Source organism: Thunnus albacares, chromosome 17, assembly GCF_914725855.1.
Source record: "Thunnus albacares chromosome 17, fThuAlb1.1, whole genome shotgun sequence".
Lineage (NCBI taxonomy): Eukaryota > Metazoa > Chordata > Actinopteri > Scombriformes > Scombridae > Thunnus > Thunnus albacares.
Window position 1 is genome coordinate 16,954,676 of NC_058122.1, and position 136,297 is coordinate 17,090,972.

General features: G+C 39.6%; 20 protein-coding genes and 2 gene segments (V, D, J or C); 13 read left to right on the forward strand and 9 right to left on the reverse strand.

The window, feature by feature from the left end:
• Nucleotides 1-516: 516 nt before the first annotated feature.
• Nucleotides 517-4,488, reverse strand: LOC122967069. The gene is made up of 3 exons (XM_044331482.1): nt 3,925-4,488; nt 3,242-3,356; nt 517-1,405 (listed from the first exon to the last, which is right to left on the reverse strand). Exons 1-3 carry the CDS (start codon nt 3,939-3,941, stop codon nt 1,181-1,183), a joined length of 357 nt encoding a protein of 118 aa, XP_044187417.1. The 5' UTR covers nt 3,942-4,488; the 3' UTR covers nt 517-1,180.
• A 131-nt stretch (nt 4,489-4,619) lies between these two features.
• Nucleotides 4,620-13,675, forward strand: hid1a (HID1 domain containing a). The gene is made up of 19 exons (XM_044331481.1): nt 4,620-5,461; nt 6,115-6,264; nt 7,344-7,514; nt 7,988-8,104; nt 8,900-9,006; nt 9,125-9,241; nt 9,332-9,539; nt 9,644-9,700; nt 9,792-9,932; nt 10,028-10,118; nt 10,220-10,371; nt 10,463-10,541; nt 10,699-10,863; nt 10,997-11,224; nt 12,053-12,204; nt 12,298-12,384; nt 12,478-12,569; nt 12,684-12,842; nt 12,934-13,675. The coding sequence occupies exons 1-19, from the start codon at nt 5,396-5,398 to the stop codon at nt 12,995-12,997; spliced, it is 2,403 nt and encodes an 800-aa protein (XP_044187416.1). The 5' UTR covers nt 4,620-5,395; the 3' UTR covers nt 12,998-13,675.
• A 649-nt stretch (nt 13,676-14,324) lies between these two features.
• LOC122967768 (proton channel OTOP2-like) lies at nt 14,325-18,104 on the reverse strand. Its single transcript, XM_044332577.1, has 8 exons — nt 17,969-18,104; nt 17,808-17,867; nt 16,176-16,576; nt 15,952-16,088; nt 15,803-15,861; nt 15,584-15,708; nt 14,666-15,471; nt 14,325-14,554 (listed from the first exon to the last, which is right to left on the reverse strand). The coding sequence occupies exons 2-8, from the start codon at nt 17,858-17,860 to the stop codon at nt 14,384-14,386; spliced, it is 1,752 nt and encodes a 583-aa protein (XP_044188512.1). The 5' UTR covers nt 17,861-17,867; nt 17,969-18,104; the 3' UTR covers nt 14,325-14,383.
• Nucleotides 18,105-18,767: 663 nt separating this feature from the next.
• Nucleotides 18,768-21,047, forward strand: amn (amnion associated transmembrane protein). The gene has a single exon (XM_044331656.1). The coding sequence runs from the start codon at nt 19,392-19,394 to the stop codon at nt 20,808-20,810; it is 1,419 nt and encodes a 472-aa protein (XP_044187591.1). The 5' UTR covers nt 18,768-19,391; the 3' UTR covers nt 20,811-21,047.
• A 99-nt stretch (nt 21,048-21,146) lies between these two features.
• LOC122967158 (E3 ubiquitin-protein ligase TRIM16-like) lies at nt 21,147-25,158 on the reverse strand. The gene is made up of 6 exons (XM_044331653.1): nt 23,315-25,158; nt 23,021-23,116; nt 22,650-22,883; nt 22,194-22,365; nt 22,026-22,094; nt 21,147-21,848 (listed from the first exon to the last, which is right to left on the reverse strand). The coding sequence occupies exons 1-6, from the start codon at nt 23,705-23,707 to the stop codon at nt 21,313-21,315; spliced, it is 1,500 nt and encodes a 499-aa protein (XP_044187588.1). The 5' UTR covers nt 23,708-25,158; the 3' UTR covers nt 21,147-21,312.
• Nucleotides 25,159-25,267: 109 nt separating this feature from the next.
• Nucleotides 25,268-32,614, reverse strand: ush1ga (Usher syndrome 1Ga (autosomal recessive)). 2 transcript variants are annotated; one of them, XM_044331654.1, is made up of 4 exons: nt 32,220-32,612; nt 28,336-28,789; nt 27,225-28,021; nt 25,268-26,151 (listed from the first exon to the last, which is right to left on the reverse strand). In XM_044331654.1, exons 1-4 carry the CDS (start codon nt 32,381-32,383, stop codon nt 26,148-26,150), a joined length of 1,419 nt encoding a protein of 472 aa, XP_044187589.1. In that variant the 5' UTR covers nt 32,384-32,612; the 3' UTR covers nt 25,268-26,147. The 2 variants fall into 2 exon arrangements, with proteins under 2 accessions (XP_044187589.1, XP_044187590.1); XM_044331655.1 differs by lacking the exon at nt 25,268-26,151 and having other exon boundaries at nt 27,221-28,021; nt 32,220-32,614.
• A 1,343-nt stretch (nt 32,615-33,957) lies between these two features.
• LOC122967157 (proton channel OTOP2-like) lies at nt 33,958-38,231 on the forward strand. 2 transcript variants are annotated; one of them, XM_044331652.1, is made up of 7 exons: nt 33,958-34,222; nt 34,718-35,088; nt 35,188-35,324; nt 35,948-36,006; nt 36,332-36,474; nt 36,795-37,639; nt 37,729-38,231. In XM_044331652.1, the coding sequence occupies exons 2-7, from the start codon at nt 34,719-34,721 to the stop codon at nt 37,897-37,899; spliced, it is 1,725 nt and encodes a 574-aa protein (XP_044187587.1). In that variant the 5' UTR covers nt 33,958-34,222; nt 34,718; the 3' UTR covers nt 37,900-38,231. The 2 variants fall into 2 exon arrangements, with proteins under 2 accessions (XP_044187587.1, XP_044187586.1); XM_044331651.1 differs by lacking the exon at nt 33,958-34,222 and having other exon boundaries at nt 34,547-35,088.
• A 587-nt stretch (nt 38,232-38,818) lies between these two features.
• On the forward strand, nt 38,819-41,442 carry zgc:112148 (uncharacterized protein LOC550424 homolog). The gene is made up of 7 exons (XM_044331658.1): nt 38,819-38,927; nt 39,162-39,235; nt 39,347-39,491; nt 39,753-39,842; nt 40,306-40,431; nt 40,524-40,652; nt 40,743-41,442. Exons 1-7 carry the CDS (start codon nt 38,916-38,918, stop codon nt 40,767-40,769), a joined length of 603 nt encoding a protein of 200 aa, XP_044187593.1. The 5' UTR covers nt 38,819-38,915; the 3' UTR covers nt 40,770-41,442.
• Nucleotides 41,443-42,780: 1,338 nt separating this feature from the next.
• Nucleotides 42,781-45,868, reverse strand: LOC122967413 (5-hydroxytryptamine receptor 3A-like). Its single transcript, XM_044332055.1, has 9 exons — nt 45,605-45,868; nt 45,354-45,499; nt 45,031-45,075; nt 44,849-44,955; nt 44,561-44,730; nt 44,063-44,178; nt 43,565-43,775; nt 43,318-43,476; nt 42,781-43,188 (listed from the first exon to the last, which is right to left on the reverse strand). The coding sequence occupies exons 1-9, from the start codon at nt 45,678-45,680 to the stop codon at nt 42,938-42,940; spliced, it is 1,281 nt and encodes a 426-aa protein (XP_044187990.1). The 5' UTR covers nt 45,681-45,868; the 3' UTR covers nt 42,781-42,937.
• A 2,409-nt stretch (nt 45,869-48,277) lies between these two features.
• LOC122967358 (inward rectifier potassium channel 16-like) lies at nt 48,278-53,225 on the forward strand. Its single transcript, XM_044331965.1, has 2 exons — nt 48,278-48,367; nt 51,972-53,225. The coding sequence occupies exon 2, from the start codon at nt 51,998-52,000 to the stop codon at nt 53,138-53,140; it is 1,143 nt and encodes a 380-aa protein (XP_044187900.1). The 5' UTR covers nt 48,278-48,367; nt 51,972-51,997; the 3' UTR covers nt 53,141-53,225.
• Nucleotides 53,226-53,798: 573 nt separating this feature from the next.
• LOC122967638 (inward rectifier potassium channel 2-like) lies at nt 53,799-59,822 on the forward strand. 2 transcript variants are annotated; one of them, XM_044332388.1, is made up of 2 exons: nt 53,799-53,865; nt 56,226-59,822. In XM_044332388.1, the coding sequence occupies exon 2, from the start codon at nt 56,465-56,467 to the stop codon at nt 57,779-57,781; it is 1,317 nt and encodes a 438-aa protein (XP_044188323.1). In that variant the 5' UTR covers nt 53,799-53,865; nt 56,226-56,464; the 3' UTR covers nt 57,782-59,822. The 2 variants fall into 2 exon arrangements, with proteins under 2 accessions (XP_044188323.1, XP_044188322.1); XM_044332387.1 differs by having other exon boundaries at nt 53,805-53,977.
• A 16,186-nt stretch (nt 59,823-76,008) lies between these two features.
• Nucleotides 76,009-88,732, reverse strand: LOC122967415 (dual specificity mitogen-activated protein kinase kinase 6-like). 2 transcript variants are annotated; one of them, XM_044332062.1, is made up of 13 exons: nt 88,392-88,732; nt 84,240-84,309; nt 83,442-83,490; nt 83,231-83,344; nt 82,864-82,983; nt 82,634-82,750; nt 81,337-81,388; nt 81,103-81,230; nt 80,606-80,683; nt 79,433-79,572; nt 78,450-78,495; nt 78,071-78,178; nt 76,009-77,947 (listed from the first exon to the last, which is right to left on the reverse strand). In XM_044332062.1, exons 1-12 carry the CDS (start codon nt 88,408-88,410, stop codon nt 78,101-78,103), a joined length of 1,011 nt encoding a protein of 336 aa, XP_044187997.1. In that variant the 5' UTR covers nt 88,411-88,732; the 3' UTR covers nt 76,009-77,947; nt 78,071-78,100. The 2 variants fall into 2 exon arrangements, with proteins under 2 accessions (XP_044187997.1, XP_044187996.1); XM_044332061.1 differs by having other exon boundaries at nt 76,009-78,178.
• Nucleotides 88,733-89,095: 363 nt separating this feature from the next.
• btbd17b (BTB (POZ) domain containing 17b) lies at nt 89,096-93,256 on the reverse strand. 2 transcript variants are annotated; one of them, XM_044330257.1, is made up of 3 exons: nt 93,028-93,256; nt 91,264-91,549; nt 89,096-90,912 (listed from the first exon to the last, which is right to left on the reverse strand). In XM_044330257.1, the coding sequence occupies exons 1-3, from the start codon at nt 93,119-93,121 to the stop codon at nt 89,838-89,840; spliced, it is 1,455 nt and encodes a 484-aa protein (XP_044186192.1). In that variant the 5' UTR covers nt 93,122-93,256; the 3' UTR covers nt 89,096-89,837. The 2 variants fall into 2 exon arrangements, with proteins under 2 accessions (XP_044186192.1, XP_044186191.1); XM_044330256.1 differs by having other exon boundaries at nt 91,264-91,582.
• Nucleotides 93,257-97,006: 3,750 nt separating this feature from the next.
• Nucleotides 97,007-102,199, forward strand: LOC122967303 (G-protein coupled receptor family C group 5 member C-like). Its single transcript, XM_044331867.1, has 4 exons — nt 97,007-97,371; nt 98,330-99,332; nt 101,021-101,109; nt 101,194-102,199. The coding sequence occupies exons 2-4, from the start codon at nt 98,348-98,350 to the stop codon at nt 101,290-101,292; spliced, it is 1,173 nt and encodes a 390-aa protein (XP_044187802.1). The 5' UTR covers nt 97,007-97,371; nt 98,330-98,347; the 3' UTR covers nt 101,293-102,199.
• Nucleotides 102,200-104,168: 1,969 nt separating this feature from the next.
• Nucleotides 104,169-109,075, reverse strand: ccdc137 (coiled-coil domain containing 137). Its single transcript, XM_044332451.1, has 6 exons — nt 108,607-109,075; nt 107,955-108,100; nt 107,642-107,867; nt 107,152-107,234; nt 105,267-105,346; nt 104,169-105,171 (listed from the first exon to the last, which is right to left on the reverse strand). The coding sequence occupies exons 1-6, from the start codon at nt 108,675-108,677 to the stop codon at nt 104,971-104,973; spliced, it is 807 nt and encodes a 268-aa protein (XP_044188386.1). The 5' UTR covers nt 108,678-109,075; the 3' UTR covers nt 104,169-104,970.
• A 2,396-nt stretch (nt 109,076-111,471) lies between these two features.
• Nucleotides 111,472-113,690, forward strand: LOC122967785 (retinal cone rhodopsin-sensitive cGMP 3',5'-cyclic phosphodiesterase subunit gamma-like). The gene is made up of 4 exons (XM_044332599.1): nt 111,472-111,875; nt 112,772-112,942; nt 113,047-113,087; nt 113,192-113,690. Exons 2-4 carry the CDS (start codon nt 112,788-112,790, stop codon nt 113,266-113,268), a joined length of 273 nt encoding a protein of 90 aa, XP_044188534.1. The 5' UTR covers nt 111,472-111,875; nt 112,772-112,787; the 3' UTR covers nt 113,269-113,690.
• A 152-nt stretch (nt 113,691-113,842) lies between these two features.
• LOC122967782 (tetraspanin-10) lies at nt 113,843-115,740 on the reverse strand. Its single transcript, XM_044332596.1, has 3 exons — nt 115,617-115,740; nt 114,931-115,526; nt 113,843-114,763 (listed from the first exon to the last, which is right to left on the reverse strand). The coding sequence occupies exons 1-3, from the start codon at nt 115,704-115,706 to the stop codon at nt 114,457-114,459; spliced, it is 993 nt and encodes a 330-aa protein (XP_044188531.1). The 5' UTR covers nt 115,707-115,740; the 3' UTR covers nt 113,843-114,456.
• Nucleotides 115,741-120,330: 4,590 nt separating this feature from the next.
• On the forward strand, nt 120,331-122,666 carry LOC122967783. 2 transcript variants are annotated; one of them, XM_044332597.1, is made up of 4 exons: nt 120,331-120,440; nt 120,770-120,872; nt 121,007-121,136; nt 121,918-122,666. In XM_044332597.1, the coding sequence occupies exons 1-4, from the start codon at nt 120,351-120,353 to the stop codon at nt 122,195-122,197; spliced, it is 603 nt and encodes a 200-aa protein (XP_044188532.1). In that variant the 5' UTR covers nt 120,331-120,350; the 3' UTR covers nt 122,198-122,666. The 2 variants fall into 2 exon arrangements, with proteins under 2 accessions (XP_044188532.1, XP_044188533.1); XM_044332598.1 differs by having other exon boundaries at nt 121,010-121,136.
• Nucleotides 122,667-124,166: 1,500 nt separating this feature from the next.
• Nucleotides 124,167-124,902, forward strand: LOC122966959. The segment is given in 2 exon segments: nt 124,167-124,278; nt 124,631-124,902. Coding segments are annotated over 2 exon segments (384 nt in total).
• A 698-nt stretch (nt 124,903-125,600) lies between these two features.
• LOC122966245 (immunoglobulin lambda-1 light chain-like) lies at nt 125,601-130,596 on the forward strand. 2 transcript variants are annotated; one of them, XM_044330301.1, is made up of 4 exons: nt 125,601-125,708; nt 125,795-126,120; nt 129,211-129,244; nt 130,082-130,596. In XM_044330301.1, exons 1-4 carry the CDS (start codon nt 125,669-125,671, stop codon nt 130,405-130,407), a joined length of 726 nt encoding a protein of 241 aa, XP_044186236.1. In that variant the 5' UTR covers nt 125,601-125,668; the 3' UTR covers nt 130,408-130,596. The 2 variants fall into 2 exon arrangements, with proteins under 2 accessions (XP_044186236.1, XP_044186237.1); XM_044330302.1 differs by lacking the exons at nt 125,601-125,708; nt 125,795-126,120 and adding exons at nt 127,788-127,895; nt 127,980-128,305.
• Nucleotides 130,597-131,306: 710 nt separating this feature from the next.
• Nucleotides 131,307-135,904, forward strand: LOC122966242 (immunoglobulin lambda-1 light chain-like). Its single transcript, XM_044330298.1, has 4 exons — nt 131,307-131,445; nt 131,538-131,863; nt 134,675-134,708; nt 135,512-135,904. The coding sequence occupies exons 1-4, from the start codon at nt 131,406-131,408 to the stop codon at nt 135,835-135,837; spliced, it is 726 nt and encodes a 241-aa protein (XP_044186233.1). The 5' UTR covers nt 131,307-131,405; the 3' UTR covers nt 135,838-135,904.
• Nucleotides 133,230-133,796, forward strand: LOC122966255. The segment is given in 2 exon segments: nt 133,230-133,357; nt 133,444-133,796. Coding segments are annotated over 2 exon segments (378 nt in total).
• Nucleotides 135,905-136,297: the final 393 nt, after the last annotated feature.

The following is a 136,297-nucleotide window of genomic DNA, read 5'->3' on the forward strand; positions in this document are numbered from 1 at the left end:
TACTGTAGCTTACTGCCACAGGTGCACCATCACTCCCTATAGGGGAATATTACAGCAATATGCATCACTTTATAATAACACGTGGTGTCATATTGTGATATCAAATATGGCAATCTATATTTGGCAATCTTACTGATTATAGACAATCACCATATCACAATGTACACGGTTATTATGTAATGAAAATAAATATAAGAATGATTTTGTTATCACAAGAAAACAAGATTTTTTTTGTCGACATCATGAAATAATTACTTCATGATCATGAGAAAATAAAACATAAAAATGTGCATACCACTGCAAAGGCTGCACAATATCTTGATAATAGAATATGTTCGGAATTATTTTGGAAATAGATCAGCATCTCACCGCACTAATGACTGAATGTGGGACATGCCAGATTTTTTCATCCAAATAAGTGCAGTAATTCATGGGAAATTAGCAAAGTGTTAAAAATCGCATATATTGCAGAGTTAAGAAATCTTTTCAAATTCAAAAGGACTTTTTTCCCATGGATTCAATTTTCCACTAATTGAAATCTGTTTACAAGATTTGGAGATATTCTACAAACTAACAAGACAGAAAACATGACACCCATGGCTTCTACAGCCTCCTGTAAAGGAGTCCCTGTCTGAATATAAAAGCAAATGAGCCATTATCCTAGACAAGTGCAAATCCTCCCTGAGACTGGTCCATGTACCTACACAGACATCAGATTCAGCATTATACAACCCAAGTAAGCTACTAGCAGTCTAAACGAGTCACACTGACTGGCCTAAAATTGTGTTTGGTGCCATTTCTGCAGCTCCAGTAGTACTGTTTTCATACAACATTTGAGACAAAACACAGGGATTCATCATCATTATCAGTCAGTCACTATAAAGGCTCTTAGAGCAGCATGTAAACCAGACTGGATAGAAAACAGGTCAATCACAAAAAATGTTTTGAGTTGATCACACAGTTATTATTGCTAAAATGATTATCACTTTTATTTATTTGAATGATGAACCCCCTCCAGATACCTGACCAGGAACTGGTCTCATCCATAGATATGTAGAGAACAGAGCTGTGAGATATCACAGTAACTGGAAATGAGTGAGGAAGAGCTGAGTGAAGTGATTCAGCATGTGATGCTCTGATGAGCTTTAGGGACTCTGGTGGCCGACAGAGGGAGATTAGGTCATCGTGTGTCTGTGAGCTGACCTCGGCTATGCAGACTCTGGAAGTGGGCCTCCTTCAGGATGCGGTTGATCTGCAGGTAGGTCACCAGGTTTGTAGGGCCGGCCAGTTCGGAGGAGTCGCCTGAGCTGAGGGGACTGCAGGGGCCCGCAGCGCACCGACTGCTACAGCTCCCAGCCGCATGTTCTGGACTGCTGATGCTGCTGCTGCTCTCACTGTTGGATGACTAAAATGAGGGTGTCAACGTTAGCGGTGTGCCAGCAAACCATGTCCATGGTTTAAGATGAGAGAGATATGGATATATCAGTATCTAAATGTTCCATGCTCATATGAACATTTCAGAGTGGCTTTCAATTTTGTTTAAGTTTAGTGAAATAAAAACCAAACAAACAAAAACCCCCTCAAAATCGACATGCTTTGGGGTAAGGCTTGACATTTTCCAAAACTGATGGTTGAGTTCATTTAGTGTAGTATGAAATATCAAACCAAGACCGCTTGAACAGGAGGGTCTTGTTTGGCTTCCAAGCAAACTCTGATTCACCTTTGGTGCAAGGCAGAAAGACCAACCACAGTATTTTCTGGTAGTAGATATTCGATTATAGTATGAATTAAAAAAACAACCAACTGCATCTCTTGATCATGGGAAGTGTTGAGTAAGTGACTGGCATAGGCGGTTTATGTAATTATGTAAGACAGTTTGGTAATTTGGGCTGAAACGTGCAATTATTTTCATCATCATTTAATCTGTCAATTATTTTCTCAATTAATCGATTAGTTGTTTGGTCGACAGAATGTCACAAAATGCTGAAAAAGCCCAAAGTGACATCCTTAAATGTCTAGTTTTGTCCTGACCGACAGTCCACAACCCAAAGATATTTAGTTTACTATCACAGAGGACTAAAGAAACCAGAAAATATTCACATTTCAGAAGCCAGAATCAGGAAATTGGGGAATTTTATTCCTAAAAAATGACTCAAAAGGATTAATTGATCATCAAAATATTTGGCAATTAATGTAATAGTTGGCAACTAATCCATTAAGGGTGCAGTGTGTAGAATTTAGTGGCATCTAGTGGAATGGACTTGGCAGAAATTGAATATAATATTCATAAGTATGTTTTATTTAGTGTATAATCACCTGAAAATAAGAATCATTGTGTTTTCATCACCTTAGAATGTGCCCTTTATATCTACATAGGGAGCGGGTCCTCTTCCACAAAGCCCGCCACGTTGCACCACTATGTTTCTACAGTAGCCCAGAGCGGACAAACCAAACACTGGCTCTAGTGAGGGCCTTTTACACTTTTCACTGGTTTCGCAGTCACCATAGATTCTCCTACATGCTTGGAAGGGGAGGTGAGGGGTACACAGTTGGCTGCAGTCACTGACTGTATATAAATATGGATGTCATGACAGCTTCCCAAAAGCGAAACCAAAATATCTCGATTTTTCCCTCTACAGTTTCACAGTCATATAGTTAAAATTTATCAAAACAGATATGGTAGTACTGGGATAGAGGGCGCCTCTTTTTCATCCTGTGTCTAATGGCTTCTCATTATTTATGACATCTGAGATCCAGTTGCAGGCTCAACTAATAATGCTCATGATGCTTACCTACCCATTTCTTCATGAGCTCCTGGTGTCTACTAGCTACTACTTGCTAGATACACACTTTAGATGCAGATAAGTATGATTTAGCATGATTTGTTGTCAGTCACCAGGATTTCATCTTTCCCTGTGGACTGATGATGCAGGATGACGGTTGCAGTCAGTCCATATGACGTCATGTGTACACCTCTTAGTCTGTTTCTGAAAACTCGTGTAAACAGGAAGCAGACTGCAACTAAAAAGGCAACGATGTATCTTTTTTTCTCTCTGGTTTGAATCGGATGAATCAAACTAGAGGCCGGTAAGCATCCCGACATATACCAAAACTGCTGCTTAAAACTCAAAACTGCTTAAAAGTTAGTGTGCAGCAAAAGTTAATGTAAGCCAACTTTTTGCCTGCTTCTGTTACCCTTACATCAGTGTACAATTTTATTTCCCTTGACTGTTATTTATACCTCAGAGTCCCACGCATCCCGTCCTGGCTCAGGAGAGAGAGGATGAGCTCTGCTCTGCCTTTTGGCTTGGGGGACCAGGTGGCCGCTCTCCTCATCACCACCACGCTGCCGCTTCCTGTTTAGGTACAAGTACATTCACAGACATTAAAACACACACACACACACACACACACACACACAATTGTACTAACACTAAGCAAAACAGGTGGTGGTTACACAATACTCCCAACAATCTGTTAAACAAATAGAAGCAGCAGTTGAAGTCAGAGTAGCTACATCTAATGAAGGTTGAGAGGTTTTTAGGCAAACACAGACTTTTATTAATTATTACTTTACGTGTGTATTTATATAAATACATAAATGTATAAAATATATACATCAATTACATATCGCTCCCATTCTTGTATCCACAACAAGCTAGCCATGTCACCAAGGGCAAAACAAAACAAACATAACAAGGAAAGCCTATTAAATAATTGTCGTATTTAACACTGCTGCTCCAGTGAGTGAACGCTGAGAATTAGCTCAGAGAGTAATAGTTTTAAATGGCTGCTGCAAGTGGACACTTAAGGCCACAATAACGTTAGAGCATTTTACAAGGATCCACTGTGTGTTTTTCACAATATAGCGTTAACGCTACATGATTAGTTAGCGTTACATAAAGCACTTTCCGCCTTACTCACCTGTTTTCAGTCAACATGTGATGACACTAAAGGCATCAATCTCGAAGAATTTCCTTTGTATTTATTCTGACCAGACTGGAGGACCCGGCTGGTTGACGTTATCGGCTTGCTAGCTTGTTTCCTGACACCCGATGGCCTATCATCTGAGTTAGCAAACTAACCTTGCCTGGCTAGCTAATTGTGCTGAATAATTATGTGATAAAGTTAGCCATGTTCAGAAAATAATCTGATATGATTAAACTAAACGAATACTTTATGTAAATGGATAGCTAACTGGCGTTAAGAAGCTAGCTAGTTACCAAGCCAGTCCCACTAAAACGTAAGTTGCAAGCTAAGGCTAACTGACAAACAGTGCTAGCTAACGATCCTGCTAGATAACGTTCTTATCTGATGCTCTCAAGTATTTGACTACAGTACATATTGCAGAAAATCTGCTTGGTTACTTTCATAAAAGGCTAGTAATCTCCATACCACAGCTCAAGTAAGATTACACTTATTTTGGTTCAACTCAAATAGCTGTAACAGCCTAAGCTATGACCACAGCAAGCCGCGACAGTTGTGTTTACATGGCATTGCGGCTGCGCAAAGACCCTGAATGGTACATTTATGTGATATCGGAAAAAGGACTAACAACGCGTTTGTTTGTACGATATGCGAGTTGGATGACCAGAATAAAGTATTCTGTGGTATCACATATTAAGTGGTATAATCGAGAAAGTAGTAATTAAAATTATTATAAATGAGATGGTACACTATATAATTATTCCGTAGATTACACATGTTATCCAGGTAGGCTAATTTCGGAATTAAATTAGGAATTTACGAGCAGAAATTGAAGGCAACAAAAATAACACTGGAGCACACAAGAAACGGCTAATTGACTTGATTCATTTAAGTCGGTTAAACAGCATGAATTTATTCATTTGTTCCTTCTATAAAATTGTAATTGGTCTAAATTTGACTTAAACTCGACAAATGTTTCCCTTCATAGAAGCTGTTGCTGGGATTATTTGATTTGACACAATATTAATATAACCAAAAGATGTCGCTGTTTATAATAGGACGCTTATTCTATACATTGTCTGAATGCAATTAGGCTATTGCCTCAAGGCAATACCTACTGCGACTTTAATGAAAAAAATATGTAGAAATTACCATCTCGCCCTAATTATGACTAGAGTATATCATACAAAATGGACACATTACCAGGCCAATGCATTGCTCAGAAATATTTTTTTGCATGAAACTGTTAAGACATTGCAGCTGGAAACAAAACAGGATCGGACTAAAGGGTTGACATCTTCTCAACCCGGAAATTACACTCTGCAAGGCAGCCTGTCCAGCCAGCCAATAGTGTAAAAAAAAGAAAGAAAGAAACGCCTCCGCCAATGACTCAAGCAAAGGACGGAGGTGAGATTAACAGGGATTCTCAGCGGCAGCGGTCCCAGTAGTATAAAGGGAAATAATCGCAATGGGCACCACCGACTCAAAACTGAACTTCAGGAAAGCAGTGATTCAGCTGACAACCAAAACACAGGTATTATGCGCTTCCATACAACTGAACACAGGGTTATATAGAGAGAAGGAGCCGATGAGCGCACCGCATCACCGAGATGAAATAACGCTTATGATGTGATGGCAGAAAAAGCAGACTGTCTGATGTTGCATACAGCCTTTTCAATTCACGTTTATTTTGTATATTTATGAAAATGATTATAAGATCGATGTAGAGACTACATGCACCAAACACAAAATATGGCGTATTTGTCATCAAATGTTGGATTAAATGATGGCAGATTCTGCGATACCACCATAAACCTTTATTCAGGCTGTGCATGTTTAGTTTTGACGGAAAGATAAACGATGGCGTAGTTAAATCAAAGCTGATGACGTTGGTCTGGAAATGACCACGTTTGCAGATGCGGCAGGTGCTTAGATCAGTGTGGCAGATAATGTGTCCTCACTGTTGATAGAATACAGGCTGTGTTTACATTGCCATTAGATAGGCCTTGGATGAGCAATATACATTGATGCAAGACTAAACATCAATGTATTATGATCAAAAGGGCAAAATGATATTTTAATACACTGCAATGCAAGATCAGTCAAGCCATTTGTATTTTAAATCTCACTGACTTAAAATGTTCCATCTGGTATATGGGAATTGAATTGTAAACATATTTTCTACAGCCAGTGGAAGCCACAGACGATGCCTTCTGGGACCAGTTCTGGGCAGACACTACCACCACAGTCCAGGATGTTTTTGCACTGGTGCCAGCTGCAGAGATAAGAGCCGTTCGAGAGGAGTCCCCCTCAAATTTAGCAACCCTCTGTTATAAGGTATGCACGGCATCAACTGGTAATGCATCTGTGTAATATTAACATATATTTGTGATGCAGCAGATGAGGCATGATTGCATTGAGGCTACATCATGGTATAATGTTTTGAAACAATGCAGGGATTTTCTGTCAGAGCCCAGTCTGGGCGTCTGTCATTAAAGCACAGCCTCGTGCTCTCAGATATGGGAATAAGTGAGTCAATTCCCCTTCCTTTCCTTTCGCTTCCCGTCTCTAGCTCCCAGCTTCCGTTTGAAGCTGCCTATCAGAAACAAAACAGACACACTGTATACTTACAGTCTGATGAAATAAAGAGGAGGAGACAAGAGCCCTTGAAGCTGGGCTGACTCAAAGGGTTGTGTTACCCATTTTAGACATTGGCTGCAGCATGTTGTTGATTGATCATAGATAATGAATCATGTTCAAACACAAATCTTTGCTAAATGGCCAAAACATAAACAAATGTCCCCATCTCACTGGCAAAATGTTTTTAGTGCCAAATGAGTAGATATCTAGTGTATTTCCCAGTGTAAATGAACAAACAGTAGCCACTTCACATAGTTTCATGTTTACTGACCTATACAAAAAAAGATATTCTATTCTATCAAGTATTCTGGATGGATGCATACATTCAGACACTGTACCTTTGTTCTCCAATAATAAAATCATTCCATTTGATGGTCTTGTAAAATAAAAATATTATAAGGTTATGCTCAGTGTAATGGCCCATGAGGCCAACTTAATCAAAACACTGGGATCTGCTGAGAATTTGATATTTAATAAAAGAGTGTTACAATAGTTTTCGATTGTACAACAACAAACTTAGCTATTTGTTATGATACTATGTATATTGACTTTGTAATGTATTATTAACCTCTTGAGAAGGAGCATAACATGAATAAAATAGGCACCAATGTAGTCACGGCAAATTGGATGAATCATCAAAAACTTAATAAGATGGCACGTTACATTGAAATACTACAGCAAGCTTTTTCTGTCTGAAGTCACATCATTAACCTGTATCTGCAATGTAATCAGTTTGTGACTGTGTGTGTGTGTACTTCCTTTACTTGACTCTTCAGGCCGTGGAGAAGCTGGTGCAGGGAGCAGAGTCTGGCTGCCCTACAGAGAGGGAGAAGCAGGTGATCCTGAACTGCACTCGCATCCTGACCCGCATCCTTCCATACATCTTTGAGGACCAGGACTGGAGAGGATTCTTTTGGTCAACAGTGCCTGGTGCTGGGCGGGCTGGGGTCAGTGGTTACAGGAAAGGAAAACCTATTTGCAAAACACAGTGTAGCTGTTTGCACAATCTTATTTTGAGCATATAATGATTGTTTCCAAAAATGTTGAGTCATACCTTCATATATCTTGACCTGGATGACTTCACAGACAAGTGATGATGTTGTTTGTGTCTCAGGTGCTTATTCACATCAGTGATTGAACATAATGAATGCCTCCTTTCATGAAGACACCACCTTGACTCAGCTAGTCAGTTAAAGCAGTTTCCTCATTCCAGCTGTAAGGAGAGTGAGAAGGAAAGTTCCTCTTTCCCTGTTGAGCAGGAAGTATACAGCAAGATCATTTCAGCTGTTACTGAGCTATTTTATTTGAGATGTGACCCTATTCCACAATTTTACCATTCACATCGTTTCTTTCAGTTGATTGGGCAGAAAAATATTCAACATTTGGATCTCGTCTCACACGTTATGTCCATCCTTTCCAGACAGATGAGCTGGATGATGATGACGGAGCTCGACCACTGGCTGAGTCACTGCTCCTGGCTATTGCTGACCTGCTCTTCTGCCCTGACTTCACCGTGCATAGCCACAAGAGAGGCCCTGTGAGTACCCAGCGTCACCATCCTGTCACTGTGCGATCCAGAGTCAGCAAGTTTGTCATCTCATGACCATTCAGAAAAAATAATAACTACAGACACATAATGGCAGTAGCTTAACATGCTCTGGTTGTTTTTTCAGCACTGTTTCCTTCTTCCTGGTTTGAAGTTGCCCAAAAAACCTGTCACCCAAGTTCCTCTTAAGAGTGAACATTGAAAGCAGATCTTGATGGATAATGCACTCAGTCTCACCAGGAAGAATTCCTAGGCCCTTATGAGCAGGCAGGAATCTTGCACGTCAGACTGCAACTTTGCAGATCACAGTTAATTCTCTTTAAGGTTTTAAACTATACTAGCTGCTCATCTTTTCACCATCATTCTTTTATTTCCTATGTAAATCACATCACAGAAAATCTCTACAAGGCTTTACAGGGAACTTCAGAGAAAGTTATACTGTCCTCAGAAAAATGTTGACATTCTAATAGCACAACCGAAAGGTGAAAAATAAGGGTTTGGAGGCTTGGGTGGTGGACAAAACATACCAAAGATGGGGATTTGCATCCTGTCTGTTCCCAACAGTCAGCATTTTTCCATTGCAGCAATATTTCTATAAACTTAGCTGGGTTGCTTAAACTATTTTACAGATGGCTGATTGGAAAATGCTCATGTATCAAAGAATGAACCAAAAACCAAGCAAGGACTTGTAAGAGAAAGTCTAGACAACATCAATCAAATATTCTGGGAAATGTTAATCCTGCACTTTGAATAAAATAATTAGATTCATTAATGTTTTTTTTCCAGGACTCGGTAGAGAACATGCAGTCTATAGACAGCTGTGAATACATCTGGGAGGCTGGGGTGGGCTTCGCGCAGTCCCCCCCTCTTAATTACATCCATGACTTGAACAGGTAAGTCCAGGTGCTGTGTGTAGCTGTGGTTGGCAACATCTGTATCATATACAGTCTTTACTCTCTTATCTTGATGTTGGACTGACCAACACTTTTTTTTGTCTCTAATGCTCACCAGGACAGAGCTGCTGAGATTGTTACTAACCTGCTTCTCCGAGGCCATGTACCTGCCTCCTTCAACAGACAACAATGTCCTCAACCCCTGGGTGACATTCTTCTGCTCCACAGAAAACAGGTAAGGAATAGAAATGCATGGAATGCCAGCTAAAGACTGACATGTTAAATTCTTAAATCACCAACGTGGTCTTTATATCTTTGTCCCTAGACATGCCTTACCCCTGTTCACCTCTCTGCTCAACGTGGTGTGTGCCTATGATCCAGTGGGCTACGGCATCCCGTACAACCATCTGCTCTTCTCTGACTACCGGGAGCAGCTGGTGGAGCAAGCCGTACAAATCCTCATTGTGACGCTGGAGCATGATGGAGGGGTTCCCCACCGGCCTCCCTCTCCATCCAGCATGGAGGAACAAGAGGTACGACACAAAAGACCACCAGAAAGAAACCAATCAGATGCTGACATGTACATTTGCCGTGTGGAGTGTATTTTTATGTCATTCAAGCTTTTATCTTTGTGCAGTCTACAGGTCCTGAAAACCTGTTTGTCAATTATTTGTCAAGGATTCACAGAGAGGAGGTATACCTATCATAATTTCTATAAAATACATGAAGATCATCTCTGCAAAGATTACTTGTCCAAACCCTTCCTTTTGTTCTCCAATTGGCAGGATTTCGACTTTGTACTGAAGGGCCTAGCTCGTCTGCTGACCAACCCTTTGACTCAGACTTACCTGCCCAACTCCACCAAGAAGATACAGTTCCACCAGGAGCTTTTGGTGCTTTTCTGGAAGCTTTGTGACTTCAATAAGGTTGGAAAGAAGTATAATGAAATGTTTCTTTGGGCATTTGTGGCATTAAAAGTCTGTCTTTATTGAGCACAATCTCTTTTGTGTTCCCATGACAGAAATTCCTGTTTTTTGTCCTGAAGAGTAGTGATGTCCTGGATATTCTGGTTCCTATACTCTACTACCTTAATGATGCCAGGGCTGACCAGTGTGAGTCTCCTCTGTTGTGTTACTAGTTACTTGCACCCAACAAAACTCTACTTTGCATTTGTATTTATTGTCCCTCTGACGTATTTTATCCTCGGCTGCAGCCCGTGTTGGACTCATGCACATTGGTGTGTTCATTTTGCTGCTGCTGAGTGGGGAGAGAAACTTTGGCGTGCGCCTGAATAAGCCCTACTCCATCCATGTGCCTATGGACATCCCGGTGTTCACAGGGACTCATGCTGATCTGCTTATAGTGGTGAGATGCCTGCTACATCCTGTTCTGATGGCTGCCTAATGAAAAAAACAGTCAGTCAGTACTCACAGCTGTCACTTTGTTTGTTTTGTAGGTCTTCCACAAGATTATTACCACTGGCCATCAACGTCTCCAGCCCCTATTTGACTGCCTCCTCACCATTGTTGTTAATGGTGAATTGTTTTGGCGCCATCTGTTGGGCAATGCACATACTTTATTTATAACATCGACTCAGTTTTATTGTCTCATAAATATATATCATCTCATAATATAGTTTTCTTCACTTATTACACACTTACCTGCTTAACATCTCTCCTGCTTCCTTTATAGTGTCTCCCTATTTGAAGAGCCTGTCCATGGTGGCAGCCAATAAACTGCTCCACCTGCTGGAGGCCTTCTCCACCAGCTGGTACCTGTTCTCTGCAGCCCAGAACCATCACCTTGTATTCTTCCTCCTCGAGGCATTTAACAATATCATCCAGTACCAGTTTGATGGTGAGAGAAAGCTGACATGTGACAGATTTCTGGAATTGAATGGAACCGCAGATCGAGGTTTTAGATGGGACTTTGTTTTACAGCTTTAACAAACACATCTTATGTAATCTGTCCGTTTCTCACTCACCTCCAGGAAACTGTAACCTGGTGTACGCAATCATCCGCAAACGTAATGTGTTCCACCAGCTGGCAAACCTGCCATCTGATTCTGCTTCCATTCAGAAGGCTTTGCAGAGAAAGAGGAAGTCTCCAGATGTCATTTCCCGCACCAGTTCCCAGGAGACTGTATCTATGGAGGGCTCTCACCCTGCAGTGCCGGCAGAGCCTGGTACACTGAAGACCAGTCTGGTCGCTATGCCAGGTGCTGACTGATGTTACTGACACACATTTTGAAGAATTGGCTCTTTGGTCAACTTACTTTTCATTTTGTAATATCTAAAATATCTCGACAGCTAACTTGTTAACCTACAGAGCATAAAGCACCGCAAGAAAACTATGGTTGTCTAACTCAGAGGACTAACTGTTTAGTCATTTAGAATGGGCATATTTGGTTTGTCAGTAATTTTGAAATGGTCAAGTGGACCATTAGGTCAGTTTCTCAAAAATGTAAAAATGAGAATTTTAATTTTAAAGGTCTGGTGATATTCTGTATTTTTGTTACTCTCAAAACATCCCATTGAAAAACCAAAGCCAATGTGCATTATTTAATCAGCCCATTGGTTCCGTACTGAAGGTGTAAGTCTTGAAAATCTGTCATGAATAATTGTTATATTTATAATCCTTTTATATTTAGGCTAAAGGCTAAATAGTTGCATAAAGTTTCTGGCAAATGTTACTAAAACAGAAGTACACATAAATGGTGCATTTGTTGGGTAGTATTATCTTTAGCCGTGGAATTGGTGTGCTACTGAGTATTTATGACAGGAGTAGGATGTATGTGGGTTTGACTAAAAATAAACTACTATGCCGATGTTAATGGTAATGAACAAAAATGTCACTCAGCGCAACAGTGTGACTAATTGATGGGTTTTTAATAGTTTTTGGACAAAATTGAGGAATGAAGACTAAATCATTGTTGGTTTTGGTCTTTTTAATGGTGTTTGTTGACAGTAAGAAAAATATATAACGTCAACAGACTTATCCTTGATAAGTTTATGTAATGATAAGTAATGGTAGGTGTTTCTTGCAGGTATTGATAAACTGACTGAGAAGTCCCAAGTATCAGAGGATGGCACCATGGTGTCAGTCCCAAAGACAGACTCCTCACACACAGCCCCCTCAGACCAAAGTGCAGTCGTCGGGACCAGTGACACCGAGTCAAACTCAGGCAGAGACAATGAAGTAAGTGTGTGTGTGTGTGTGTTTGTGTGTGCATGTACTGTACTTCTTCAAATGCGTTTGTATGTTAGTAAATCTATTTTCTTACAATATCAGGATGTTTTCTACACTGAAGCAGAAATGGAGAGAAGACGTTTGTCAAGTGCATCTTCAACATCATTTTGGGCTCCAACACCTGAATGGGTCTGTAACTTATTTTCCTATCAGCCTTCTCTTTAGTTTTTTATTGATGTTGTGTATTAGGTAGAACAAGTATTTGACTATTTTTTGTCACAGGTCCTCTCCTGGAAGTGTAAGCTTCCCCTGCAGACTATCATGCGTCTGCTACAAGTGCTAGTTCCCCAGGTGGAGAAGATCTGCATCGACAAGTACATAAATATATTTCTTCCTTCTGGGTTCTCATGTACAAATTTAAATTGGCTGAGATGCCTTTACAATGTTTCCAGGAACATTTTAATGTAACCTTACGTGTTTCCCTGCAGGGGTCTGACAGATGAATCGGAGATTCTGAAGTTTCTTCAGCATGGCACATTAGTGGGTCTGCTGCCAGTTCCTCACCCCATCCTCATCAGAAAGTATCAGGCCAACGCAGGCACTGCCATGTGGTTTCGCACCTACATGTGGGGTGTTGTCTATTTGCGGTGAGTAAGGCATAAGAGCTAAGTATTATTCAGACTGTCATCTTTGCACACTGACTAAAACTTCTATCTTTTTTTTTTTTTCCAATTCTAGCAATGTGGACCCTCCTATCTGGTATGACACTGATGTCCGCCTTTTTGAAATTCAGAGGATGTAGGCGGAGCATTTTCTGACTGAAATGGGATTGTTCAACACCAGGATTCCTCTTACCTTCAGTATCTGCTGGTTTCCCAGTAAACCTCACTGTGTTTATCTTGCCTAATAATCACCATCATAATGCTTGCCCCGTACACCACGGACTTTGGTAGGAAAGTCATTCAGACTAGTGAGGTGGAGATACCTGTCAGATTGAAAGGAGAAATTATCAATATTGTCCATAAACTACTGTGTTTGTACATTTCTTCAGACCTCAAGACCGCAGAATGTCTGTCAAAGCACTGAGATGACTGGAGCGTTTGTCGATGGCTCTTTTCTTGACAGCATAGATATGAGAGGGGAAATATTGTTTAAATTTTCAGTTAGGCTTGCTATAGACGAAGTGTGGTGCTTTCCACCAGAGGCTTGCTACACATCTTGGACGGCACAATATTGGTGTTTCACGTTATTTGTTGTACTTGCCATGCTTTAAAGTGAACTTGCACTCTTTGAGTTGTCCGTTATAATGGTTGTAATTTATGTGACAATGTAACTTTACAGGATTTTGGAGATAATACAGATTGTATGTTTTTATGTATAAGACCAGGTTTCGGTTTCCGATCTGGCTGGCTATGCTTACAATGCTTGATGTTGAAAATTGTATTTTCCATAAATTATCCTGAAAATATATATTGATATGTATATGTGAAATCTGTGTTGGTCACGTTACTCTGTGTGATCTCATGGGAAGTGTATTGTTAAACTATTTAAATTCATTTCTGATGCTACTGTATGTAGCTTGGCAACAATATGCTTTTTATGAGTACCTTTTTACCCCTTGACCACTAGATGGCACCATATTCCTCTCAGCAACTAGTCTACTTAAGGTTTGACCTTTGAACAGCATTTATAATACTGCCACAATTAAAAAGCAGCTGACACTTTTCCCTTACCAAATCCCTCTACTGTATGGTTCGAATTTGGATATCAAAAGCCCAATATTAAATATAAACCAGTATAGTTGTAATTAGCACTGCTTGTAATCAACAAGGCATCATCTTCACACCATCTGACAAGAAGTCTTCAAACTTGTGACTAACGCAGTACTGAGATGACCAAGAATTTTCATGACCAATGAAATTGAATTTTCATAACTATAGATGTAACACCTGAAACTGGCACTGCAATTGAGTGTAATGCTGCATTTGCACTCCAGAATGACCATCTTATCTAAATTAACTGCAATGGGAATTTAAATGTTCCAAGGGCACCAGACTGACAACTAATGAATGAAAACGGTGTGACAATATTTCTTTGTATTTAAAATTTATTAATATATATATATAAAAAAGTTATACATTTAATACATAAGATAATAAAAATACTACATGTTCAAAAACAAGTCCAGCTAAGAGATTAAGTACACTTCAAAGAGACTGGCGACTGAGTGCATGCGATAGAAGATTCCAAAAGGAAGACCAATATTCACAACAGCAGCCCACATTGTGAATTTATAGAATTTTATCTCGATGGAGTGATCAAACTGGGGACGAGCGCCAAATGCAGGCATGATCCACAGCTGTCAATACAAAAATAGGTGACAATGAGCAGGACACATTTCCAGAAGAAAACACTAGAAGCGACAGTTGCAGTTATGAAAATATCAGAAAAATTAATACAAATAACTTACAATTACGTTTGCTAGCAGCAGGAAGGCGCAGACTTCCTTCAGTACTTTTCTCTTCAAGCTTGGCTTATGAGGACTTGAAGTAAGGAAGTAGCTGGATTTATTGCCTTCTACAACAATGCTCATCTCTGCATGTTCTTGGAAAGCATGAGCATTTGTGTGCAGAGCATCTTCCTGCATCACATGGAAGGGCTCCCGGTGAAGGCCTTCAATGATGAAATAGTTCTGCAGTCCAACCTGGAGCACCGTCAGGATAGCCCAGGACAGGTTGAGGGCATTCAGGTAGCCTCTGGCTCCTGTCGCCACCACAGCCACAATAGTGAAATAGCTGATGATGAACTGTCCCATTGAGGCTCCCACCAGCAGCCCCACATCCAGGCTACGTGTGGGGTTTTTCTCTGATACGTGCTCCCTGTGGTCCAGCCTGTAGACGATACAGCCGACGACAGTGGAGATGCACATCAGGCTCACTATCACTATATTCATGATAAAATGAATCAGCAGTGCCTTGTTTCTCTTCTCCTCCTCCTCTTCTAGTATGTATGTCTCGTACACTATAAATGTTACAAGTCCTGCCACCACTAGGAGTATTCCTGTGACGGGGCCCAAACACACATCCTTTGGACGGAACTTGACGTTGTGGTGGCTGTGATCCTCCACAAGTCGACCGACATTTTTCCACATGACGTAGGCCATAGCGGAGGCAAAGAGGCTGTATTCTATGTTAAAGGGGTAAAGGTAGTAGAAGGCCTCCTTGAAGGTGTCACATGCCGAGTGACTGCATTTACACTTCTTGTAACCATAGCTGGCTGAAGTGGAAAGAAGAGCAGTTCTGAGTTGGTTTTTCTTAACCAGTGATCATAAATGATTATGATTCAAATAAAACAAACAAACAAACAAACAAAAAAAGACAATTGATACCTCTGTACATCTTATGTGAAACAGTGACATTCAGATCAGGAATCTCAGTTTGGTGAAGGGATTCTTCAGTAACAGCTGCCATCCATACCACCAGGTTTGTTGAAAGTGTAAGAGTAAGCCCACACCTGGAAGAGTGAAAACAGTTAGTATCCTGAAAAATTATAGAAAGACATTCTAGCGTGTGAAAATTGTCTGAAGTGAGCAAAGAAAATAATTTACCGAGTGAAATTTGTGTGAAGCTGCACACAGTCCTTTGCATGAATCCACAGGAAGTATGTCTAACAACAAATACATTGTTAAGTTTCCCCTTACTCATTTCAACCATTTTCTTGTAATGCATAACTACAATGTTCTTAAAATCCAACAACCTGGAAAAACAAAAATACAGCTTGCACGACGGGGAAAGCAACTTTAACAGCGGAGTCACAGTGAAGGTAGCCAACATAGGTGGCAATCTTGAAGATGTCCATGAGGAAACTAAGCAGGCCAAACAGCACAAGTCCAACTGCAATATAAACATTTAAGTGAGATCAGATACATCTTAAAAAACAGACTTAAAAAATATCAAAAAGGACTGTAACGCAGTTCTCACCTCGGAGCCAAACAGGCCCTGCGTGGCTATCTTTGAACAAGACTGCTTGATCTTTCCGGAAGGTGAACACTGTGTAAAACAGCATCCATAACATAGTGAGGAGGAGGAGAATGATGAGGAAGATTTGCCTGTGCACAGGAGTAATGGCCACGCTGTTGAAGGCACTGCCGCTGACCAGAGCGCAGCCCAGGATGAGGATATTGATGCAGATGATGCCGGACAGGAGCCATCCACCACCGTGATGGGCTCTCTCTATCACTGCCTCCACATGGTGAATAATGTCTCTCACAGTCTCATCACTGGGCGGACGGGAGGGACTGGGCAAGTGCTGGATGTTCTCCATCTGTGCTGCTGTTTCAATGTTGGATGGATGGGCTTCAAGAACATCATTTGGTGTTTTTCTATAAATAAGGACACACGTCATGAAGGTGTGTGTCTGTGTGTATAGCCAGCTGGGTTATGCCTATGATGTTCTGCCTTGTGTTCTTGGCGTTTTCAATTAAGAGGCAGGAGGCAACTATGGGTCTCAGAGTTGTAATTTGACAAGCTTACATTATTAATTTCTGGTTGACATTGTGGGTGTATGTGATGTGCTACTGTGTGTAACGTTAGCTTTGTATTTGTATAATGTGTCCTGTGTGTTTTTTTGCTTTGTACTGTTTGTTGTTGTGCTGTTATGTTTTTTTTTGTAAGGGAGCGCAGATGAAAATTAACTTTAAAGCTAACTCTGGTGCAGTACATCAAATGTTAACATTTATGTTTAAAACTGTACGTTGTCTGAATAAATACAATACATCTTTAGTAGCAATCTCTGGTAAAATATATACAAAGTAACAAAACATCAGCTGGTCGTATGTGTGTGTCTGCTTGGCTCCCCTGACAAAGAAGAAAATGTATACAATTAATATAGAAAGTACAACGTTGTTAAGCTAACTTGGCCACGAACTCAGCACTCTAACGGTCGCCCAATTTCTCCAAATCTACTTTAAATTAGCCTAAATGAAAAAAAAAAAAACTGATTAGCGATCTCAAATATTGGCAGGATTTACACAGAATGGAAGTGATATGACATAGAGCAAAATACAACCATTAGATCACGTTAGTATCATATCTAATGCATTTAAAAAAATAAAGTTTATCTGGGAGTTTCAGTTTACGCAGCCTACCTCTCTGAGTTTTGACGTGCGTGCGTGCACACAACTACGTAACTACGCTGAACACAAACACACACAAACCCCAAATGACACACTGTTATAAGGTGCGGACGTAACAGACCAAAAATAATAAACAGGAATGATTTGATGAAATTCATTAACTATGTTTACATTAATCCGTGCTTCTCAGAAAACAGCAGTAATAATGTTTACTGTAAAAACATACAAGCTCACACTGTAATATTACAGACCTAGATAAGGTCTTTCAAAACATGCTGTAGTGCACCAGAACCGAGAACTTGTTTTTTTGGGATTCATATCATTTAGATTTCACCATATCCTTCCTATATTAGAGGCCATGTGGGTAGCTAGAGTTATTTAGATCATAGATACTGTATGTCAGCCATCATACTAGTGGCTAGATAGTAGCTATGCATATAAAAAAAAAAAAAAATGACTCTCAAATTTTGAATTTTACCTTGTGAAGAGTTTGTTGCAGGTCCGGAACATCTGCTGAGCTACAGTTTTCATGATGTCCCTTCGACCAAATGGAGATTGTAACGTCAGCTATGTTGCACAGCGGCCACTTTAATGACACTTAGGCCTGTTTATAACATGTCAAATATAAAATAACTTTACCAAGATTAAAGGAAAACAAAGACGAAACCAGAAATAAATGAACTCCCGCCTTTTCTCTCACTGTTGGATAGATAATGCAAACAGCTCAAGCACCGGACGGAGGTGAGTTAATGAGGGAACACAGGTGCAATTAGTTTCAGCTGATTAATTATTCTCGTTTCTCGCCTCGCACCCACCCCAACGCGTTTTTAGGGGGAGTTTCGATGGCCACTTCCGTGTAAATTACCGTTTGGCCCCGAATGTCATTGTTATTCCATTTACGTATCTCCCGTGAGATCAGGTTGGGCGAGACACTGCCTCAGGCGGAATTCAGGTTCAATGAGTCTGTGTTTATTTTGTCTAAAAGCCTAATCCTGGTACCCGTCCCAAAATACAGGTTCACTGAAATATTTGGATATCTTTGCTGAGTAAAACCCTGACCTAAGGCATACAAATCCAATTAATTACAAATAAAACAATCTCGTTTACTTCCTAATTATATGGAACCGTTTCAGAGACAATAAAATCAATCAATCAATGTGTAAATACATGACGGATACGAAGTAGATCCCATTAAGAGTAGTTTTCATGCTCTGTCTTTATGCTTTTGTGGCTTATTGTGATATAGAAGTTAAATGCAATTAGTTATGACCCTGACTGACTGCTTTGGGGTCCTAATTGAAATTTGAGAGTTGTTTAGAGTAATCAGATTTCATATTAATTTTAATCAGTCAGGGGCTAAAATATTAGAGATGCTTGCTTGAAAGACCTATACACACCACTGCACTAAACATAAATGAGATTTTAAACAATCTTTTCATAGCATTCCTGGTTTATTAAAAAGGTAATTGTAAAAAAATAAATAAAAATGGAAAGAATGTGTGTTACATGAAGCAAAATTTCTATGATGACACCAAAGTATTTGAGGGGAAACATAATCTCAGAGAAACATCCAGACTTTGTCCTTTAAGAAGATTAGTCTCTGCCCATTTCTGAACTCAATGCTTGCCTAAACATTACCATGATTTATTTTATGTAAAATGCTTTCAGTATCCTGCAGTTTATACTATTTGAACTTGGTTAGTTAATCTATGGTGATGTGAATAGATAGAAGAAAATCCACATCTAGATAACCAATAAACTCTAGAAAATTAATTGAAATTTCTTATCATTGTTCAAAATTTTCTGATGGCTCTCAGGCAGACAAAGTAACAACAAAAAAACCCCCACAAAATACAAAGCACAAAAAAAAAAAAAAAAACATGTCATCTTAAAACAGATCTGTTACTGCAGAAAATGTCAATCTTTTACAGATCACCTGCTTGAACAGGTTGATGTTAGAGCTCATCTGCTGTCCTGGTAACTTGTGTGCACTCATGTGTCAGTCACAAGGTTGGAAACAAAGGTCACCTACTGCTCTCTCACTCTGTCACAAATATCCAAGATGCTGAAAACACTACACACGCTCCTTCTCCTCTGTCTTGTCGGGGCAGGGAATGCTCTGTACAAACAGTGGATTCCTGACAACAACTATGAGAATAAGACCAACTGGGACAAAGGAGCCGTTCCATGTGGCAATGACAGAGTTCAGTTTTCAGCCCAAAGAAAAGTGTCCGTGTTTGTGGAGACCACACATGCTGTGCGGGAGATGAGGATGCCAGTTGATGGAGAGTTCATCCTGAACTCAGGAGCTGGATTTTATGTTGTTGCGGGACAAGAGCCGGGCTGTGGAGCAGGTGTCACTACCAAGTTCAAAAATTCAGAGTCTCTACAGTGGTTTAACCCAGCTCTATGGCAGGCGGCTGCAACTCTGGATGACATGCAGCGGGAAAACTTTCTGTTCTCAGTCCATGAGGAGAGTGTCCCTTGCCAGTATGACGATGTGGTTTTCAAAGCCCGCTCCTCCTTCAGAGTGGACACCAGCTCCAGCCTGCCTAGCATCTCTGTCAAATCTGTGTCTGTACTGGGGAAAACGTTTGACAGCGGATCTGAGTTCACCCAGTATCTCAGCTCACGCTCAGGCCGACTGCAGTTTCACGGATCCTCTGCGGTCACTGTCGGGAACTCGGGTTGCGTGGATCCTTCTGGCTGTGACTGTGGGAATTCAGTAAACCATCAGCAGATCTGTGCCAGTGTCACATGTCCCTCTCTTAGCTGTAAGAAGCCTCTGCTCCCTGTAGGACACTGCTGTGATGTGTGCGGTGCCATTGTCACCATCCATTATGCCCCCGGTTTCAACCTGCAGAATTACAGACAACGAATCCGCCACCTTTTTCTTGTCCTGCCACAATACAAATCTATTCAGCTGGGCATGTCTAAAGTCTTCAAATCACAGCGGTTGGTGGGGATCATCCCTTTTGGCTCCTCAGCTGAGATCCAGGTAGTTATCCTGGATGAAGAGAAAGGCACACAGGCGGAGGCTCTGGCCAGGGACATAGTGAGGGATGCCAATTCTCATGGGTCTAATCTGGGAATCACTGAGGCTGAATTTCAAACCTCCACTGGGAGCAGCAGTGATCAGTCTGGAAGCAGTGCTGGAATGGTGGTTGGAGTTGTGTTTGGAGTTTTAATTATGATCACACTCATTATTGTTTTGGTTGTCCTGATTCGTAAGGGGGTTGTTCAGATGCCATCAATGCCTTCGCTGCCATCTCTGAGCAGCTTTAGGAACAATGATACTGGAGACCTTGGAGGGCCTCTTGACCATGGCTTTGATAATCCCATGTTTGACAAGCCAGTCATGCTGCCTGCTGTTCCTGGCCTATATGGAACTGAAACTAATAATTCTATCTCCCTGACTCCAACAGGTGTGCACTTTGTAAATCCAGTTTATGATGAGAATGAAACTGATTTTAATGTCTGAAATTGACTGCATTGAACTTTAGGTATGTTAATCATTTCCAAATGTACTTTTTTTATTAACTTGATGATTTTACAGTCACCACATAGATAATAAATCCTCCTATAGTTTATAATAATTCAAATATGTAAATAAACTCATACAATTGGTGCTAGACACTGAGGCAATTAATAACTGAATGAACTTGTAAGACAAATAAAGGAATTGTTGGCAGGCAGTTGTGTATCTTCTCCTCATTCATATCACATTCAAAAGCTGTAAAGCTGCAATAAATTCCTGACACACCAACTGCTGCACAATTTTTTATGTTCACGTTGCACAGTTACAACTAGATGGTGGTAAATTTAACCTTCTTTGACATGTATGTGAAAAAAAATCATTACTTTATGTACCTTGTTATCTAACCTCAATAAACATTTACAACGCACTAATTTTTCTTTTACAAGCTCACAGTGAAGGCAGCTGCTATTTTATGCAGTGTCACAAGTAAACATGGGAAAAGGTTTCATTTAGCATGAACCAGAAAAACTACATTGTCCTTCTTTGACAGCCAGGCAGTAACATACAAGGGCTCTATGAAATCACCCCTGTACTTGTGGAGCAGCCTCATGGGACCGGTTACATCATAGAAAGACACTGAGCCTCGGTGAAAGTCAACGTATAAGCCAATTCTTGTGATATCAGAGGCTTCTAAAAGTGTCTCCACACCAGCATGCCAGGCAGAGAAACCTCGGCTGCTCCTCCCCATGCACCAAGAAAAGTCATTCCCGGTGATGCAGTCTGCGCTTTGATCTCCCTTACGATTGATGCTCTTGTACGTGACCCCTACATGTGCGCCTTCCCCGCTCAGCTCAACTTCAATGTAGTGCCTCCCCACGTAAAGGCTGTCTGAAGTCATTGCCTGGCGCCAATACTCAAAGCGATCAGGGTGGTCTGGGTAGCTGTGCTGCCAGGGGCTGGTGTTGGTCAGCTTTCTGTTGTCCTCTGTTACACGTAGGAAATGATGAGTGGTGTCTGGGTTAAAGGTCAAACTCCTTGTGTCTACAGTAGAGGGGAAATACAATTCAATCAATCAGTAAAACTTTATATGTGTAGCACCTGTTGTACAGGATAGTGCGATTCAAAGTGCTTTACGGTTGACTGACAGTTGGTGTTTAAATAACCAGATATGATGAAGAAAAAATATGTTGCATGCACATTGAAAAGAAACAAATTTACATTTTAGAAAGTCCTCTAGGGTCTCAGGATCAGGCAGCGAAGAAACGTCTGGCATCTGGGATTTAGTATCTATATTATCATCAACAAGAAAACATTTGAGAGGTTTAAAAAAGTATGCAGATGAACAAAGAAAGGAGCCAAACGATCAAATGTATGATATACACCCACCACTTTTGCAAATCATGTTCAGTTTTTCTCTGTAACATGAGAGAATCAGGTCACACAGCTCCTGGGTAGCATCAGTCACTACTTGAACATAAGAGTCTAGATGGTCCATGGGGTTGATGTACACACTGGGCAAACATACAGCTGCCTCTCCTGTCTTCCACTCTGAGTACTTCTACAACAAGCAAAACAAAATTGCGTAAGGATGTGAAACGAAGCTGTTACACAATCCCTTTTCTCCGAGAATTTTTCTTCGTGAGATTACCGAAATGCTGAAATGCCTGCTCTGTGTACACTGTCAACAACACACCGGCGTCCAAAATAAAGTCTCAGGGAACATCCTGTGCTAATCCCAGATCAGGAGATATTTGACTGAAATGAGTTCACACCGTCTGGCATCCAATTGTTATTTCTCAACTTATTTATCGTCATTTTAAGTATTTCATATATATTTTGTACCTGCAGGAAGTTGACATCAGACTTGCTCCTGGACAGTTTGTTCATTTGGGCCAGAGTCTTTGTCAGCTCTGTTCTCTTCTGCTCCAGATGTGCCTGTATCCCCTCTGCCTGTCTGAGGGCTTGTCTCTGCTCACCCTCAAGCACCTCCAACGCCCCTTTCTTGGCCTCCTCCACGGTTGTCTGCAGCCTGGCGAACTGCTGTTCAACGATGACACAAACCTCCTGCACCGAAGACTGAAGGTCCAGAGAGAAAAGAGACAAATTGAAAGGTGGAAAATGAAGTCAGAATAATGTATTTAAACCAGATCATTGTGCATTCAATGAATTTAGAGAAAATGGGTTTTGGTGTGATATTTTCCCATGTAACATACCTTAATTAAGTCATTGTTGCTCTGCAGTTTTCCAATGGCTTTCTCAGCTGCTGAGGCACTCTGACTGATCTCTATCTGCTTTTCCTGCAGTTCAGTCTACAAACAATCATCACAAACACAATTGCTAGAGATGCTACATGAGGATTTCAAATAAGACCATATAGTGGCAACTAATACAAGACTATCTAACTAATAAATTCTGTTGCATTTTTAGAGCAACAGCCAAAATAGCAATTCATTTCACAATAATAAATGCTCTGTGCTGAATAAAAACTGTGTGTGTTGTGCTGAGACCTCAATCTGAGCGCATGCCTCCTCCACGGATGCAGTTGTGTGACCTTTATGCTCCTGGTTTTCGCAGTCTAGACACACACAGCAGCCGTCCATCAGACAGAAGCGTTCGAGAGGAAGATGGTGAACCTCGCAAGCCTGACAGTCGATGTCATGGACAGGGTCCACCAGCCGGTGGTTTTGAAATTTGGCGTTCTCCAGATGAGGTCTGAGATGAGCCTCGCAGTAGGAAACAAGACAAGTCAGGCAGGATTTCAGGGCCTTGCTGGGGTTATCCATGCAGGAGTCACATAACACATCTTGCGGGAGCAGTGTGTCCAAAGTCAGGCTGGTAGGATCCCTCGGCTCCTCCTTTGTGTTCAAATTCTCCTCATTGTTACTGCTTATAGCTGCCATGTTTGAGATCTCTTGTAGTTTCTGCCTAGTTAGGATGAATCTTTTCCTTAGCCGCCACTCTTCTAGTCACCTTAAACTTGAAACAGCTCAGTTCTGTGTTAGACTGTAACAAGGCCTAAACTGCTGTTTTATCCTGTCTTTTCTATGATCCTAAGACCCTCGCAACTGCATAAGGAAATAATTGAAAACCACGCCTAAGGTATTTTGTACTCAGCCAGCTGAAGCGTTGTTATTTTTCACCCCTCCCCTGTTTTACTCTTCTCCTTGCCTTGTATCCAACCTCATAAGCTCAGGACACACACCAAATCTAAAAGATGAGGGGAGGAAATGACGAGTGTATTACGGCCCACCCAAGGGGGGGATGGACATCCTCCTGTTCATTCTCTCCTAGCTAATGACCTCTGGCTTGTTTACTTGCTCAAAAGTTCATTTCAACAATGTCGGTGATAACAAAACGATTAGGTCCATCTGTGATAAGGCTAATGAATAAACACAACCAGGGTATACATATTAGTATGATTCATGGATATTGCTTAAACTCATTTAGAATAGTTTTAGAACTTTGCTGCTGCTATGAGTCAGGCAGTGTTTCCTTTTGATAACAATGTTATCGATGTAAGAGGCATGGAGCTCCCTGACAGCGGCACTTATCTACAGTATAATTTCCTGACCTCATGTCATGCAGACAACAATGACGCTTGTCGTTTGTGTGTGAGCAGCATGTTAGGATTATCACACTGACTGAAGATGCCAAAACAAGTATTTTCCACTCTCTGTCTATCTGTCTCTCTCGCACAGACACACACACACCAAACAGATAATGAATGCCACAGGATGTTCACTGACCTTTAAAAACTGTAAAATAAAATATAACTACATACAAAAAGTACATATTACAGTAGTTACACTATGCATAAGTAGGAACTCAGTTGTTAACATGTTTGGTAAACTGATGAGTGAGCATCTTTTTACTTTATACAAGGGCTGTACCCAGGGTTTTATAAAAACTGAGGTCATAAATTCAAAATTTTCAAGCAAGATCCCACCCATCAGAATTTTTTTGTCAAACCACTGACCAAACTCTATACAAACTTTCTGAGCATTTAAGAAAAATGTTGCTTTAAAGCCTCCTGTACATGACTTTATCTTTATGTAATTCTGGAAAAAAAGACCAAATCCCTCTTATTTTAAGTTTTTGCCTAAAAGGATAGGCTACTTTTTTAGATATTAAATCTAAGTAATAACTATTAAATAAAAAACATATTGATTCAGCCTTAACAAATCCAATAAACTGTAATATGTCTGTATTTGTAGCATGTAAACCCTACTTCATGTCATCAAACCCCTGAAACATACAGGAATATGATGACCTCAGTGTCCTCAATGGTAGTTATGGCTCCGCTTTAGGCACATCTTAAAATATATTCTGCATATCTTTGTAGGCCGCTCTGCTGATGAAATATAGTAAATAAAGTGCAGTAAGGAGAGCAAAGTATAAGGATACACCGGTGAAGTAGTTTATATAATTAAATTATATTAGTACTTTTATTAAAATCCACCTAAAATATTAAAAAGTTAAGACATTAAACACATGCACGTGCAGATGTACATAATGAAAATAAAAACTGTTCAATATATAAACTGTTGGAAGACTGTCATTTTGTAAAGACTGACATGAATGATATACAAAGGTTTATAAACCTCCCAGTGTATTGACTGAACATGCAAATATATGTAGCTATCACATATTATGTTGTGTTTTCTAAAATGATCAACAGATGCTGCATTTTCAGGCAGTTTACAATACTACAGTAAATAAGAAGAGAAATCTCAGTGAGTAATTGGCCTGCATTGGCAGTGAGCCACACGTGGACTGACATGGCTTGCTGTATGTAAACATGTACAGAAATAAAATATGAGACTTAAAATTATTAATGCAGAAAATGCAGAAACTTTTCCTATTGAAACCATTGATAACAGAACTGTTATGTCAAAAATATTTACGACAAAAGACATTTTTAAGCAAATGCACAGGTACAAGATATGCAGGCACATGATGTGGTTGGATTGACCCCACAGGGGCAAACATGTTCAGGGGACACAGACCCCACAATCAACTCTCTGTTGCTGTCTATGCCACATGGCATACAATGACACTGCAACTATTGTCATTCAGTTTGTTAAACAATTCAGTGCAGAGGACTCTTACAGATATTTTCAGTGAGTCTAACAAGACCCCTGTTTTGAATTTAGCTCACATCTCTTCTTGCTCGACATATTCATCTCGACAGTGTTCTTTCTGCTTTGTTACCGCTGAGTTACCAGGAGAGGTAAATCATTTAGTTCTGTCTGTCCATACGTGACATTCACTCCATAATGCTCCACTGACCTTTAAGGCGGGATGAGCTCACAGCGAGAGGATCATCTAGAACAAATTTTATTATCTGCAGAACAGAAGGAAGACAGTTTCAAGATTTCTTTTCACAAAACATTTTCTCAGTGGCTAGATTTCAACAACTAGAAGCAGTGCAGTCCATTAATATTTGGACAATTACATATTTTATGTTCGGCTCTGCTCCAGCACATGAAATGAAACAATAAATATGAATTAGCTTTAAGGGTTTTTAGATGATTTAGATGATTTACACATCCATACTGAAGGGTGGGTGGGGGGGAGGGCCTGAAGACAGAACAGTGGATTATTCTTGACTGGAAAATGTAGTCACCTGATGTCAATCCAACTGAAGACGGCTCCAGTACAAGCGTGCCAAGAACTCACTATAGCAATTGTTTGCTGATGTCTACAGGTTGCAGACTGCAGTCAGTCTATGGCTGCTAAGGATTTTCAATTAAATATTAAAGGTACCCTGTGGAGTTTTTTCTTCACTGGTAGTACTACTGAGCAATATTTTTATGCATATGTCTCTGTTTTGTTTGTTGTACACACATGAAGACGCACATGCACGCAGGTGACACAGTACACATTCCACTATTCCACTCATCTACGAGAGGTATTTGCCAAGAAACGCAGCAGTGCACCAGTAAGGGGAGGAGAGAGAAGAAATGCAAGCTAGTAAACATGGATGTTAACAATGGTTTAAATTTTTGGAAAAAACAAAAAACAAAACAGATTTGCAAATGTTTTATGAGGAAGAAAATGCACCTCGAAGTCACATAATGCATTTTGCTGAGAAACACTGGATGTAAACATAAACTTTGTTTGTTTACCAGAAAACTACAAAGAGCACCTTTAATTATGTTAATATAATTTTAAGTGTCCAACTAGTTTTATCCCTGATAATTGGGAGGTTGTATAAAAAGTCCCACACTCTCCATCTGATGTGGATGTGAACAAATTAAAGCTCAAATTAAAGCTGATAGTTTTATAGCATTTCCTCATCGTTTCATTTATAATTCATTGTGCTGTACAGAGATAACATAAACAATATACCATCGCCTAAATACTTCCTCACTATTCTGTATAACTGGAAATCTCTCTTGAAAAATCTGCACTCACAGTTCTGTGTCCTCAATGCAGTCTGGTTCCTCTATGGTCTCCAGCCGTCTCTTACAGGCATCTAAGATCTTTTTCCTCGGCCCTAAGGGGATGTGGATACTCTTAAGGTCATGGTCAGAGCACAGCAACAGAGCTTCAAGGTCGATCTTCTCCCTCTTAAAGATGGAGAAAAACTCGCTCATGCTCTGTGTGGCCAGGAAGACCTCCAGAGGGCTTGTGTCAGGCTCATCATCATCGTCCAGCCCTAACTCGACCTCTTCCCAAGGCAGCTCCTCTACATTCCTCTGCTGCAGGCTATGTGCACTGCCGATGCTGTCTTCATCTAGACTTGGGTATTGCTGCAGCCGACTGCGTAATCGCACAGTATTGCCTGACTGGTTCACACTGGCCTCTTCCCGATCACCGAGGTCAAACATCCCCCCGCTCACATAGTTCCTCCTGAAAACCATGGTGCCCAAACCAGGCCGGTTGAACAGGGAATCATGTCCTGAGTCGGTGCTGATCTCAGAATAGTCCACATCAGGCCCGTGGAGGTCTGGCTCACTCATGGCACGTGAAATGGCATCGTCATTGTCTCTGGGGAACATGTCACGAACGTTGCGGCGGCTACGGTCTTTTGGGTTTACGTAGGTCCCCTGTTTGACAAACATAACATCATTGCCTAGCTGAAGTCCAGAGAGGGAACGTACACTCTTCCTTCCATCCTCATAGATTTTAAAGGTCCCATCTCCTTGTTTTCTCCTTTCCAGCTTCTTCTGGATCTTTGTCTTCCCTCGGTTTGTGGCATGGAGAGTAGCCTAACAGAACAGCAATAATACAGTAATCAGGCATAATTAATCACTTCCTGTGAAAACATTAGATTTCAGAGGACCAAAACAAGTGTTTTTGCATATTTTAGCCAAATATTATTTCTGCCAATCAGTTGGAAAAGCTTTGACATCAATACATCTTTTGATACCTTTCACATAATGTTGTATGAAAAGTCAAAATACATGCAGTTAAGAGCAGGGATTAATTTGAAATATTTTTTTTTTCTATAGCTGGTGCTCTGATTGAAATGAAATATGCAATCATGCAAATAACATAACAGCATGAATAGACAACTCCTGACCTGAGAATATGGCACACTGACAGAGGCTGCATTTAAGTTGTGCAGCTTGTGGCTAAAAGAGCTGCTGGTGTAACTGGAAAAGCTCATGACGTCTGATGCAGAAGCCTCGGAGGCCTCCTTATGAAACTTCCTCTCCATGCGCCTGTGGTGCTTCTTCTGCATCTTCAGGCACTCTTTGATTCTCCGCTCAGCATCACGAAATGCCCGGTCCTTCAGCTTGCTGACCAGCTTGGGGTTGAGGCCTGTCTGCTTGGCAGCGATGGAATCCAGGTAGCGGACGCAATCCATGTGATTCTTTGTGGCGGCCATGTCCAACGGCGTGTGGTAGTCGTTGTCCAGGCACCATATGTTGGCACCGAAAGACACCAGGAAGAAAAGGCAGTTGAGGTGACCGTTGGCAGCTGCCAGGTGGAGCGGCGTGTTCCCCCATATGTCACACTTGTCAGGGTTCCCTCTGTAGAAGAAAATTATTAGATAAAACCGTCAAAAAATCTCTCACAAATTTAATAAACAGATCATTTCATCCGTGTTCAGACTGATTATGGATACATCCTTTATATATCTGCTGGTTAGTAGACTCATGAATAGGCTAAGCATATGATTTTTTGGGTGATGTTTTCAGCACTGACCTACCATACATGGGTTGTTAATGGGACCTTATTTAATAATTTAAAGTCTATACAACACATTGCATTTTAAGAAAATCAACCATAGATCTCAGATCTAATAGGATACTACTAGGATGTTTTGATTAAATGTATCCTGCACAGGGAATTTATCATTATTACATGGCACCATAACTAACATTTTAGCCGCATTCACCCTTAGCTGAGAGTCCACGACCTTAGGATTACCTCTTTGTGTGCTGCACTGTTGCTGTCGGTCTGTAATATGACCACAGGCTTGCCAGGATCAGCGCTACACTACCTGTATCCAGTTTCAGGGGGAGGCCGAATAGGTTGCGCCTGACTCAAAAAGCATAACTCTGCCTAGCCGGTGATGTCATGCTGAATTCCTCAAGTCAAAACATACAGTATTACAGCTGCTTAGATGATATGAAGAACAGATATGTATGATGCTTATTGTGTATTTCTTTCCTATCATAAGCCTAGTGTGCAAATCTATGAAAGCTCATTTGTATCATCATTTACATTACTCAAATTTTGTTCAAACTGATATTCCATCAAAAATCTTACTGATAATCAGTCATTTTCAAAGGAAAACAGGCTTTATTCATGATATACAACTTGTTTGTGGTCTCAGCAAGCACATATTTGTAATAACTAAATTTTTCAGCATTTGTTTTTTTCAGTTTAGACTTCGGCGGTTTCTGGCAAACCCCCTAAATATAAATGTTACTGAACTGGCTATGCATTGTCTCGTCTCCATCCTCCAATGTAGCCACATACAGACCGCTGAATATTTGATGAGAATGGACGTGAAGCTACTGTCGAAGTGCAGATATATTATTGATGCATTTCGTTGTAAGGTTTTCACAGGGAATGTGTGTCGGATCTGCCAGACCCAACCTAGGCAGCGATTAGCAAAGACCCACTCTGATTTCAACCCCTAGCTCTTTTGTCTGGACAGGATTGGGTTTGGAGAGAAAAAAAAAGCTAATTTTAGGATCAAGGGTTGCTTGAGTTCAAAGGTAAAAGAGGAGTGGGTGTCATCAGTGTACGTGATGTACTGCATGTGGCAAACAGCCAAGAAAGACACAATAAAACATTAATCAGACAAAGGAATTACACTGTCAACTCAGGAATGAAATAGCTGAAGAAGATAACATGCTATAAATTGACGTCAAAAGATATAGTAATTAGCTTTGTTCAATTTTTATTTGAAGAGAAAATATTTATGACTTTCTGAACTTAAGATTATACAATATGCTTGTCACAGATAGGGACCATCTAAAATGATAGCTTTACGTGTCATAATTCATGTCTCTGCCCAGTAAAATGCTGACCACAGCGGTAATATCTCTGCTCACTTATCCCTCCCTTGTTCTTTATCACATTATGAGCTGTTTGCATCCTCACTTCCTATGACAGTTTGATGTTACTGCAGGCCACCCGATGCAATATACTTGCTGAATATAGCAGGGTATGGCATCTTTCCCATGAAATTGTCAAGCAACATTTAACGTCTCTTCATATATCCCGGGGTTTCACGAGTTTGGTGCCTCTGTGAAAAATTACGGCAGGTATTAATGTTTAATTTTACTACCTCATGTCAATCAGAGGAATACCATCAATAGAGGAATCCCATGTCCTTGGCAGCTAAATGACTCCAAGGCCTTGTTTACACTCATTTCATGGGAAATAGTGAATTTAGTATTATAATGTAGCAATCCTATGAACCCTTCCTTGCTTTGCTGCCTGAGTGTTATAAGAAACTGGGACTATAAAAATAAATATCATAAACATTCTCTTTATTCTGATATTTTGCTTTCAAGCAAATCTTTTCTGTGCAAGGTGAGACAGCTTTTAGGAATTTCAAAACATAATGGGACACACACTGATGACTCACTTTTACAGTGAGCCTCTCAAAAGCCTCACTCAATTAAGCAGGTTCATAATGGGTCCATTTTCCTGGCTGACAGGCAAACCAGGTCAGCCAGAAAACATGAGAAATGGGATGTTGTGTGCTTCCTCGCGCCAACTGACCCTGAATACCAACTCCATTTACAGTGTGCTGAAGAACAGCAAACATTCATGCTACAATGCCGCCTTTTAAAATCACTGTTTATTTGATCAAACATTATCCTTTGCCTGTGATGATGTCATAAAATTGTTAATTAATCAATAGAGGAATCCTATGTCCTTGGCAGCTAAATGACTCCAAGGCCTTGTTTACACTTATTTCATGGGAAATAGTGAATTTAGTATTATAATGTGGTAATCCTATGAACCCTTCCTTGCTTTTATGTATGTTATTAATTGTTAATTATGTAATGCAAGGCAAATGCACCCTGAATGAGGTGTGCAATATGTCCTATAAGTCCTTTTTATGGGTCAACTTACATACATGCTCTTGTAATTATACAGTAAATGTGTCAGGGAATACAGGACAGCAATACATTTAATGGAGTAATGTCTCTATGACTCATCGGTGCTCTTAGGTGATGTGCTCCTACAGTAAATTAACAGTGTCATCATGTTAAATGTCATCATAGAAGTGTTCAATTTTACACTCAATAGTCCTGCGTCGCTTTGAAAATGGTAAACTATCTTGCTATGATGTACTGGTAATTATCAAGGTATATGACCTCCAGATGTTGACAAGCTACTATGGTGGGAAAAGAGCCAATTAAAATGTTACGAAAACATTAAATTAATGTTTGATCATCACTTCGAAAGCAAATGAACTCCTTTGCTGCTTCCATTGCAGAAACAGATTTCAATCATTTAAAAAAAAAAAAAAAAAAGTGTCCCGCCCAACATGGGGGTTTTCCAGACCTGACCAAGCAATAAACTGCACTTTTGTACAATCTACCAAACAAGTATTTCAATTATTTGCCTGAGATTGCTCTTAGCCTGTAGCAAAGCCCGAAGTTAGATGTGTTAGTGGCATGTCAGGGCCTGTTCTCTTCCCTGGGCATGCAAACTCAAACTTGGATTTTCTGATGGTTCAACTACACAAAAACTATTCGAGTACTGAAACTTTACTTTATTCTTTGACAATTTGGTGTGTAAGGTTTGTTTTACCTGCCTCCTTAACACGGAAAAAATGTAAAATTGTTTGAAATGACAGGGAAAATGGTAGTTCAAATTTGCTCTAAAAATGCATTTTATTGGATGAGGATGAACACATTTGAGTGAATTTGGTGGCAGTCCATACAGTATTACGCACACGTCCCGATGGCTACCAAGCTTTGTACCCACCCCCTCGCCACGATCAGCCGCAGAGCCTCCAGATTGCCGTGATAAGCAGCCCATAACGTCGGTGTCATGCCATCCTCATCCGGTGCGTTGAGATCCTTCCGAGTAGCCTCCTTCAGCAGGTCCAGGTAGCCGTCCCGGGCCGCCTTGTGGTATCTGTCATTCATGGTGCAGAATTAATCCACCCTGCTCGACTCCATTTCGTTTCATCAACACCAGCATTATCATTCTCATGAGGCGATGTGGTGGGAGTAGACCGGCTGAAGTGCCTATTTGTGCCCCACCGTCCCACCGGTCTCCTGATCATGTACAGAGGAGCGACAGGCAGAGCGCGTCGCCGGTATCCAGGGACGCCACGATGCGCATCGCCTGGTTAACAGTGCTCCCGGTGGCCGATGTGGTCCTAAAATGACCGGAGAACCTGTTCAGGTCTTGTCTGTGCCTGTCCTAAACTGCCAACCCAAACAAAAGCAAATATCACAAAATCTGTAGCTCAGCTTTCATTTAATGGTGTCTCTATAACATTACTATTGTGACTTATGGGGTATTTATTAGATGATCCCGGCTGTGCACAATGGGTTTGAAGCTCTCAGTAGGTTAATTACTTTAAAAAAGACATTGTCCTTTGGTATGCCGTTGTACTTAACCATGTCTGCCCTTTATGGCTGCAGGCACTGCAAGAGACAGAGAACTTTACTACTGATGTGTAGATTTGCTGCTGTGGTTAAGTCATGTGGCTGATAGATCAAGCAAGGTATTTGGGGAATTCAGTCAATGCGCATTTTAATGGCTAATAAAAATAATATTTACATGCACTGCCAGTTGATGACCTGGGCTAATATTAACAGTTTCATGTTATTAGATCTGAAAACTCTTCTGAAACGTTCCTCTATTCTTTCAAACTCATTAATCATACAATAATAAACTTAAAGACACAGACTGAAGTTGAACAAAGTTGTTTAGCAAATGATTAGAAGTATGATCAGACATTTGAGAAAGTAAAATTATGCTTTGTCATAATGTGACTAACACACAAGGAAGCATATGAGTCTCTTGTGAGAACCTGATATTTATTTCCCCCCTTTCTTTTGAATAAACCATTGTTCTAATTGTCCTTTACTGGTAAGACTGGATGTGAAATATGAGAGCAGACAAAGGATTGAGTACCATGGAGTGTTGCTATAAAAAAGTAGGCTATCTCTGCTCTCGGCCCCACCCTGAGGAATAGGGTATAAACTAGCCCAAGTTAGCACTGATGAAAAAATAAGCAAAACTGCACCAGTGGTTCAGGAACTAGAAGTTCTCATACATACCACCCTATTGAAACTTCCATAACAATAGGCAGATAGTGGCCAGGCTTGTCATGTGCTACACCTCAGGCATTTTGCAAAGACAAGAGATAGAGGCACATCTCTTAATTGAGCCATGAATAGCATTAAAGTAATGCAAGTATTCCCTTCAAGCACTGAATAAAAAAGATAGGCGAGTAGAGTAGTATGCTACGCCTATTTAGAGAATTTGGATCACAATGAGATTGTGAGGCGTAGCTGTGTGTGGTCAGCTGCAGAAAAAAAAAAGTGGATCAAGTTGAACAAGACAACTCAAGCTATAAAGCCTGTAAAGTGTCTATGAATGTAAAGAGATAGAGATATTTTCCCCCTCATCTTCAATATTTATTTTGTGTTTGCCATTAACACTTTTTTATAACAAATGACTGGTATTGTGTATGTATGTATTGTGTAATATCAAAAAAAATGCTGTTTATCCGAAAAGGAACCGGTTTCTTGTATTTTGGAATTCATGAGATTAGGTTTTTCCTGGAAACATCTTTTGAACTTTACGTGAATATTTTGTGCAAAACATGCTGTGTGTGGTAATAATATGGTATTGTTCATAACAGATTTATTGACATTTATGACTCTTTGTACGGTAAACCCATGTGTTTTTGAAGGCATATAAAAGCCATGACGGCTCAGACTGCTTCTCAGGATCACACTATACATCAGGTAAGCTTACAGGTATCCTGAAAGCTTCTCTTGATTTTTAGCAGGTCGCTGTTTTGGTGAAATGACACAATCTTGGTTTTGGTATTCAATTTCAATTTCACTTGCCCTGATGTTATTCTTGATTTTATCAGAGATGGAAAGGAAGAGTGTGGGTGACTTTGTGGATTATCATTCAATACAGCTCTGTCAGAACCAGAACCAAAAGAGGGGGAAACTAAATCCTATTTGTTGATTTGAATGAGCTGTTTTGTGTAGCACTGAAAGGGTGACAATTATGCTGATTTTGTATTCACGGAAATGTTTCACTTGGGCGGGAACTGCCTTTAAAGGAAACCGGTGAATGGGTGTAGCTGTTAAACCTGTGATGTCTCACAGCAGAACCAGATGCAGCTAACAATTCATTTGTGAACAGATCCTACAGAGAGGAATCATGTGTTTGAACACTGGCTATCCGTGCAAATGTTTGACCGATGGCAATCCGTGTGAACCATGTAGGATGACGGCCAAAGACAGGGAAACAGAGGAGGCCCACCTGTCCAACAACATCAATGCAGTGGGCCAAGTGGGGAACGCATGTGAGCCTGAGCTGAACATCTCTTCCAGTGGAGTTGCGAGGGAACGGGTCAGAAACTGGGGATGGGGGCTGTCTGCGATCATCTGTGTAAACATCTTGATCCTGGGCTGCGCCTTGGTCAGCGGCAGTGCGTATAACTACGTCAACATCGGCAGTTCTGACCTGCAGGTTTTCCTCATCATCCTCCTCCTCCTCACCTCCATCTGGATGATTTATTATGCCATCTACACAGCTAGGAAAGAAGATGCTGTTACGTACAAGGATGGCCATGCTGGACCCCTGTGGCTCCGGGGTAAGTAAATGTTGTTCTTGATTGATTTTTCATTTACAGAGCAATTTTTGAACACTTATACAATTTTTACCCCTGTTCTACATGTTCTCACTCCTTCAGGAGGACTTGTGGTATTTGGACTCCTCGGTATTCTCATGGACATTTTCAAGATAGCCAGCTATGCTGGCTACCTCCACTGTGATTCTGCTGTTAAGGTTGCTTTCCCTGTGGTGCAAGTTGTTTTTATACTTGTGCAGGTAAATATAACTAAAAATGCCAGCATGCTTTAACCCTCATCCTACCAACATGTTTAACATACAAGGACTACCGACTGGGGTCCCTGAACACCTCAAGAATAAACGACAGTAAGAAACAACCATCATAGCAAAAATGTTAACTCATTTCTTCTCAAAACATTATAAGTTATGTAATTAATATAATCTGGAAAAAAATCAGATCATTATTATTATTATTTTAGGAAAGTTACAGTTAATTTACATATTGTGTAAAATGAAAATATATACTTTTCTTTAATAGTAATTGCAGCTTTTATCCAGAGTACAGTCTCTCTACAAAGCCTTCAAAATGACTGACAGAGTGCCCTTACTCCCCCCCCCCCCCCCCCCCCCCCCACAGTGATATGAAGTCATTGGGAACAAATTGATTGACAAAGTCGTGAAAAATTGGAATGATAGAATAAAGCGCCTGTGAGATATGACAGAAAGTATACCTCTGTGGTCTGCGGGTACCCCAGTCGGTAGGATTAAGATTAATGAAATGACACATTGTGGGAAAAAAATGAGTTAAATTAAGTCTTTAATGGTTGCAAAATATTATTATTATATTATATAATATTAATAATTGTAAAATCAATTTGCAGACATACTTCATGTGTATCCATTCCAAGGACTGTGTGCAGCTACAAAAGAACATCACACGGTATGTGATTAATTTTCCTTTTCCTTGTTTTTCATCGTTCACTGTCTTTGTAAAGCATGAGAGTAACAGTAGCTTTATACTGATACCGTTGTCGCCACATTCAGAAAATCAGGCCGTTCTCTTTATTTGCAGACCTTGAAAAATGCTCTATTATTATTTATTTTCTTTACTGTAATTAATACACCAAATTTGATTTGAAAAATAAATACATAAATAAATGAAAAGCAAGACTTTCATTACTTGGTAGATACTGATTTTAAACTTTTAAACATTAAATTTTAAAACATTAAAATCTGATGTTTTTTCTTCTTGTCCTCTTATTTAGCTGTGGGCTGATGCTCACCCTCTCCACAAATCTAGTTTTGTGGATGACTGCAGTCACCGAGGAGTCCCTTCACCAAACAACTGTTCCTGACTATTCGAGCAACGTCACTAAACTCTCTGGACGAAGCCTGTTCATCCATAAAGGTAATCAAAGTAGATACATAGATATAGTCTTTATTGTCCCACAGGAAATGTGTTTTCACAGCCTGTACATGTTCCACATAGAAACATACAAATAGCCACACTACAAACATACTGATATACATAAACACATAACTTTCCTTCCCCTGACTGTATCCCAACACATATACATGTATCTGCACACACATACACTGTGTCAGCGAGGCGTTGATGGCTCTGTCGTTCATGTTTGGGAGATAAAGCAATCAAAGCAGATGGAACAAGACAGGAACTACCACAACATAACACATGTCTCTCTCTCTGTATCCTGTCATGTCTTACAGCAAGTTACGGCAGCGATAAGTGCAAGTGTAGCCACACTTCATGCAGCATCTTCAAGGAGGCCTACTACTACCTGTACCCCTTCAATATCGAGTACAGTCTCTTTGCCTCTGCCATGGCCTATGTCATGTGGAGAAATGTTGGTCGAGTGTCAGAAGAACACGGCCACCACGACATAAAATTCCGTCTCAGGGATGTACTTCTCGGTCCTGTGGCGGGTTTTCTCTTGGTGATTGCAGGTCTGGCAACCTTCATTGTGTACGAGATGGAAATGAAGAAGGACAACAGCAATGGCAAGAAAGATACATTTCTGATGATGCACTTTGTCATGAATATAGTGATAGTAACCCTGATGTCCGTGTCCACTGTGATCGGCTATGCCGTCTACAAGGTGGACCACAGAGAGCACATGACAGAGAAAAACCCCACTCGCAGCCTGGATGTGGGGCTGCTGGTGGGTGCCTCGTTGGGACAAATCATCATCAGCTATTTCACTATTGTAGCTATGGTGGCAACTGAAGCCAAAGGCTACTTGGACAGGCTCAACCTGGCCTGGGGTATCCTGATGGTGATGCAGATCGGCCTGCAGAACCTTTTCATAGTCGAAGGGCTTCACCGAGAGCCCTTCCACGAGGTGCACCCGGTCACTGTGGTTGCAAATCCATACGTGCTGCAGCCAGGCAAAGAGCTGGGCAGCCTTGAAGGAAAAGACATGGACACCAAGGCGAGCCCAGTACTCACAGAGCGAAGCCTGCACAGCCACACGACTGAACACAGACCCAAACTGTCATGGAAGAGACGGGTGTTGAAGGAGGTCTGTGCGTTTCTTCTGCTGGCCAATGTCATAGTGAGTACCAGTCTCCCTCGCTCGCTCAAATTCACTGCTTTTAAATTCACCAAATACTAAAGCTGTTCTCTTGTTTATTTCTATAACAGCTGTGGATCATGCCAGCATTCGGTGCTCGTCCCCAGTTTGACCACTCCACCGAAGCTAAATTCTACAAGTTCAACATGTGGGCCGCTGTCGTGAATGTCGGACTTCCTTTTGGCATTTTTTACCGCATGCATTCAGTTGCCAGTCTGTTTGAAGTGTTCCTCACCTCATAACACTGAAGGGGGGACAAAATGTGTACAGCCAAACTGTTATGACATTATAAAACCGTTTTGTATAAATTGTAGTTTGTTTGGATGATGCTTTTGTGACGTAGGTACTGACTGACAACATTACTTTGATGTTTCTCAGTATGTTATAGTCTGTATATTTGACCATGTAAATGTATTCAAAATGTTATTTTCAGAGGTAAAAAAAAAAAAAAACAGTAGTTGTGAAGTTTATCTTGTACCACTGTTTCATGTCTCATACTCTGTATGTACAAAATAAAGATGAGCAATAAAATGCATGAGTGAATAGTTGTGTGTTATTGTTATTGGTATTAATATTATTACTACTACTACTTCTGCTGATTGTGGTAGAATTAGTTTAAGTATTTGACCTAATGAAAAAACTATTATAGTGATAATCTGAGAGACTAGTTTTTATGCACCTACATCTACTTTGAAAACTTGAAACAATTAGTTGATTGATTGACTAGTCATTAGACAGAAAGTTAATCAACAACAATGTTGATAAATGATCGTTTAAGTCAACTTTCACCCAAAAATATCAAATATTTTCTAATTATTTTTCTAATTCCACGCCACTGAAGTTTTGCTTGTCTTATTATAGCAAACTAGCCTAAATACCTATATTTTAGTTTTGGACTGTTGAGCAAAAACAAGCAACTTAAAGACCATGGTCTTTAGGAAATTGTAATGGGCATTGTTTTCACTATTTTCTTTTATTTTACAGACCAACTGAAGTTAATAGAGAAACACATAATAAAAGTTGGTAAAGAAATTCTTCACCAAAGCATCTGGGAAAACTTACAAGTCCGGAAAAACATGTGAAAATCATAGGCGAATGAAAATGCTCATAAATGATTTGCGAAGGTTAATAGAGCTTGACTTACCTTTGAGTCAGGCAAATTTAAAGCCACGCTTCCGTGGGGTCCTTAGCACACGGCTTTGTTTACAACCACGTCACCAGATAATACATCCTGAAGTGTCAAAATCCTACGGTCAAAATGCGGATACAGGTAATCCACCTCAGTCTGATTTTGTGACTATTTAGAAACGTTTTTTTTTTTGTCTTTTTCGTCCTGAGTATGTTGAAACACGTCTTAATTGATATTTTAGACATTAATATGTATGACTTTTCATGTTGAATGCACAAACTAAGCCGAAAAAACATACAGCAGCCTATTTGGCCCAGTCTCTGCATGCAGCATTAGCGTTAAGCTGCTAATATATATACATATTTATGTCAACAGGACTGTCACGACACAGACGCTCCTCTCTTCGGTGAAGATGACGATAACAACAGGTTAAGAAGGTCCAAAATCAGGTGAGATGTCCTACTTTCGTGGCTATAAAGTGGTCTAGCTGTTTGTAATTTGTAAACTGGATTGGATTGCATTTAAATATAATGACATGTAGACGATCATCTGTGTTGCAGGCATCCACTGGCTTCATTCTTCCATCTTTTCTTCCGAGCAAGTGCCATCGTGGTCTACTTACTCTGTGATATCTTCAGCAGTCGCTTCATTGTCTGTATGGTCACCATCATCCTCCTGCTGTCATGTGACTTCTGGACTGTCAAGGTGAGCCTAATAAGAGTATGGGTCTGGTCGGGTTATGTTTTACCTCAGGACCACCAAGTTATACTGCATTGACTTTTGATGTTTGCCATGCTTTAGTTTTATTTGTAACATTTTGTTTGTGTTATGTGTTCTGTTTTGTTTTATTTTTTTCCTTGTTTTGTAGAAATTTGGACATGAGTGTTATGTGTGTGTTGTTTATGACAGAATCAAATCGAATTATCAGGCTTTTATTTACTAATTCATTCTTTTTTATTTCCCCAGAATGTATCTGGCAGATTGTTGGTGGGCCTTCGATGGTGGAATCAAGTGGATGAAGATGGAAAGAGCCACTGGGTGTTTGAGTCAAGGAAGGTAAGCAGGAGTTCATTGGGCTCATCTCAAATGTTCAGCAGGTATTTGCACAGCTTAAGCTGTAATAAACAAAGGCTCAAAACAATGTGTTTTTTGGGTTTTTTATACTGCAGTCTTCTTAACAAAGAAGGTTTCTCACATGGAAAACAAAAATGGAACAAAACATCCTTTGCAAACTAAACAGCCTCATCATGTTTTGTGAAAAAAATGTCTGTACTTTGTGGAAAATATGGTCCAGCTACAATTTCACTAACTGGATTCACTTTGCAGCATTTTTTGAAGTGCCTCTGTAATATCTGCCAAGCACTTTCCTGGGTCAACGTATCTTCCTTATTGGACCAACGTAGATAATGTAACATATCACAGCTGCTTTGTTATCTCTTCAAAATGTCACACATCACAATGGGGCTTTATTGAATGAATGAATAGAATGAAAGGAAATCTTTTTCCTTTTTCTTAACAGACAGACAATCTGAACCTGACATCCAGTGCCGAGTCACGGATCTTCTGGCTTGGCCTCATCGTGTGTCCCATCTTCTGGATCATTTTTGTGTTCAGCACCATCTTTTCTTTCAAGATTAAATGGCTGGTCGGTTCAGTGCATCTTAATATGAATGTCAATTTAAATAGCTGCTTATTGGTTCATGTCTCACTCCTGTTTGTGATGTTTCCCCCCCCCAGGCTGTAGTAATAATGGGCTTGGTTTTACAATGGGCCAACCTGTATTGCTATGTCAGATGCAAGTTGGGTGGAAAGTCCAACCTAAGAAGCATAGCAAAGAACTACCTTGGTGTCCAGATTTTTAAAGAGGTATGTGAAAATAATCCTGATCCCCTCTTTACTCTTTTGTTGTAGTGACATGTTGCATTAATGCCTCCATTTTTTTTTTTCATAAAAAAGGCAATGAAGAAAACACAGGACCTTTAGGTTAAAGAGGATGAGTGACGACTTTCTGCAGTGTGATGGATTACAATGCTGGATGGACACACTAAATTCACTTGAAAACATGTCTTTTTTTTAGGGTATATGGGCTTTTGTACTTTCACTAGAGTTTTTGGTAAAGGTTTTTGGATTTTGTTTGTGTTGTTTCCTTTGAATACATTGACTAATGAAATCAAGAATAATTGCCAAAGATCTCTAAAAATGTAATTAAAATACCATTTAGTTTTTGATTTATTTAAAAATTTCATACAGTTGTATTGGTACTGCAGGTGATGGCACCAATGCATAGCACAGGGAAAGGTGTATTTTCATTGATTTGAGGCAATTGTTGCATAATTTTGTACAGTATCAAACCTTACTTGTAAGATCAATCACAAGACTGTCACAATAGGCTTTAATGGTAATGTTGAAATGTCTGGATGAATGGATTTGGATCAGAATGGTGATCAAACAATGCACTTTTTTCTCAAATGTAAAGCATGAAATATGTTTCACATGTAAGAGAAATATTGCTGTGCCTTGAGGTTGAGTCAGTTTTGTGAATTTTGACGGCTCAGCTGAATATTATGTATTTTTTCTAAGGGCATTTGGGAAAAATGGTTTAATTATTTTGGATATATATATATGTATGTATAAATAATAAAGTTGTTAACTTTTACATGTCTACTCGTTGCTCCTTAAAAAAGCCTGTTCATTATAGATTTTGTTAACATTATTGTGCCTGCAGATTAAACCTCGGTAATGAAAGTCACCCTATACTACAGTTAAATTTAATCAAACTATTTTGTAACATTGACATTTTAAGATATGGTAGCGAGAAGTTTTTAAAGTTAAAAATATCTTTTTTTAAATTGTTACTTGGGTGTGATTTATACGAAAAACATTTACTCAGGATTTCCCTGGGAAATTGTTGTGCTTTAAAAATAGGATAATTAACATCTAATGATTATTTCTGACTGAAATTGTCAATCTTTCTGGCTCATCGCAAATGCTTTAATAGAGCAACTACACTAATTCTGTGATAATGTTTTCTATGCAGATATTTAAAAGTAAGTCTAAATTTTAACAGCTTGCCAATGTGTTCAAAAGGTTTCACAGAAGATTAAAAGTGTCGTAATCCTACCATGGAGTCCCTGCTGAATACCTCGTACACACTTACTCAATAGGAATATTAGTTGCTGGTGTATTCACCTCTCTTTAGTCTCCCTTCAGCAGCTTTATGGTGGACATAAACAGACTTGTGAAATATTCAGCATAGGTTCTAGTCTCGCTGGTTAAAATGTCATGAAGTCAGACACAGAGTAGTTGTGTGGGAAATAATCAAGTGAAGGTCACGGAGTGCAGTAGGTCACCAGTCTCTGCAGGGAATGATTCAACCACAAGGTGGCAACAAAGGAACATTTGTGTATTGGGAATTCATTGCAGTGAACTTTTGATGATGTCATTCACAACAATGTAGTGACACCTGTGAGTCTCTGCCATCATGCAACGGCTTAAGAAGCCAAGTGAAGCTGCTTGAACATTTTAAGAGAACCCTACACACACACACACACACACACACAGTCAGTACTTTGTAACTCCAACATTAAGTGGTGTTTTCATCAGTAACTGGTCATAAAGGTGCCTCTTGAGTCAAACAATTGGATTGGAACATCAAGGTTTTGGTGAGATCAAAAAACACAATAGAACAGAAGAAGAATACTGTGCATATTTTTGTTTTCAGTGGTGAACTTAAACAGTGAGCAAGGGAAAGTTGAATCATTTTGTACACCTTTATGTTTTTTTTTATTGGATCTAATATATATAATATATAATATTTGTGTAGATGTGACATTTTGTCATGTGCGCAAATGCCCAGGTGAAATTTATTATATCATTTGTTTATGTGACTCAATTGGAATAAATAAGTTCAGGAGTGAAAAATGAAATTTCTTTATTTGATTTTCAGAAATATACTAACACATTCTTTAACAAACATCCAAATAAGGGCTATGCAGGCACAAATCATAATGGAGGAATGATGCAATGATTTTTGACATATTATAGTGAATGTGAGGATAAATAAATGTAACAGCAAACCATGAGAGCAGCTTAGTCCAAGTAATATATTGTGAGTAATGACATGCAGTATCCGGAGAGTAAGTCAATTATTTTTAGTACCAGAAATCAAAATGGTCAACTTCACATCTATAACTTACCATCAAACAAATCATGACACTAAAGTATATAACGCAAAAAATGAAATAGAACCAGAAAAAGATCTTGTCCAGTGTGTTGGCAAGCTTCTGACGTTTCTCCTGATCCAGTTCCTTGGTTTCAAGATTTTCCAGGAAGTTGATCACCTTTCTGAGCATTTGACTGTCTGAGGCACTGAGCTGAGCGACACTAACATCATCTTTGGCTTCTGTAAGGATAGAAGTGACAATAAGGAGAGGTGGAATGTGTTTTGTTTCTCAAAAATCAACACTCAAGACACTCTATGCAGCTCTTTATCAGAAGTATAGCAGTTGTTTAACAATCATGTCTTCCTCACCCTCATCCTCTTTTTCTTCCTTGTCTCCTGTGTTTCCAAGGACTGACCCTTTGGACCAGCAGCAGAAAATGAGGCTTCCATCTTTGGCTACCCGTGTAAGCACCAGGGACACCAACATGCTCAACACCAAGAAGATCAGACAAATACAGAAGTGGTGTCCTGCAGCGAAGACAGATGGTTAGTGATTCATATTCAGTTCAGAGTCAAACTTTGAGTGTGTTTGTGACATGCATGCGAGATGACTGACGGATGATGGGGCTGCAGTAGCTGTCTCCGGGGAGCTGATTGTTGAGGATGATGAGGAACATGGTGAAGCTGAGCACCAGAGTGACCTTGAAAGAGTTACGCTCACCGCCTCCCAGTGGCAGGGCGAAGCTGACCACATCGGCCAAAATGATCAAGATACTGGGCAGCATTAAAGTTATGAAGGGGTTCACATATTTGATGCTCAATCCCACCTGAGGAGAATGGCAGACAGTTTCATGGCTATAGTAGGTTTTTAAAAAACTCTTTTTTTTTTCATTGTTTTTAAAATTTCTAACTGTAGCTGTGCTAGAAATATCTTCAGTTGAAGTTGTGCTGTTTATTTGGCAAGATTTCAGTTAGAAGAACACATCATCAAACAAATGAAAAGTGCAAGATCAGGCCAACGGCTGGTTTTTAAGTAGTTAAAAAACTTGAGATTAATAACATCATAGCAGGAAACATTAATTACAGATGAGAATCCTTAACTTTATGAACTTACCATGATGTAATTGCGGTCATTTCTTTTTTTCTGAAGGGACACAAAGTCAGTTTTCCAGTCTCCATGGGTGCTGTCCACCATCCTCACATCACCCAATACCAGCTCTGTACCACATCCTGACATAAAATGAAGGACCTTTACATTTTGTTTGCTCTGAATTCACATCAGAAGGACAGAATGGTTTTAAATGGTTGTCGGCAGAAAATAATTAGATTAAATTTAGTGCAAAAAGGGTAAAACTGCACAGAATGATGTGCATTTATTCTCTTTTGACACCGAATGATTGATTGTTATGACAATGCTAAAATAGTTGGAATATCATCCAAAAGATAATGCAGATTTTTAAAAGCATAACTGTAAAGAGTAAGAAGAGCAGAAGAGTCTTCACAATGAACAGAGACGTGTAAAATGATTAAAATATGCAAAATCAGAAAATTGTCACCCACTTTGCTCCAAAGCTTTGAAAGAATATTACATGTAGTGAATTTCTGAGCTCACCGTCAGTGGACCAGGCCTGGATGGCGACGGGGCATTCATCAGCAGCAAATGGGTAGTTGAATAGGTTGACTTCGCAGTTCACCTCTGCATTGATGATCACTGTGTGCTTCACGGTGCCGTTACTGTACGCCAGCAGATCATGGGAACTGTGCTTCATAGTTGTTACTATTCTTTACTCACACATGAAAGAAACCAGATGTTACAGATAAACATAAAGAAGTCCAAGAAATGATTTAGGGATAACTCATAATGATAGTTTGAGTCTCTTATGTGATGTGATGGACTTACCCATTTGTCACATGGAGCTCTGGGGTCCAGACTTTATCTACTGGCAGGACCACCTGATCATATCGGTAAACTGATGTGTCCCATTTCAGCGCAGGATCTCTCCATACCTGTGGTTATAATCAACATTAATGTGATTGACTGTTTTTCACTTTTTGTTAATTTGAAAGTATCTTGAGACTTACAATTCTGGCTAGGAGACGAGTAATTAAGCGGAGATGTTTTGTGTCCTGTTAAAGAAAAAATAATAAATACAAATAAGATAAGATAAGCAATAATAAGATAAGCATTTCACCTGATGGAAAGTCATTCTCAACAAATGATCAGCAAGTTTCCATGAGCATATTTTCTGCCAAGAAACTCAAACATAAATAAACATATGAAACGCTGAAAGAAACCCACTAAAAAAGTGGTACAATTAAAATTCTCAATTTCTTCTGTACTTATAACAAGATCTACAAGAAGAAAAACTTCAGCTCCACTATAAAATATATAAGACCTTACTTACAACAGACAGAGTTTGATACTCAATAAACGGCACATGTATTATTTGGGTGCAGTTTTCATACTGTGGCTGAGATGGATAGTTTCTATTGATCAGCATTTCAGCCAGACATCGCCGTGTCGTGCAGTTGGACTTGGCATATCCACATCCTAAAATGAGAAATAAATGTGAACCAGAGTTTCAAAGCTTTTTAGAAACTACTCTTCCAGCCTACTACGTCTTTAACAAATAATTTTGTGAGAATTTACACTTACCTACTGCAAGTAAAGTCAGTAAAAAGACATCCTTCCACAAACTCTGATTAAGAAATCTCAACATATCTGAAAGCATCTCTGCAGGAATCAGATTATTAAACTCGATAAATGACTAATAACTGCAGATTGACTGACAGCTCTCCTCTCTTAGCTTCCTTTTGCCTGACATGACACTTAAATAGGCTTGTGTGTGACGTGAAACCACATATTTACAACATCCATCACCCCATGCAGGCACGCTACAAGACAACATGACTCTCCCATAATAGTGTGTAAGAATACCGCTGTGTGATAGTGATCCTGTGTAAACAGTCAGAACACAAGTGCAATTAGTCCCACTGTCTGTTTACCTGCCAGCAGATACAAGTAGCTCCAGCTGCTGTTTGTCATTACACCTGCCTACGCTGCTCTGCATTACAAAAGGATTGTAGCTGTCATAGAAAACAGTGAGCAGACTGAAGCAGCCAATAATGGAGACATGAGTTTACCTGATGGAGCCAGGACTCCCAGTCATAGAGGAATGACAAAGACTTGAGACCGCTGTGGTTTCGCTGTGGTCCGGCAAAGCCGTGTCTTCTCACAGAACAACCATTAAACACGCTTCTTTGTGGTGACAGCTGGATGATTGTTGTCTTTCCCTTTGGAAAATTTGGCACACATGCTTATTAAGTTATATAATGCTAATTGGCAAACCCTTCTATAAGTCAGATTGCACAGCCAAAATAATGATGTCAAATATAAAAAAATGTATTATGTATGGTGGACTGGTCAAAAATGATCAATAGATGTTGAAAATTGGGAAAAAATATAGATAGAATTGGACAGATACTTCAATCAGATTGCTCTGTATTTGGACTTGTTCATATGTCTCCAAATAAAGTCAAGTGCATCACAAAAAAAGGGACAATTTTGAAATTATTTTCAAACTCTGGAGCATTAGAGCACTGAGAAACAGGTGCTTTAACTTGAACATTTCACACATTTCATGCCTGATTGACCAGATCGTCATCACAGCTAAACTTATCACTTTCTGGTCTCCAATATGTCAGATAAAGGACTGTTTCATCTATTTCAGAGGATTTCCACACTGATCAGGCCATATTCACAGGGGTTAAAGTTCTCAGGCACCAGGCCTGATTTCAGGCATAGAGCAGCTTTAAATTCATATAATACTTATACATATAATATTCAATACATTATACACATTTCGTCCTGGACAACTTTTCAGGCTCACAAATCTTTTCTTGCTTTAATCCCTGTATTCAAGGCCTTCATCCTGTTTGCTGCTGTGTTCTCAACCTCATCCTCAGTACCATCAACATGGATCTTTTCCTATCTATTTCAGGTTTCCTGAAGACAATACTACACTATTGCCTCTCTTCTTTGTCTGACACCCAGATTCAAAACACATCTCTGCATACTTGGCTGACAATTTCAAATGTATGTCCTCCCACCACATAAAGTTCATTATGAGCACTTTCCGAGCAGTGCTTAATCCTGGGAAATCCTGTCCCCATAATGATGATTATGATAAATGTTGCCATATGTTACTGTTGCACATATTTCTCCATTCAAGATTTTCTGCTAAATACTTAAAAAAAAAAAAAAAACTCATGAACTTTATATGACTCATGACTCATGTGTCATTATATATTGGCCTATTTGGCTATTTGGCTAGCATCAGCGAAGACAGAGCATCATTCAAATTTAACATATCTCTTATGTAAATTGGATAGCTTGAAATATTGCCTTGTGAAATTTTGGATCCGTACATCATGATTTGTTTGTAACCATGTCGGATGTCTGACATCTTGTAAGCATCATGTGGTGCAGGACACTTTAAATCAAGCAATCAATCAATCTACTGTTCTGCACTTTCATGGTTTATGGGTATGTACTGCAGTAAAGTAAGTAATGTTATTGTGGTTTTGCTCGTGTTTTCAGTTTGTCATTATAAAGTTACTGCCTGGAAATGACAGACTGATGAACTGTTCTTTCCAGGTTATCTCTCAGAGGAATGTGTCTTTGCACATCATCTTAAAAAAATCAATACACATTGAATCAGGTAGGTTTGAGAAGGAAGTGGGGGTTATGTTCTATTTTTAACCATACAAATAAGGTTGTTTTGGTGTTGTTGACCTCTTTATAACAGCTCTGAATGCTATTATGACTGCAATAAATGTGGTTTTAAAAGTCAGTTTGTCCCAGCGGTTCACTTGTGATCTCTCTTGTCTTATCAGAACCCAATTGAGGACAACTGAGACAAAGAAAATCCTTGTACCAATGACAGCACTCCACCTGATGGATCAAAGGTTAACTTTCTGTCTAATGAATCATGGAAATCCAAAGAGAAATGACTGAAATATACATAGCTGCAAAATAACCTGTTTAAAAACCTACAAATAGAATCCCTGCCTTTATTATTGTGTGAAAGACTTTTAAAAGGATGCAATTATGTGTCATCATCCTGAAGCAAACAGGTCAAGGACATTTGATGTTTTTCTCCTGAGGAACCTTTAAAATATTCCATAGGTCATAAATTCTTCCTGATTGTCCAATAAGGTGTCAGAGGGAAGTGATTGCTTTGATATCGGAACAAAATGGGACTTTGTTTCAGGACCAGGACGTCCCCTAACACTGTCACACTCTGCAAGCAGCTGAACTCAGAGGTTACTTTGGCTGTGGCAACACATCGCCTAATGCTTGGCAGAACTGATGGGCTTATCTGACACCTGACCTGAAACTCTAATTTCTTCTCTGCAAGTAAGTTTGATGTTTACATACTCTGTGCTTTGTATCAGTTCCAAAAAGATCCCAATTTCTAAGCTGAAGAGAAAAAGTATGTATCTTTATTTTACTATGAAGAATAGCAGAGTGTTAAAATTTTGAACTAGTACAAGCTAATACATGGTAAGAATAGTGAGTCAAAAATTATACCAGACTGCTTTTAAATAATTGCAAATTAAATACAACTGCAGGTGAATAATAACAAATAATACATAGTAATAGCTTCAATATCTTACTAGTGTTAAACTAGCCAGAAAAAGTGCCATCAAATTAAAAAAATTACAATATTATTTTCAAATCTTAAATAAACTCCTTATTGACAAACACGTGACAGCAATTTTTAAGTAATGCAATGAACTGATTATATATGTTATAGAATTGTATGGATATTATGCATGGGATCAAATGTTTTACTATTTGCAGCAAAATTCATGATAAAAATGGGGAAAACACCACATTTCAGTACAACTGTACTAAGTGAAATGAGAAATGGAAATAAATAGAACTTTAAGGACATATAGAAGAGTATAAGATCCCCAGTGTATACAAAACAATCCCTGGAGCTGGAAACAATACGGGTGAAATATGAGGAAAAAAACTGAGAAAAAGAAGCAAATTCTATAAGAATGATGACATTTAATTTAAAATTCACACTCAAGATTATTGCTCCAGTGTGCAGTGTGCATGTACTCACATTAAGTGCCTTACAGAAAGATTCAAAAAAGGGGAAAAAAAGGGTGAATATATATAAAATATAAATTTAGTGAGGTATAGTAAACATACATACAATGGCTATATAACCTCGGTAAAGTTGTCACAGAATAAGATTATAAATAACATACCTCAACAATGTTTCCTGCTCGTTTTGCAACTCTGAATCATTTAAGTGCTGGAGGGCAGGTGGGCGGGTGGGTGGGCCCCAGTGGCCTTTTCCACAGACCTGAGTGTCCTGTAACCTGTTCTTGTCCTTGTCCATGGCCTCAATGATTGCTGTGTAGAAATCAGGCTGCAACTGACTGAAACCTATGGCACTGCAGCATATGAGTCATTTAATTGTTTATAGGTATTTTATTTGACACGTTGTTGTAGTAACTTGTTTTTTCTATGCATTTTCCTCTTTTTCCTCTTTTATACAGTATTTATCAAATGCTGTTACAACCTGGCGTGAAATTACTGCTGCATCATAGTCAATGCAAAAGAAATGTTATAATTATAGTAAGTAGTTGTACAATACTAGAGATAATTCATTAAAATCTGTTTAAAATTTAAAATTTTGTTTTATGAATCTTTTGAGCATTTAATACAATGCAGTTGAAAACTTGTATAACTAGAAGTTTTTGCAGCAGTTTGGCTCCTTGGTAGCTCATGCATGAGGGTGCATATTTCCATAATCTTTGACTTTTTCACTTTGTGAGTGTTGAGTGTTTTTGTTTACTTATGTGTTCAGTTACTGTTCACCCACCAACAGGAGCCCATTAAAACTACATTCAAAGCTCATTTGGATTGACATTCATCTTACTAACAGGAAACACTGTGTTTTTAAAAACTGCACATTGCAATACTGCACAAACACCACAGCTGAGACGTGCAATAGTTTGGCTACACAATTACAACAGTGTAGGTGTAAACTTAGGACTTTCGGGAAGTCATTCATCATAAACTGAGATAACCATCAGCTGCATGTTCGCAGGTGATTCAATTAAGCAATAAAAACTTGAGATAAAAGTCTGACAGATTCTGGTAAGGAGGGATATGGCTTGAAAAATGTATTGATCAGTGAGAGAAGTTACTCAGCATTCTGCACTTAAACATAAACTTGATAGCGTGTCTTTCATCTGTGACAGCTCAAGCAGCCGCCAGATTACTGTGTTTAGTTAAGAACAGTGTATAAAAATGATAAAAACATACTGACTTGAGTTTATTTTACACTGTATCTCAATGACAAATAGGTTGTGTGGTTAAAGTTTGACATCTGCAGTAACATTTGGAGGTGAGAGCTGTTAAAGGCGGCTGGAGGATAATAATTTACCCTCATGGGGAGAACAATAGATTAATAACTGCAGCACACTGAGGTCAGGGTTGCGCTTAATTAAGCAGGACAGGCTTTCTTCAGACTCAAGGAGTAAAGACATAGATGATACAAACACATTCATGACAAGTATGCTTGTTTAATTTATTTTATTTATCAAATAAAAACTTCAATGTATGACTGTTGTTAAAGGGTTGCTGACTGTTCCCTGTTTGCTTTTGTTCTGCATCACATCTGGGAAGTCAACAGACTTTGCCAAAACTTAAAACTAAAGAGATAAGCCAAACTGATTAAAAAGAGGTTCTCCCTCTGTGAAAATAGATTTCCCTGTCCCTGATATGGGGAAAGCATACCCAGATGTTGCCCTACAAAACATTGTTTTTAGATATGTCAAAGGCTACAAATACTTAACTGCACTAAATACTTATGACCTGGGGTTAATGACACCAAATACTAAACAGCACCAAAAACCCTTTTTATGGGGCCAGTGAATGAAATGAGTATAAAAATGTTTGTTTTAACATATGAAATGTATTACATTTGATAAAATTACTCTGTATTCAGCGACATAATAAAGCTATCAGCTTGTTAGCTTGTTGAAACCTGTGGAAAAATGGGTGAAAATCCCAATAAAGTTCAGTGCAGCACCTGTGACATGCACACAAACTGAAAATCAAGCTTCAGCAGCCACATGAACAAGAAGGGGAACAAGGTTTAGATGGCTGTACAGGCAAAACTTTTAAAACCAGGATGACCCTAAAAGTACATGGTTTAGATAAAAGATAAAACAGCAGGTAGTGCTGGGAGAAAGTTAAATAAATCAATAAAAATTGCTAGAAGTCCAGCTATTATTAATTTGACCTCAACAGGTCACATATAGTTGTGGCATATCAATAAATGTATGTTTGTAAATAAGGATTAACTTTAAATATGTCACAAACTGAAGCACAACTGTTGCACATTATTTCACATTCTGGTCTACCACATCACTTGAAATGAAATAAATTATATCAAATTCACTTGAATTAGTCTTTATAATGACAGCTGTTATATATGTAATACTTCCACACTGAATGTCAAACTGTTTAATAGCTCTCATTTGATGTTGGAGATTTTTTAATGTTACAAGCAGAATGGGGAAAAAATTCTCTGCACAATTACATTTGATTATATGCAGATATTTAAGTTTTGTAGACATCTTCTCGCACAAACCGATTTGGACGTCATCCAGACTATAATGGAACTTCTGGTAAATAATCAACCAAAGAGAAACTTGTGCTCTTGGTGTACATTTTTTTCACACCCAGAGCTCGGCATAACTCAAGTCATTTGCTGCTGATAGCCGGAGGCACAGAGTGACCTAGGCTGCCTGCTCAAACATGAAGAATTCAGCTTAACAAACAGTCCGAGAGCCTTTTACATTTTACTCACTTGTAATGAGTAAAATGTTATCCCTCCTGCCCATGAGTACATCTTTCCATGTGAGTCAACTTTTAGTGATGTGCCTTTGAAAGTACAATCCTAATCTGCATTTTCTCTGTCTTTCTACAGGAGAGCGAAAGGTAGTGCTGGTCAAAATGAGCACACGGAGGAGTGATCAGGTCATCATTGAAACTCACACTACAATCCACACACTTGGCAGCCAAAATGAGGGCAAGCGGCTGCGCTACATGCAGAAAGATGGCAGGTTCCCTGTGCTGTTTCAGAAGGCCCCAGGAGACTGGAGCCCATACCTGATGGATATCTTCACCACTCTTGTGGAGATCCGCTGGAGGGTGATGTTCCTCATCTTTTCCCTGTCTTACATTCTCTCTTGGCTCTTTTTTGGTCTCTGTTATTGGCTTATTGCATATGTACATGGAGACACTGAAGATATGGATGAACCCTGTGTGTCCAATGTGCATGACTTCACTGGAGCCTTTATGTTCTCAATGGAGACCCAGGCAACTATTGGCTATGGCTTCAGGGGGATGACTGAGAACTGTATTGCGGCTATTATTGCACTGACAGTTCAAAGTGTATTCAGCTGCCTCCTTGACACCATTATCATTGGTATTATTGTGGCTAAAATGGCATCTGCTCGTAAGAGAGCTCAGACAGTGGGCTTTAGCAACTGTGCAGTGGTCAACCTGCGAGATGGGGTTTTGAGTTTGTCATGGCGCCTTGGGGACTTCAGAGGTAATCACATCCTGGAGGGTGTAGCCAGGGCCCAGTTAGTCCGCTTTGTGAGGGCGCCTCTGGGCACTGTTGTGATATCATCCCAGGACCTGGACATCCAGAACCGGGATATTGTCCTCGCCACACCAGCAACAATTATTCACAAGCTGGAACCTAGCAGCCCCCTCTACAGCCTGGGCCTGGACGATCTGCTGGTGGACGACTTTGAACTGGTGGTGTCTTTCACCTACACTGGTGACTCAACTGGTATGCTCCACCAGACACGTACCTCCTACACATCGGCAGACATCCGCTGGGGGCAACGTTTCCAGGACATGCTGAAACTGGGCAAGAAGCATTTCATGGTGGACTACGCTCTGTTCAATGAGACCACATGGGTGCCGGTGCCCCTGATGAGTGCAGAGCAGTATGACAGGGGGAGACATCCAGAAGGCAGGAGTCAGTCCCACCGTGCACACTCACCATCAGTCAAGAGAAACGGAGGCAACTGTGCAGTGACACCTGACATTACTGGAGAGGTGATGCACCAAACCTCTTTGTAGGTTAAACAACCAGAGAAACCAGTGTAGCCAATACATTACAATGCATGGACTGTTCATGTAAGGATGTTTTTTTTGTTATTATGTTTTTATGCTTTATATGAATAAATGTAAGTCAAATAAAACTGAAATGTCCTTGTAAAACTGTCCTTTAGTTACTTTCTAATATATTTTTTTACATGAATTATAGTAATAATACCAATTATTGTACATGATGCCAGTGCTTGTGAGTTTAGTCCTTCTAGTAGCTCTACACCACCACCTTGTGTTCACCGAGTACACTCAATATTACTCCAGCAATGGTGATTATCGTGGAAAGTCACAGATTTCACAATCAAACATACTACTTATTATTCCACAGAAAGGGGAAAAACATGAAGTTTCCTAACATTAAACCCCAATTATAGTTCATTAATTTCAATGTCACATCCCATGAAATTTTGTTGCAACCCTGTCATGTTTTCACGCTCGAGTCACGCTTCTTTTTCCACTTTGAACTTCAAGTCTGCAACGTACATTTTTTTCACCCCCCTTGTCTTCCACTTAAAAAAAAATCTTGTGGGCTCAGAGCCTCAAACAGGCGCTGCAGCTTTCTATTGGCCGTCAACGCGATGGGGGCGGGGACAGGCACACGTGTTTTTAAAGTCCGTCTTTGCGACGACAAACATCTTCTTCAGTACTGTTGGAGAGGGTTATGGCAGAATTTACAGCGCCGGACGGGAAACTAGGTGAGCACAATAAAAGAGCAGTGAGAATAAAAGGGATGCAGTCTGCGTATGTGGCGCATATGGGACTTATTACAACAAGAAAACGGCAGATTTGCAGTGCATGGACCAACAGGTAGGTGTAATAAGCGGAAAAACATTTGTCTCTATCTGTGGGAGTGATGTAGCGTGGGAAATACAGCTAACTTTCGGTTTACAATAATTGAGGTGCAATCTTGCACAGACTGATGCCTGCAGTATGAAAATGAGTCAGTCCTGAGAAATCCATGTTTCATAAAAATGCTTTTAAAATTAATAGTATTATTTAGTATTAATCTTATTATTATAATTACTGGACGCCGCTGTTTTTAATAAGTCTACCATTAGAGATTGCAGGATGTAGACTGGATGATCTCCTGCATTGCCCCTGTCCTCGATGTAACTCATGATGTCTATGCAGGAGCTGAATTTTGTTATACTTTGCTGAAGCCTTTAGTGTAAAAAATAATAACAATAATAATAAACAAAATCAATACAAATGTGTGAAACTGCTGCAAAACTTAGAAATTGTTTTTTATTCTAACATAATATATGTTGGCAGAGCTTATAACAAAAGAGAGCATCTGCTGAATGATTGGCTATAGTTATTGATTTGTGTAATAAAAAAAATAGAGCAGCTTTATGTAACCAGTTTCCATCTGCCTCAGCTGTTGGCTCTAATTGAGAACACATGTAAAACAAACAGTCACAGGTTGTGCAGCCTCTGGAAGCCTTGGTCTGTCACCATGTACCGACCTGCAGCAATAAGTGATGTGATATAGTGAAAGGTATAAACAGTGACAGTTGTAATGACAGACAGAGAGAGACTTTTTAGTGCTCTCTTTCTCTGTCAAAGTTAGGGGGTTTGACTCCCATAGGGGGTCACCCATGTTAAAAATGTATGCTCTGTTGACTGTCCACTGACTCAGACTACAGTATCCTAGAAATGCCCTCTCAACTGTCTTTCTGTCAGACTCTCTCCAATCATGTCTGAAGACTTTTAGCAGGCTGGTGTTTATGTTATTTGGGCACCAAACTAACATAGAATACTTGGTAAAACCAAAAGATGACTTCCTTTGAAATGTCATGGAGAAGTTTGACGTAGTCTGGGATCTGTTGAAATGTATTATTTTAAATTCTATGGGATGTTTTAAGCCCCTTATTCCCAACAGTGTGCGTGACAGGTTGCTATTTTGAGTCAACCCAGCAGTGACATCATTAGTTGAAAAAAACAAAGATGATGCAGGGGGATTTAGGGCCAGGTCTTGCATATTTTATCCCAGCTGACATTTGATCACTTTCAGAAAAGTTAAATAGTTACAAAATTAGATAGTGGAATAAAACTGACCTATGCTGACAAAAAGTTTCACTTTTTAACTAAATCAACAAAACATGAACAATTACATGTTTTCAACATATTCACTTAAAATGCCACCAGGCTTTATTTCATACTTCCAACATGTTCTTTATGGACTTTCTCACTCTGACACAATAGTGACATACACAGACAAGATAGTTTAAAAAGTGGAGGTTGGGAGTGATTTTGGCACTAGCAGAGCATGTCTGGCCAACTGTGGCCTTTTGTAGCCTGTGGTGTTGCATTTTAATGGACCTTTCAGGCCACACAAACACCAAGTCAATAGCTTTTCTAATTTAGCTGTCCTTGTTGCTCTATTACATATGATGCAAGGTTACTGTTGCTTTCAGAGAAAGTGACCCATCCTCTCTGAATAGCTGCGTGGTTCATTAAATCTTGTTACATCATTTAGTGGTGAGAATGTAGTTGTGAATTAGTTATGGAAATTCTTGTGCACATTTGTTATTGTAACTGAGCACTCTTCAATAACTGAGATGAAGTAGCAAGAAATGTAATAGTGAACATGCTGTAAATTGATTTTTCAATGCATGTCATATAATTTTCTTTCTCATTTATGTCAATATGTCTGCAAAGAGCTGCTACATGTATAGTATCTTTGTTCCAGCCGCTCGCTGGATTAACAAGAACTTGATCTGTAATTTGACTCCGCTCCCCATGGATTGACCTGCCTAATTAATACTTACATTAAGCAGGGTAAACATCCTTTCCCTCTTTGTCAGCTATCTGAGTGCTTGGATAATATTTTTAATCTACTACTGATAATGCATGCACAATGCATTCCTTGTGCTTTCTGACTGCAGTACATACAATGCTTTATACTGTCTATGTATGCAAGAATAGTGCCGCTAACTTGGAGTGTACACTGCATTATTTAAACAGCAGGTAACCACACACCCACATGCACTGATCTTTGCTCTGGTTCCTGCCAATTACTTTAAAACTGTTTTTCTCTCTGCAATTTCCACAGCCCACTTCACTGATGAGGTCCAAAACAGCCATCAGAGAGGAGTGACCTGCCCTCACCAAAGGTGCACACGCCTGCAGAAGCGCAGTCTCCCCTGTTCCCCTCAGGATCTACTCCTGTTGTCCATTATTTCTGCTTGACTTTGTCCCCGGGATCATTCAAAACTGTTTCTCCAACGCTTCTACCAAAAACTTAGACTGTTTTCCAAAGCAGAATCGGCCCAGCCCTCCCAGGCGGAAGTGATGGGGAGTGTGCGAAGTCACCGTTACAGCATTGTGTCCTCTGAGGAAGATGGCATGAAGCTGGCCACTATTGCCGTCCCGAATGGCTACGGAAACGGCAATGTTAATAAGGTGCACACAGAGCACCAACATCAGAGCCGCTTTGTCAGGAAGGATGGTCACTGCAATGTGCAGTTTATCAATATGAGTGAGAAAGGCCAGCGGTACCTGGCAGATATCTTCACCACCTGTGTGGACATTCGCTGGCGTTGGATGCTGCTCATCTTCTGCCTTTCCTTCCTGCTGTCATGGTTGTTTTTTGGCCTCGTCTTCTGGCTAGTGGCCCTCTCTTATGGGGACTTGGAGAATGAGACTCAAATGTGTGTTTCCAATGTGGACAGCTTTACTGCTGCCTTCTTGTTCTCGGTGGAGACCCAAACCACTATTGGCTATGGGTATCGCTATGTGACAGAGGAGTGCCCCGTTGCTGTCTTTATGGTCGTCTTCCAAAGCATTGTGGGATGCATCATTGATGCTTTCATCATCGGTGCTGTCATGGCCAAGATGGCCAAGCCCAAAAAGAGGAATGAGACCCTTGTGTTCAGCCACTTTGCTACAGTGGCCATGAGGGACGGCAAACTGTGCCTGATGTGGCGCGTGGGAAACCTGAGGAAGAGTCACCTGGTGGAGGCCCATGTTAGGGCCCAGCTCCTCAAGTCTCGCACCACTGCAGAGGGAGAGTTCATCCCTCTAGATCAGGTAGACATCGACGTAGGCTTCGATAGCGGCATTGACAGAATCTTCCTGGTGTCTCCGATCACCATTGTGCATGAGATTGATGAGGACAGCCCATTCTTTGAGATGAGCAAACAGGAGTTGGAGTCGTCAGAATTTGAGATTGTAGTGATTCTTGAGGGCATGGTCGAGGCCACAGCCATGACTACTCAATGTCGGAGCTCCTATGTGGCCAGCGAGATCCTCTGGGGCCACCGCTTTGAGCCGGTGCTCTTCGAAGAAAAGAACTACTACAAAGTGGACTACTCTCGCTTTGACAACACCTACGAGGTGCCCAGCACACCCCACTGTAGCGCCAGGGAACTAGCAGAGAAGAAGTCCAACGCCTCCAGCTCGAGGAACTCCTTTTGTTATGAGAACGAAGTGGCTCTTGAAAAAGTAGAGATGGAGGAGGAGTTCGAGGAGGATGAAAACAGGGAGATGAGGAGTGTGGAGGTTGGTGCACTTGAAGACACAAACACAGATGTAGTTTCAGACTCTGAACACAATCTGGACTCTTTGCCTTTAGAATCAAGGCCTTTGACAGCAGAATCAGAAATATGACTACAGGGGATGTTGAAGGGTTAAATACTACCACAGGGTATGTTAAAATTTGCTTGAACTTTGTTCCTGATTGCTTTTGATGATATTGCATGACGGTTTGTAAAAGACTGTGAGTTGAGTATGAAATTCTCTATGCAGAAGCTCACGCACAAGACACCATGGAAATCCAAACATGTTAATGTTGTTTATGGTGACGGTGGTGATAAATTAACTGGTTGCAACAGGGCTAGAGGGATAAAATGGGTTAGATGCCTTCACTTGCACTCAGTGTGCAGTCTGTTTCTGAGTATACTGCACTTCTGAAGTCAAAATATGTTAGTAGAAAAGCCATTTGGATAAAAAAAAAAATTCAATGTTTGCTTAAGAAAATCTAATTTCTAACTTATTCTAGTGCAACAGTGCAATACCCAGTTGGAGCATTTTGCATAGATAATTATTTTTGATGAAAAGAGTGTTGAGTGTGTAATTTCATTTCAACCACTTGTGGCCAAAATGTCACATGAAGTTGTGACTGGCAAAAATAATTTAATATATTTAATTTCAATTAAAACATTTTTAATTGAACTTTAAGTTCTGAGATTTTTTAAATAATTTAAAGCTCAACAATCTTGTTTTAAAGGCTACTAATCACATTTTTAACCCATTAAACCACCTGCGCCAGAAAGGCTACTGTTTGTTAATGAGCTGGTCTCATAGCAAAGTATATTTATAATCTTCTTCAGTGTGGCGGTTTAGGTGTTGCTCTCATGGCGTGAGGCAGGAAAGAGATGTCTTGCACAGGTTACGAGCACGAGTACATTATGCTCTTATCATCTTGTCTCACCCAGTAGCATCTTTTGCAACGTGTGCCTTAGCAAAAGTCTCAGTCCCGGCGGAGGCACTCAGGAGGTTTGGCTTCGACTGAGCACACACTGCATTAGATGTCACAGGAAGAAGCAATTGGAGGTGATTTGCTGTGCCGAACACTGCCACTTCTCACAAGTCTTCATGTTCTAATGTGCAATACGGTTCAATTCAGTGGTAGACTGTGACAGGAAACTCGACCCTGAGCCGAGGTTATGAATGTTGATGATAAGTGCTGCTAAGTTACATATTGTATGTTTAGAGAGAAATCTAGGAGCCAAAATGTATTATTTGTCTTTTAAAGTATCCATTTGGAGATTTGCTAATGCAGCCTATAATGTTATTTCTAGATGTAGACAAGCATGAGTCTGTCAGTGTGTTTTCCGAAGCTTTAGTGCACTTTCTTCCTCACCAGAGACCCCCTCCCCCCCCCCTCCATGCCCCTCATAACAGCTTTATTACCCAAAGCCAAATGTGTACATATATATACAGTAAGAGGCAACTGTAACTCTCATCTGTTAATTGATGTTGATTTGAAACCTGAACTTTTCCTCATCTAACAGTGGTTGGCTGTTGACACACTGAAGTATGGTACGTTATTTGAGTTGCTTTTGACGTAGTCTACTTTATATTAAGATCAGTGTTCTTGGCATGGCAGTCGTGCAAAATTTGGACACATCCTAGTTAACCCTGTCGCTTCACCACTGCGGGTCATGTGAAGTTATTTGTCATTTCTGAATGGGCCCTTGCTTTGTCTTATTAAAACTAGATTCAGGTCTGCTAGTTAATACTTCAGTTCTAAACACAAATCCTGAACAGCACTTGACTTCAGTCTTACACAAGATGGAGCTTTATTGATTTTCTTTTTTTTTCTTTTTAAATAATCACTTGGGGTGTTATTGTGTATTGTTTGTATTGACACATTCATGCTTGGATAAGGTCAGTGGAAGCCAGAACACTGTGCTGCTTCTCTGGTAGGGAAATCTATACGTAACATTTTATCTGTTCTCACTTTGACACTTCTCCTGTTTTAGGTCTTTATTTTTCTACCAGGGTCTTCCCAATTTCCTGCACAAACCAGAGACTGTACAGGTTTTTTTTAAAAATCTTTTGTAAATTATAATGCAAATACTGAATATTGATATTGCAGTTGTTGAAAACTGTTTATGTCCTTTTTTCAATAAAAGTGTAAAAATCATTATGAAGTTGATGCATTGTTTGTAAACAACACATTTCAACTAGATATTCTGGGCGTTTATGACCTTTGTAAATAGTTCCAATCTTTTATATGTACAAGAGCTGAGAGGTGCACCTGCATTTTACTGTTCCAAGGATTTGCATTTTGACCCAAAATGTGTGACATCTGGAGGCCTGCTTGACAGTTTTAGCTGTGGACACACATGCTGCTCCTCTAATTTGGAGCTGTGACCCAAATTCCAGGCTGCTAGCTGTCAGAGCTCACACCATCATTTACTATAATTCACCGAACTGACTCACTCCAGTTCCGTGCAAACCTACAGAGACCTCATGCTATATCAGTCTACTCCACTGGAAGTCATTTTCAGTGACAGCGATGGAAAAAACCACTCATCCTGCTCAATCACCTTCAGTTAACTGTATAAAAGAGGGTACTTCTGCACCACAGGTCATCTTTAGGAATGGTGTTAATGTGTAAAATTAGCAGGGGTATAGACTAACCCTAACCCTAACCCTAAGCCAAAAAGTTTGAATGAAGATTACCCCTAATTCTTTCCTGATCTACTGTTTTTTTTTTTTTTATCCAGATTTGCTCACATGTTTCAGAGATTTTCAATAAAAATGACATATTATTTGATGGTGATCTGTTTACAAGACCATGTGGACTCACTTGTTATTACATAACAAACCAATACTCCAGAGGGGAAGTGCAGCCAGCATTGTGACCATCCGCCAACTCCTCTAATCTAACATAAACATGCATAAAATGTTATTCAGCATATGATGTGATCGATATGGTTGTATCATAGATGAACCTGCGCAGCATGACACATTTGTCAGCAAATTTAGTTAATTTCCATCCCCAGCATGAGACGTAGTCGGGGGATCTATTGATCCGACACGTCCAGAGGGAGGCAGTGAGCCGGTTTGATTTGGTTCTACATAGGAAGTTGGTGCTGCCTCGGGGCTTTTTCCACATTAGCCAATGAAACTGCCACAAAGATCAGCTTGGAATGAAAATGGGGACTGTCCCTATTCCATTTAGAAAAGACATTTTAATTAATTCTCACCAAGTCAGTCTCACATTGACTTAACTGTATAAGATGATCAAGTTTTTCTGATTCAAGATGACTCTCTTGCAGCGAGGTTTGTTACATGGAACATTTCGATGATTTATTTCCAGCCTCCTTTTGAAAGAATCCTCTTGACTTCAGCAATGTCACAGCTAAACCTGTGAAAGCTCTGTGATGACTGATTTAACCGAACGGATGGTGGCTGTTCAGTCCGTGCAGGATGTACTGTTTGAAAAAAATTGACAGCCAGCGTTGGCCAGAGTGGCCCTGTCGATGCTGCTGGTGACGTCTCTCTGGCGAATTCCCCTGAACCGGCTTATCAACATCAGCTTGACCTTCAGATTAGATGGGTGAACATAAACATAAACAATTAATCAGCAGAGTAAGGCAGTCATGACTTATAGTGTGTGACTTATCTGTTTAATGCTAAATAAGCTAACGGTTTCAGATAAGGCAGGAAAGAATCTGTGATAGTGCAGCACTCTCTACAAATGAAGTTGTCCCTTAAGGATGATGCTTTTCCACACTAAGTATCTCTGTGTAAAAGTAGAAGAGGGAGAGGAATCAAGTTCACACCCATCATCATTTTTTCATGTTTTTTGCTCCATTTTGTCCACAAAAAGGCCACTAGACATACTCCATGCTCCCAGACCTCAGTATGAACCAATAAAACAGAAAGGTATGACCAGTGGAAGTGTTACATTTGTCCTCCTGTTACCCCTTGTGAAAGCTTAGAAACACCCCTGGTTAATCTCAGCAACTGTCACTTAGAGAAAGTTTATACACATTATTTTAGCAAGTGTTAAAATCACAGGCATATTTATCACTTAGGAGGAAGTGTAGTGCAGTCTGGACAAAGTCTTTCCAGAACATTATTTAGAAAAGGCTTTATATCAGGAAAATTCTCTGTTCCTGATCTTATGTGGGCCATGTTCACACTTACTTTATAAATAAACTGTGTGTATTTGGCCTAAATTCATGTCTCGTGCGTGTTGCTCAGGTCAGCAGGCGTCATCCATATTAACAGGATTCTGTAAATCAGAATAATTTATGTAATGATGATTCTTCTCTTAATTATGAAGAATTATGCGTCTACTTATGTGAGACAGATTTGAGAATGTCAAGTAGAAGTAAGTATCTGCAGTGCCAAATGTTTAAAAATGATCAAAATGCAGTGCAGCAATACAGTTTATTGCTGAAATGAACAAAACACAGGTTTAGTCCATCATCACAGTCTTGGTTTACAGCCATCTGACGTGACGTCTGTGTTACACTCAGCTACTCCATATTTTGTAACTTCCGAGAATGTGGTGTGATAATCTTGGCAGTAAAGTAAAACTGAAGTAGCCGTGACGTTCACAAATTGTAACCATTCAGTCAAAATGACTTATTGCCTCAACAAGTCTGGAAGTGGGACAGAAACTGCAGATGGCAAACTTTTCACTGTGGATGAAAGCCAATCCAAGTCCGAGCGATGTGCTTGATGGGAGCTTTGACTTTGGTTTTGACAAGCACATAACTCATGCAATGTGTGTCTCTTCATGGCGAGGCTGTAATTAACAGCCTGGTGAAGCCTGTGATCTGATACAGTCAGGTCACTTTGGCAGGGAATGCCACTGTATTTTAGGAATTAGAAGTTACTTCTAATTCCAATTTTCAGAATTGTCATCTGCTGCATGATTTTAAGTTTTGCACTTCAGCTGGCATGAAAAGAAAAACAATATATCTTCCTCAAGTGCAATGAGATTAAATTAAGTAATTACATAATGCTGATGACATGGCAATTGCATAAGACCTCCAGTGTGTATGCTGTCTGCTGCAGCCAGTAAGTCAGTCAGTCAGTCTGGGGGCAAAATGCTGATACTCACCTGTCGTCTTTAAACTTGCAACTTTGAGGGTGATCATGTTGCCATCCTTCCTTCCTGATGCTACTGCTGCAGAGATGCTTACCCACTTAGCAAAGAAATGCGACCCCAATGCAGTTGCCAACATGCTTCAAGGAGTGGTAGTGGCAATGAACGAAAGCATACACTGGTGAAGTATAGAGTACTGCAGTTAAGATGATCGGGGAGATTCGTATATGCATTTTTGATGAGTTTTTGCAAACAAAAACTTTTTTTTTTATTGCATGTCAAAGCCATTTAAAGGAAACTGGAAAATATTCTTCTTGTTTTTTGTTGTAAACCTGATGAAGCCTAATTTGCATGTCTGAGATTTCAGAATACACTCAGACATTTTGGTCACACCCGTAAAGGTTTACAGTTCACTTAAAACAGAGCTGGAGTGTCAGATCACAGACAAATGTGTTTCTCCTATCAGTCAACAGCTGATACACTTGCCAGAACCTTCTGTTGATGTGCGTGTCTGTGTGGGTGTGTGCGTGTGTGTGTGTTTGTGTGTGTAGGGGATTCCTGGCTAGTGTCAGTGAAACCCCTGCTGTGATCTGTCACCTCTCGTCATACTGGGGTATTCCAATTCTTTTTACTGTCAAATGAGGTGTACTTGTTTTAATTTTGTAGTTTTTATTCATTTTATCTGCCACTTTAGTTGTTTTAACATGGACATAGAAAAATCCGAACTAATTTGATGTTGAGGAATATGTCTCGCTCTTATAGTCATATAATTTGCTAGTATTTCATTCCAGATTTCACAGAACTCTGGATAAACTGATTGCAATTTTACCCTCTTTATAAACACTCTATTGTCGCTTTCTTGGTCTGTTTTGCTTGCTTGTTTTTCTCTGCATCCTTCTAATTATAGTTTCAGATTTTTGAACTATGATAAACTTACACATGTGCACACACAAACACACACAAACACACACACACACACACACACCTGCTGACACTCATTTTGGCTCTATCTTTGACAGCTGAGTGTCTCATGACACTCAGGGGAGGAATAGGAGAATCCAGCAGGTACAATATGTTGGACAGGATTCAGGCTTTTTCCATTCTCCAAAGCCTGCTGAAAGACAATATGTATATTTATTCAGCGTGGGTGTGTCCACTGACACAGGCAGCAACAAAGAGACATTCAGCACATGGCAGCTTTTGTTCATTGCATGACTTTATTCATGTTTTGCCATCTTCATGCAAACATATCTAAGATTATGTCATTGTCTGATCTTATCTGGCCATTGTCATTGGAGTAGAAAACATTTACAGTTTTGAAATCTCTGTCAGTAACTACTTGTCTATTCATGCTGCTGACCTTTATCCACTGGCTCTGGCTGCCCTGACCTTGACACTGACATCCAGAGCCAGGAAACAAAGCGATACCTACTTTATGTTCATTGTTGGCTCTTGACCAGAAGCACCTTGTACTGAGAGGATTTGGCACTCAGTGGTGTCGCACTTTTGTTGCCTATAATGGAGGTGCATCAGCAAGTGAACCACAACACAGAACACAAAGCCTCCCTGAACTCCATTTATGATGCCTGCTTCCATCATGACAAGCCCTGCTGGCAATGTGGATCCACCTGCAGATAAGAGTTGAAACAAATTACTCCCTCTGAGCTGAGATTGAAATATAACACAGTGCAACTATGGAGGACTATAAAAAAATCAAACCAAATCAAATATGAATATAAAGACAGCCTTTCATAAACATGGGTTTATTTCATGGATGGATAATTTAAAGGACAGGGGATACTTGAGAAGGGCTTGTTTATGAGGACAGCTGAGGAGAGACAGATACATCTGAACTGTGTCCAGCCATTCAGTGATAAAGGTTACCACCAAACTGGTCTCTACAGCCAGCATGTTCATACACTTAGGACCACCAACTGCCCCTTAAGTCCCAGTTAGTACAATGCTTATTTATATCTGTTGATGTCAGCCACGTAGCCAAACTATGCTGGATGTAACATAATCAAAGTATATTTTCTTATGTTCCCCAAAGATTAAATCTTTAAATTACTATAAATTACACACAGTTACACACACACACACACACCAGGGAGTTTGGACACTGCTGTGACAACTGTCAGGCAAGGGGATAGTAATCCATTCACTTTTCCTACCCACATATTTCCAGCCTTCCTTTGGGATTCATTTTGACCACCTGCCCGTTTCTGTAACCTGCACTGCTGCTGGCTCCATGTTCAAAGCTGCTCACTCCATGTTGTAAACCTGTTTTTGTGAATGGAGCTGACATCTCTCTGCTGAATGTGTGGCACATCAGCCCCTCAGGACGAAGCAGCATCTGCACCTAAAAGAGCCAATAAAGGCCTACAGCCAGGGGTTACTATGACAATATCTGGGCAACCAGCAACGTCAGTTCCAGATCCCTCTGGAGGTTTGATGGAGGCCAGAGTGACATAGAGAGAGAACCGTGGAATCAAACTATTGCTGTTTGTTAAGTCTCCAAAGATAGCATTATTGGTCATGTTTGCGTATGGATGATGGTAGTGTCAAATGTTTGATTATTTTTAGCACACATTTTGGCAAGCAAATAGGAAATTCACATCCTTCCTGCCTAATTTGTTCCTCAATATATCTCTGACAGCTGCAACTGTGACTGCTTTAATTTCATTTTTCTGTAATACATTATTTGTATGTTGTCATGTATCATATCTTGTATCAGAGTTAGCTGAAAGCAGCGTGTTAGCATGCTAACATATGCTAAGTAGCCCTAAACACAAAGTACAGCTGAACCTAATGGCAAAAATATTGGACACATCTGATGATGGTGTTAGATGGGTGCTAGATGAAATGTCAAGGGATCAAAGTTTTTAAAAAACTCATCATCATCATCTGGGGACTGTGGATGTCAGAACAATTCATCCAATAGTTGTGGAGATACATCAATGAAAAACTAAAATTAAAATGTCATGGTACTGCTACAAGAAAAGTTAGGGGATCACTACAGTCATTAAAATGCATTGTCTGTCTGTCTATGCATATCTGTACAAAATTAGCTGCCAATCCATTAAGTAGATGTTGGGATATTTTCATGAAAGAGTGAAAACTTTGACCTGCTGGTGGCACTACAGGAAAAGTCAGGGGGTCACCAATATTGTTAGGATTTATTCTCAAGGGAACTTGAATATATGTAGCAACCACGACCTAATGGTGTCGGAAGCTCACTAAAATCAGTGGGATTCAGCGTCTGGAGACCATGAATGTGTGTAAAAACTTTAATGGCAACCCATCCAGTAGTTGTTGAGATGTTGACAGACAATTTTTCATTATCAAAACCCTCATTACTTATTTATCACAAAGTCTCCCCATGGGATTTAATGTATATTGTTATCACGAGAAATACATCTTTGAGCACTTGGATTGGATCTTTGATGCAGTTTTGAAGCTGCATTTGCCATTTGCCATCACACTGAATGGCTGTTAACAGATAGACATTTCAAGTAGAAATGGTATCAAAGATACAAATCACTGTCCAGAGCCAGGGTAGTTCTCATACTGTACCTGTTAATCATGAGAGACAGGAAGCAGGAATAACAGTAATACACACACACACACACACACACACACACACACACACACACACACACACACTCACACTCACACAAACAAAATCAGGGCAGAAGGCATCCTCCTCCCCACTTTAGATTTAATTCACACAGAACAAGATTAGAGGATCCAATCAGTGGTGACATTGAGCCTGGCACCCAGTGCAATGGAACACCAGGGAGACCTAATCATCCCCACTGCTCCACTCTGCTGCGGCAAGCCAATCAAATCCCCTCCAGATGAAGCAGATGGTCGATATCATCTTCTCCCTTTTCTAGGTGAGATTATCTCCTAGGCGTCAGACCTCATGGGTGGATGTATACTGCGACAGTGGCCTTTCTGCCATCCGGCTGCAGGATGCTGATGCTGAGTTTCCCATGGTGCAAACTACCTGAGACCCAGAATGAACAGGCAGAGATGGGGTCGAGGATGTCCCACTGCGAAATTACATCATGAGTTGTATATATCACTTTCAAAACCTCAAAAAGAGAATCCAAGAAGGAGGGTGATAGAGGATGATTCAAAATGAATGACTTTGACAACTAGCCTTGAGTAAATAATTTCATTTACAGTGTAACTTTGACTGGGTTTTTCTAATTAAATATCGTTTTAACCGTTAATAAACAAACAGCTACTCTGTTCTAAAAATAACAAGTGATTTCTTCATTCTGCCCAGAGTCCAATTTCTCCCAACAAGAAGATTATTCCTTACGTCACAACACAATTTTCTCTCCTGTCCCGCCTGAGATTACAGAGGTGGCTTATGCCCGGTTTAAGTAGGTCCGCCATAAGGAAAACAATAAAGCAGAAGCTCTCCAGGAGATGACATGTGACTTCTGATTAGAAACTCCTTGAGGGGATGGGGAGAGAGAGAGAGAGAGAAAGAGAGAGAGAGAGAGAGAAACAACAGGTCAAGGTTGACATGATGGGCAATTTTCTTCCAAGGGTAATGATCAAAAAAACACAGCATTATTATTATCAGCCTTATCAGCTTAAAGTCAATCTGATGCTCCGCAATATTAAGTCAATGCCTTAAAATAGCAGCTACTGTAATATACAAGAGTGACATGTTTGTACACCTCTGGAATAGTAAACACATACAGTATCTCTCCTGGCATGGTGCCAAAGGAAAAGACTGATTCTCCAATATGGTCTAATTAAAGCAATGTACTAGAACCACAAGTGTAATGGAAGCCATCTCTACTCTAGTAGAGCACTGAAAACAAGGGAAGTTTTCCATGTCCAATGAGAGGAACAGGTAACAGGAGAGGAGCGTCACGCCACTTAAGGACGTCGTCGCACCAAAGAGAGGGCTCAGTGTTACACCTGTGGGCTCAAGTAATCAATGTTGCATTTTGATCTCTTGACTTTCCTCGTCGTGTACAACACTCGGCAAGCAGCTTGAGGACCTGGCATTTAAGAGTCAAGTTGCTGATATCAAGACAGTAAGTATTACACAGGTGACAGTGAAATAAAGATAGTGACAGACCAGAATTATAGCTAAAATCATGGTCTTGCCAATGCTGCGGCTGTGTGCACATGCACATAATCCAGTGGCTGTGCATTGTTTTGAAAGAATGCTGAAAAGGAAACAGAGCACATACAAGATCATCCCTTTACCAGAAACAAGGATTATTTGTGTCATTTAAATATTGGCAGACTTGGAAATAAGCTGGGCAAAAGTCAAATACTTTTTTGCCAATACTATTTCAGGAACAATACATCATTCCATTCATGAGAGACGATTACTTTCCATCGCTTAAAAAAAAAAAAAAAAAAAAAAGAGGTGAATGATGGGGCATGTTAGGGTACATGGACACTAATCACTCCCCAATGAATCTTGTAAGGCCTCGGGAGGAGGACTGGCTGGCTGGCTCTATTCCTGCAAGTGAATCATATGATTGGAAAGAAAGACCCTCTTCGCTTTTCCAGTGTGTAACTTAATCCTCAACATACTGTACACCAGCCAACGTCATGGTGACACTCTATCATCTGCCTTACACACTTACACATCCTATTTATTTTCTTCTCTTTAGTGCTGATGTCTGTATCTTACACAATCAATCTGAAAGGATCCCAAAGCTGTAAAATCTTCCATCATTGCATCATGTCGTTGAATACAAAGTGGCTGACCATCTGACCTGGCTGCACTTTTTCAGCATCTGTTGCTACAGCATGATGCAAAGGTATGGAAAGAGAGACGGTATAAAAAGACATAATCCTCAGTGGAAAAGAGCGGTAGCTTCATGATCAGATTGGGCTTCACTACATTCAGAACACTGGAAGAGAGGTATATATAAAATGAAGTCTCAGTGGTCTGGTTCTTTTTTAGTGCTGGTTGTTTTGCCTTAACAGGCACAGACTTGCAGCGAGGCAGCCTTGATGAGAAGTATCTCTCTACACTCTCTCTCACTGGGGACAAGCATGTTTCCATTAGACCAGCTGGGTTCTAAACGCATCGGCTCTCCTTCAGGAAAACAGACAGGGCTAGAGGGGGAACTGCTCTTTGATTCTCCTGGATTCTGCTGCCCAGCTCCTCTTCCCACCATGTGCAACCAGGAGCCATGTGATGACAACAAAGAAAACTCTCAATGCAGTGTCAACAGTAACAGGTGTGCAGATGCTGGAGAAATACTGTTTTGACTTAATATAATCTGTCCTGGAGAAGGATCCTTTCATTTGAGTATGAGGTTGGCCAACTGTAGGCAATGAAAGCAAACCCATTAAGGAATAGTCTGTGGCTGAATCCCATTTCCAGAAATCTGAGCACCTGAGGTGTGTGCTTTGGGCAGGGAGTATTTTGATCCCTATATTAGCCTGGTTGGTTTGAGGTTTGAAGTTTCACAGTTGATTATTATTCGTAAGGCAAGTTTATTTGTGTACCTTTCAACAACAAGATGATTCAAAGGGTTTGACATTAGACATAAACATGCATTAAGGCAAGAAGTAAAAGAAACACAAGCAATGATAAAATGAAACAGATTAAAAAGGTAAATAAAAAGTACAGTACAGCTACAGCTACAGTGCTGTGAGAGATATGAATAAATAGTGCCAAATTTAATTTAATAAAAGTTAATGGCAAACAGAAAAATCTTAAGCCTTGATATAAAAGAGTTGAAGTTGACCTCAAATGTTCTAGGAGTTTGTTTCACATACATGGTGCAGATAAGTTTAGTTTTAATCTTGGGGGAAAGGAGTCAGACCTACCCTGGACAGTCTGAGAGGTCTGGACATGGACACGTGTCAAGTATTTCTGAGACATTATTCCTCTAACTCTTGATATATTCTTAAGGAGATAGAGATCTTAAGGAGATTGTAATTGTTGTAATTGTTTCAACGTGAATGTTAAAGAGGCCATAACGACACCAAGATCCATGGCTTGTTTTGTAGTCTTTAATATTGCAGATGGAAGTTGATCCCTGACTTTGAATCCTTCTTCGGCTCCAAAAACAATTATTTCTGTTTGATCTTTGCTTAACTGGAGGAAATGTTTGTATGGGAACGTATGGGTGTATAGTCATATTGTCATAATTATGATATTTTCTCATTTCCTATAACGTGAGCTAGTAGGAACATGTAGATGCTGAAAAGTTGAGGCCCAAGAATGGACCCTTGGGGAACGCCACATGATACATACATGTACATACAGTATATGGAGCAGAAACACTGAACAGGTCAACTGAAGTATCTACTACTGGAATGCTAATAGGCAAAGACTTAGTGTACATACACCTTGTTAAAAGGGATGCCTTATATCAAATGACAGAGCTGATCAAAACAAAGTATTGATGAACGTACAATGACATCTTGTGAGATAAATAAAATAACAGCTTGGACAATACACATGGTAACAGCCACAATACAGTCATTATCATGTATCATGTTTTCAAAGTATCATGTTTACATATCTACATCCATGTGATGTAGACTGTGTGACTCTGTGCGAGTGTGTGTGTTTACTTGTGTGCATTTGTGTGTGTAGGCTATGACACAGTACTGCCTCAGGCACCCAAAACTCTTGTGCATTCATTCATGTTGTCCGAGAATGTTCTAGTAGTTTGAGTAGTAGTCTGATTGGTGTGAGAGTTCTATCTGCTCATTTGCCTAGCTGCCTGCCACAACAAAACTGGTAGATCAATAGATGCTTGTCAGTATTGCTGGAGGTCATCAATGGAAACACGGAAACACATTTATGTAATCAGGCGAATGGGAGATGCGAGGTAAAAAAAAAAAAAAAAGAAAGAAAGAAAGAAAAAAAACCTTTAGGTCTGGTTAAAAACTAAAACCCAGGGGCATAAAATGGGTGTGATTCCAATTCAACTGTGTCAGAAACAAACTAATTGAGTAAATATTCATCGATGAGGACGTTTAACCAGATTTGGATATCGAGGGCTGGTATGACAGGAGAGGGTGCCTTGCCTCGCTGCAGCTGTTCCACTTGCTGACGTTGCCCCACAGCACTTCCTCTCCAGCAGTGAATGTGGAGATATTACATTTCACCTTCTTTGGCTGTCCCAGGTTTTAAAATAGTCCAAATGTTCCGAATCATGCTGTAAACAACACATGCCCCCCCCTCCAAGAAATCTGCAGGCTGATGCAGTGTCTTGTGTTGAAACTGTAATCCTACTGGCTATTACTGATATATAATTATAGTCTCTATTACGGTTCCTTACTGCATATGGCGCCTCAAGTCTCTTTATTTCCCATGAGGAGTCATCATTTGATCACTTAATTAAACATAACTAAAGTCAGGAGGCAATTTCAAATGCTAACTCAACTGTTTTAGATCATGGCAGTGGGTTTATCTTGCTAAAACAAAATAGAGCTGACAAATGATTGCAGAAACCCTGTCCATTCAACCGTGCTGCATCTGTGCCAGGAAAGAGTACACAGAGCATCTTTCACCTTCACCAGTTTGATTACATATGCCGTCATCTGCTTTTTATGTAGGGCGCTGATCACAAATATTTGCTTTAATATTGTGACGCCTGCTAGTTCACACATACTCAGTCTGCACACATCATTCTGCATGTATGAAACAGCACAGACTGGCAGACAGATCTCCTCTCAGGCTTTGCTGCGTGTGTTGTGATTTGTGGTGGATGCTTGCCACCGGTGCCTCAGGGTTTAATTACGACATGCTTTAATCCAGGCTCAACTATCAAATCACTAATCTGTCCAGGTATCGCTTTCAGCACTCACAAGAAGAGGTGTAATGTCCACAGACGGATTGCTTCAACACAGACAAGAAAAGCTAAGCTGGTGTATTGGATTGTAAAGGTGTAATACTAGAATGTTGTGTTTCCAATTATTTATTTAACTTTAAACTCTGTTTACAAAGAGCAGTAAGAGTCTGGGGATATCAGCTAGAAGCACACAGTCCTCTAAAGCTACCAAGGTTAAAAAAATCTTCTCATTATCCATGATGGTGCTACTCATGATCCAAGATGCCCTTTATTGTTTCTTTTCAATGCTTAATCCAGCTTTACCCATTTGATACGCAATGCCGTGACCTTGTATCTGATGCCATGTGAGAGCTGCATCATATCTGTAATCCCAATTGCCAACTGGGTTAAGAAGTCTGAGAAGCTTTAAAATACAACAGTAGACATTCCCAAGCCATTAGGCCTTTTTATTCCCAAAGATCGCACCGAAATGTAATTATGTAATTGCCTCATCCCATACGAGTCCCTCTGAGACATTTTCTTTTCTGCAGGAGATTTATTCATGGAATTGCGTCTGCTTTGTCACCCAATCCTTTGAATCCAGAGAGCACAGCACTCCCCTCAAGGCTTTTGACAGAAAGGGGGAAGTTTACATCTAACATTGCAGAAGTACAGTTCAGGTTACACAAATGATCAAATTCATGACATTTTATATATTAAAAAGTGCTGGTATTCAATCGTGCTCTCTATGTTAACAAGAACATATATCTTCTGTATTTGTTGTGCTAAAATATACATTTCTTTCATTTATCTCTTATCTTGGACTTTCACTATTTTGTAAAAGTGTTTATATTCTGTTTCTTTTTTCGTTTTTTCAGACTTTACTTTTCTTTGTTCTTCATCTTCTGCTTTAGCCAATTTTTCCAAATCTTGTGTGCTACTGCAACAATCAAAATTCATTACAGGCAAGATGCAAATTCAGCCAATTGCACACAGTCATGTAAATATCTGCCCTGCTGAATTTTACTATATTTGAAAACATTTGAAATGCTCATTCAAATGACAAAAATATCGGTAACATTTTTGGTATTTATTGTTTAACCACTCAAGGCAATTGTTGGGTGTTGCTAATGGGTGGGTATTTATTTCTATCTTTTGGCAAATGCATAAATTATTTCACTTCTTTTTCCATTTGTAGAAATAAGAGGATGGCTGAAGACAACAGAGTAGGGTTCTGACATAATTTCTCTTGTGTAGGTGATACAATACGCATGTTTGCGTCTTATTACCCCTCCCTCCACCTCTCTCAGATCTCGACTCACGGTGCAATAGGACCCCATCTACAGTCCAGCATGTTGCATAAGCTTTTACAGTGTCAACCCAGGGCCTAGGAAGATCTAGTTCCATAAAAACTCTTTTACCCTCCTCAGAGAAGGGACACCATTCTAAATTCCCACCGCAGGGCACCCTGTGTCATGCCTGTAGAGGATACGCTATTATACAAAGGTCATATGCTGCTTGCAGGTCTGCCATCTAAGGCACGGTGGTGGCCATGTTTTCCTTGGCAACAGACAGAGGCAGAGAGGCCGGGGATACTGATTCAGAGGGAGGTTTGAGGGATGATGTCCCATTTTGTCCATTTAAATAGCACAATGCATAATTATTATAAGTGGCATATCACAGTCATCAACATGATTGTATGGAACATTGTGTGTTTGTGGCATGGTAATGACTCGTTGGGTGGTGGTGTGCAAAACACTGTCACTGGATTTCCAACTCTGCGACATAGGCAGGTCAGGAGATCGTGAGATCTGGCGTAAGATTAAGGAAACAATTCCAAAACGGAGCGCACATACTTACAATGTCTTCTCTGGTACACATCTGTCTATCTGTAGGTCTCTTGGGGCAAACAGAGTTCCCAAACTTCACCAGGCAAAAATAGGCATGAATTTAATCAGTAGTATTAGTTTGTTAGATAAGGCCTGCCTGAGGAAAAAAAAAAAGAATCAGTAATAGCTGACAGGAAGAATCGTACAGAGAAGAAATGCACAGAGCCAGAAATCTGCTTGACTGGCTACTTTGTAATTAGTAAATCATGGGAGCTGCTAAGAAAGTAAGAAGTGTGTGATGACTAGCCACAGTATCATCTCTCTGTTTCTTATGCACCTGTTTTAAAAAACAGCTGCTATAAATTTCTCTTTCCTGGCGGGGGGTGAGAAGAGGGTGGGGAGCGATGGGAGAAAAGTAGGACTAGACAGTGCTTGTATCCGGATGTTTCTGTTCCATGTAAATGCTTATGTAAATGTATACATTTACTAACAGTCATACATGTATATATCATCAATATCATATATCAGGAATGTCTGCATCAAACTGCATCTAAAAGATGCAGACAATTCACTCTGAACCACAAATGTCAGCATTATGGTGGTGCTAGAGGGAATATCAGATCACCAAAATCAGTTGGCTTCATCTTCTGGGGAACATGAATGTCTGTATCAAAATTTGCGCCAATCCATTTCATAAATATTGAGATATATTCCTGGATACCTGAAAATTTGACCTACTGGTTGTGCTAGATGAAACATGAACTGATCACTAGTCATAAAGATTCATCCTCTGGGCACCATGAATGTCTGTACACAATTTCATGGTAATCCATTTAACAGATATTTTGTTCAGGACCAAAGTGGTGGACTGACTGACATCATCATTCCTAGAACCATGTCTAACTAAAAAGAAAAATAGGGTGTACTGTTAGCCAAGGCTACACACTTTTTGAATTTTTCCTGTAGCTTTTGTTTATCATAGACAGAGGAAAGATATGAAGACAGATAATATGGTTATCATGCCCTGAATACTGCATTCTTATGTGCTGTCTAGCATTCATAATATTAATTATGTAAATAAGCCATGATTGCCTGACCATTCACTTGTACTGCCACCCTGCTGAGTTCCTAAAATGCCCATTTACAGTTGAGCGTGATTGTGATTCACTTCTGCATCACAGTCCACATTGAATTGAGCTGGGACAGTAATTCAAATGGATGTTGGTTCTTTTCCTCACGACGATCTTTTGAGCGGCATTATGTAAGTTAGGTCTCTTCAAAGGCCTTCTTTCCTAAAAAGAGTGTCTTTGGTCTGGCTGCACAACACTGGACCACTGCCTGCAGTCTACTGCCATTGAGTTTCCTCATCCTGGCATGAAGTTATCGGTCTTTGACAGACACACGCAAGAGTGGAGTAGTCTGCTCAAAGTGAGCTTTTGTTAACCTCTGTTGTTAATATTCACAGCAAAAAAGCACTCAGAAAGAGCCATCAAAATGAATTCTTCTCTCTATTCATAACATATCCTGGAGAATCACGACTTGCTGAGAAGTGTGCGTTCACTTCTGTGCACTTACATAAGGATGTTTACACAAATAGAAACTGAATTATTACCAGCAACAGGCACACCGTGATATAAAAAGCACATTGGATTTGAAAACTGCATTCATTGCAAACTGTTAAAAACCTTAACCCTCAATCAAAATTCATAGCAAATAGTCACGAAACAGAACTGGAGGTGAGGGGATTACTCGAGTTTCATCCTGCAAGTGCAAGTTATACGACACTGAGTCTATGTGCTACGGCCTGGTGTACCATTTCCGCCTCTGGCTTCAATCACGCTTTCATTACATTATACCTTCTTTACAGTATCACATGCAGGAGGATGGAAAACATGGCCTTGCTTACATGTCTTAGGAGAAAAATGAGAGTTACATACTGCTGCAAGTTGAAACCCAAAGACTTGGCTTCCTTTATCAGCTGATCAGTCAGCTCCAGTATCTCTCATCGCGATTAGAGCATGTGGTTTCAAGAATAAGAGTCCTAAGTGGGACTTTTAGAGACATAGGAGCAGGAATTAATTTGGTTGAGGAGTGGCCTGAAATGCAGTTGACCACATACAAAAATTTGTTAGTCCGTGTCTTAATACTGTCTGATTTCCTCACTCTGTCTGTGGCACTGACTGTAGGCTCAAGCCTGTTCTCGCTAACTTGTGAATCATAATTTTTTTTTTTTTTTTTTTTAAGACTAAATCATTTCCTGAAACAGCTGGACACTGTAATTTAAGCAAATGTTACTTAAACATGACTAATAGTGCATTTGTCAGGGACTATTTTCAGCTGTGGATAAATACCCTTTTGTTATGCTAGTGAGTGTTCACAGGAGCATGTGGCATTGACTAAAAATAAACAATGTCTATGCTCACATCATATTGAAGGAACATGTCACCCAGTGCAACAGTGAGGCTCATTGATGGTTTTTAATAGCTTTTGGTTAACAATGGAGGTCTGTGGCACAGTGGAATAAGCTAGATCAGACTTAAGCCACACAGGCAATATTTGTTATGAGGGTCAATTATTGGTTTTGGTCTTTTAAGGAGTGCACTATTGCTCAACCTGCAGCAATCTTGAAATGAAAGCTAAAAACGGTCATACTGAACAATAAAGCCTTTATTTTTTTGTCTTTCCATAGTTCAAGTTTGTCAGTCCCACCCAATGAAAAGGTGGCAAATAGAGTGAAGGAGTAAGAGGTAGAGCAAGTGTTCCATTCTCATTGTGATCAGCGTAAAAACTCACTTTTACACACCAAGGGAATGGCCATTCAAAGAAGGCCGACTAAGAAGAAGAAGAAAAAAAAAAAAAAAGAAACAAACAAACAAAAAAAAAAACAGCAGCTTCTTTGTGGTGTTGCTAGCTTTCCCTTATTATTCACAATCATAAATACTCCTAACTCGCAGACTTTTGATAAAGGTCGCACTACAGTGTAAACCAGAGAGGCGACGATGAGTGCTAGCCATGAACACAGGCATTCATCATCACTATCGACACCATCGCCATCACAACCACCACTTTCATCATCATTATCACAGTCTCTGAACACTTGGAGTGGGGAAACTGCCACATGGCAAGGGCCTCTTGCTGTGTTGTCCAAGGCGAAGGGGCTCTGCATAGTATGGTCAGACAGAAGAGATAATGGCTGCCCACCAAGGACTGAATAGAGGCTCTAAGTCTGGCACTCAAGGAAAGTACGACCTCGAGAAAAAAAAAAGGGGGGGTGTGGGGTGGGGTGGGGTGGGGGGGCTGTCTCCACATGAAGGAGAGCACAGAAACCTGAGCGGTGGAGCTTGACAGCACATCAATCCAAAATAGGTGTACGATAGTCAGCTGGCCCTGTGAGAAGTGTGTGTGTTTGTGTGTGTGTGTGTGTTTGTGTCACACTGCATTAAAACTAATACCAACCACTCTACCACTCATCTACACTGCCAGGTTATGACAGTGCCATGTTACATTAAAAAAAGGAGATAGTATTTACATCTTCAACACATAAATTATTTCCCCTAAACATACTATCTGTGTAAGGCATAATAAGGTCTCTGGAAAAAGAAAAAAAAAAAAAATAAGTGCCTCATATGAAAAGACTATGCTGACTCCAAAATTGAGAAAGGTAAGCAAAGGGAAGTTTAAATGCTGAAATAAAATAAAAATGCAGGCCAGGACAAGTCCAAAAACAAGAAAAACACAATTAATGCAGTAATTCATGAGAACGATTTGCAAAATGGCACACAGAAAGATAAGCTGTGAGCTTGATTAGGTCACCCCTGAACATTTCCAGGTAGTATCATTGGCGGCACTGAAGAGGACTCTTCATACCCGAGAGAAAAGAAGAGTACGGTGGGGTCACGGCATGAAGAGCTACAACTCGGATCACTACAGGTTCAGATGATATGGGACGCCTCACATTCCTCCCTCACACCGCCGAGAGCTCTAGGAATGATTTGCAACTCCTCCCGTCCAGAATGTGACCTTAGGGTCACAAGTTTTGTCTCAGTCCTGGAGCCTCCGCAGCCCACCCTGTGACAACTGCGGCCCCCTGCACTGACCAATCGCCTCAGGGCAGAGCCAGGTCAAACTGTTGACCCGATGCGATCTGACAAATAAGGCTCTAGTCCTGTAAAATTCAACCTTGTTGACGATATACAGTATCAAAACTCTGTATAATGAGAAAACATACAAACGCATATGCAAATATAGCTTTTCAATTAACAACAACAACAAACATACACATTAAAGGTTGGTTTTGCAGATGAAATTCAAAAGTATTCATACAATATGTGTCACAAAGAAATAATGGCTGGCTCTGTCCGTTCTGAAGAGAGAAATAAGAGGGGAGGTGGGGGCAAAACAAAAGTATGAACAAGAAAGAAAAAAAACAACAAATCAAGTTCAGTTCATATTTGTCATGTGGGATAACTGCACACACAGGAAGCTTGGAGGAGTGAATTAAACCTCTCCAGTTGGTTTTATGAGTTCATATTACCGCCACTCTCCCACTCCAGTGCTGCTGGGCTGCTGTCAGTCTTTGGGTCACCCCCTGTTGTGTGCATGGATGCATGAGAGTCTGTCATTCCAGTGAGTTTAAAAAAAAAAAAAAAAAAGAAACAAAAAAAAAAAAAAAAAAGGTAGGCCATTGGTTCGTTTGAGAGGTCCCGCCTACCCTGACGGGGTGGAGCCCGGAGAGAGCCCATCAGTCATCCAGGATGACCTTGACAAAACTGGCCACGTCTGTCTCTTTGGAGTCGTGCAAGGTGAAAAACGGATGTTGCTGCATCAGAAGGAGAAAATGCATAATTAGAAATATGCTTTTTTTTAAAAATTTAAATAATGCCCTTTGTTGTTATTTACTTGTGACACATACAAAGTCATAGTCTTGGTGAGTTAATTGGGTAAGCCTGGCCTCTTGTGGACAAAAGCAAGAATCAGAGTGCATTGAACATTACAGCACAGATGTTGATGCTGTGACAAAGCTACAACAAAATAGCCTAAAACATGTGTTAATGCATTAGAGGAGGAGAGAAAATGTAAAAACTACTAACCATTAATTCTGTATAAGCTGGTCTCTCATTTGGCTTCTTTCTTAAACTGTAAAGACAAAGAAGAGATGAACGCAAAAGATTAATCTCCAAAAATCACAATTTATATGTATTATATTATAAAAACATATAAAACCACATCTAAAATAATCAAATGACATATCCTGTGGGTAGACCAGGTCATCCATTAAGTGCAGGGTTTGCCCCGGCTCCTGATGTCCCAATGTGCCCTCAGGCAAGACAATGAAACCCGACTCCATTAAGTTGAGCGTGTATGTGAATAGGTGAATGAGAGCAAAACAACAAACCACTTTGGATATATATACACACACAAAAAGGGTGACAAATTAAAGGAAAAACCAACATAAAGTGTCTCAATAAGGTGTTGGGCCACCACTTGCCACCAGAACAGCTTCAACGCGCCTTGGCATTGATTCTACAAGTCTCTACTGGAAGGATGAACACTGTTCTTCCAAAAAAATATTCCCTCGTTTGGTGTTTTGATGATGGTGGTGGTGGAGAGCGCTGTCTGAAACTACAGTCCAAAATCTCCCATAGATCTTCAATGGGGTTGAGATCTGGTGACTGTGAAGGCCATGGCATATGATTCACATCATTGTCATACTCGTCAAACCATTCAGCGCCCACTCGTGCCTTATGGGTGGGGGCATTGTCATCCTGGAAGAGACCACTCCCATCGGGATGGAAATGTTTCATCATAGGATAGAGGTGATCACTCAGAACAACTTTGTATTGATTTGCAGTGACCCTTCCTTCTAAGGAGACAAAAAGGCCCTTACGGCATAACAGAACCATCCATTTACATAATCTGACATCATGCTGGAGCTCTGTACTGTACTTACGCCACCTCGTTCAGTAAATGGAGAGCAAACACTGACCCCTGCTGTGCTTTGTGCCATTTATTTATTTATTTTTTTTAAAGAAGGATAACAGTCTGTACATTCATCAGTGAGTATGAGGCTTACCACTGGGAGATGAAGTCTACAAACTCTGGGGAAAACCGGTCGGCGGGCAGCTGTGGAGACGGCTCATCCACCACCTGTTTGAGCTGCTGGAACGGGGTGCCCCAGGAGTCGTAGGGGAATTTCAAAATGGCCAGCTCAATCTAGGAGACAGAGAAAGGCTGATTTAACAAGGATCATACAAGTTACAGCTAAATTTCATAACTGCATGTTATGATTTTGGTCACGTTTCAGTGCAATAATTGAAAGTGCAAAGTGAGTGATATTGACTTTCAACTGCAACTCAACTATTTTGATAATTCAGTGAATTATTTTTCTTCCGTAAAAACTTCCTTATGTTTTAATTTTGCTGCATTGGTGATTTTCTGAGTTTTGTATGTTTGTGTGTAATGAAATAAACTCCTGTTGGTTTTCTATCTCTCTGGTCTAAGCGTTTGGTGTGAACATCTTTAATAAAGCGTGATTTGAAACCCATATATAATTTTGTGTAGTCAAAGTAAAACTCAATGAATAAAAATTCTATCAATCTGTAAGCCATGCTGTACATTAATTGAGGACGACATAAACTACTTAAATCTGCCACCAACATGGCATAGGTATCAAAATTGTCAACGGTCACAATGACTCAGCATAAGTGCTGGACTGTGTTTGGAAAGATATCTGTAATTGCTGTACTAAAGCAGCCAGAGCTGTCCTGGACAGAGTGGAAGAAGAAATACTTTTTATTCCTTATAATATACTTTGTAACCTTCTCATGAAAGTTGCTATGTGAATAAAAATGTATCATTTTACTATTATGAGATAATAACTGTTGTGACGTAAAGGAGTATGGAAGAAAAAAAAAGTGATTACATAAGACTAAGCTAACATTTGCATTTTGGGGTTTGCCATCAGTGTTAGCAATATCTGAAATGAGCAACACAGTGAACACATGAAAGCATTTATTATCTGGCAGACAAAACATAATCTCTGTGTTTGAGTTCTTTTAGTAACATATTGCATAATATGAATTTCTTTTACTACCAACTGTGCATAGTGCCAGTCAGCAATAGCACAGATTTGTGCAGTGATTTATTCATTTTCTTAAAATTACAAATATCAAAAAGGGCATGGACCGTGTTTGCTCCAACTGTGAGTATCACAAAGGGACTAATTTTGATATCCGACCGTACTCACCATCGTGATACCAAGACTCCATATGTCTGACTTCACACTGTAGCCCTTCTGGTTGAGGTCAGGGTTGATCCGCTCAGGCTGAAAAAGAAATTAGCAAATGATAAGTACTACCACTATCTGAAAATAATTTAAACAATTATAAACAATAATTATTCTGAACTTTTTAGGACTGTTGAGATTTGCTTTACAAACTGATAAAAGCAATTTAAATAAAAAGCAGTGAATTATACTCACTCATGAATGAAAAAGACAAATCTCAGCAGTCAAAATGGTTTTTCAGAGGATTGAAATAATATACTGGTTTTGTGAGACTACATCCCAAGCAAGTTTGTTTGAAAGCTTAGGTGTTATGGTTGGTTAAAGAGCTCAGACATTGATATGGGCCAGACCTCACTGAACATTACAATCCATCAGTACATTTCTAGAGAATCCTTTCCTAAACCTCAACCAGCCTTTACCAGGAATATCTCCCCTGATCCTTCACAGTCCCCACTTACCGCCATGTAGGGCTTGCAGCCTGCATCCATTGTTTTGGCTACAGAGTCCACCAAGTGGCCACTGATGCCAAAGTCGCACATTTTCACTTGGCCCTGAGTGTTGATCAGAACATTGGAGGGCTTCACATCTGCAGAGGGGCGTTGTTGGGAGAGTGATGAGAAAGTAAATAGCAAACCAACAATGATAAACATTAAAACTGAGAACTGTGTGTGCTGGTGTGCTCTTCTGATTACCTCTGTGTATAACTGACAGGTTACTGTGCAGATGCTCTAATGCCTTGACGATCTGTAAAGTAAATAGAGAGAAAACAATGGAAAATATTAAATACTGCATCAGGAAAAACTCTTAAGAGCTATATCTCAGTGGTTACAATGAGAGTTTTACATGCACAGTAATAAAACAATATTTAGACAATACCAACAACTTTATTTTTTTTTATAATTTGCTTACTGTTGGGTTTGGTGGTATTGTTACCTGTAGTCACACTCATCTCCAAAAAATATTAAACATGCAAACTCAGCCGCAAAGTGCAGAAAATTTGACTATTTTCGAGTGGAAGTTTACTAATCAACATGGTTTTAGGAGGAGTTGTGTGATGTGACAAAAAATAGTATCCATCTACCCAGCACTTCCATCTAGAGCATCTCCAGCTTAAGTGCTGGTTGCCTGGCAACCTCACAGACATGGCAAGACTCCAGAAAGTCACTGCATCTGGCTCTTTGCACACAACTCCCCCTAAAACTGTTGTTCTTCTCATCTCACTCTTGGATAGAAAACGACTACGCATATTTTACTAAAATGTTGAATTATTCCTTTAATACAGAGCTGCAGCAATAAGTTGAACTGATTAGTTGATCAACAGAACATTAATTGGCAAAGAACTGTTTTAGTCATTGTTTAAAGAACTAGAATTACCGCCTTGCGGTTGTATGCCTCCACCAACCAGTCAAGTTCCAGTTTACATCCCTGTCTGTCCAGACTCATATTATTTGTAGTGAAGACTTTGAAGGGATTTAATAAAAAAGGTAATTTTCCTTGTACGTGTTCACATGCTCAGCCATTGAGCTGATTCTGATAGAACATAAAGTTGTAGCCAGTGGACAGTAGACGGTGCTTCAGATATGGATGTTGCTTCAAAGAAGCTACAAATTCTAAAACGTGGGTGCTTCACACACATCTTCAACCCGACAGCACAGAAGATCTATACAATCACCACAGTTTCAAGGTGGGTGCCCGAGATTAGTGTCAGCAATTCATATCCGACCAAATGTGAAATATGGTCACAATCTGCCCTTCTGTTTGTGAGTTATGGCGTTGAATAATGGCCAGAAAACTGTTCACCTTGGGCTCTGGACTATTTTCTGACATTTTAAAGACAAAACGATTTATTGATGAATCAAGGAAATATTTGTCTGATTAATAGATAATGAAAATAATGGTTAGTTGCAGCTCTACTTTAATATACATGTAAATGCACTTGATATCTTAGCAACACTAATTTTACAGTGTAAGATATGGGACAGGACGTACTGCTACTGTGATCTTGCCCAAGATGTCCTCTGGGATGGTCTTGCCTTTCTCAATAACCTTCTTATAGAACTTATCCAGAGAGGTGTCCATCAGCTCCATACAGATCCAAACATCCCCCTAAAATTAAGATGTCGCCCACAAATAAGAAACAAGATGATCAGACACTCCATAGAACACAGGAAGAAGGTCATACCAGTCATAAATGAGTGAGATTCAGACACTGGCTTCACCTCTCTGAAGAGGGCGCCATAGAAGGTCACAGTAAAGAAGCAGTCCACTGTCCTCATAGAAATATCCAAGTCCATCAGAAGCCTCTTCTGCTCCAGACTGTTGACTGTGGCACGAATCCTCTGCAGACACAAACATCACAGATTGGGTTGCCAGTTGCATCAGAAGTCACCTTAAATCATCTGGTGTCCAGTGTCCTTTCATCCCCCCCAGTGTAACATCGATCCAGTAAATCTGATCCAAATGTTTGCAAGCTGAACTCACATGTTGACTACATCTACTGTATGACTCACAGTATTATTTTAAAAGCAATGGTGCATTCACAGAGATGCCAAATCATGTAACCTGAGTGGTGGTTTCCCAGCCTACCTTGACAGCCATGATAACACCACTGGGCACATGTTTCATCTTGTCCACCACACCGTACGCTCCCCTCCCCAACTCTGCAATCTGCTCCAAGTCATCTGCCTTCACCACAAAGTTCTGGACAGCGGGGGGACAGACGTTACATTAATTTATGCATTCAGATCAGCAAAAATATAGAACAGCATGTCTCGGAGGAATACAGAGCCAAATTTACCTGATCTCCGATTGTGACGCAAGCTTTAGAGTCAAGATCACGAGGGGGCCTGCAGGGTAGAAACACATTTAAATTGAGCCAAAATAACAGTGTGCAGTCAGTTTGAATGCCGCAAAATGGGCTTTTTCATATTATAATGCAAATTGTGCTTTTATTTGAAGCAAATCTTCATTTATATATTTATAGTTATGCAAGAACTCACTCTCTTTGCACCCGTATAACTCTAGTGCTTGTAATTAACAACAGCACCAGGCAGGCAAAGTGCAAAGACTCCATTCCCACAAAAATGTACAGTACCAGTCAAAAGTTTGGACACACTTTCTCATTCAAGTAAATGGCAAAGTGTGTTCAAACTTTAATAACTATAACTTCTATAAATTTTGCTTACTTGAAAACACAGTTCTTATCTAAATGTCAATTGGTGTGACTTCAAATCTTTGGTCATCTCCATTAAGAAAATTCTGAGTATAGCCTGACTGACACTGGAATTTTAAGGCCAATACATAGATATTTGAGAGTTAATCTGTATTATTTTTGTAACATAAACTCATAAAATTAACATTTATTTTTTAAAAAGGATCCCTTTACATTTGTCTTAACTGAACTGTGAGCAATGTGTGGTAAGCAGGACAGTTGAAAAACAGACTTGTCACTGCTCTCTGGTGGACAAACTATGTAATGGCAACATTGTTTCTACTACTTCAAACACATCTTTCACATCTGTGCCCTGCAATGTCTTGTTATTTACTGGCTTATTGAGACCTATTGTTGATTTAAAAAAAAAAAAAAGAGCCTTACGCTGCTGCTGCTGGTGCGGGCTGTGCAAACACTTCTTTGGCCAGCTTCAGCCCTGGGTTCCTCTTCTTCCCTGAAAGACAAGAAATTAGAAAGCCATTATCATTTCAGCTCCATTATATATCTACACTGATCAATACAGCTGTGTTTAGCAGCAACCACAAGCTAGTGTGATTAGCAGTGTGTTGTAGAAGCCTACAGACAAATGGACTTATGACTCAGGTGCAAGTGCAGAATCTATAGACGCCATTTGCCACATTACTTTGAGTTTAAAAGCAGATGTTTGCCAAGTTGTAATTCAGATCACTTAGTGCCAACTAAATGGACTTTGCTTGTTTTCATATGTCCACACGGGCATATTAATAGGTGGTTTAATTCTATTCTGGTTGTGAGGAGTGTTTTCAAGGTTACAATCAATATGCAGTTGCCTCTGACACAAAATGATCTGTTATCTAACTGGAGATTAGGTGTACTCAAACTTGAGGCCCTGCCATAGAGAGAAGGTAGACTAAATGACTAATCGACATTGGTATGATGACTCAAATGGAGAGGGGGGGGGGGATGCAAGGGAATCAAGCCTTTCTTCCTGTCATGATTTTTTTTTTCTCTGGTATGATAACTTCTAACAAATCAAATATCCGTTTTTTATTTTATTATTGTGACATTTTACTTGTTGTTTGTTTTTTTTTTTCAAATATGTGAAAGAGCACGGTGCTGTAAACTGCAGCTCTGGGACCTTTCTGTGTTAAATCAGTGACAGCAGTCCATTCATAAACACGGTTTACCAGCAGCCTCTGGGATTTCCCACAAGGGGCTGCGAGTCCCTGCCAAAATGACACAGCTACCGGGCCTACGAGCAACACAGGGAAAAAAAAAAAAAACATCTCAACTTTTCTCGACATGGACACTCGTGTTCAGCATGTTTGCTCTTGTTGCAAGGTCGACAGGAAAAACAGAACACTTTTCTTGACCTTTATCCGTGTGTGTGTGTGTGTGCTAGCATTTGGCCAGATTTTCACCCACTGGGAAATGATGAGAAACAGTTTAGACCTGGCTGGTTATTTCCTGTTCTTGCTGCATACAGGCTCAGGCCAGGCTGTGTAATTATTCTACCCCAGTTCAGAGAAACTGGTTTAATGCGACTGGCAAGCAAGTTGCTTTCACTTCAGAACAAAATGAAATGGCTCTTTATAAAACTAGCAAAAGTTAGTAATGGACTAGTTTAATGCTACAATTAAACTGTCATTGTTACTGTGGGGTTGTATTTGCCATTCAGTGAGTCACACCGCTCCAGTCTGGAGGAAGTACGATTGGGTAAACCCCTCCTTGCTAGATCAAGCTGGAAGGGAAGTTAAGTTTTACTCTAGATTTTAGATTCCATGGCCAACCACTGAAACATCAGACAGGTCCATTTTGTGCAGCAGCCCTAAAATAGGCCTACAGTGTCTGGACAGACTACACTAGTCTCATGTGGTAGGGAGAGATTGACGTGTGATTTACTCACACATGCTCAGTCAAAAATAGATTTTGCATTTCCTCTGTGTGGGATAACGAGCACTCAAAGCCTTCCAATGACCTGACAAATAAGTCAGCCTTTTGTTCGTGCAACAAAACTAGGGTAGCGCGGTACAAAAACATCTGACATGCCAAGGATGTTTTTAAGCTGTCAGAGATACTCAACAATGCTTTGCTGCTGCAGGAAAACTACCACAATTATAATATGCACATGAAGTTTTAAATACAGTGCATTATATTTAAGTCTGAGTTAACACTCAAGACATGTTTACTGTGAAGTATTAATGGACTTGAAACACTAGCCCCTCTCAGGTAGCAGGCTGAGCCGGGGAGCCAGTGTGTGTGGCGTGTGCAGTGACCCTGTGGCCGGAGCTGTGGGGTGGGATATGACTCACAGCCAGTCAGACTGGACACATCCGCTCAAAACACAACAACTGTCAGGACTCTTTGGGAAATATGATGTCACTTCACTGCTCACTGTCCCCATTCGGGGGAACTGAGGCCGGCTTCACTGCCGCAAGACCTGCCTGAATTGAGCCTGATAGGACACAACAGTACCATGACATCAGCCACAGCTGCAGTCAAAGTATACCGAGGCTGCACAGAAAAAACACATGTACACAGTTACCGTTTTCTCAGAAGGGATCTGAGAAGAGCTGCAACGATTAGTAGATTACTGATTAGTTGATTGACGGAAAATTAATCGGCAACAAATTTGATTTCAATCAATTTATCATTCTGATTCTTTTCTCTAGTTCCTGCTTCTTAAATGTGGATATTTTTTCTTCAATCTTCTGCGATAGTAAACTAATTATCTTTGGGTTGTAGACTGTTGGTCGAGACAAGACATTTTAGGTTGCATCTTCGGCTTTGTGAAACTGTGATTGACAATTTTTCACCATTTTTGTTAGTTGCAGCCCTAGATCTGAGTACCAAGTATTTCATATTATATGTGAGTGATATATCATGATATGAAACAATCAATGTGTGCACTGAAATCTTGTTCTGTATTCAATTATAGTTGCATTCTGTATTTTTCCTCAGAAGTGAATATGTTTATTACCCTAAAAAGCTTTTCATTTGAAGTATCATAGTTCTTAAAACAGATCAATGATGCTGCCAAAGACTTATTGAGGTCAGTATCAGCTACTAAAGATAGCAGTGGAGAGTCGGTGCACTTTTACAGGAAATTCAGCAATTCTTAGAAAACCAATGATGTTCAGTGGAAAATATCAGTGCAGTAAGACATACGTAATGTGAACAAGAATTTCTGGGTTGTGCATGGGATTAAAGTGTCAATAGCTGTGTGGCGAGTCACCATCAGGAAGCTCCAGCCTCAGAGTGGGTCCATATACAGACAGACAATGATGACTCATGCACAGATAATCTTCCACACCACCCTATCAGTGCTGTTAGGGAGAACCCAATCTCCAAACATGTCTCAGCAATACTATGAACAGCACTGCATGCACTTAAAGCTTCACTCACTTCACTATTGACCACTGAACGAGCAATTCCTTGTAGTGGCTGGGAAGAAATTACACTTTCACAAAAGACAACTCGGATCTGCTTTGGTGCACACAATAATAACAACGCAGAACCTGTGTAGCAGCTATGGAGTATCTGTTTGCAGCCAGTGAACTGTCAACAAAGAGCTGCGGCTCTAGCTATTGGTGCTGCAAGTCAAAACATGCCATGGTAGGCCAAAGGCTGTGATTGCCTGAGCAGCACCCAGCCAATCTACACAGCCCTCTCAAAACAGTGTGTACTCCCGACCATGGTAACGCTAGTATGATTGTGTAACAGCACAAGCGGTGAACTTGAAATGTAAATTGACATCATCATCATGCTCTGTGTGTGTGACGCAAAGGAAGGACCTTGATTTTTCCAAGGTGTGTGTTTTATTCAGCAGTGTACAGTAATTACACAACACAAGAGTCACAGACTGACTGACGGGCGGAAGCCAAGTGTGTGATAGATAGCGCAGTGACTCCTTGGCATCGCCGCCTGTTTTAAAAATAAAGGAATTTCCACCACAGGAGGCGGGGGGTGGCGGGGGTGGAGGGGGGGGGGATGCATTTCCATGGAAGCGGCGCTAAAATGTTTTTGCGCTAACACACTGTACACCCAACACAATCGATGAGTCAGGAGGCCGAGACATACAAACACCTGTGGTCCCGCTGTGCTTTACTTCACCGAAAGTGATAAACTAGTCCCAGCGCGGTGATTTCCAGCTGAAGGGCAAGTTAGTTGTTAATTACAGCTTGGCTAAAGTCCTTAATTGTCGTGAAAATGCAGTTAAGCTAGCTAACAGCAACACGGCAACTTAAATGAAGCGATACGAGTATGCAAATTAGCTGAAATATTATCATTGAATATTATTTAGCCCGCTAATGGTAGGTTTGTGATGAATACCTTCAGACATCGGGATGTCTAGAGACTTCGCATGATAGAAAGCAGGAAAGACATGCTGGCTAGCTTCTTTTTTTCCTCCTCTCATACATGCAGCTTTCCACCTGGCAAGGTTACATTTCTCAAACATAGCTAGCTAAACTTCTTCCGCGCAAACTGCACCTCGTTATTTAAAATATATGCACGGTTGTTTAAAGAAAGCGGCTGAGTTGGAGAAAACACACTTACCTCCTTTAGACAGAGACATTTCCCCTTTGCTTTGATGAGGGGGAAGGGAAGCACAAAGACTTTTGCCTTTTTTTACTCCCTCCCTCCCTGCATCTACCCTTACACCCGCTCAGGATCGCTGGCTTGTCGTGCAAAAACTAGCAGCGACTAAAACAAGATGGTTCGTCTTCGTGCAATCTAAGTGCTTTAATCACCGGCTCACTAGTTCAAAGATCGATTAACAGACGAATGCACAACTTTAAATAAAGTCGGCGCGGGTGGTACAGTTCGAGTTAGTTTGCTAACAAAACCTGCACTTTTTAGGGTGGCCAAAGTCTGACAGCTGAAGGTTCCAACGACGTAATGACGTATTTCCTGTCTCATACTATGCATCACGGGATGCGTAGTTTCTTTGACGTGAACACTTATTCTGTAACCTAACACCCCCAAGCCAGGATATTTTCATACATTACTGTGACTAATCAAAAATACCCAACTACAGAAATTATTCACACATTTAATTTTGCCATATATGAGTTGCTTATTGTTAATTATTTATTTCTTTTTTTTTATATTATCAAGGACTACTTAATTGTGTGTATATTTTTGACTGTTATGCACCACATCAACACCCAGGCAAATGATATCTGTGCAAACCTACTTGACAATAAACCTGATTCTGATTCTGATCATTTTTGCCAATGCATAACATGCCACCACAGACAGATTGTATTATCTTTTATTATATATTTATTTGTTTGTTTCAGGATGAAAACTACATACTGGTGTCATTTCTTTAAAAGCTAGATAAATTGTAGGCTACATGTAACATTAAGTAAAAGTAAACAAAAAACCAAAGTGCTGCAATTACAGTCTCCAGTGTTTTGCATGTCAACTATGGAATACAAAGGAACACTGATAATGGGATTGCACTTCATTTTACACAATTTGGTATGTAAACAGCAAACAACAAATATAACTATATGTCACAGAATATTAGTGCCATAAACTAAAAATCTATAATTGACTGCTTAATGGTGAAATGCATAAAATTAATAACAATGACATTTTATTTTAAAGTAAAACTACTATAGCACCTATGCAAACAACTTTAACCATTTAATAAATTCAAGGAACAAACTGCCAGACCATACAATACCTGACCAAAATACAGTACAGTGAAGTGTTTTTTTTTTTCTTAGACATGAAATATTGTAAACCCACCATCATATATGTGATAATTACTGCTAATCCATTAAACTGTGAATACTGTGAGTAGTGAATCAGACACCTCCATGCTAAATAGTTGGAAGACAACAAAATGCACAAACTAATCAACAATGGAGATGTCCCATACCTGACGAACAAACATATGCTGTGATATGAGTGTACTTTGGAATATATGCATTGTGATTGTGTGGGTGGAAGGTGGATAACTGATGGTGAGGCCACACCAAATTGCTGCCTTTACTTCCTGGCGACAAGGAGGGTATGGTAGAGAGGTTTTATTACAATGTGCAGATAGAGGGAGCTGTCGATTAGGTACTCAGATGCACGGCGCTGCAGGTCAGCATCCACCAGGAAATCCCCAGCCTCCTCAGTGCTTTGGTGGAAGTTGTAGACATGGCGAACCACTATTTTTCCTTGCTGTCTTGCCATCACGATTACCGTCTTCTGGAAGCTCACACCGGCAAAATCTGGACTAGAAGTGGCTGGTGTAACAATGATGCGAGGTCGACCTCCATCTGTGCGGGTAGGCTGCATGGCACCCAGCTCAGTATAGGTTGACCTGGCGTTGAGTGGGAGCCAGCGAGGGGAGAAAAGGGCATTCCATGTCACCCTTTTACTGGAGTCATGGCTGCTGGGCCCGAGCTGGGTCTGGAAGCTGAAACTACGGTCATCGCGGGTGGGGTTATTGATGATCCAAGGGGAACCCCAGGAGGAGGACAGGTAGTTACGGGGAGTGAAAATGCTGCAGTTGACATCAAAGTACTTGGCCAATTGGATAGGTGAGGCAGAGTGGAATTGGAAAGCTAGATAGAGGAGATCACGGATAGACTCATAATACTTCAGCATGAGGGGGGATTGCTTTTGAAGACGGAAGAGATACTGAGGGGGGATCATGCCATATCGAACAGCCCTTAGGGCACTCTCCACTGTCATACTGACAGGTTGGTTCAGGCTAATCCAGGCCTCCAGGGCCTCATAGAGCTCCAGCTCACTCTGCAAAATGAGGTCAGATCGCTGGAGCAAGGAGAGGAGCAGGTCTTCACTGATGGAACCCCATTCTTCGCTCTGCAGCACAGAAGACAAGTTCCAGGACAGGTACTGCAGGCAGCTGTCCCGCAGGGCCATGTCCCCAATTTGTAGTGCATAGTTGTACCAACCAACCACATGGCCTGCGGGGGAATCACTAGACAGATGTTGGGTCATATACTGGGTCAGACCCTGCTGCAAGCTCCACACATGGTACTTGCTGGCCAGCTTATGTAGAGGAATGGCCTGACCTAACCGCACAGAGATGTCGCCACAGTAAAGATACCTGAAAAAGAAAAAGCTGGAATAATCATCTAAAGTAATTGACAAAATGGTTTTTAAAGCTGTAAAGCATACTATATTTTGAAACTTGTTTTTTCTCCGCACATCTGAGTCACCAAAAAACCCACACTGATTTTAGACTACAAGCCTCAAACAGCAGGAGTAATTTTAAAATATTTCACAAAATGGAGCATCTCACTTCTCTAAATAGAAAGGAGAGAGGCAAAGTGGTGAGTGAAGACCTATAACCTTATACTTTCGGCATCTACAAGCAGCTCCACAAACTCAAACAAAAAAAGGTCTAATTTAACCCGATGTACTCTAAACAAATGATTACAACCCGAGTCATCCTCACCTGATAAACTTGTCAAAGACAGCTGCACAGTCAGATGTCTCCCTCAAAACCACAGCACTGTTGTTGCGGGTGAGCAGCAGTTCCTCAAACACATCACTCTGCAGAGTGAGAACCAGGCTGTGGGCCTGGATCACCTTCACCTCGTCCGTGTTGATGGTCTCCAGACGGAGAATGATATCACTACCATTCCCCATGGCCAGTAGGGTCTCCATGCGCTGCACCAAACTCATGGAGTGATTCAGCACCGTTGCACCATTGTCCAATGCTACCTCCTGCTTCAGGGCAGCTGTGGAAAAAAAAGATGGTGGTCGAGCAACACCTGACAGAAACATAATCGTCACTTTTTATATTCATTCATTCTTTTACATACAAGATTTTTTTAGAGAAATTATGAGATTGTTTTTGTTTGAATTTTGATAGTGCATTAAGTTTTAGTGTATTTTCTATTTTCATCACCATAATTTGCATCAACTTGACTCTGCTTTCTGGAATTTCATCCACAGCAAGATTCATGTGCATTTGTTCTACAACTTAAATCAGACTTGGCACCACAAGATTTGGAAAATGCACTCTGTAACCCATCTACTAAACCACAACTGATGATATGTCAGAGAAAAGCAGACTGGCAGATCCCTCTATTCTTCTCAATTAACAGAAAAAGAGAGCAACAAGCCAGGTGGCTGACTCAGAAAACCTCTGATACGTTCAGAAAAGAACCCTGAGTTTGCGGCGCCATTGCAGATGGCTGCTTCTATGGGCCCTCTTGAGCATAAGCGCAAGTGGCACATATTGGAGAATCACACATGAAAGACACAGCATGACAAGCTGCTGTTTCCATTCTGTTCTGCCACAGCCATCAGCAGCCTCATTGGCCTGTTACTGGGGGTTTAATGAGACACAGGGGGAGCACACTTGGCTCCCTCGATGCCTCACAGTCTTCATTTCTCTACCACAATCAAGTGCCCCCACTTCAAAGTAACCTTTTTCCAATTAGCCAGCCAGAACCCTGAGCCAGCTGAGCATGGTGGAGTGGGACTGTGTATTGACAAATTATTCTGGCACAGAGTAACCAACTGAAAAAATTACCACATTCATTGCAACTGGGGAAGCCAGTATACACTATCTGTTACATAATTTACCTTTTTACATATTCTGTAAAAAAAAACAAAAAAACAAAAAAAAACTTCTGAGAGATTCGAGTCCAAGTAGACAAAAAAAAGTTATGAATAAAGAATGATGCAGTGTCTCTTCCACTCCAGCTGAGAAGAACAGAAAACACTGAATAAAACAGTCCCCAAGTATTTCAGATAACATGAGTCTGTGCTCATGAGGAATTTCAAATGAAATTTAATCTCAAAGCAGAGGAATGTGGCCTTCAATATCGGTCAAAATCAGTCAGAGTAAGATCTTCTTTAAGGAGTAAGAAAACCTTTCCCTAGGCGCTTGTACTGGACTGTATTATTGAGCCGGCACAAAGCCAGGCAGCAAATGGACTTGCCTTTCTTTCCTTGCACCCAGCAGACAGATAGATGAGGACAGGATGAGTAGAACAGATAAATACCCATCCCCTGCCCTGAGGCTGGGCACGAGACACATTCATGCTGTGCCCTACTACCCACTGACAGTATGGGGGAAGCTGGACTGAAATAGAACAATACAGCTTCCCTTACAATGTGTTTCTATAAAAAAAAAAAAAAAAAAAAAAAAAGGGATGCAAAAGTGAGATGACTTTGTAGCAAACAATTTAAACTACTGATGTCTTACCTCCGCTAACTGTGATAGAGTTGAAGTGGATTAAGAGGAGCAGAGTGCCCACATAGACCCAGGCAGGGATGCCTTGTTCACATGAGCGCACCATATCTTCTCAGTTATTCCCTGCCTCTCTTCCTTTGTCCTTTCCCTCTCTCTCTTTCTTTCTCAGCACCACTCTTCTCCTGACCCTTCTTCTTGCTGCCGTGCCTCTGTCGTGTGCGTGCAGAAAGGTGTGTTGCCCCTTGTGTGCCGCCTGGCTCCCTGTCCCGCACTCTTTATATAGGACGCTGGCCTTTCCCTGGCGCATCTCGCAACCCCACAGACTCCATTGATTGGTGGAATCTGGCAGGGGCGTTGCTATAGCGACAGCTTTGATTTTGAATTTCTCCCTTTTGGATGTTACATGGCATTGATCAGCGGCACTGGGCCAGCCAAGGACTCAGCTCAATGTTTGTTTTTTTTTTAGTTTAAAAGTCAAGGGGGTTAGGCACTATTAACAATCAATATTAACACAGTTTCATGTTTTAATGGCACTCAGAATGCAGCAGATCTCTGGACTTTAACATTTTGTTTATGATATCAAAGTTAAGTACAAAGGGTGCCATATAATTAGTCAATTAATTACAGCAGGTTGCCACTGAGACTATCTGCCAAATGTAATTAAGGTTCTAATATGTGTGACCAACTGCAGTCAATCAAATTTCATAATCCATTTATAGGACAGTTTTTCAGCTGAGAGCAATTACTTTTCTGATGGCATGTTAATCTAACTAATGGGAGGATAATTTCATTGGTGCTGGGTCCGCTCATGAATTTACTGGAAGCTCTGTTTATCAAATCCAAGTGCCAATCACGATTTTATGGAGTCACATAGTTGGTTCATTAACATTGAAAGGCAGTTATTTTTAGCTATCTGTGTAGAATAAGACTTTGTAAATTTCACAGTGCATCATTAAGTACATGTAAAACTATTTTCAGGTGTCATGCAACAGCAGTTGTTGCATTACAAGCCCTACAGGGTGCAGATGGCTAAATGAATGTATGTGATAGACTAATTCCAGCTGGATATGGAGTTAATGGTCTGCAGCTTTGCAGGGAACACACTAACCTCGAACTATAATAATCAATACAAAATGCTTAAACTACTCAAAGGGAGCTCAAGAGCCACATGACATGAAAGACTCACACATCCTAGAATAACATGCAGTAACTGGGATACAACAGACGGAGATGAAGCCTCTGGTCATGACCTCAGGGTTCAGAGAAAGATGTTTACAGTGTCAGTTAAATGAGCCTTTATTTACCACTCAGCTAGCATTGATCTGTCCTCAGAGATGGGTCAGTCAATACTGAGATCCCTGTTAAAATCTTCTCAAACAGATAAGTTCGGTATGGATGTGATATTCTTAAAAAAATCTGTGCATCTGACTAGACCATTAGTCCAATCGAAATATTTATGCTAACATGCTGCGATGGGATTAATGTGTTTAAAATAGCTACTGTGCCCGCTATGAGACAAACAGGGAGAGACATCATTTCAGAGGGAATTAGGTTGTAGTGAAGCCGTGAGGGCTGTTGGGCTGCAGTAAAAATGCAGGAGAAGAGACATCCTGCAAGACCCCAACCTGAGCCACTGCTATGAATAACCTGACAGGTTCTCAGAGGACAGCGGTGCTTCTGAGGTGCCCTAATGAAGCCTGCTACACAAGGAGGATCATGTATGGTAGCGTCTTATATCTGCTTTTATTTTGGGAGGTAGATTTATATGAATGTAATGAATTTATATGAAAGCAAATAATGAGATTTGTGTTAACATACTGGTCTATCTGGTATAGTAACACTGTGGTGAGATTGGTTTTTCCAGCTACTAAAACACATTTCTGCAACTGCTGTGTAGCTGGAAACAGAGTGTACATTTGTAAAGGGCATGTCCTTCATTAAGGTCACATTGCTTTCTCCTTTGAGATCAGCTCCTATTAAGAATGTGCTAACAGCACCACAATGCAAAGGGGTGGGGGGGGGGGGTGGATTGACAAACTGCTGGATTTGTAGAGCACCCCTCGGGATGAGATCCATTGAGGGATCGATGCACCACAGGGGGCTCCATCACACAGTTTAAACAGTACGTTTAGTACAGGCTGAACGCCAAAGTTGGCTTCAGCAAGGTGTCCTGGATGACCTTACTCTTGTGCTGAACCCAGAGAGGATGCACCATCTAACCAGGATTCTAAAATATTACACAAATGGCTTTTTATATACTGTAAACACACATCTTACATGTTGAATGCATCAAGTGTCAAATAAAATAAAATATAAATTACAAAAAAAATATAAAATACATGGAATATATGGTGCATTCTGCTATTGTGTCTCACACTGACTTATTTCTATTATTTCTATAAGCATCTCTGTGTGTCACTGTATGTCAGTGCTGCACTAGTTGCATTAGGAGGCCTACCGACTCTCTTGTCTTTTTTTCTAGTTGAAACTGCAAGTATTATAATTAAATGAGTAAGATTGATAATCAGGAAATCAGAGTAAATACTGTATATCTCAAAAATACTCCTAGCCCTACAACATGTTAAAAGTGCAAAGTGCAAAATACAAAATATTAAATTAAATATATGTCAAAGTTATTTATAAAACTAAAATGTATTTGTACCCCAGTATCTTAGCAAATTTCAGGTGTTCACATTTTTTCCAAAAAGAGCCTTGTTCTAAATATATCTTTACTTTTTGAATAGGGACAATGTAAAAGCTTAAAATCAATGGCATCAGTCAATGTTCTTATTTATCCAATGGTTGTTAAATGGCATGGCCCACAACAGATCAATAACAAGATCTATTTTATTGTGTAATCTGATTTGATTGTGTTTGACTGAAAAACACAGGAGTACATCTCTCCTATGACAATATTTTTCCACCAGGTGGCTCTGCAAACTGGATGTACAGTCTTCTTTCTGATGCTGACAAATGAAGTGCTGAAGTACTATCCTTTAACCTTAATTCTACTGATTGGGGTACTCGCAGACCCCAGAGGTATAGCTTTTGTCATATCTCACAGATGCTTTATTCTATCATTCCGATTTTTCATGGCTCTGTCAATCAATTTATTCCTAATGACTTTATATCATTGTTTTCTGTTTCTGTTTTAATTAGTGTTTTTTAAAAACAAAACAAAACAAAAAAAACAACAAAAAACAATGTACTGGGATTCTGGGAGAACCCAGTCAAAAGAACCCAATTCCTCTTATGCAGTTTTAATAGATGGAACTATTTACTTAGTTCATGTTTGCCATGGGTCCTAATTGAAAGTTGTTGTTTTTGTTTTTGTTTGACACAATATGCAAATTAACTGTAACTTTCCTAAATTTAATAGCCAATCATCTGTTTTCTTCCAGATGACATTAATCATATTAACTAATAATGTTTTGAGAAGAAGTGAGTTAATATTTTGCTATGATGGTTGATTGTTACAGTAGTTTATTCTTGGGGACCCCAGTTGGTAGTCCTTGTTGAGTGTGTTAAATATTAAATACAAATATATATTGTTGGTAGAATGACGGTTAAGTGAGAAAATACCAGATTATGATTAGATTTCACCTATGCCTGTTATGCACACTAAACGGCACACATTTGAGTTATTCTTAAATTGAACAAATTAACATGGGCCTTTTGCTTTTACTTAATGCTGACAAACAGGCCTATAAACTGTTGTATGTGCAACAGCTGATAATGTCATAAGAAAGGACCTTTAAAGACCAATCACAATACTGATCTAATCACTAAACTTATTAAAGCCATTCATCATCATCAGTCTCTTTATGACAAACTGGTCGCAGGCTCTGGCCATGTTGAATAGCCTGTATACAAGTGGAAATGTCTCACTTGGGAGGTGAGTGGCCCCTTTGTTTGGATGTAAGCTGCCTGAAATAAATACCAGCTTTTAATCTCATAGAATATGCAAAGCTGGGAACACCAGAAAGGTCGGATATAGAGACAGAGAGGTCTGAGCTTGAGTCGTTACAGAAGGTGTTTTCACAGAATAGTAACTGTACAGGACAATTACTTTGATGTGACTGCCGGTGAGTGGATTGTACAGTACTACATGGCTCAACAACAGCAGGGAAGGAGTGGGCGGATGGATGACTGATTCCGCCCGGAACATCCCGAGGGTTCATTAGGGGACATTTAAACGCGTGGATATTGGTCGAATAATCTGTCTGGAGCCTGATAATACTCGCGAAAAACAAATATTTCGGCAAAGGCAACCTTTTTTTTTCTGAGGTGGGTTATTCTCACCGGAGTAAATTCACCTGAGTCACCTGTTGGAGCGGCGACCAGCCATCAGTCCAGGTGAGACTACCTGACGGAAAGTCACCCTTGAATCAATTACTTTCATCGTGTTTGCCTTATACACTTATAATAATAGTTGAGTAAGGGACTTTTTAATGTGCCATTCTAAAATCAGCATAAGATTAATATTCACTGTCCTGTGAAAACCACGTAACTTCAAAATGTCAACTTTTCATGGTCTTAGAAAAAAAAAATCCACAGAAATGGGTTTTAAATGGTTTATTTAGCTAATAAGTGACAATAAGAATTTTCTAAACTCATATTGGAACACTTAATATTTCAGTTTATATCAAAAATTCTAAATGACCAAATTTGGAGATACATGATTTTCACTGGAAAGCAACAATTCTATTTGACGTCTATAAGTATTTAGGTCATACTGTAGATTAGGATATACTGTAGATTTTTGTATCTTACAGAAGAAATATTATTAAATTGACAGTGAAAAACTATTGGAAAGTTAAATACAAAACAATCCTTCTTGACCACTTAATGACATCAGTGGGCTATATCTGCTGGAGCAGGGATGCTGAATAGGGAACATTCTGTCTCATGGTAAAAATGCTAAAATGATGCCTCCGCAAATGAAATCATGTAGTAAGTCTAGACTGTGTCTGAGATAAGAATCCATTGCACAATCATCCCATGTTGTTATTAAATGCAGGGGTTCCACACAACTGAGATAAATTGTGTAATATATTGTGGATCATAGAGCTAACTTTATTTACTCTTCTGTGAGACAGTGTTTATGGGATATTGTGGGAATATTCTGTTTGCAGTTGAATGCAAAGTATCTAGTTTCTTTGCATGTCTGTTTTAATAATCTGTGATGCAAAGAATAATAAAGTTTGTATTTGCATGTAGAATTACACCGACTTCTGCAACCATGACCTACTTGACTGAGAATCTTTGCAGTTATACATCGATAAATAATCTGTCATTCAATTTTTTTTTGCAGCATCTTTAAAAAATCTGCATGGAAGCCATGGTCCCGACAAGTGCCCCGAAAGGATGTGGTTCCAGCATCAGCTCCATATATTACAACTTGTGTGACCTGACTGTAGTGTGGGGGGTCGTGGTGGAGGCTGTTGCTGCTGCTGGTGTGGTGACTTCCTTTGTTCTGTTTGTCATCCTCATGGCCTGTCTACCATTTGTGACAGACAAGAAGAGGAAAGGTATGGTGGCCCTGCAGGCCAGCATTCTAGTTTTCACTCTGGGACTTTTTGGCCTAACTTTTGCCTTCATTGTGGGTCGGTATTCCACCAGCTGTGCTGCACGGAGGTTTCTCTTCGGGGTACTATTCTCAGGCTGTCTAGCCTGCCTGGTGATGCATGGTTTGTGGCTCGCTCTGCTGGAGCGGCGAGGCCGGGGGCCCAGGAGCTGGATGTTATGCCTGGGAGCACTGGGTCTCTGGCTCGTCGAAGTAATCATCAACACTGAGTGGCTTATCATCACTGTGGCCAGGAGCCCACCCAGAAGTATCAACATCCCTGACCTGTCCTGCGGCATTGCTAACCAGGACTTTGTGATGGCACTGATCTATGTGATGGTTCTGCTGCTTGCTGTGGTGCTGATGGCTCTGCCCTCACTGACACATAAGAACAAGAAGTGGCGCCGAGATGGAGCTTTTATCCTGTTCACAGGGCTCCTAACCATGGCTATCTGGGTAGCTTGGATTGTCATGTACATCCATGGGAACCAAGTGGTTGGAAACCCCAGTTGGGACGATCCTACTCTGGCCGTAGCTGTGGTGTCAAATGCCTGGGTGTTCCTCTTCCTCTACACCATCCCAGAAATCTGCTTACTGACCCAGGAGGACCCAGACCAGGAAGAGCCCCATGATGGAGATGTCTATCCTGCCAGGAGCCTGGTTTACGACAACATCCTTAAAGAGCCGGAGCCACCCCACCAGAATGTGTACATGGAGAATAAAGCCTTCTCTATGGATGAATCTCCAACAGGTACAGCATAACACATTATGGTCTGCCTTAATCTTACAATAATAATTAATCAACACCTTTTGTATAGATGGAATCCCCAGAGCTAAACATCAAGATTGAGCAGGAAAGCACTCCAATTAAGTGATTTATTTAAGCACGGATGTTTTGGGCAGACACCCTTCTTTTGTGTAAAAATTGGCAATAGTGTTTCAACCAAACACAGACCTATATGACATAATGAAGTGCAACAATGTAGCTGTTGTGAGGTACCATTAATCTGACAATACTTGCAGAAAGCAATATATCTGCTGTTGCCTCTTGCATCAAAGGAAAATACTGTAAAATTGTCATTTTACTATTTCTATTTTTGACAAAACAGCAAAAAAGTAGCAGAATAGTTGCCATTTGTCAATCTGAACCCAGCACTTGTTAGCAAGTATAACCATGAAATACATGGAAGTAACAACTTGCATGCAGGCCAAAAGTCCACTGTAATTAATTGTCAGCATAATCATTATTGTTAAAATCCCCTCTCAAACTGCTGACAGGCTGATGGCAGTAAAACATTACTATTGCAGGCTCTCTTTCCTCACAGTTGCTAATTATTTTGAATTCTTCCTTAAAGTCTTTGTCCCCTTCTGTTAGCTTTAATCCTGATTAGCACAGGTGAGCTGACAAACAGTCACAATGAAGTCTATTATATATTTAATGTTTGGCCAAAATCTTTCACAACAAATAAGAGTATGTCAGCCATAGGACACTGATCAACAGAAGAAAAAAAAATACCAACACATCTATACAAAATGATTCTAAAACACAACATTTCACTTGCAAAACTGTTCAGGTAGTCAAGAATTTGAATGGAAATAAATTTGAACAGTATCCACTGCTATACAACTGTTCTAAGAGGGGGAGGGGATTCTGTGTGAATACTTTTTATAGCCACTGTATACCACTGTAGCCTTTCCTGCTGAATACTGTGTGGCGCCTGTTATGCAAAATTTGTCTGTGGAATGACCATAGCCTAAGGCCCTACAAAAGGCTTTATTTTAACACATTCATTGTCACTGTCATACATTGTGAGGCCTACAGATAGTGAATTGGGTTTTTTTGTCCATGTTTTAGTGTCTGGCAGTGCCCACGACAGTCTACTTATAAAACTAAATATGTGCCATTCATACATCATGCCCCTTTTTAGGAAAAAGGTCTGATCTACTTACTGAAGGTTGTGTCCTTGGCCAATATTATACAGCACTTACATCACTCAGTCACTTGGAAACGAATATCCCCACATTACAGTTACAAGGTCTTATAATAATCTTATTTATTTGCTTGTAAACAGACAATTCATCTCTTTATATTCAATCAGCACTGTCAACTACTGAACAATGCTGAGACAGGTATATTTACCATGCTGTGTTTACAATGTATTACTCTTATGATAAACAGAAATTTATAAGAGGGAAACAATAACTGCAAAATGTTTGAATGTGAGGACACTGTCACATATTTAAAACAGGTAGGATACTGCAGCGTTTCAAAATATCCAACTTGTACATGGTGTCTGATTTTTCCTGACAGACGCAGCAAATATGGACTCACGTAGCTGGTCAATTTGAGTAAATGTCATCAGTTGTTCCTATAGCTAATTTTCCTAGCTGTTTTGACCTAAATTGGTCTGCAATGACAATCATCACATACTCTTCCAGTGTCTCCATATGGTGCTTATAACGGTCAGCTACGAAGTTGTGTATACCAGCCAACTGAAATCGCCCTGATTGCCAAGGGTCTGACTAAGGTGAGTGTCCTCAATATTTTACACCACGAACCATCTCCTCTTCTGTCACATCTAAAATAATCACTTGTCCGTGTGTTTTCACAGATGGACCAAGACACAAAGATTCCTCGAGCCACACCCCCATCTTTGAACCCAGGAGGCCGCAGCTCCCTGCCCCACTCAGCCGAGTCTTTGCCACCTTAAGGACACACAGGCAGCATAAGTCGAGAGGACATTGCACTGTCAACCAGACACTGGGTTGTTACAGCTCCAGTATGAAATTAATCCCCAATTGGGTTTTTTGTAGCCTCTGAGTTCCTAGTATCAAATGTAATGTACATCCCCATACCTCTTCCTTAGGAAGACAATTTACATAATAACACACTGCGGTGAATCTTTAACAATATGCAGTAATATGATCTAGCTCCTCTCACACAGACTTCCTCATTTTGCCTTATTCTTTATTTCCGCTGATGTTCATGCACGGCATGTCTCCTCTTTTTCAAATAGTGCCTAAAGTGGAAAAATATATATCATTTTTAGGTGACAGCTGCTCCACTGTACTGCACTGACTATTGTAGACTGATGTTGGAGAAATGGTAGACAAGGAGGTATAATTATATAATTGAATTATTACATGTTAGTTTTCATTCACAAACATTGAAAGTTGTAATTGCTTTATCACAGACATTTTTTTTGTTCATAAATCTGCTTCTGCTGACTGCAATTTGTTAATCTGTGGGCTGTTGCATAATATGTCAACTTGTGAAATGTTGTGATTCAGACTTCCTCTGAAAGCCATGTGATATCGTAGTGCCTTGGATTCATAAAATATGTAATTTTATGTAAACGGTGTAAATTCTAACTTATTAAACCTATGAAAGGTTACTTAAATCATGTATGGCTGTTGGATGTTTGGATTTAAACAGGTCATGAAGAAGCAAATATTGCATTCTGCAAGAGGAAGTGTCACAAGGATTACCATATACACTGCCCTGGGCAGTTATTTACATATGTTGGCTTGATAAGCTTTAACAGCTTTACCTGGGGCCTCGTCGGGGAAAGGCTCTCTCACTGTGGAGTGCTGCTGAACGAGGCAGAAAACTATCGTAGGAGGCACTGAGAGTGATATTGTGGGAGTGTTACTAAACCCAAACAATAAATCCAAGTAATGCGCTTTTCCAGTATGAATTTAGGGCTGTGATAGTTTTAGTGGCACCGAGGGGACGCACTTATATTTTGTATTGGGGACGAAAGAATAAGATTTAATACAAACTGCATTGTCTGACAATAACAGCAACACAATACTGGCCAGGGGCCTTCACCGCATGCATATCTGTTACATAAGAAGCTGAGTGGGATGCAAATAATCACACTCTCTCTATCTCTCTCTCTGTCACACACACACACACACACACACACACACACACACAGACACACACAGGCTCAATGTGATTTAATTTTTGAAACCGTTTTAAAATGCTACAGAGATTATATGGTTTTTAAATAAACCTATAATAAAAAGTCAAGTGCTTTGACTTATGAGTTCTTCCTTTTCTCTACAGCAAGAGATACAATAATTCTCATACACACACACACACACACACACACACACACACACACACACACTTTTACAAGCCTCAGAGTGAGCTGTGGCTGCCTAGCAGCAGGCTGAGTAGGCTCACTCCCAATTACTCCCACCATCCTGTACTGTCAGCAGCCATGAGTACTCACTCACTGGCACAAACTATTTTGTAAGGCTTTGCTTTATACCCTTTTAACCCCAGTGCATAGATAGAGAAACTGATGCAAAGAGCTGCAAAATAGATGCAGATGGGCACCGCAGCTTTGTCAAATGACTCCCAAGGGTGACCATGCGCAGGAAAAATGTATCCAAATTTAAACAAAACAGAGCATTCAGGCAGTAGTTGCCTAATGTAACTGACTTGGTTAGCTCTAGATTAATGGACAACAATGTAAGCTGGTGAGGTGTCACTCTGCAGAAATACATTTAAAGTATTTACAGTATATAGTAAGTGTATTAGACATTTATTGCTGGTCAGTGACTTCAGCTGAAATCAAAATCACCACCTTCCTCTGACAGGCAGCAACTGTAAATCACTTGATAATACGAATAGCTGTCTTGTGCACATGGACATTTGTGGTTACGTGACCAGTGGTGGCTGTGCTCAGCTCAAGGGAGCCACCACAACCAATCACAAGCAGCTGTCCTCACTTAATGCATTTCCTTGTCACTGTGACAACCCCGAGTGGACAAACACAGAGAAAGAAAAAACAAAACAAAACAAAAAAAAAAAGGACGGAGGGTTTTACTGGTCAAGCTGATCAAACAGAAATGACTGAGAACCCACAGTCCAGACAACAGGTATTCAATATTAATACCATCTGGTTATATTGCAAAAAATATTATCAGCGTAATGTTTGCTTTTAGGTCAAAGATGCTTTGAAAGATCAAGCTGTCAGACAAAACATCTCTGAATTTGAATTTGTACAATTTGTCCCAGAGGTCGATGTTCAAACAAAGGCCTTGTTCATAGCTGGAATGAACAGAGGGTAACCTTTAAAGGATTACAAATGTAAATAGCTGTGCCAGGCTCTAATAAGTGTTCGGCATTTAAAAAGGCTGATTTATTTACCCCAGGCTTCAGGGTTCTCAGAGAGGTACACATGAACACAAAGTATGAACAGTTTTTGCATTTCGTATCAAAACAGTTTTTTTTTTGTTTTTTTTAATAAATGTATTCTTATTGTTGAGGTTTCCAAAGTGAATTCTTGATCTTGGGAACAGCAGCTGAGAAAACAAACCACATGATGTTCAAAGATGATCATGTCATGTGACTAAAAGCTCCAGAGCAGCTACTAAATGGACGTGGTGGTGGTGAGATTGTTTGCTCAGTAGCTGTTTCCATGGTCAAGAGTGATGTCTTATCTTAGTGTTCAGGCGAAATGGAAATTTAAGCATCTGCAATTTCTATGACAACTGGGCAAACTCCCTCTGTTGATGAAGACCATGTAGTATGACCGAAGGCTCCAGAAAAGATACTAAACAGACCCGGTGGTGAGATTGTTATTCTTTATACACATTTTATATATAAATTGCTCATTTTCACTTACCAAATACAGATCTAAATATGGTACAATACTGCAGTCATTTGCTCACATATATAAAATGGCAAAATGTGCCACCAAAAATGAATGTTTAATTTTTTAAAAGTCAAAAGACAAGTTCAGTCAGCATGTTCTGTCAGCTCTCCAAACAGTGTGAGAGCAGCTTTCTACAGGAGGACTGCCATCTAGTGGGACCTAAGCACACAGTCAAGAGGTTTATCTTTGACTTGATATAACCTTTGTGATTTTATTGTGATTTTATTGCCCACAGCATCCCAAATGATGTCATTGTGGTAGCCTAAAAACGCAATGAGAAGAGTGAATATACAAATGAATGCTTGCCAGTAAACATCCGACAACGTCACAAAGAAAAGAAACCAACACATTTCTGAAAAGGATTTCATTTTGGAGTAATCAGTTTGTCTTCTTCAAAAGATATAAAACCATTCATCATTTGAATGTCCTGCTCTCTTCTGACCTCAATATGTGATAATGACTGTGGTAGGTGAATGTAGTTAATGACTCACCTGAAACTGCACCATATGGATGCAAATGTGTGCTGCTTTTCCCAACAGGAAGCAACATTGTGGTAAGCTCCCCCACTAGCATTTCAGTTCCAGAGCTACACAACACATATACAGTCTGCTGACAAATACAATCTATGTCAGTTTCTGAACACTGCTGCCTACAGTCACTGACACTTGAGTGTAATTGAGGAAAATATAATTCCTTAAGGTGACATGACATCAGACATCACTGAAGGTTCTTGAGTTTTTCCAGACCAGCGATCCTAGCGTTGTGCTGCTGCTGTTTCTGTTTCTTGAGGTGACGGTAGGCCTCCACTGCTCGCTCCCGCTCCTCCTCCATGATTCTCTGTCTGGCCATGGAGGGTTTGATTGTGGAGGTCATTGTGTGGCCTAGGAGAGCGTTGAGAAGCAGCTCCTTTGATGCCTTCTGGTGGTTGGAGAAGAAGATAGAAACGACAGTTAACCACTTACTCAAGCTTTAAGAACACTGACATAACATGTTATCACACCATAGCAGGTTACCTGAGATTTGATCTGAGCTTTCTTGGGTTTGGCGCTCAGAGAAGGTGGTTCCATTGTAACTTCACCAAAAGGGACATTATCTAGGGACATTAGATCAGTATAAACAAGCTTTTTCAAGTGATTAAATTATGTGATTAAAGCAGCATTTATGGCATTTTTGGAGGCATCAGAACATGCTGTAAACACAACACTGACATGTTATTACCTTATAAAGTTGTTGAAATGTTTCTTTCTTCAGCTAACAAATGTTAGTACAATGTTCACTTTCCTTTTAGCTCTATTTTGGTCTCCATCAACTAAGAAAAATATCTTGTTATTTAGCTGCTTAACACTCCAATATGTTCACCAGCTAGTCACTAACTTTGTCTGTCTGTTGTCTGGTGCAGGGCAGGTAATGTACAGTAAAGCTGCTGTTAGGTATGGTTCTAAAGAAATGCTCCCTAATATACCAGACAAAACAGTTTGAGCTGACATACAACACACTGTGAAAGAGAAGGGCTACTGACGAAAAACTCCACTTGCATTCAAACAATAACCCAGATGGTTCAGGATTTCTACCATGATGCTGAACAAATGATGACTGACAAACAGGACACGATAACACAGAAGAAAATAAAGCATCAGAGAATGATTCTGACTGACACAATATTCAACCTCCACAGGAAGTTCATTCAAAGGAAACCAACTGTAAAACTCAAGTTATTCATCCTTCTGTGCTTTACATCTATTCTATGCAACACCAAAACCATCTGACCAAAAGACATGCCAGTGGCAATACCATGAAAATGTTAATTATTTGTTGTACCAAATTGTTAGCTAAATAAATCTGTTAAGCAAGGAAGTATTCACTTGAGTGGCGACAATGTCGGAATTGTTTGTTAATTGTTTGTAATTTGGCCACTGTCACCACGGTCAGATGGAATTTTCTTTGTTTTAAATGATTATGCTTACAATCTGTTCCTCCAATACAGTTGATTTATTAAATTAACTGTGTTTTTAAAATTAAAAATGTGTTTTTTGATGTCTAAAATGGTTATTTTATATATTTAGTGCTGATGATAAAAGTTGCGTAATGTAAGTTTTTAAAGGAGTAAACGTGAAAGTATAAAAAAATGAACAGAAGTTAGTATTCAACATTTAACAGTGCATATGTGTACCTATGGTGCAGAGACAATGATTTAAAAGCTCTAAATCTATATTAGACTAAATAAATAGGAACAATTTACTTTGTATTGTGTCTAACGGTGTTGACAAAAACTAAGTAATGACAGGAAAAACACATAAAATAGGGTCCAAAAGTCTCACACTTTTGGACACTACTGTATTTTATGACAAAAATACAAAATCAGGAGGTTGCACTGAAATAGTGCTGGATTGCTGAGACCTTGTTCTATAAGCATATAAGTTTAGATTTCTTAACATTTCATTTTTTTCTGTTCAAAATTTAAATAATTAAAGATACTTCTCACTTTGATTTCAGGGCTCTAAAAACTAAAGTCAGGCAACATCAGCTACATTAAAGAAATAACTGAACCTGCATTTGGTCACCCGAAACAAGATTTCATGTCCAAACAAGGTTTTTAGGAAATCATCTCTTCTCTCTCGTCTGACATCAACCTCAAAACACCATCAAACTACTGCAGAACATTAAGAAATGCTGCTGACAGAACTTCAGGAGAACTGAACACGTCATTCATATTTTTTTTAAATCTTAACACAGACACTGCATGTAGGTACTATGTAACCTTCCTCCTGCCCTGATAATCTTAAATGCACCTAATTTTAGCTAGTCAATATGCATGCTTGTACTGAATTAGAGAGGTAAGAACTGCTACCTCTCATCATTTGTAGTGGTAACACTTGCAGAGATACAAGCATACATTACCTACGAACATCTCTTTTTCCATCCGAGCCTCTTGTTTGTGCAACTTTTTCTGCTGTTGCTTCTGTATTCTTGCTTTATCGTACCTGTGACAAGACAGCAAAGATCAAGTGAATTAGACATATTATATATATCATCCAAGAATAATAATTACTTTTACATTTCTGTGTTATAGTCTATTTTCTATTGTTCTTGTTGTAGTCATTGTCATTTAACTGCATGTTGGGTTTTACCATTTTTGTGTGTAATGTGTCCATTAAAAAGGTTTAGTATTGTTGTTTTTAATTCACTGTATGTTCCCAAGACAAATCATGTGACTTCTTGATGTATTTAGACTGAAGCTACAACCAAAGATGACAACAATTTATAAAACCAGAACAGAAAACTGGCTCAGTTGGCCACACCCTGAAATCCCATATCAGCACAATCACATATCACCAGTTCAGAAAAAAAACACACAACTTTTTTCTTTTATAAGTCAAAGTGTACTCACTCCTTCTTCTTCTCTGACTTGCCCTTGTCTGCAGGCCTTTCTTGTTTGTCTGCATCCAGCTCAGGTTTTCTCTCTACTTGGTTCTTGGTAAGGAAGAGGACATGTTTGGTCTCATTATCCATGCGCCGCCTGTAAGCTCCCTCACTTTCCTCTTTTCTCCTCCTGAAATGTGGCACAGGTATGTCTCCATCCTGGGAATCATCTGCCTTGCTTTTAGAGAGGATGGCTGAGGAGACAGAAATATAGTTATAGCAGACGTGTAGGTACTAAATACATTAAAAAAAAAAGTATAAGGATGATTTTTCTTACTCACAATCTTTTAGCTTTTTTGCCTTCAAGGATCCTGCTTTCATTCTGTCCTTGCTCTTCATAATCTCTCGGAGCCTGAAGGGGATGTGTTTGAGGTGGTCTTCTTCTTTGGCTTTCTTGGGTTTACCATCTCGTTTATGCTTCTTATCACTGAGATTTTGACACATAGTCCAGTTAGCATGCAAGAAAAAAAAGGAAATGTTAGCTTTGAGTTGAACCTTATTTAGATACAAATACACCTGTTAGATCTCTTTTGTACATTTACTAAGGTACTGATACGATTTATAAAATATTATCATTTTTACAGATTAAATTACCCAACAGTGTAGTTAAAATCAGCTCCCTTTTTAATAGTTATACAACATCAAAAAGCTTCTTACACGTTCATGCAAGAGTAATAATAACATTAGAGCAACCATTCAACTGTATTTCAGAGTATTTTTACTTTTCATACTTTGATTTTGCTGATAATACTTAAGTACCTGAGTAAGATTTTGAATGCGGGATTTTTACATGTACTGGAGTGTTTTTACATTGTTGTATCGCTACTTCTACTTGTGAAAAAGATCTGAATATTTCCTCCTCCACTGCAGGCAACTAACTTAGCGAGCTAATAACAGCTAGCTAGCCTTTACACATTAGCTTCTTTAGGTTACCTTGGTTGTTGCCCGGCCTTGACAGCTTGTTTCCCCGACTCGTTCATTTTGTTCTTCTTATTCTTCCCCATATTACTGCTGCTTATTTCGCTGCATTACACGTTATATGAACAAAACAATAACACATGTGGAGCAGCGTGTATAGCCTTTGACCTATGAACCTCAAACTCGGAGTGGGTAAAAGGCGGAAAAGACGACGTCTCACTCTGCCACTTTTTTCTGGGTACCATAAATACCTTCACTCTTGTTGGGGACATCGAGCTCACAGAGAGAGGTGTGGACAAAATCTGCCACAATGGACAAAATATCCAGAGAGGTAGCACACCTGGGGTGCATCCCAAGTCTCTTAAATTGCATCCACGTTTACCTCACTTGCGTCTTAGTTTCTCCCACTGTGGATGCAAGGAGAGACGCAAGGAAATCAGGCGAGGAGAGAGGAAACGAGGAAATTTGTTTTAAGAGACATGAGACGTGCTCTCCTCTGAAGCGTCATGTGAAGCGACGTCCATTTCTGATGACGGCGACAGCTGATCACAGCTGGATCAGCTGTCAGTCGGCTTTAACAGCTGTAGAAACCTCTGATGGAGTTTGTGTCTGCACACATGTTCACTGTGCTAATACTAATAAAGGTTCACAGTTGTCACCGCTAGAGTAGCGAGGAGACAGAAATTAAGAGACTTGAGATGTACTCCTGGTATGTCCCAGATAATTAATTAATGCTGATCACCTGGTCTCATGATCTAATTCCCTTTCCAGGTAATAATGGTGCCAGTAAGCCTATATGTTGCCTAATCGATTTTGCTGAATAGATAAAATAAAATTAAATAATCTCATCATACATCATAACAAAGTCGATGGCTGCTGCACCTAAAATATTTTGTTTTGTTTGTTTTTTAAACATATGATTAAGAAGAAAGGACAACTAATCCAAATGGTGGACTTGTTTTTATCTCAAAGTGATACATTAATAGAATAGACGATCTTTTCTAGAAACGTCATCCTGATTGGCTAAAGTAACTGCAGTCACTTCTATCTGCCACCAGATGGCGTCAACACTTCAGTTTGTTTGAACAATGCTCCAATTGTCCAGAACTTTGAATTTCAATGATCATATTAAATTGAAAGTGCAGATGCATCTCAGTTCAATCAACCATTTACACTCTGTGTTATGCTTATATTAAATTGGACTGTCTTAAGCAGATCTAAATTTACAGATCTATACTATCAGGGAGATAATTTAGAGCACAATCAATTAATCCTCGGGCCCCTGTCAGTAAATCATAGGCTAAGTCAATAAAGCCAGTATCTGACAAGTAGCTACCAGAATGTTTGCATTTATCTACTCTCCTATTCAGAAAGTTGGTCCACCGATGCATTTACAAGACATGAGGACTATTTAGTTTTGTCTTGCAGGGGCTTAGGACATGAATGGACACACTGTGGTCTACGCACCTGCTCCTCTTTGTCGCTGGAACTATCCTGAAGCAGCCTCAATCCAAAATATGTCAAAGCTGGTTTTAGTTGATTCCAGATAATAATAATAAAAATAAAGGACGTGATCATATTTGGAATATTAGAAAATGCACAATTTATTTATTTTAAAAAATCGTATTCAACAGAAGTAGTATGGTGAAAAGTTTACTATTTAATACTAAACTAAGACTAAGTCAACTTAACTCAAGCAAACACTGTAGCAACCAACATTAAATGATAGTCTACTAGAGCTGAAACAAAAGTTGATTGATGGACAGAATAAAAGTAAACATAGTGATGCTCAGTGCATAAAGTAAAAAACGTTCTGCATTCAGAACTTTACTTAAGCAGAAGTACCCATTATGCATCACAGAAGAAGTACTCATTGTTTTACTTAAGTAGAAGTAATAGTTCCCTCTGTTATTGGTACTGATGCATTAACATATAAGCAGCATTTTAATTATGTAGCTGATTGGGCTAGTGCTAACTACTGTTTGGTCATATCATCTTTAGCAATGTATCCTATAAATTGAAGGTATACTTTATATGCAAACATAACTTAATAACTATAGCTGATCGATAAATGCAGTGGATTAAAACAAAATATTTCAATTTGAAAGGTAGTGGAGTGGAAATATACAGTAAAGTACTGATACTCAAGTAAAGTGTAACTGCTACGAAATTGTATAAAAGTGCAGTTCTTGACTAAATGTACTTACTTTGCACCACTGTGAAACTAAACATTTGCATAAATGTATAAGTGAGACTAAATGATTAAATTGATGAATCAAAAGAATCTACATATTAATCAATAGTGACCATTAGTTGGAGCTCTGCAAGCACAGTGGGCACCATATTAATCTATATCTCATTCAGCATTTTGTCACTGAGCATCAGACATGTGGCACTCAGCGTGTCATTGATATTTCCAGTAGCCTAAGCACTCCTGAGCCTGCATGCTTTTCAATGTGTGTGGGGGATTACTCAGAGAAAGTGATCTCATCAAAAACTCACCATTATAGATCATAAAAAAGTAGAAATACTGGTATCAAATGCATCCTCTGATCCTAATGCTGTTTTTTTGATTGTGCACAGATTGTTGGCTGAATCTGTGAGACAGACAGTGAGAGCAAATAAATCAGGTAGGAGTGTATCCTTCCATCTCTCGTGCACATGCATGTGTATGAGTAGTATAGATTATCGAGACCATCTGATGAATGGACCAGGTGTGTGTTTATTTGTAGGGGTGGGTGGAGTTGGGGGGATTACCAGTGAGACATAATGCAACTCAATCTGAGAGACTGCTGATGAAAGGAGAATGCTGCTGCTGTTCATGCTAGCATGTTCTCGGCTGACGTACGTTGCATAATATTGCAGGTGGTGAGGAGTTACTGATGAGAAAATCCCACAGCCCTGTCCCTTCACTGCACATTTCTGGAAGGTTGTAGAAATATGCAAATGGCCACCCCAACACACATCCTTATTGTTATTCTAAAACATCTGCATTTGTCTCCTCTGCCATGTGTCTGTTCAGGTAAGTCTCAGCAACAGCGAACTGATATCCCCTCAACTGCCTGTCAGCCAATCCCTAATGAACATACTGTTCCATATACAATATGAACGTGCGTACATACGTGTGTGCGAGTCATGAGGGGCCTGGATAGTTCATTAGCTGATAACGTCATAATCTTCTCAGAACCTGAGGTGTATAAGAGGGCTCCACTGAACACAGCTCATCATATACCAGCAACCTAGACCTCCAACATCACCAGCTGATACATACAGCAACACAGGTGGTGAGTATTAGCAACAACTGAATTGAATGCAAATATACTTTTTGGACACATGTCAATTTATCCTATGTAACAGTAATATTGCTATATTGCATATAACAATTTGTTTAACAGTATTTTGCCTCTTTTTTTGGCACCTTCAACTTCAGATGTGACTTTTTTTGATTAATATGTGGCAAGGACTTTTGATCCACATAACTTTTTTTTTTTTTTTTTTAAATTCAGGATTTTTTGTATGTATTTCATATCTAAATTAGATTACAAAAAGCAGATGCACTGTAAAATTTTACTGGAAATTGGAAAATGTGTATGTGTACAAGAAAAATAACTGTGTTTTTTTTTAAAAGCAATATTTAGATTTTTTTTACAACAGAATTTATATATTATATGTAGTCAGATTATGTAACCAAACAAATTTACACAGTTTGATATGCTTTTTAAAATGTTATTTAATTACTGGTTCTTAAATGACTATATACCAGACATGGCTACACATTTTCGTCATTAAAGAGTTACAGTTCTGAAAATTTCCTGTTTAGTTTCTTACCAAATCTACTTTCCATGGTACATAATTTGATTGAGTATTTTGTGAGCTGCTGTCAGATCAGGACGACAAGCAAATTCAGCATGTCCAATCACTAATCTGATTATCAAGATGCTGTGAAGCTTAAAGGCATTGTAGAGGGTCAATTAATGTGAGCATAGGATTACAGGAGCCTTCATTGTCTGTACACATATCTATGTTTCTTCAGGTATTAAGTTATTGGCAGAAACTGCAAAATTCAGATCAGTAGAAATTCATATTGATTATTGTTCTTGTAAATTTGGCTTTGATACCCAACATTTCTTATTTTTTTCATTCAGTTTTTATGACCCATTACTATTCTGTCCCATTACAGCTCAAACAACAGAAGTATGAATTTGGAAGTGGCCAAACCTGAGGCGAAGACTGGCAACAAAGTTCCCCCCAGAACCACGGCCCCTGGATCCCCACGCAAGGGCCCACCCAAGTTCAAACAGAGGAACACCCGCCAGTTCAAGAGCAAGCCTCCCAAGAGAGGTGTCATTGGGTAGGCCTTTTTAGAGTTAATGCTCTTGAGTAAAATCCAGAAAGTTTGTCTTTAAAAACAGCAAATTTCCCACGATAAAGCTTGTGATTTTCTTTCTCCCTCAGCTTTGGAGAGGACATCCCTGGAATGGAAGGGCTTGGCATTGGTAAGCAGAGTTGGCACAGTTACGCGACCGCACCACTAAACATTACACACAAACCAAACATAATTAACAGACTAATTAATCACTATTCTTTCTTTTTTCAACAGACATCACTGTAATCTGCCCTTGGGAAGCATACAGCCATCTAGAGCTGCATGAACTGGCTCAGTATGGTATCATCTGAGGCTCTGCATTATGAAATGATTTTTGTTTGTACCAAAGGGAACTGATGTGGCAAGTTCAGCAACTTGAATTTCAACATTCAACTCTAGCAATCTCAATTTATAAATAACTGTTTGTTTGAATTGTGAACCACAAAGTAAAGAACTAGCATATCAAGTATACATCTGCATATTGTGGATGCTGCTGAAGCTCTTTTATACAATATATCTATTTTCATAAGACTCTCAAGCTGCCATTTTAATGTCCATCACCCACTGATGCTGAATGTGTCATTGTGTTATTGCCTGAGTTTGGAGAGGAGAGCTGTAACTGAAAGCTCAGGTTACTGGCTTAATTTAGGGAGTGTCTGCACAATGATTGTCAGCATCATGTTTATTATGTTTAATCAAACTCGGAATAAAGCTTGGAATTTTTTTTTAAAAACAATTTCAAACAACTTTGTCTTCATTTTTGTTCCTCTGTGCCAATTTGATATCTCATAAACCAAAACACTGTGCTATCAAACAATGCTAGGCTACTGTGTTTTAAACATTAGAATTCCAATAATAATTCTTCTTTATTTGTCCCTTTTCAGAAAAAAAAGTCTGAGAGTAGAACATGTCAGCTGCAAAATAATCAGAAAAGTGCATAAATTACACATGAATGTAAAAATAAGGGTCAATTAAATTCTGTCTATTCCCATGTAATGTGTGTGCTTCTGAGCATTTCACCAAAACTGATCATTTTTGTTTTTGTTAACAGCCCATGAGAATAATTAGGGCTTAAAATAAGAATTCTAGGGTAACTGTCACATTATTTCTAAGTCACACTTCTTTTTGGAAATGGACACTTATAATATTGTAAGTATCCCCAGTAGATGGCCTGTTTGCCTGGGTGAAAGGGTACAACATGCTGTCATCAAGCATACACATATTATGCTTGTTTTTACAGCAAAATTGTGGTGTAAGGCACATACTGTGGATTTAGATTTAGCTAAGCCATCAGGGGCCATGTAACTAAATGTTAAATGTTCAAAACCAGAATCAAAAGCTGAATTTTGCCAGCAAATCATGCATTTTGGTCTGTCGCCTTGATGTATTATGTTCCTCAAAATTAGTACTTAAAGGATAGGTAAGACAAACAGGGCAGAGATCCAAAAGCAGTCAGCACTCATTAAATATCAGCATACAAATCTATTCATCATTCCACATTATATATACACTTTATGCCACTGGATGCTTTCTAGCAGCCTTGTAGTGATAAACAGAGTCAGAATCTGGACCCCCAGTACGACAATGGTAACTGTCCCTATCAGGCCTTCGTGCTGCTCAATCCAGCGAGAGATCCCACCCAGACAACCACCTAGGAAGATCACACTCTGAGCAGTAAACTCATCCAGCAGCTGGGCTCCTACACCACACTGAGAGTTCCACACAGTGCCGTTCTCCAAAGGGTCAATGCAGCATGTAGCAGGAACCCCGCATGACAGCACGCCCGGAGCTGAGCAGTTGTAATATCTGAGGAAAGGAAAGGAAAACTTAAAAAAGTACAGTATGTTCAGTTTTTCTGTCCAACAACACACTGAGAAGCATTTTTTGCTTTTCAAGGCATTCCTACATCATGAGGAATAAGTTATGATGTACTTTTTATTTATAAATACCCGAGTTAGTCACACTCTACTCACATGTTGATCTCCCAGTCACGGTAGTTATCTGCTCCACAGCACTGCAGATTAAACTGAATCTCGTCTGTGATAAACCTCAGATCCAGATCATCCTGGTAGCGCGCCATGGCAGCTAACATCCCTGACCGCAGGACTCCTCTAACCTGATCTTGTAGACTGTAGGCCATAATGGCAGTTAGCACCTGTGCTGTGATGAGCACCAGCACAACTGCGGAGAACAGCTTCAGTAAGCAGCAGTTCTCTCTTAAGGCGCCAACGCAGCCTGACAGGCAAAGCATAGTTAGCACCATACCCATAGTCACAAGTATCAGCATCGGGTCGGTGCCTATACTGCCAATCTTCTCCTTGGCAAATGACTCTTTGCTGATGAGGCCCCACATCCCTAAACCAAGGACCACCAGGCCTAGAACTGTGAACACCAGATTGCATAGGAACAGGAAGTATTTTAGAAAATAGTCCATCAAAGAATAACTGTAGTAGGGTTGGATCCTTGAGAATACAAGGCTATCGTCCTCCTCTCCATTGTTTGTCCCTCCTTGGTGAAACTCAGTGGTCACATGGGCAACCTCCTCAGCATCTTCCTTTGCAGAGCCCGCCTTCAGACACAGAGAAAAGCATCTAAATACCATACCTATAAGAGTGAAGTGCATAAAGAACCAGACAGAAGTTTAAACATGGCCCCTTACCTTTGGTATAAGCGGACTAGACTCATTCTGTGTGGTGTCCCTCCGCAACCAGGGCAAAGGGATACTTCTTATCAGCATATATCTCCTCATGTTGTCAACCACTGGGAGATGATCCTCCCTGTGCTTTTAGCTGGTCAGAATGACACAAACTGAAGTGGAGCATAGGGGAGCATTTGCTACAGTAAGAACAGAGGAGCATGTGAGCTGAGGTGCAGTAACTATGCTGTGTTTAGCTCCTGGCTGTGAAGCGTGGGATTTCTTCATCATGTGAGAGTCACAGTTAGGGGATTAGACGGTTATCGGAGTGTGTGTGTGTGTGTGTGAGAGAGAGAGAGAGAGAGAGAGAGAGAGAGAGAGAGAGAGAGAGACTCACACAAGAGGCTTTTGATGTGAGGTTTACTCACATAAACCACAAAGATGTCAAAGTTTTAAACCATTATTGTTATGTAATGATTTGATTCTACTTGGAAAAGACAAAGTGGGTGGTCAAAGAAAGAATGCATGTCCATTTAAAAAAAAAAAAAAAAGTTAAACCTTGAAATAGTGAAACTGAATTTTATGACAAAAACTCAACAGACTTTAGACTCAGTGTGTCACTTTGCACCTGTAGCCAATTTGAATACTCCATACTAAGACATCATGACTAAGTACCTGTGTAGCTATATAATTAGCTGTAGCTGTATTAATATACGGTTAAGTTACAACAAATACACATTTTAACCAACTTTGCAATCACCAACACCACTTTTTTAAAACTCCTGGTAGATTAGTAATATTTCTGGCCCTAACTATTCACACATCTGACTATTCATTTATTTCATCCTACTCCATTGACAGCCTCTGGCACTGAAAATGATGATTATTACCGTATTAACAGATACTGCCTTTATCTGCTTAAAAGGTCAAATGTCATCAATGCAGATCAGATCTAACATCCGAGAAATATACTTGTTATCATGTGAGGCTGTTTGTTGTCAGTTTTTCTCAGTTTCATTGCTGGAGCAGTTATGGCTGATTGTCAGCTGGCCTTGTATAATGGACTTATCTTGTCAGTTGGAATATAGCAACATAATTCAAAATCTATAATCTCCCACAACCTCTTATGGTATACAGCACCTGTCTTTTGTTGTAGTGAGAAAAAGTGATCCAGGCTTGTTATCAGTTGCATATTACTGGCTCCTGCAAGGCTATTCACTCTGTTTTAGCAGAAAAAAATACTCACAGACATACACACACATTAAATATGAATTTTTCTATATTGTTCCTTTTCTGTGTTTTAGCCACATCAACACTGAGCATAATTATTCTGTGATCATTTCTGTTAATTTCTTATGCCTGTTTGTTTAGTAACTTTATTGCAAAACTATTCACCATAGATGTTATGATGTTTCCCATGATGCAGTATGAAAATCTCTGATGGTGTAGACAGGACTACATGCCAGAAAACTATAAATACACATAATTATAACCAATACTTTATTGCAGTTGTTGTTTGTAATAATCACACTAATAGTTGATGAGTTGTACATATTGTTATTAACAATTTATGCTGATATTAACACTGTGTTAGCCACAATTTTAATGTAGTGATGCAGTTCCTCACTGTGACCACTGGAGGGCAGTGAACCCTTGAGATTCTAAACACACTCAGGTCAACCATCTTTGCACCAAGCAGGCACTTTTCCAATTTAAGTCAAAGGTCACACACTGGCAAACCTTTGAAAAACCACACCTTCAACCTTCAACAGATCAGGTATTGTCTTGTTTATGTGGTGCCTCTTATTCAAGAACCACCTTTTGTTCAGAGTAATTCACTATGAAGACAGCATTTCTGCAATTCTGCATGCAGTCACCATGCTCAGCCCAAATGAGCATGTTAATCTCAATGAATGATGCATGCATCTGTTGGTCCAGTCAGTCACAAGATGCATCATCTCAGCAACTGTCATCAAAAGCAGATCAGCATTGTAGGGACTACAACTTGATGCAAAATGATTCCTTCCCTCCTGTAAGGCTCATCAGGCTATGTGTCTTCGTGGTCATCTGTCTCCTTCTGCGTTGGAAACATGGGAATCCTCAGGGTGCACCTTCTGTTTGGCAACAGAGTTGATATATTTCAGTTTAACATGTCTCTGATAAAGTCATTATAGAGTAATGCGCTGCTGTGAGTCAATAAAAAGTATCATGTGAGAGAGCACATGTGACGGTGAGTTAAGAAACAGAGAGAGAGAGAGAAGCCAGTTTATCTCACTCTCTGGCTGCAGGTCCACTGCTGTCATTCTTTCCTCTGCCTGTGCTGGACTGGGCTGCAGGGAGCTGGAAGGCAGTCAGTCTACTGCTGCAGACAGAGCCTGAGATTGACTGGTGGTGGGCTCCAGGAGGTGTGGCATTAGTCCCGCCACAAATCTGTTTCCACAGTAATGGGTATTAACAGAAAAACAAATTGTGATTTGTTATACTCATTCCTGAACTGCCAGATTACTTTCTGTGGATAGTTCATAATAGTTTCACACTAGCATGGTTTTGCCTGCCTGACAGTGCAAATACAACTTTGTCTCTATGAAAATATATTTATATACACAGTATTACTAGTTTGCACCAGCAAATACCAGATAAACATGTGTGGAGTGCCTGCATTCAATGCTTTAAAATAACACATTAAGTGATGGGCAGCAACTAAGTAAATTTACTCTGTACTTGACTAAACTACTTCCATTTTATGCTACTTCATATTTCATACTACTCCGCTTCATTTCACAGGTACTATTTATTTGGCAGCTGTAGTTACTGTTTACTTTGAAGATCAAGTCTTACATACAAGATCAGCTCAATTTGATACATTGCTATATATTAAACTACCCAACCACATATAAAAGACACAAAAAAGTAAAAAAAAAAAAAAAAAATAGAGCTTCATTGCGACCAGCTACACATAAGATGCTGTAAAATTAGAAGCAATAATGATCCAGTTAAAAAATATAATATTGACGGGAATCATATCTTTACTTTTGATATTTTAAGTTCATTTTCCTGCTGATACTTTTGCACTTTTGATGCATGGCTTTTACTTGCAGTGGAGTGATTTTACCTTGAGTTATTGCTAATTTGCTTGATTCTCCACTGAACATATAATAATGCAAGACACACACTTTCACAGTCAATGAACATTCTGATAGATTCAAAAGACATCCCCACACAAAAAGGCATTTATAAAACTCAACAAAAAATATTCCTTCAAACTGAACAAAAAAAAAAAAACAAAAAAAAAAAAACAGGGAAGCATGATTACATGATTATTAGAAGTTGGATGTCAAGTGTTTTTTTTTTTTTTTTACATTCTTTTACAAATCTCACTGTTTCCTTGTTTATAAATCTTTTGACGGGATAGGATAAATAGAACATTTAGTTCCAACTCTTTGAAAGGAATCCAACTCCCTGTGTTGTGTTGTCAGCACTGAGGATGTATGGTATTGATGGAATAATGTTCATCCTACTTACAACATACAGTACAGTATAGTCTCTGTGAGCTTAAAGTTGGTGCAGATGGCAGGGAGTGTTGCCCAGTCGGATTCCTTTTCAGCAGCGCACTAGTGTTGTGTAATATATCAATACAACAGCCTGCAGACATCAGCAGGATGGAGCAGCATTCACAGTCTTTCCATTTTAAAAGGTGCTCCAAATAGAATAAGGAGCTGTAATCTGGAATAGATCAGATCTGGAATTTCTTGTGACAAAAGAAGATGAGAAAAGGTAGAAGTGAAAAGGAAAACCATTGCTTGTGCCCAGTATTTAAAAATGAAGGAAAATGTGCTTTACTGATCTATATTTTTTTTGGAGGGGGTCCAGCTGCACTTGCCTGTCCGAAACTGTCCAGATTATAGATATATTGAAAGAATCTGAAACAAAACTAAAGACTTGTTGTTTCTCCCTCCATCAACAGTATGATTATTTCTATGTACATATCTGGTTTCATCAAAGCTTTATGTCAAAGATTTATGTCAAACCTAATGGATTAAATCAGGCAACTTCTTATTTGAGTTATGGCCGTGGGCGGTTTTCGGTTGAAGGGATCTCTTGGGACCTGTATATAATACGTAACGGCTGTTTCAAAATTGGCTAGACACTCATCAACAAAGCAGACATACGCAGGATCTGCTGCTGCATGAAGAATAAAATGGTATTTTATTAAAAATTTTGACAACAAAGAACATATACTTTCATTCTCTTATTTTCAGCTTCATCAAATACATGTGGCTCTTCAGGTTTCGACAGTTAAAGGGACCATTGCTGGCTTCGTCTGTCGTAGCCCAGATGTTGAGCAGATTGTATTACAGTAGGCAGTAAGAATGCTTGGCTCGATCAATACTGCTACATCAAACACCTCCTCTGGATCGGTGCCTACAGGGAGTACAGTTGCCCACACTGCTCACACCAGCAAAAAGATATGTGGAGGACAGATGGAGCACATACAGGGGATTATCATGACCTCCCATTCAGGCTCTGTGAGTTATTTATCATTGTAGCAGATGCATAGGCTGCAAGACACACAGGGTCAAGCATGAAGATTTGCCTTTAGTGCCATGTTATGTCTGTACATGTGCATGTAGCAGTGTGCATGCATGTGGAAGGAGCAGAGTGTGTCACCGCCCTGCATCTCTGAAGTGGGTGGGAGCAGGTGGGGGGAAAGGCTCCGGGAGTTTGGGGAGGCAGTTATAAGAGAGTGCTGCCCAGGTCATGTTTTCTCAGTTGTCACTGTGGAAGGATCGTACCACAGTGATTTGCTGCTGTGACCTGGAGAGACCCCTGGCACTACTTCACGGAAAGGTATAGTAAAACCCACTGCCAATATGACTAAACTTGAAATTCCTTTCACTCTGTTTCACCTACAGGGCAGTAAATCTAGGTCAAGATAGATTAGAGAAGAATAAATTTCCTCAAATATAGGCATGTGTCAGTCTTACTTCGGAAAATCATAAAATTCCATAATGTGGATGAAAAAAACCTTCTTAAATTTAGAAAAACAAAGTTCTTTGAGTTATTAGCAGAAGCTGCTAAATATATTAATACATTTACAGTGGAATTTTAACTTTGTCAGCAGGTATAAGAGGTTTTTTTTTTGTTTCTCAGCATGTCTGTATTTCTGCTTATGCCAGGTGATGAACATTAGGATGAAGGGGGTTCTGGTCCTTTTCTGCATGATCTCGACATGCAGAGCTCAGAAATGGAAACAGGAAACCTCACCTTGGGACCCTAAAGGTCAGGGACGATGTGCCGTCATGCTTGGTTTTCCACAATCTGTAAATGATTATCATAAATGTTACATTTCGAAAGCAATTGAATCCAGGATCCTTCACCTTTCAGGTCATGACTAAATAAATTTCCGTGTCTAGTAGAACCCACCGATGCCAAGACGTGCTCAAACCTTACACAGGTACTGGACAACTGGAAATTTGCCATTCTAACCCAAGTGAAAGACCTGCTGATCAATGACCACTCCTCTGTCCTTCCTGAGTACAGCAGGTGAGTCACACTGGCTTCTGATCTGACTGTAACTGTGCTGTAGTGATGATAGTACAGACAAACACACTAAAACAAGAAGAAAAAAACAAATGTTGAGTAAGAGAGAGGTTTAATGTGCAAGAATAACAGAATAACAGTGACGTCAATGAACAATTTATTATTCCTCACAGTCATGTGAACTTAGTAGCTAACTCTTTGCTCTTTGCATAACCACAGACCTATCACAGCCAGTATAACGATCCACATTTGCTCTGGTCAACACAAAGCCAACTCTGCTTTGTAATGACCTCACTTTGGAGACAGTGCCAACAGAAAACGGGAAATGTTGCAGCCTTGTGTTCTGGTGTTTCTGGCAGACATTGCTTCAAGTTGCTGATCCTTGATTAGGCCCATGATACCAACAACAGATAACATGTGTAGAAGTGTGTTTAATATGGACACTCTCCAGTAATAGAGTGAATAGCATCCTCAGTTCTTGCTTAAATTTGGGCCAAAAAACAACTATTTTTATACTTCTTTTTGGGGACTTCCATTCTTTATGCCTGTTATCCTGATGTTTCCTGCAGATGATGGGACTGTTTCTGCTTAACTGCATGTCATGACTTTGTTCATGTTGCCAATTGACTTGATTCTTCTCTTGGTAATTGTTTGCCCATAAACAATGCTGCTATTTCATGTGGGCTTGTGGAACATTGCAGTGCCAAAGTTATGTGACAAGCCATTCGAATGTTGAAACCATTTATTCATTTGTACTTTCCCAAATATCTCTGCGTTTATCCAGGATCCAGCCTCTGTCAGATGCTCTGGGAGACCTCTACAAGCAATTTAACACACTCAAAGATGAGCTCGGGGCGCTCACCGCAAAGCTTGACAGAGTGGAGGCTTTTGTGGATGACCTCAAGGATGGTAGATCCAGGCTGCCTCAGCGACCCATACAAAGGATTCACCCCAATGTTGGTCTGAGGTCTCCAATGCGAGCACAGATGAGGGTTCCTGACAGGAGGATTATTACAAAGCCAACACCAATCAGAGTGAGAAGGAGAGGACAACAGAGACCTTAGACCTGTTGCCTTTATGGCTTTTGTCTAGTATCAGTGCTGATGTATTGCTGTGAACAAGAGTTGATATGTTTATATATTTTCAGAAGAAGATGAGTGAGAAGATGAGAAGAGTTTTATTATTTTATTGATGAGTGTGATGTGAGAAACGGTCACATAAATAAGGCTGCATGGCGTAGACACGATGATAGACCTCTATATTATTACAAGTAAATCTCCCTTTCTGTACAAAGTCACTTTGAACCACAAGGTGGCAGCATTTATCAATTTATCAACTGTCATCCTGCCGCTCTATACATTATAATAGCAATAGCTGGACTTAATGTTACATAATGGCTGAAAATGTTGTCTAATGCAGTACATAGATACTTTTTTCACATTGATTAACATTGTATGGCATTTGTTTGTATTGCTTGATATATTTGGACTATGTTACCTAATTCATTATTAAAAACAGACTCATATTAATCAACTGGTACTTTGTAAATGGACTGCACTAATACAACACTTTTCAACCTCAGAAGTACAAAATGCTTTACAATGTTCCCCTCATTCACACACTCACACACTAGTGGTGGTGCTAGACAACACATCAGGAGCAATTTGGTAAGTTTAGTGTCTCGCTCAAAGACACTTTAACATGTAGACAGAAGGAGCCAGAGATTGAACCTCCAACGCTGTGCCACATCTGCCACCAGTACCGATGGAATACAACAGCATGGATGACATACAAAAGTTTTCAAACAGACTTTTTAATTTATTTTATATTCTTTTCAAATTGGTTTACAAAAGTATATTAAGCAAAAATATTTGCTTAATCATTTTTCCTGTCTGTCAGCACAAGCACGATTGAAGCAAATCCTGTTTCTGACATCTTGATGGGTTTTGGAGAGCATAAACAGTGTGAATCTTGTCCTTGTTCCAACATAAAGAAATAAATAAGCAGTTTTTGATGTACAGTAACAACACTGTATAAAGTTTATTTGATTCCGGACAGCTGCAAAATTCACTCAGTATAATGAACATGAAAAGCTAATGAGAGCTAACTAACCATCATGATGGTTTGATAAAATGAAAGATGTTTTACCCTGGAGATTAAAAATAAAGTAACAAAGTAACAAATGCTTGACAATAAAACTGCAGCTTGTCTTATGCAGATCATGATATTCTTACATTGAACCATGAAACTTTTTGCCTACTCTGACAATAATGGAGCAAAACTGAATTACCTAATTAATATTTTTTTATCTGGTATACACATAAAATGAGTAACAACTGAAACTGAGTTTTCATCCTTGATCAGTGAAGCATCACCTCTCTCCTCCTCCCTCTCTTTCTTCCCAGGATGCACCTACAGGTCTCCTCTCCTTATTTATAGCTCCATGTAAATGAAGAGGTCAAGTGTCAGCTCTCTGAATTAAAATCATTCAGACACTTTACCTTTTAGTCTGTCAATTATGTGCATGTGTGCTGAACCAGAGCTTGCATCCTGCAATAAATGTCTCCTGTTGACTTATTAGAAACTTGTAAGTTACAAGATGGTGATTTTTTGTAAAACTCTAATTACAATAAGCAAAATGTTTCAAAGTTCTAAATCTTTCATGCATGATGATCCATTACTATTTGCAGGGTTTTTCTCACATCATGACATTATTGTATTTTATAAATAAAAGTTTACCTGAGAAGTTTACTTGACTACATTGACAATAGTGAATAATGACATTTCCCTCCACAGATGAAAAGAGACAAACAAATATCAAAAATCGTGCAGATTGAACCAAACCTCCTCCTCCTGTCAGTTACTCTCAGTTTCAGTGTTGTATTAAACTGCTTCTCCAGCACCCCCTCTCCTCCATCTTCCAGACCCTCTAATCTGTCAGCAGTAAGCTCACTTTCAACATGCTGGGGACCCTCTGCACTCTCATCACTGCTCTAACATGTAAGGAAACTGACTTACTGCAGCTTTGACCTCATGTTGGATTCATCAGTCTGTGTGTTTCTCTTGACTCCATGTGGTGTGACGGTGGTGACACAGAAGCCTCCTGTTGTGACGCTGAGGAAAGGAGAGACAGTCACCATGGACTGTAACCTGGGAACTGTTACTGATGAATCAGCTCGCTGGTATAAACAGATACCAGGAGGAGTTCCTCAGTATGTGCTGAAGTTCCATCATGGCTCTGGTTTCTCTTCTCCCAAATTCACATCTAATCATCAGTCAATGACAGATTATCGACTGATCATCAACGATGTTGAAGGGGGAGACTCAGCAGTCTATTACTGTGAAACATGGGACAACTCTGCTGAGGAAAAAGTATCACAGTGATTTACACTGTGACAAAAACCTCCTAACTAAATACTGCTTTTTGAGTCTCTTACAGATGTTATCTGATAGTAAAGACATAAAATACTATGTATAACAACGGAAAGAAGAGATAGTCTCCATGGACTGTAATCTGGGAACTGTTACTAACAGTGGTGTTCACTGGTATAAACAGATTCCAGGAGGAGTTCCTCAGTTTGTATTGTATTTTATTCACACTGCAAGCTCTCCAACATATGGCTCTGGTTTCTCTTCTCCCAAATTCACATCTAATCACCAGTCAACATCAGATTATCGACTGATCATCAACAATGTGGAGGAGGGAGACTCAGCAGTCTATTACTGTGAAACATGGGACGAATCTGTGAATGAGAAGGCATCACAATGATTTACACCATGACAGAAACCTCTTCACTAAACACTTCTGCTTTTTGAGTCTCTGGCACATAACAACTGCAATTCACAATATTTTTTTTCAAACATGTTCTTGTTCAATTCTCTTTGTCGATTCTAACTATGATCTTTCCGACATTATATTCACTTGTGCTTTTCATTATGCTTAAATAATAAAAAAGCCAAGCACCAGTGAGTGCACCCCACCTTCATCCACTATATCCGACATTTTGATATAAATCAGGCTTAAATGCTACTGTATCTTCCCACTAAACATGTTTAAGTAATTGGAAGTTTACTGTTCTCAACCCCAAAACATGACAAAAACTTTCCTGAGACAAATCCTCTAATACAGAGGTAGTGATAATTGTTACAGTCCTAGGTGCAGTAAAAATGACAGTAATCTAATTGTGAAGCTAAAACAAAACAAAATCAAAAAGTGACTTACAACAGATCATCTAGAAACAGAGATTCCTGTTTAAGAATTTAGACGTGTGAAGATACTGACATGAGAAATACAATATGCTCATAAAAAACAAAAGGGAAGCAATTTATTGTGTAACTGAATAATTTGAGAATAAACCACATATCTGATGTAGTACATTGATGAATGAAAACTGCGTTGAATGTTGAAACTCCTCCTCCTCCACTTCTCCTCTCCTCAGTGTCTTTATAAGCTTCAGTCTCTCTTCTCCTCACACTCCAACCCTGCTCACCTCTCAGCTGGACAGTAAGGAACGTTTACACCACACACTGACAACATGCTGGGGACCCTCTGCACTCTCATCACTGCTCTAACTTGTAAGATATTCTTTTGATTCATTTTATATTTCATATTTTCAGGCTGAAACCTTTTAACTCATGTGTTTTTATGTGTTTGTTGACAGATGTTGATGCAGCGATAGTTGTGACCCAGACGCCCGCTGTCCACACAGTTTCTACAGGACAAGAAGTTGTTCTCAACTGCAACATTCAGAGAGATGATGGAAAATATGTCAGCTGGTATAAACAGGTTCCTGGTAAAGTTCCTCAGTATGTTTTAAAATTTTACCATTCTGACAGTTCACCCAAGTTTGGAACAGGATTCTCCTCAGACCGATTCAACTCTAGATCCTCATCAAACATAGATTATCAGTTCATCATTAAGCGGGCAGAGGCAGGAGACTCTGCAGTCTATTACTGTAATACATGGGACAGCTCTGCTACGGAGGACGTATCACAGTGATTTACTCTGTGACAAAAACCTCTTCACAAAGTACTTCTGCTTTCTGAGTCTCTCACACATCAACTAATGTTCTCTGTAGCTACATGAGACTTTAAAAAATTACTACAAACCAGTTTCATCAATCTATTCTTAAAAAACACTCATTTCATATAAAGGTTTAACTGAAGATTTCTTGAAGAGATAATTAAATTCAATGTTGTTGTTATGCAGATGATACCCAATTATATTTATCAATGAAGCCTGATGAAACCAATCAATTAAACAAACAAACAAGCATGCCTTAACGACATAAAGACCTGGATTACCTGCAATTTTCTACTACTAAACTCAGATAAAACTGAAGTTATTGTGCTTGGCCCTAAACACTTTAGAAACACATTATCTAAAGATACAGCTACTCTGGATGGCATTACCCTGGCCTCCAGCACCACCGTAAGGAATCTGGGAGTTATCTTTGATCAGGATATGTCCTTTAACTCCCACATGAATCAAATTTCAAAGACTGCCTTTTTTCACTTATGTAATATCGCAAAAATCAGGCACATCCTGTCCCAAAAAGATGCAGAAAAACTAGTCCATGCATTTGTTACTTCTAGGCTGGATTATTGCAATTCCTTATTATCAGGCTGCCCTAACAAGTCTCTAAAGACTCTCCAGCTGGTCCAGAATGCAGCTGCACATGTACTGACTAAAACTAGAAAAAGAGATCACATTTCTCCCATTTTAGCTTCGCTACATTGGCTTCCTGTAAAATCTAGAATAGAATTTAAAATCCCTCTCCTAACTTACAAAGCCCTTAATGGACAGGCACCATCATATCTTGAAGAGCTCATAGTACCATATTATCCCACTTGAGCACTGCGCTCCCAGAATGCAGGCTTACTGGTGGTTCCTACAGTCTTTAAAAGTAGAATGGGAGGCAGAGCCTTCAGCTATCAGGCACCTCTTTTGTGGAACCATCTTCCAGAGTTGGTCCGGGATGCAGACACCCTCTCTATGTTTAAGAGTAGGCTTAAAACTTTCCTTTTTGATAAAGCTTATAGTTAGGGCCGACCAGGCTTACCTTGGATCAGCCCTTAGTTATGCTGCTATAGGCCTAGACTGCTGGGGGACTTCCCATGATGCACTGAGCTCCTCTCTCCTCCTCGTCCTCCTCTCCATCTGTATGCATGCATGTAATATCAATGCATGTCACTAACTTTGCTTCTTCCCCGGAGTTTTTTGTGCTTTCTCATCTCGCAGGAACCACTTTTTTATCTGCAACACTTTCTGTGACTTACCAATGATGAGTGACTGCGTCAATTCAAATATTTCTGTTTTGTCTAACATGTGAGATGTTTTATAGCAGTGGTTGATGATAGAGTGATCATTTCGTCTGCTTCTCTTGATGACAAATGACCATGTTGGCTTTTATTGTTATGAATAAGTGATGTGAGTATGGAGACACATGTCATCAAAACACCTTTATAATGAAAAATAGATATATGATCAACAACAACAGCAGTAACGCTTTTTGCCATGAAATAATTTGTCAATGTGATATGAAACCACATATGTGATGTAGGAGATTCATAAATGAAAACAGTGTTGAGTGTTGAAACTCCTCCTCCACTTCTCCTCTCCTCAGTGTCTTTATAAGCTTCAGTCTCTCTTCTCCTCACACTCCAACCCTGCTCACCTCTCAGCTGGACAGTAAGGGACGTTTACACCACACACTGACAACATGCTGGGGACCCTCTGCACTCTCATCACTGCTCTAACTTGTAAGATATTCTTCTGATTCTTTTTATATTTCATATTTTCAGGCTGAAACCTTTTAACTCGTGTTTTTCTGTGTTTGTTGACAGATGTTGATGCAGCGAAAGTTGTGACCCAGACGCCCGCTGTCCACGCAGTTTCTACAGGACAAGAAGTTGTTCTCAACTGCAACATTCAGAGAGATGATGGAAGATATGTCAGCTGGCATAAACATGTTCCTGGTCAAGCTCCTCAGTATGTTCTGAAATTTTACCATTCTCACAGTTCTCCCAGCTTTGGATCAGGATTCTCCTCAGACCGATTCAACTCTAGATCTTCATCAAAAATAGATTATCAGTTCATCATTAAGCGGGCAGAGGCAGGAGACACTGCAGTCTATCACTGTTACACATGGGACACCTCTGCTAATGAGGGAGTATCACAGTGATTTACTCTGTGACAAAAACCTCTTCACAAAGTACTTCTGCTTTTTGAGTCTCTCACACATCAACTAATGTTCTCTGTAGCTACATGAGACTTTAAAGATCAATACAAACCAGTTTCATCAATCTGTTCTTAAAAAAACACTCATTTCATGTAAAAGTTTATTGGCTGATCTCATGAAGAGATAATTAAACTCAGTGTTTGTTGTTTTTTCCTTTTCATTTGCACTGGACAATGCAATGCAAAGAAATTGATCAGTGATGAACAAATATAAGCATAGAGATTTATTCTTGACTTCGGGGACACATGTATGTGAGAAATATCTTAAACAGTCGGGGAACAGCTCAGTAAGTGGACCCTGCTTTTAGATCATTTAACAGAAGAAACAATGATTTCTCTAAAAACACTTCATTTAACACAGGACATAATAAACAGCCTGATGAGTCCTCTGTTGCACGAGCAATTTTCTGTGTAATTACTTCTTTTTGATTATTTTGATTGCTTTGAATAAAATTTGATGTTTGAAGATGACTTTTGGAGGAAGCAAGTTAAACATACAATGAATTTTATATCACCCTGCACTCAATAATACCCATGTAAACTTTGCTGCCTTGTGTGAGTGATGCATTTATGAAGGAAAACATTTCCACCATCATCCCTCTTCATTCAATGATGATATTTAGACGTTTAACATCAACATGAAAACAAAATGATGCAACAGAAGATTCAGAATCAATCCTCAAGTCCAGCAGTGTTTTGGAATATAAACAGAATGATGAAGAGAATGAGATGTTGACAGTGAAAGTTGGTCTCAACAGGATGTTTCAGTTTCACTCCCCTCATTAGTGAGAGTCAGGAGGTTTTTGTACAGCCATGTGTACAAAGTGAATCACTGTGGTATTCGGACAAGGCACCAAGCTGATCGTGACAAGTAAGTACTTTTAAACTGATCATAAAACAAGATAGATTTATTGTTTCTGGTGTATATAAGAGAAAATAATCAATGTATGTGTTCTTGACGATAATGTTTAATATGTTTTTCACTGAATTGTAGGTTCATTTTGTACTTCAGCTTTGTTAAACTATGTCTTTGAATGCAAAGACACAGTGTTTACACAATATTTAAAATGTTTTCTACAGATACTCTGAAGTTGTGTGTATTTATGTTTAAGAGATGTGCAAGATTTTGTTTATTATTTACATTTAGTGAGAAGTTCTAACATTTTCTAACATTGACAAACACTGAATAATCTGCTAGAGGAATGTTATATTATCTGTCAAAAGTATTTTACATTATGATATCAATACTAAATTACTGTGCTTGTGTTGTTTAATTACTAATCTTCTAAAGTTTAAGGATGATTTTGAATTTATCTGGATTATGAGATTATTTAAATTCTTTTTTTTCTTAATGGTTATTTAAACACCATTAAAGCAAAGTGATATACTTTCATTCCCCACAGTGACTGAAGTGATTTCATTAAAAGTCAAATACCATCAATTTTTTCAACTGATCATTGTAATTTCACTTCATAATTGATCAAATTTGTTAAAAAAATTAACACTGCTCATATTTTAGGTGATGATTTGTACATGTTACCATTTGAAATGCTTTTCACTTCTTCTGTTTGATTGTTATATTGTCGCAACATCTACTGAATGAATCTGGTAGTGTCATACTTCTTATAAATGATTTAATTTCTATTTTTTCAGTTTTTTTCATGACTTTAATGGCAGTTTTGTATAACTGTCCTTCATGTATTTTCAGGCTCCAGCCTCTCTCCTCCTGTCCTGACAGTCTTCCCTCCGTCCAGTGCTGAGCTCCAGTCCAACAAAGCCACTCTGGTCTGTCTGTCCAGTCAGTCTGTGCCTTTTGCAGATGTGACCTGGTTGTCTGCTGGGAGTCCAGTGAGCAGTGGGATCTCTAGCAGCACCGCTGTTCAGCAACCAGACCAGACTTTCCAAATCAGCAGCTATCTGTCCATCCAGACTTCAGACTGGAACATGGACAAGGTTTACACATGTAAAGTGTCTTTGGGCTCCCAGACTTCAGAGAAGAACATCAACAAGTCGAAGTGTCCCGCTGAAGAATAGTAGAGGACCAGAATGAGCATTTAAAATCTGTTTCTTTACTGTTTGTGCTGTTTGCTCATAACAAGGTTTAGATGTTAGTAAAGATGTGTCTGCATGCTTGTAATAAATGTTGTGACAGTTAGGTGGAGGTGTTGTATCGGCTTTGCATTTGATACATTTTCCAAGACTTGTTTAATTAAATAAAAGCATTGTGATATAAAAAATGGTTTGTATTTATTTGTTCTCATGAAAAATTTAAAAACAATTTTAACTGAACTGCAATAAGTGTAACCTTCACTAGATTTTATTTTTCTTCTGATGTTCATCTCACTGATATTTACAGTTAATCCAGAACACACAGATGACATTTAAGAATTTTATATTGTTATCGGGTTTAAGTGTGCGATAAATGCATAAGAAGGAACAAACTTGATTAATAATTCTTTATTTTGTTTTAGTAATTTGCAACAGTTGAGATGTTAGAAAAATCTGATAAACTATGTAGAAACTGAAACTGAGTTTTCATCCTTCGTCAGTGAAGCGTCACTTCTCTCCTCCTTCTCTTCTTAACCAGGATGCACCTGCAGGCCTCCTCTACTTATTTCAGAGGGAACTGTCTCTGACTGAAAACACACTTATGTTTTATTTATTGTCATTCAGTCAATAAAAGACAGTCAACCTCTAATCTGTTAATATACGCATGTGTGCAGTTTCAGAGCTTATATCCTCCAACAAATGTCTCTTTTTTACTTCTGAAAAACTTGTAAATTAGAGGATGATTTTTCATAAAAGTCTAACTAGAAAAATGTTTAAAAAATTTCCAAAACTTTTATGTGTGAATCTCATCATTTATGTAAAGATCAAACCAAAGCTCCTCCTCCTGTCAGTCACTCTCAGTTTCAGTGTTGTATTAAATTGCTCCTCCAGCACCTCCTCTCCTCATCCTCCAAACCCTCTCATCTGTCAGCAGTAAGCTCACTTTCCAAGTTACAAGGCCATTCTCAGCACACACTGACAACATGCTGGGGACCCTCTGCACTCTCATCACTGCTCTAACATGTAAGGAGGCTGACTTACTGCAGCTTTGACCTCATGTTGGATTCATCAGTCTGTGTGTTTCTCTTGACTCCGTGTCATCTTGTTGTTTCCAGGTGTGAGTGGTGTGACGGTGGTGACACAGAAGCCTCCTGTTGTGACGCTGAGGAAAGGAGAGACAGTCACCATGGACTGTAACCTGGGAACTGTTACTGATAAACGAGCTTGGTGGTATAAACAGATTCCAGGAGGAGTTCCTCAGTTTGTGCTGAGTTTTTATCACAGCTTGAGCTCTCCAAGCTATGGCCCTGGTTTCTCCTCTCCTAAATTCACATCTAACCATCAGTCAACATCAGATTATAGACTGATCATCAACAATGTGGAGGAAGGAGACTCAGCAGTCTATTACTGTAAAACATGGGACAGCTCTGTGAATCAGTTCGTATCACAGTGATTTACACCGTGACAAAAACCTCCTCACTAAACACTTCTGCTTTTTGATTCTCTAAGATAAGAACTGAAGCAATTATCTGTATAACACAATGCAGGTGTGAGTGGTGTGACGGTGGTGACACAGAAGCCTCCTGTTGTGACAGTGAGGAAAGGAGAGACAGTCACCATGGACTGTAACCTGGGAACTGTTACTGGCAGTAGTGGTCGCTGGTATAAACAGATTCCAGGAGGAGTTCCTCAGTTTGTGCTGAGTTTTTATCACAGCTGGAGCTCTCCAGGCTATGGTTCTGGTTTCTCTTCTCCCAAATTCACATCTACTCATCAATCAAAATCAGATTAACGTTTCATCATCAACAATGTGGAAGAGGGAGATTCTGTAGTCTTCTATTGTAGCACATGGGATGGCTCTGTTAACGAGGAGGCATCACAGTAATTTACACCGTGACAAAAACCTCCTCACTAAACACTCCTGCTTTTTGACTTGCCTACACATGACTGAGAGTGAAGCCATTAGCTAATGCTCTCACCTTCCCAACATAATGAAACATATGTTTTCAGAACAGTTTTTATTGGATTCTCACATTCTGCTTTCTGAGTCACTGACACATCCACACTGAGTGTGAAGCAATGAACCAAAACTCTCTGTAACTTCCTATATACACAATATATTTTTTTTACAAACTCCCAAATCTTCTTCATGCATTCTCACGATTTCTTACAATAAGGTAACAGTAATCTAACTACATGCATCCTGCATTCATGGGACAGACCCTTACTGACACACAGCTGTTGCAGAAACAAACAGTTCATTCAAATGCAGCTAAAACATGAGCAGATCATTGCTATATTAATGTAACAACAGATACTCTAAAGTAGATACAGAGATTCTTGATTTGATTTATGATCATTTTGGATTATTAGCAAACATGTTTGCTTGGTGAGAGAAATATTTAGAAGAATAAAAATACTGAGATGAGAGTTTACTCAATATCCTGCTTATTATAGAACAGTGTTTGCTGCATATAAAATACAACTTTGAGAGAACATGAAAAAATAAATTGATGAAAACAAAACAATTATGATATATTTATCATGTGGTCAATGTAATCTAATGAATCCAAAAATATCTAATGATTAACACAGGAAGATAAATAGAATTAATCTGATATCACCATTAGAGTAGATAATACTCACACAACAACAGGTTTTCATGAACAACAGTAGTTATACAATATTGTTTGATGAGAAATTATTTAATGTGACACTGCAAACATGATGTAGGTGATTTTTCAACGAGAACCGTGTTGAGTGTTGAAACTCCTCCTCCTCCACTTCTCCTCTCCTCAGTGTCTTTATAAGCTTCAGTCTCTCTTCTCCTCACACTCCAACCCTGCTCACCTCTCAGCTGGACAGTAAGGGACGTTTACACCACACACTGACAACATGCTGGGGACCCTCTGCACTCTCATCACTGCTCTAACATGTAAGATATTCTTCTGATTCCTCTTATATTTGATATTTTCAGCCATAAACCTTTTAACTCATGTGTTTTTCTGTGTTTGTTGACAGATGTTGATGCAGCAATAGTTGTGACCCAGACGCCCGCTGTCCACACAGTTTCTACAGGACAAGAAGTTGTTCTCAACTGCAACATTCAGAGATATGATGGATATTATGTCAACTGGTATAAACAGGTTCCTGGTAAAGCTCCTCAGTTTGTTCTGGGTTTTTACCATGAGGACAGTTCACTCATCTTTGGAACAGGATTCTCCTCAGACAGATTCAACTCTAGATCTTCATCAAACATAGATTATCAGTTCATCATTAAGCGGGCAGAGGCAGGAGACTCTGCAGTCTATTACTGTCACACATGGGACAACTCTGCTGATGAGTACGTATCACAGTGATTTACTCTGTGACAAAAACCTCTTCACAAAGTACTTCTGCTTTTTGAGTGTCTCACACATCAACTAATGTTCTCTGTAGCTACATGAGACTTTAAAGATCAATACAAACCAGTTTCATCAATCTGTTCTTAAAAAAACACTCATTTCATGTAAAAGTTTAGTGGCTGATCTCATGAAGAGATAATTAAACTCAGTGTTTGTTGTTTTTTCCTTTTCATTTGCACTGGACAATGCAATGCAAACACATTGATTAATGATGAACAAATATAAGCATAGAGATTTATTCTTGACTTTGGGGACACATGTATGTGAGAAATATCTTAAACAGTCGGGGAACAGCTCAGTAAGTGGACCCTGCTTTTAGATCATTTAACAGAAGAAACAATGATTTCTCTAAAAACACTTCATTTAACACAGGACATAATAAACAGCCTGATGAGTCCTCTGTTGCACGAGCAATTTTCTGTGTAATTACTTCTTTTTGATTATTTTAATTGCTTTGAATAAAATTTGATGTTTGAAGATGACTTTTGGAGGAAGCAAGTTAAACATACAATGATTTTTATATCACCCTGCACTCAATAATACCCACATCAACTTTGCTGCCTTGTGTGAGTGATGCATTTATGAAGGAAAACATTTCCACCATCATCTCTCTTCATTCAATGATGATATTTGGACTTTTAACATCAACATGAAAACAAAATGATGCAACAGAAGATTTAGAATCAATCCTCAAGTCCAGCAGTGTTTTGGAATATAAACAGAGTGATGAAGAGAATGAGATGTTGACAGTGAAAGTTGGTCTCAACAGGATGTTTCAGTTTCACTCCCCTCATTAGTGAGAGTCAGGAGGTTTTTGTACAGCCATGTGTACAAACTGAATCACTGTGGCATTCGGACAAGGCACCAAGCTGATCGTGACAAGTAAGTACTTTTAAAATGATCATAAAACCAGATAGATTTATTGTTTCTGTTACATATTAAGAGAAAATAATCAATTTATGTGTGACTTGTTGTTGTACTTCATTCAGTGAATAATAGATTCATCTTGTACTTTAGTTATTTAGATACTAAACTATGTGTTTGAAGGCAAATGAAATATCTGTAAACAATCACAATTTTTTAAATCCACAAATATTTTTATGTTATTTTATGTTTGAGGCATTTTAAAGAGTTTTTTCTTTTTTTTTTTAATTTAAATATTCTGACGAGATTTAACCTTGTAAAGGCATTCTAGCTACAGGTTTGTAAGGTTATCTGTCAAAATGATTTTACATCATGATACTGATAGTAAATGACTGTGCTTGTGTTATTTAATTACTTATCTTCTAAAGTTTGATGGTGATTTTAAATTTATCTGAACTTTATATTGGCTGTTTAAAAATAAATATGTATTTTTCTTTGATGCTCAGACACCACTAAAGCAAAGTGACTACTGATATATTAGAATTTAATTTTTTGACTGAAATTTTTTCAGTAGAATTCAAATACCATTTTGTGCTTGTGGATTTGTTTCCAATATGAAAAATTATACAGAGATAATGATTGAATTTCTGAGTTTGTGATTGATAAATGTTTTTGCCATTTAAAATGTTTAGTTTTTTTACTTCAACAGCATGATTGTTATATATTGTCAAAACAATGAATGAATTAATATGTTACAGTACTGTTACTGTCATTATTTGTGTTATTGATTTGATGTATAATTGTCCTTCATGTATTTTCAGGCTCCAGCCTCTCTCCTCCTGTCCTGACAGTCTTCCCTCCGTCCAGTGCTGAGCTCCAGTCCAACAAAGCCACTCTGGTCTGTCTGTCCAGTCAGTCTGTGCCTTTTGCAGATGTGACCTGGTTGTCTGCTGGGAGTCCAGTGAGCAGTGGGATCTCTAGCAGCACCGCTGTTCAGCAACCAGACCAGACTTTCCAAATCAGCAGCTATCTGTCCATCCAGACTTCAGACTGGAACATGGACAAGGTTTACACATGTAAAGTGTCTTTGGGCTCCCAGACTTCAGAGAAGAACATCAACAAGTCAAAGTGTCCCGCTGAAGAATAGTAGAGGACCAGAATGAGCATTTAAAATCTGTTTCTTTACTGTTTGTGCTGTTTGCTCATAACAAGGTTTAGATGTTAGAAAAGATGTGTCTGCATGCTTGTAATAAATGTTGTGACAGTTAGGTGGAGGTGTTGTATCGGCTTTGCAATTGGTACATTTTCCAAGACTTGTTTAATTAAATAAAAGCATTGTGATATAAAAAATGGTTTGTACTTATTTGTTCTCATGAAAAATTTAAAAACACTTTCAATTGAACTTCAATAACTGTAACCTTCACTAGATTTTATTTTTCTTCTGATGTTCATCTCACTGATATTTACAGTTAATCCAGAACACACAGATGACATTTAAGAATTTTATATTGATATCGGGTTTAAATGTGCAATAAATGCATAAGAAGGAACAAACTTGATTAATATTTCTTTATTTTGTTTTAGTAATTTGCAACAGTTGAGATGTT

Excerpts from the sequence above, each read along its gene's own strand:
- LOC122967069 (XM_044331482.1), bottom strand. Across the intron at positions 1,406-3,241 it reads GGGATGCGTGGGACTCTGAG|TCATCCAACAGTGAGAGCAG; the intron begins GTATAAATAACA and ends CCCTCATTTTAG.
- hid1a (XM_044331481.1), top strand. The coding sequence starts at position 5,396 with ATGGGCACCACCGACTCAAAACTGAACTTCAGGAAAGCAGTGATTCAG. Across the intron at positions 7,515-7,987 it reads CTGGTGCTGGGCGGGCTGGG|ACAGATGAGCTGGATGATGA; the intron begins GTCAGTGGTTAC and ends CATCCTTTCCAG. Across the intron at positions 10,542-10,698 it reads CCTCACCATTGTTGTTAATG|TGTCTCCCTATTTGAAGAGC; the intron begins GTGAATTGTTTT and ends CTTCCTTTATAG.
- LOC122967768 (XM_044332577.1), bottom strand. The coding sequence starts at position 17,860 with ATGAAAACTGTAGCTCAGCAGATGTTCCGGACCTGCAACAAACTCTTC. Across the intron at positions 16,089-16,175 it reads AGGGCCTGTTTGGCTCCGAG|TTGGACTTGTGCTGTTTGGC; the intron begins GTGAGAACTGCG and ends TTTATATTGCAG. Across the intron at positions 15,472-15,583 it reads TTCACATAAGATGTACAGAG|CCAGCTATGGTTACAAGAAG; the intron begins GTATCAATTGTC and ends TTTCCACTTCAG.
- amn (XM_044331656.1), top strand. The coding sequence starts at position 19,392 with ATGCTGAAAACACTACACACGCTCCTTCTCCTCTGTCTTGTCGGGGCA.
- LOC122967158 (XM_044331653.1), bottom strand. The coding sequence starts at position 23,707 with ATGGCAGCTATAAGCAGTAACAATGAGGAGAATTTGAACACAAAGGAG. Across the intron at positions 23,117-23,314 it reads AGGCATGCGCTCAGATTGAG|ACTGAACTGCAGGAAAAGCA; the intron begins GTCTCAGCACAA and ends GATTGTTTGTAG. Across the intron at positions 22,884-23,020 it reads GCAACAATGACTTAATTAAG|TCTTCGGTGCAGGAGGTTTG; the intron begins GTATGTTACATG and ends CTGGACCTTCAG.
- ush1ga (XM_044331654.1), bottom strand. The coding sequence starts at position 32,383 with ATGAATGACAGATACCACAAGGCGGCCCGGGACGGCTACCTGGACCTG. Across the intron at positions 28,790-32,219 it reads CGGCTGATCGTGGCGAGGGG|AGGGAACCCTGACAAGTGTG; the intron begins GTGGGTACAAAG and ends TTTCTTCTACAG. Across the intron at positions 28,022-28,335 it reads TCAGTGTGCCATATTCTCAG|GCTACTCTCCATGCCACAAA; the intron begins GTCAGGAGTTGT and ends CTGTTCTGTTAG.
- LOC122967157 (XM_044331651.1), top strand. The coding sequence starts at position 34,653 with ATGTGTTTGAACACTGGCTATCCGTGCAAATGTTTGACCGATGGCAAT. Across the intron at positions 36,475-36,794 it reads AAGCCTGTTCATCCATAAAG|CAAGTTACGGCAGCGATAAG; the intron begins GTAATCAAAGTA and ends CATGTCTTACAG. Across the intron at positions 37,640-37,728 it reads TTCTGCTGGCCAATGTCATA|CTGTGGATCATGCCAGCATT; the intron begins GTGAGTACCAGT and ends TTTCTATAACAG.
- zgc:112148 (XM_044331658.1), top strand. Across the intron at positions 39,236-39,346 it reads TTAAGAAGGTCCAAAATCAG|GCATCCACTGGCTTCATTCT; the intron begins GTGAGATGTCCT and ends TCTGTGTTGCAG. Across the intron at positions 40,432-40,523 it reads CTTTCAAGATTAAATGGCTG|GCTGTAGTAATAATGGGCTT; the intron begins GTCGGTTCAGTG and ends TCCCCCCCCCAG.
- LOC122967413 (XM_044332055.1), bottom strand. The coding sequence starts at position 45,680 with ATGCTTTCAGATATGTTGAGATTTCTTAATCAGAGTTTGTGGAAGGAT. Across the intron at positions 44,956-45,030 it reads CTCGTCTCCTAGCCAGAATT|GTATGGAGAGATCCTGCGCT; the intron begins GTAAGTCTCAAG and ends TTATAACCACAG. Across the intron at positions 44,179-44,560 it reads CCAGGCCTGGTCCACTGACG|GATGTGGTACAGAGCTGGTA; the intron begins GTGAGCTCAGAA and ends ATTTTATGTCAG.
- LOC122967358 (XM_044331965.1), top strand. The coding sequence starts at position 51,998 with ATGAGCACACGGAGGAGTGATCAGGTCATCATTGAAACTCACACTACA.
- LOC122967638 (XM_044332388.1), top strand. The coding sequence starts at position 56,465 with ATGGGGAGTGTGCGAAGTCACCGTTACAGCATTGTGTCCTCTGAGGAA.
- LOC122967415 (XM_044332062.1), bottom strand. Across the intron at positions 81,231-81,336 it reads CCTGTCAGTTATACACAGAG|ATGTGAAGCCCTCCAATGTT; the intron begins GTAATCAGAAGA and ends GCCCCTCTGCAG. Across the intron at positions 78,179-78,449 it reads CAGCTTATACAGAATTAATG|CAACATCCGTTTTTCACCTT; the intron begins GTTAGTAGTTTT and ends CTTCTGATGCAG.
- btbd17b (XM_044330256.1), bottom strand. The coding sequence starts at position 93,121 with ATGGTGCGCTCATGTGAACAAGGCATCCCTGCCTGGGTCTATGTGGGC. Across the intron at positions 91,583-93,027 it reads CTCTATCACAGTTAGCGGAG|GTGTTGCTCGACCACCATCT; the intron begins GTAAGACATCAG and ends TGTTTCTGTCAG. Across the intron at positions 90,913-91,263 it reads GTCTTTGACAAGTTTATCAG|GTATCTTTACTGTGGCGACA; the intron begins GTGAGGATGACT and ends TTTCTTTTTCAG.
- LOC122967303 (XM_044331867.1), top strand. The coding sequence starts at position 98,348 with ATGGAAGCCATGGTCCCGACAAGTGCCCCGAAAGGATGTGGTTCCAGC. Across the intron at positions 99,333-101,020 it reads TATGGATGAATCTCCAACAG|TGTCTCCATATGGTGCTTAT; the intron begins GTACAGCATAAC and ends ATACTCTTCCAG. Across the intron at positions 101,110-101,193 it reads TTGCCAAGGGTCTGACTAAG|ATGGACCAAGACACAAAGAT; the intron begins GTGAGTGTCCTC and ends GTGTTTTCACAG.
- ccdc137 (XM_044332451.1), bottom strand. The coding sequence starts at position 108,677 with ATGGGGAAGAATAAGAAGAACAAAATGAACGAGTCGGGGAAACAAGCT. Across the intron at positions 108,101-108,606 it reads AAGGCCGGGCAACAACCAAG|TGATAAGAAGCATAAACGAG; the intron begins GTAACCTAAAGA and ends TCAAAATCTCAG. Across the intron at positions 107,235-107,641 it reads AAGTCAGAGAAGAAGAAGGA|GTACGATAAAGCAAGAATAC; the intron begins GTGAGTACACTT and ends GTCTTGTCACAG.
- LOC122967785 (XM_044332599.1), top strand. The coding sequence starts at position 112,788 with ATGAATTTGGAAGTGGCCAAACCTGAGGCGAAGACTGGCAACAAAGTT. Across the intron at positions 112,943-113,046 it reads CCCAAGAGAGGTGTCATTGG|CTTTGGAGAGGACATCCCTG; the intron begins GTAGGCCTTTTT and ends TTTCTCCCTCAG. Across the intron at positions 113,088-113,191 it reads AATGGAAGGGCTTGGCATTG|ACATCACTGTAATCTGCCCT; the intron begins GTAAGCAGAGTT and ends TTTTTTCAACAG.
- LOC122967782 (XM_044332596.1), bottom strand. The coding sequence starts at position 115,706 with ATGAGGAGATATATGCTGATAAGAAGTATCCCTTTGCCCTGGTTGCGG. Across the intron at positions 115,527-115,616 it reads CTAGTCCGCTTATACCAAAG|GCGGGCTCTGCAAAGGAAGA; the intron begins GTAAGGGGCCAT and ends CTGTGTCTGAAG. Across the intron at positions 114,764-114,930 it reads CGTGACTGGGAGATCAACAT|ATATTACAACTGCTCAGCTC; the intron begins GTGAGTAGAGTG and ends TCCTTTCCTCAG.
- LOC122967783 (XM_044332597.1), top strand. The coding sequence starts at position 120,351 with ATGTTTTCTCAGTTGTCACTGTGGAAGGATCGTACCACAGTGATTTGC. Across the intron at positions 120,441-120,769 it reads TGGCACTACTTCACGGAAAG|GTGATGAACATTAGGATGAA; the intron begins GTATAGTAAAAC and ends TGCTTATGCCAG. Across the intron at positions 121,137-121,917 it reads GTCCTTCCTGAGTACAGCAG|GATCCAGCCTCTGTCAGATG; the intron begins GTGAGTCACACT and ends GCGTTTATCCAG.
- LOC122966245 (XM_044330301.1), top strand. The coding sequence starts at position 125,669 with ATGCTGGGGACCCTCTGCACTCTCATCACTGCTCTAACTT. Across the intron at positions 125,709-125,794 it reads TCTCATCACTGCTCTAACTT|ATGTTGATGCAGCGATAGTT; the intron begins GTAAGATATTCT and ends GTTTGTTGACAG. Across the intron at positions 129,245-130,081 it reads CACCAAGCTGATCGTGACAA|GCTCCAGCCTCTCTCCTCCT; the intron begins GTAAGTACTTTT and ends ATGTATTTTCAG.
- LOC122966242 (XM_044330298.1), top strand. The coding sequence starts at position 131,406 with ATGCTGGGGACCCTCTGCACTCTCATCACTGCTCTAACAT. Across the intron at positions 131,864-134,674 it reads ACAGCTCTGTGAATCAGTTC|GCATTCGGACAAGGCACCAA; the intron begins GTATCACAGTGA and ends TGAATCACTGTG. Across the intron at positions 134,709-135,511 it reads CACCAAGCTGATCGTGACAA|GCTCCAGCCTCTCTCCTCCT; the intron begins GTAAGTACTTTT and ends ATGTATTTTCAG.